The sequence below is a fragment of the Tachypleus tridentatus genome, chromosome 11, assembly GCF_004210375.1.
Source record: "Tachypleus tridentatus isolate NWPU-2018 chromosome 11, ASM421037v1, whole genome shotgun sequence".
Lineage (NCBI taxonomy): Eukaryota > Metazoa > Arthropoda > Merostomata > Xiphosura > Limulidae > Tachypleus > Tachypleus tridentatus.
This window is the reverse complement of record NC_134835.1, coordinates 92,460,380-92,582,275: the sequence shown is the minus strand read 5'-3', so window position 1 is coordinate 92,582,275 and position 121,896 is coordinate 92,460,380. Positions and strand designations below refer to the sequence as shown.

Sequence of the window (121,896 nt, the reverse complement as noted above, 5' to 3'; positions counted from 1 at the left end):
CGCAATACAGTAATACAGTTACGCCAAGACTAACTGAAGCACAACGCAACAACGTCATTGGTCGCTTGGAAGCAGGCAAATCTCGATCAGATGTTGCCAGAGCTGTGAATGTCTACCCAAGCACTATCACAAGGCTATGGAATCGTCACCAACAACATGGATCGTGTTGACCGTCCACGATCTGGTAGACCTCGTGTGACCACGCCCGCACAAGATCGCTACATCCGGTTACGTCACCTTCGGGATAGGACCACCACTACGACGTCTACTGCCTCATACTAGGGCTGCGTAGGATTTCCGATCAGACCGTACGCAACCGTCTACGAGATGCAGGAATCCGACCTCGACGTCCAGTCAGAGGCGTCATTCTCACCCAGCAACATCGTCAAGCACGACTGCAGTGGACTCGGGCACATCGGGTATGGCCTCATCGACGATGGAGGCATGTTTGGTTCAGCGATGAATCACGTTTTATGCTTCGTAGGCAGGATGGAAGGACCCGTGTTTACCGTCGCCGAGGTGAACGTTTTGCAGCAAACTGTGTGCAGGAAGTTGACAGATTTGGTGGTGGCAGCGTCATGATGTGGGCTGCCATCGCCTACAATGTCAGAACAGACCTTTTGCACATTCGAGGGAATCTTACGGCTCAACGATACGTCGACGAGATTCTTAGGCCCCATGTGCAACCCATCATGGTGAACGTCAACGACGTTTTTCAACATGACAACGCCCGTCTTCACACAGCCCGACTCACCACTGTCTTCTTGAGACACCACAACATCAACGTTCTTCCCTGACCCCATCGAACATCTTTGGGACGAGTTGGACCGACGTCTGCGACGGCGACAACCTCAACCGCAGACTCTACCTCAGCTTGCAGCAGCTTTGCAGGCTGAGTGGACAGCCATTCCACAGTATGTGATTCGTCATCTCATCGCTTCCATGGGCAGGAGATGCCAAGCAGTTATTGATGCTCACGGGGGGCATACTCGTTATTGACGTTGAGTGACGTTAAACTTCAACTAGTGAGCATGGACTTCGCCTTTGCAGACTTTGGATGTTCAGCAGTGAATGTGCAAAGTTTCACACATGTCATACAAAACTACCCGGAATAAACTTGTTAACAATTTGTCTAAAATTTTGTCTTTTGCGTTTCTTTTTTTGAAGAGTATATTTCACCTTTTTACCAATTATATAGAAAACTACAATAAAAATCGAACAGTGAATATTTTTTGAAAAGTTAAATCTGAGAAATAATTGGATTCGAATCCGAATTTTGTTTACATGTCAATGCTTTAATTCTTACAAGCTATAAGTTAGGCAAGCAGAGTAGAAGATCTCTGAAGAAGAATATTTAGTCCCGAGTCGAAGATCAGTTATTATAAAGGATGACGAAGTTGTGGATTGGCTCTCTTCTGAAAATAGTTTAAAGTACACCAGTCTCACCTGTATATTTTTATATATACTGTATTATTAATAATCTAGGGTTAACATGCTAGCTTGAGAGCTTTGTTGTTCTGAGTGTTCTAACTAGTCTGATACACAGTAGCTGAGACTTTAAATACTTAAATTTTGGCACTGAAAAATTTCTGCTGTCTCGTAAAGAATGAAATTATATAGCAAACAACAAATTAGTTGTTTATTGTTGAGAAGCAAACAATGACTTTTCTATAATTGGAGTAGACTGAGCAGTATGATAGTAAAAGCATTATAATTTCTTTAGATTTGAAAAACAAAACAGAAACTTCTAATTATAGCGTTTTAACCTTTTTAAAACATTTTTGGTGTTAGTATCTCAATGGTAAGCTCTAAAACGTATAATTTTAACTTTCAGTATTCTATATTGAGTGGTACAGCGGTAAGTCTACGGATTTACAACGCTAAAATCAGGGGTTCGATTCTCCTTGGTGGACTCAGCAGATAGTCCGCTATAACTTTGCTATAAGAAAACAAACAAACTGTACTGAGAGTGGACCAAGTATAGACAATCCGTACTGTAGCTTCGTGTTAGAAACAACAACGAAGTCTTCAGTAGAACAAAATTACTAACAGCCTTATAATATACAAATCTGTATTTCCTCCATCCCATTGTAACTGTTTATATTTTGATACTATTATTGTTAGTATTTCTGTTTAAGGTCCGGAATGGCCAGATAGTTAAGGCGCTCCACTCGTAATCTAAGGGTCATGGGTTTCAATCCCTGTCACACCAATCATGTTCGCTCTTTCAGCCGTGACGGTCAATCCCACTATTTGTTGATAGAAGAGTAGCCCAAGAGTTGACGGTGGGTAATGATGACTAGCTTCCTTCCCTCTAGTCTTACACTGCTAAATTAGGGACAGCTAGCGCAGATAGCCCTCGTGTTTCAGTTTAATTTGACAAATTCGAACTACTATAGTATTTGAGAAAATAAACAGTCAAAACTTGTTTTTATTTTATAAAAACTGAATATTTTCATGAAACTGTAAACCGAATATTAAGTGGAAACGCTTTCCAGTGGCACAGCGGTATATCTGTAGACCCACTCTGCTAGAAACCAATTTTCGATACCTGTGGTGGGCAGGACACACATGGCCTATTGTGTAGCTTTGTGTTTAATTCGAAACAAACAAACAATTAAGTAGAAAATACTAAATAATAATCTAGAACAATGTATAAATATATATTTATTCACTAAATGAAGAATGTCCTTCTGTTCATATTAGAAAGGCACAATGAGAAACAGAATACACTGATACAAATATAGATAACATGGAATTAGTAGACATGAATAGATATAGAAAGTTCATTTTTTATCCTCTTCAGTTGATAATTTGTATTTTTACGATCTTTTTTGCACAAAAACTGACCAAGTAAAGCCATACTTTCTGGTAAAAGTGGAACTAATATGTTATACTGAAACATGATCCTCTATTAGCACTTCTTAAAAGAGTGTTTAGAAGCGGACGCTACAGACGCACATAAACCTTCCAATGATTTTGAATCTGAGTCTTACAGAGTGATTTTTAGAACTGGAAAAATAAACCTTTGCGCATTTCAGCAAATATGTCTCGAATAATATTCGAAATGCGAGCTTCTTTAAAGATTTTTAATGAAGCTTTCGCCATTTGAACAAAGAGTGCCTTGTAATGAATCGCTCGACATTATTCAGAAATAGATAATAAGTTCTAAACGATGTTCGGTAAGTCAACTCTGGAACACTTCCGACACTTCAATTAATTTATGTGAAGAATGTTGTAGCTTTTACTCTTCATTAAAAGGAAATCCAGATCTCAAGTAGGCATTTCTGGTGTGTACAAAAGAAATCTGTGGATGTTAATATTCCGTACAGTTCACCAACACTGATACTCTAGAACGTTTTTCGCTAATAAAATGGATTCCTTTAGCACTTACATTAAGGATTTTATTTAACGTATTTTTCTCCATTATTTTCTTACGATTTTTCAAACCCAAATAGTTCAGAAAATGGTTTGTGTACGAATGTTCCGTATACGTAAAGTCATTCAACTTCTGCAATCCAAGATATTATTGACCTCCTTATACTAAAATAATTACACAAAATATGTTAAGTGATAAGATACACGAATTACTTTAAAATACTTTACTATTTTAACACACTGATGACTTCAGGAATAAAACTGTGATATAATTCAATCAAGAAATGCTCATATAACTCAAATATCTTAGGTTGAATCTATCATGACTAATTTTTCTTTTTACATAAATCTTGAACATTTTCTCAAACGCAAACGAAAATTTAGTGCAACATGTATCAATGAATAGACTGATACAATCCATTTTAAGTATTATTTGAAGATGATTAGATATATTATAAAGCGGCTAAATTAGTAATACACTTAGATATAACCTATGGTAAAATGAATTCTGAGCCAAAATTAAATTAGTCTAAAATTTGATACCTTAGGATGGCAAAATAACATAATATTTATTCACTGGTATCATAACATCTTCTGACTACAGGTTCTCTGGATAATGTTTTTAATTTAGGTAAAATCTCAGTCACTAAACATTCCTCTACAAACACCGACAAACATCTGAAGCTCATCCACGTAACAAAGAGCCCACAACAACAACGGGAAGATGCTGTAGATGATGGCGAAAGTCAGTAGTGTGTAGTTCTGGGTGCAGTGTTTCTCTGAGCTGGATGACACGATAAAAATGTGTCGTTTTTATTACGCATGAGCATCATAAATATATACATCTAATTTGTAATTTCTAAAACTTCTACAGTATCGTACATGAAAACATACTGAATAAAACAAAGGGTTCAACATACTGATCTTTTTAACATTGTTTTATCTTACATTATTTAAATAACTTAAAGGTTTTTATCCGAAATTCTAAACACCAATTACTATGTCAAGATTTGCAAGTAATAACATGAACACAGTAAAGGTAGAATATAATGTAAAACATAGGTGCAACAGATATCATAATATGAAAATACACGTAATAGTTAAAAGAAGATTGATTTAATTTATTATTAAGCTACAGAAACAGTAATGAAAGGCAGAAAGAGAAGTGACAGTGGATAAAACTGGAAGAAAGAAATGGCACCAAAACGTCAGATTAAATTAGATAACAAAGAATGATTGCACAACAAAAGATTAATTATCTTTACCTTTCAACTGTTATCTCTCCACACAGTCTCAGCCAAACTACTAGAATCACCACTCCACAAAATTCCCTGTAATACAAACGACTTCAGAAATATATTAATTGTAGTCAAAAGAAACTGGAAATCTAGACAAAGCCGCTGAAAGAATTTTTTTCTCATAATTTCCAATTCTATCAGTAGTCTTTGATCAATGATTGCTCAACATCAAGTGATAAATATTCGAAACAGGGATTGTTCCAAAGACTGTGAAAGAGCGTAAGTATGAAAATTATGTATTGTGTAAAAAAGGCCAAATCTCAATAAATAAAAACCTTAAAATCTAATAACACATGTTATAGTACGGTCTGGACTTTTGAAATAACTATTTAAAGATCATCTTTAGTGTCTGGAAAAATTTGACGAGATGTAACGTGTCTCTCAAGAAACATTTATGTATAATCTATAAAACTGATAAACCTATAAATACTTCAGCTTGGCCAATACCTTTTCTTTAATGGAAATTTAGGTCATTCTAGTATAGTGGAAACGGGTATCGTCGCCAATTAATCTTAAGTAAAGGCCAGTTGTAGCTGCATACAACAGAATAAAATGGTTTTACTTGGAGTGTATTCTGTCTGTGTGCACTACGACGTTCACTTGTATCTGTAAAGATCTGATTCATTCTCGGAATAGGTATCTTGCGACAGATAACGATCGTCTGCTTGTGTCTTGAATGAATGCCTGTGTTGTTAACGTAAGTAAACGAATGTAACACTGGTTTTGATGCAATTATACATGCTTTTAAAGATAGTTTGAGACACGTATACTCACAGCCTGTTATGACTGGCCAGCTTCCATCTGTCTAATGTTCCTTCACACTGAAGAAAATTTCAAATGTCTTTTTTTAAGATTTAGCTATGGTTCTAAAATAGGTTGAAGCTTTTAAAATTTAGGGGTATGAGGCTACTATGCATATGGCATGGACTAGTTGACCAATCAATCACTTGGGCTTTCGGATTATATGATTGTTCATCAAATGGTGATTAACATACATTCAACTGAGTAGGTGGTTGACATTATTCTATGATAATGGCTTTACTTTGTCATAAGTATGGTTTTTTAGATCTTTAATCATCTTTTGTTTTGAGTAGTTTATATATATTTGTTATATTATTGTTTATCCCTTATTTATGGCTCAAACATCAATTATGCAAAAACAGGAATAAATGAACAAGTCTTTTTTTTTCCTTCTGAATTTATAATTGTATGAAATGTATATAGTTTATAAAAATATTTGGGCCCGGCATGGCCACGCGTGTTAAGGCGTGCGACTTGTAATCTGAGGGTCGCAGGTTCGCATCCCCGTCGCGCCAAACATGCTCGGCCTTTCAGCCGTGGGGGGCGTTATAATGTGACGGTCAATCCCACTATTCGTTGGTAAAAGAGTAGCCGAAGAGTTGGCGGTGGGTGGTGATGACTAGCTGCCTTCCCTCTAGTCTTACACTGCAAAATTAGGGACGGCTAGCACAGATAGCTCTCGAGTAGCTTTGTGCGAAATTCAAAAACAACAACCAATAAAAATATTTGAATTTATTAAAGTGAAATTATGAAAACTATACTTCATTCTAGCTAGATTTAATTGTTTCATGCTTTTAAAACTTTAAAACATTTGGGTCTGAAGTTGTATAATTTCTAAAACAAGAAGGCATTAGGGTCATAATGATACCACACTTTAAAAAACAGATCAAGGTACTAAGCAAGAGCAAGCCATGTACTGTTATCTAAGATAGAGGGCTACAACAACTTTACAATCTCTCTACGTTCTTTTTTATAAAGATTTCACTAATTTAGGATTTCACATTATTAATATGTAAATTTAAAATGTTTTTCTGTCATAAACTAAAGATCGATAAGTGATTTCTGAACCTTAAAATAATTAAACAGAAATCTTCCCATGCTCACGTGGTTTTGTCATTTTCAAAAATTAATTATGTCGGTTTTTTCAGCGTGTTTTATAGATATTATGCATTTAGATCCGTTGTAAGTTTCATTTGAATGACAACTCGTAGAAAGAGTTAAAAATTGTCAAATACTTGGGGGTCGCAAAACAGTTGTGAAGAAAAAAACTCACTAAACTTCAATTCCTTTTTAAGTCGTAAGGAAGGTACAGACTTCCAGCACTAAAAAAGATAAAGGATATTTTAGATAGACATTAATATGTTATTTCAAGTTTGTATGTAATGTTTCTACTGTTGCAGTAAAGGGACAATGAATAGTAGAACAAGACTGGAAACTGATAAACCGTTTAGAATAACAAACTTATTATTATTAATTTTAATCTAAGAAATTATATATAAATTGATGGTATTCATTAATATAGAAAAATAAATTATTGAAGGTGTAACAGTATTAACCCGTGAAAAGTTTTATAACAAATAGATGAAAGCTGGCTCTGTAGCAGCGTTGTTTTGTGGGCTTATATTGATTTTTATGTTGATGTATCAGATTACATTGTGATCCTATGCTTTAGAAAATATAAGGTACGTTTCATGTTCTCCAAACCTCTTGAATTTAGGTAGAAGGATCAAGAAAATTTTCAAATCCCAATGATAAAAGAAAAGAGAGAGAAAGCTACAAAGTCACAAAAACTGTTGTGACTGTATGATGATAAAGTAACAACTTAGAGAATAAAAGTCACGTGACACGCATTTTCTTTTTATTTAAGATTAATTTTAAAATCTGACAATACATCTTCCTATCAGTTTTATACAAAGCCCTTGGATATCAACACAATACAGTAGCATTGAATGATAAACCAAATACACCTGGGTTATACAACTGAAATTATGCATAACATTCAATACTAACCACATTAGCATACGAATTATAAACAGAAAATGCAAAACTAGGTTAACACATCGGCTAAAGCTTAATAATAAATTACTTTGTTTATTAAATTACTACGTACCAAAACAACAATAACAAGGTATTCATATTTTTGTCTTTGAGGCTTACTAACATAGCCTTCTCAACAGAATATGTAGGAAACAAATTTAAATTTTAAGAAAAGGTAGGGATTCTTTGTTATTTGAAGGATTGCTCTAAGTGTTCAAAACAAAATAAATGCTGCAAGAAAAAAAAAGTAGAACTAGTATAGATCTTTAAAAAAATTTCAATTTCTACTTTGGTTGGCATTGTGATCCCTATAGCTAAATGAAGCAGTCTAGTATTCACTTCACTTGTTTATGTGCTTTTTATTGAAGCATTTTGTTTTTGTTTTGGATAGTTCTTATAGCAATTCTACGAATAACCAACGATCTCTACTTTCTATTAAAATGTTATTTAACTTTCACTATTTATTTGCTCAGTTTTCTATGTCCATGAAATGGACACAACATCTATAAACATTCAGTATAGCCCTGTCTGAAATAGTTTTAACTTCTACATGAATTAAAACTGCAATCACAAATTTATACAATTTAACTAGTACTTTGGCCTACAGATAAGTGTATAGAACTGCCAGATTATAAACTTGTGATTATGGTTTTGCAGCAGGATCCCTACTTCATTTCAAAATTCATAATGTTTAATAATTTTGTTGTTTACTTTATATCTTACGCCTGTATAAAGTATGTACTTTAACTTCAGAAACTGTCGCGTGTCTATCCATTGCATATGACACCATCTGTTGGGTTGAAAAGATATTTAAGTACGTAGATGATATGTTTACCATTCACGTTGTACCTGTATATTACATGTGTTCGTGGATTTTTATCGAAATATTTAAAACAGATACCAACAGACCAGTCAAGTAAGCTGGAAAAATCTTGTTGTGATAGTCCGAGCCGTATAGGCGTTTGCCCCGTTGACTAGATCAGTTGGAAAGTAGACGAAAAAGTTGTTGTTTTAGTCATTTTTTAATTGTTTTGCCAATTTTTTACTTAGAAATTCGATAGGGTTTTCTAGCGTGTGAATGATTTGGAATCATTATCGAGCGCTACTATTAAGTACTACCTAAAATACTCCGAAAAAGGTACTGGTCTCAAAAGAGTTTTCCTTACTTACTGTATTACTGTAAAGAGAGTGAACAACCTTTCGATCCACCAATTTAACACTCCTACGAAAAGACGTTTCTAGTCCTGATTTCTCCAAGCCCGTTCCCCTGGCTGTGGTTTCGCTAGATAGTAGATAGGGACAGTGGGAATCTCGTTAATCCATTCATTAATGGATTTAAATGGCAATTTCATTTACATACAAAATTATTAGCCTAATATTAATAACCTTTCAAGTTGCTCTGGAGCCTATTAGGCCCCACTTTTCGTAGGAGTGTTAACAAAGGTGAACTCTTTACTACTGTTTTTGTACCTTACGAGGCCTGGAATTGGTTTTGCAGTATCCGATCCTCTAGGTCAGGAGTGGGCAACTTATTTTTTATAGTAGCCACTGTGGCTAATGAAAGCAACGTTGGTCACACTATTAAAAAAATTGAAAGATGCTACTTTCTTAGATGCTTCAACTAACCTTCAATGTGAAAGTTTCGTGAAATTTGCTTAATATCTATGCTTAATGATCATCTTAGCTCTGCTTCAACTAACCTTCAATGTGAAAGTTTCGTGAAATTTGCTTAATATCTATGTTTAATGATCATCTTAGCTCTGCCTCTAAATTTATGTCAGTAAACCGAGATCTGTATCTGGACTTGAGAAAATCTAGGGTAGAAAATTTTAACTCACACACCCATGGGGACCCAAACATGAAAAATAATTTTGAAATTGCTATCTTAAATTTAGAAGACTCTCATTTATCAGAATAGTGAGCCACATCTCTCTGATAGAACATTTTTGTTTACCTTTTATGTGTTTTACACTTTGCAGGATAAGCATTTCGTCTTCAATTCCACACTTATCCAAAGACAAAAAAGATGTAATTTCCTTACTGAAATTCCCTAAGTCAAGTTGAAATGGATCATGCAAAAATTTAAATACCAATTTCAAATTTTTAAATTCAGAGAAACGTGATTGAAATTTTTGAGATAGATTTTTGATCCAATTTACAGAGAGATCATCTTTAGCATCAGAGAAATCATGGTCCTTATTATTTTCTAGAAAACTATTCAACTTTGCAAAATGTGTCAAATCATTCTTTTGTAATTGTTCCACAAGGAGGTTTAGTTTTAATTGAAATTCATAAATAGACTGTGATTGCTCGCTTATTATTTTACCTCTTCTCTAAAGCTTCGTATTCAAATTATTCAAGTGAGGTATCATGTCGCACAGAAAGTGGAAATCACACTGCCATGACAAAGTTTCAATTTCAGGGAAATTTTTAATCTTACCTTTTTCAACAAGATACACTTTTATTTGAGGGAATAATAAAGTAAACCGTTCCAAGACTTTTCCTCTACTTAACCATCTTATATTTGCAAAATCAGTAAGATGATCAAAAGTACAGTCACTACTTCTCTTCAGAGACTCAACAAACTGTCGATGGATGAGAGAACTCCCACTTCTAATATAATTCACAATTTTTACGACAATGTCCATCAAATTTTACAATTCATCACTTTTAGACATCTGAGCACATAAATTTTCCTGATGCAAAATGCAATGGAAAGAAGGCAACTTGTACTTCACGTTATTTTCAATTAAATGCTGTTGCAAAAGAGAAACAAATCTAAATTTTGCCTTAGTCATGGCTGGAACACCGTCTGTTTTGACAGATACCAATTTGTTAAAATCAAAATTTATTTTTTTTGACGTTTCAAGAAATTTTTCAAAGATGTTTTTTTTCCACATGTTCGATCCACAAAGGCCAAGCATTTTTTCTTTCACTTGAAGATCTGAAGTTATATATCGAACCCAAAATATCAACTGTGCAGTGTCACTAACATTTGTTGACTCATCTTGTGCTAAAGAAAAATACAGTCTTTTTGGTGTTCAAGCAACTGATTTTCTATGCCTTTCGCTAAGTCTACCATTCGAATTCCGATCGCGCCAAACATGCCCGCCCTTTCAGCCGTGAGGGCATTATAATGTGACGACCAATCCCACTATTCATTGGTAAAAGAGTAGTCCAAGAGTTGGCAGTTGGTGGTGATGAATAGATTCCTTCCCTCTAATCTTACACTGCTAAATTAGGAACGGCTAGCGCAGATACCCCTCGAGTAGCTTTGCGCAAAATTCAAAAACAAACGAATCATAATTCTCCAAGAGAGTTTCAATGACCACAATCAATATTTCTTTTACAAGTTCAGCATTAGAAAATAATTTCTTTTTTTTAAGCTAGAATCCAAGCTACTTTATAGCTAGCTAACGGAATTAGTTTTATCGATGATAAAAAATGTTTTAAGGCCTCCCTTGTGTTCATGAAGTTGTGCTTCTAGACGACCAATTTCATTCATACGATTTTTACTACCAACTGGAAATTTTACATCAAATTCATTGTGAAAATTGTTAAAACTGTTTGCTAAAGGTTGTATACTTCATTATTCCTAAAAATTTTGTTACACAAAAGACCCACTGGTTTATTATTTGCTTTAATCACTGCAAATGTCAACTCCCAACGTTCATTAAATTCTCGTTTCACGTTTTTCCAGTCTCGCGCCATTCTCTTTTCAATAGTAATGCCAGAATCAATTAAATTGTCTTTATTTTCTGTGTCACCATCATCTGGATTCTTTCATTTTCGAATTATCCACTTATCAATATTATGAGATTAAAAACAATATATATTTAAACACTTGAAAGTTGCACAGTACAAATATATTTGCAAACGCATGCAAAACAGCGCACACTAGATAGCAAACCTCTAAATCAGACTGACGTTACAAAATGGGCGGAGTCTGTGGCAGTGATGAAGCGTGCTACATTAGCGATGACGTGAGGAGCGCAGTTGCTGATTGCCAAAATAGCGATAATAAAAATAAATGATAGAAAAAGTTGATTCCTAAATTCGAATTGGCCACAGGTGGCCAGTGGCCATGGTGTTGCCCACTCCTGCTCTAGATTATTCACGCATCTTGTTACAAGTGCGTGTGTAACGATTTCTGTGTAGAGTTACGCTGTGATAAAACATACTTTTAACATTTTAAGTAGAAATATTTCTTGTAGATACAGTCAGAGCTATGCGTAGCGTCGCTGTGTTCTTAGGAACAACTAGTGGATCGACGCCCAACTTGAAAATTCTTAGCGATTGAAGGTAGCGTCTATGCAAAGCACTACTTGCTACATTTTAAATAAAAAAATATATAAATTATAATCACTAAAGAAAGACGATGTTTCTATTACAAAAATCATTTAATAATAAGTTTAATCGTGGAAGCAGCCATCTTTGACCTTACATTAAATACTTTTTTTTTAATTTGTTGGAAATGAAAGTGTAAGTGGGCTCCAACCCTACAGTGGTTTGTTACAGTGTAAGATGTGTTTCTCTAAAACGAATATTTATAGTGCCAGTAATAAGAAATCGCTTTTTAATCTAAAGAAACACGTAAGTTACAAACATTTCCATCAAGTCAAAGCTTTTGAAGTCAAGCGAAGAATGAAAGTAAAGAGGTGAAGCAAACGATCAAACAATCAGTTGAAGCAGCAGGAACAAGAGGTCGTACTTTTAGTAAGAAGAGAAACAGGGTGAAATGAAGCTGAACAACCAAATCTTGAAGCCTTCATTGCTGCTAGTGTTAAAAGTGTTAGCCAGTGTAAAACAAATGCACTCGTAATTGTTTTGTTCATTGAGGAAATGCTTCCTTTCAAATCTGTTGAATCACAAGCTTTGAAAAAAATCGTATTCAGACATTATAGACAAATGAAACAGCTACCGATAGGAAGACCCTAATATGCGCAATTAACAATAAATTCGCCAAGAAAAAAACGAGGGACTGAAAGAAAAGCTTAACATAGTAGGGTGGCTCATCATCACCGCAAACTGATGGAGCTGCCGCAACAGGTAAGTTGTAACAAACTATTAACATTTTTCATTTTATAGATAATAAAAATTATCGTTGTTTCTGAAAGTTAAAACATTTAATAATAGAATGAGACATGAAGTAAGTTTCAGCATAGCTATGCAATGAAGGTGTAACATTTTTAATTTACTAGTTTAGCTTTATATTAATCAGTGATGACGAGAAAATCCATTTGTAGAGAAAAATGTATATGTAAAAACAGCTGGTTTGGGTTGAGAAACGTTGTTCGCTCCTCTACATAAAAATTTTCTCAACCCAAACCAGCCGTTTTTACATATATATTTAGTTTTATATTGTTTACTTTTACAGATCTATCTCGACATGATTGATCCAGGAATTCCGAAGATGGAATATGCAGCGCTTGATTTCCATTATCTCACTGGCCACCACAGCTATGACTTGATCGCTAAGGAACTGGAAGCAGTTCACATCAAACATTGTATTCAAATCAAATATAACAAGACCACTACTGATAGTGGGTCCAACTTTGTCAAGGCATTCAGGCTACTTACTGTATCTTTATAGTATATTTTGTTTATTAGCACATTTTAAATCAATATATATAATCTGTAGTAACCTTAATCCATATAGATAACACACATGCGCCTATCTGTCTGTCTCACGATTCCCCCACCAGGGAAATTCAAGATTTAAAAACAATTGCTTTATAACTTATAAATTTAAGTAGTTTAAATTTATATATTATTAAACTATAAATTATTAGCTACGTTTTTATGTTATACTCATTCATACACATAATAATAAGTGGTTTAATTAAATTTTGAATGTAGGTCACTAAGATCTTGTAACATAAGTAGAAACTGATGCCCAGAGTGAGACTTAAATAATGTTACGTCTACATGTGGTTGCTTGTCTGACCGCATAAGGCCCGGCATGGCCAGGTGATTAAGGCGTTCGACTCGTAATCCGAAGGTCGTGTTCGAATCCATTTCAGCCGTGGGGGGCGTTATAATGTGATGGTCAATCCCACAATTCATTGATAAAAGAGTAGCCCATGAGTTGGCGTTGGGTGGTGATGACTAGCTGCCTTCTTTCTAGTCTTACAATACTAAACAAGGGACGGCTAGCGCAGATAGCCCTCTCGTAACTTTGCGTGGAATTCAAAAAACAAACCTGACCGCGTAATTTTTTTTTCAAATAGAAAATAACTTATCAACGTAACACATAATGCCAGGCCCGGCATGGCAAAGCGTGTTAAAGCATTCGACTCGTAATCCGAGGGTCGCGGGTTCGAATCCCGGTCGCACCAAATATGCTTGCCCTTTCAGCCGTGGGGGGCGTTATAATGTGAAGGTCAATCCCACTATTCGTTGGTAAAAGAGTAGCCCAAGAGTTGGCGGTGGGTGGTGATGACTAGCTGCCTTTCCTCTAGTCTTACACTGTTAAATTAGGGACGGCTAGAGCAGATAGCCCTCGAGTGGCTTTGCAAGAAATTCAAAACAAAACAAACAAAAACACATAATGCCTGAAAGAAAGCATAGCTTAAACGCTGTATGAAAAATGATAAAAAAAGGAAAGTTCAAGGAAGGACGTGTAAACTCCTACAAATGTTATGTGGGTGGAGGCTAGTATATATTAATACTGGTACTGTTTCTCACGTTTTGGTGTTCGTGATTTTTCTGTCTATGCTTCTGAGCTTTATAATATTCTCCCTATAGATCTGTAAAACACGACGTCTGTTAGGTCTTTTAAAATTGTATCTCTTTCACCTGATTTTCGACTAATGTAGACAAAAGCTTTAAATGGCTGACAATAGCTAGAGGAGCACTGTATAATAAATTAAGTTATTACTATTATATCATGTCAATACGGCAATACCAAACCAAGATGATACTACTAAGCTATGCCACACATCATAAACATATATTTTTATATGTTACTATTTGTTTTGCAGCATCTTCTCCTCTGAATCAAATGTTGAAACTAAAAATAGTGATTCAGTGGATTCCAAACCAGAGCACATAAAGAATGAAAAACAAGAACGTGAGGTTTGTTTTCTCCACTAACATCTTCAGTGTACAGCAAACACACTAAATTTGGTAATAACCAGACATAGAAAAAATCAAACTGAGCGATGATACTTTCAAAAAAGTGTACCGATAGGCAACTGCGAAACCCAAGACGCTCTGAAACAAACAGAGATGCAATCAAATAACAGCTGCCTTTATAAAGAAGTGGACGAACGTTTTATTGCTCCCTGCGCTGCACGATGGAATTCAAGGTACGATCCGTTCATTGTTATGAAAAGTTTATTAACGAAAAGAGAGGGTTCGATCAGTAAAGTGTGTGATGAACTGGGTATCGATCATTTCAACAAACCGGATATAAACTTCATCAAATAATACGTAATCGTCATGTGATTTGTAGCATGAGCGCTATACTTAATACTTCTGTCAACACTTACTGCATCTTCAACAAAACTGAAATATCTTTGTATTTCCAAAGATTGGAAATATTGTATTTCCAAACTTGTAAGTTAATATTCTGATTTCAGAAGGTGAAGAGTGAATAACCTAGACGTGCATGTGCAGCAAAACAAAATCCAGACTTCGTAAAATACGAAGGTAGTTTATGTGTGTGTTTATGTTTTTTCGTATAGCAAAACCACATAGGGCTATCTGCTGAGTCTACCGAGGGGAAATGAGCTCCTGATTTTAGTGTTGTAAATCCATAGACTTACCGTTGCACGAAGGTAGTAGTAAACAGTTCACTTCTGTCAACTGACATCCTAAAGAATCATTTGAGTATCGAAACGTTATTCGCTCTCTTTACAACAATATATTAAATAAAGAAAACTGTTTTTAGACTGTTAACCTTTTAGGAGTATTCTGTTAAAAAGGCCGCGTTAGTAAGTTGGAAAGACAAAAATATTAATATCTTACCAAGCTTTAGCCGATGTGTTAAGATTATAAAACCTAGTTTTGCATTTTCTGTTTATAATTCGTATGCTAATGTGGTTAGTATTGAATGTTATGCATTATTTTAGTTGTACAACCCAGTTGTATTTGGTTTATCATTCAATGATACTGTATTCTGGTTGATATCCAAGATCATTGTATAAAATTGATAGGAAGATGGTATTGTCATATTTTAAAATGCGTATACGTGACTTTTATTCTCTAAGCTGTTATTTCATTATCATACAGTCACAACAGTTTTTTTACTTTGTTACTTTCTCTTTTCACCAGCGTACATTTTTCTTGCTCTAACGTCAGCGGTGCGTTATTGAAGAGGTAGCACGCACAGTACACAGGCAACGGTAAAAGAAATATTTGGTAGCATTTGTACCTCCTACGTTGTTGTTTTTTTGTAATTTAATTAGCATTCCAAAATATAATCTGTTTCTAACAATGGTATATTACCTTCAAGTTAATTTTCATCTCCCTATTTTCCTCTTATCCAAAATTGTATTGAAAATACATTTTTTGTCACAAGTATGTAAACAAACAACTGTATATAAATTGAAAAGTACAAATGTACTGAAAACTGAGGCTGTAAAACATACCATGGTTTTTACAGATACCATAAGCCAGATGTTTAATATTAACTATGTTTATGTTTAAGTACAGATGTTTAATATTACCATCGTCATATTTACCTGCCTTCCTCGTATTTCAAAGGATTGAAGCCTTGTCCGCTGGGATCAATGACCCTCGCAAACAGTACCAGAAGGTAGAGAAGGAAACCGAGACATGCTACAAAGTGTAGAAAACATACTATCCTCCACATCAGGTTACCTACATTTCAAGAAATTCGATAAACAATAACTAATAAAAGTATTAACGTCAAACAATATCATAATACTTAATACAAGTCTCCGTTATTTTTCGATCTGTAAAACATCTTATGGCTAAACAGCTACGTGAGGAACTCTAAGGTTCATTTACAGCCGCTCCTAATTCACAACTGTTGACAGAAGGAGAGCAAGTCAGAAGCATCTACCAGGGATTGTCATTTTTATAACTTAACCAAAGCTAAAAATGGGAAGGATGTTAAGTAGTATATCCCGAGCTTGAACTTTGAACCTTCTAATTCGCAGCTGTCACACTAACCACTCGACGACGAGGAAATAGAACAAATCGAGAATATAAATATAACACTTATAAAATAACCATAACTGCAGTATTTTCCTTATTTTAATTTGCACCTTTATATTAGTCGCAGAGCTTATTTTAGTTTTTAAAGTTTTTGTAATTATATAAATCACAACCCTGTAATCGTAGAAAGGTAGTCCTGCTTGTGGCGGATTTAAGGTTGTGTAGCTCAAGGGCTAATAATTTTTATAGACTCTACATCCCATGTAATTTTAAATAGGATAAAATTATCAATGGGCCCCATTAAGACCATTAGCCCTGGGGCTGTGCCCCTTCTAACCGCTCCTAAATACGCTACTGCGTTCTACTATTACATAAAATGTATTATTATTAGTTATGTAGACATACATTGTTCTTTTTAATGTTTTTCTAGCTTCACTTTTGACGTTCATCTTTTTGAAGTCGCGTAGTTAAATTTCTAGCGCTGATGACACAAATAGTGGTTATGATTGTGTTATCTGTTACCTGTTTAAATATAATTGTTATTATAATAAATATTGAATGTTACTTTGTATTTCATTTCTCCTATGAAAATTGTGATCACTCAAGAAATTAATATGGACAATCACTGAACCATTAAAAAAAATCGTAAATAAGTAGCACACAAAATTCTTTTGGGAGAATAATAGCGACTTATACAAACGAAACTACGATATCTAATACAACTTTTCATTTGTTTCTGTTTGTGTTAGTGTGTTTTCTTATAATTAAATCACATCTGGCTATCTGCTGTGTCCGCCGAGAGAAATCGAACCTGTGATTTTAACGTTGTAAATCCGCTGACTTACCGCTGTACTAGCGAGGGGCCTGAAATTTAATCTTGAGTGTTTTTGTTTGTTTAAACACAAAGCAACATCATAGGCTACCTGCGTTCTGTCGACCACGGGAAATTGAACTCCATTATTTAATATTTTAATCTGTAAACTTAGTGCTGTCACACTGAGAGACTAATCTTGCTAATGAAGATATACTTGTATAACGTGATATTCTATCCTGATGTTTTCAATTGGTAATGCAAATTGGGTTTTCCGATTTCAGTTATTCTCATTATTATTATTATTTTATTTTTATAATTACAAACCTTGTTGTAATGAAAGTTTGGTTTAATTTATTGTTTTTTTATTTAACGTTAAAATTCGAGGATCGGTAGGCACAGCGAAGATAGCCCAATGTGTAGTTTTGCACTTAAAAACAAAGCTTATCTTTATCTCCTATTGACAGTAGTTTTCGCTGATTCTGAAACTCGATTTTATAGGATTCCTAGAAATGTCTTTTTCTTTTTGTATACATTTAGTTCATTTTACCGGTTTAGTATGTTCATGCGTTTATCGGCAATTCTATGTTAATCTAATCACCTTCCAAATAACCACATTAATTTAAACTCTTAATGTTCATCCCGTATGTACCTATCGGAATGATACATAATATTTGTAGTTCTTTTTCAGTAGCGAAAATGAATAAGTTCGCATTATCTTTAATCATCCACAAATTTCTAAATAATTTTGGACATCATCTGTTTAGTTCTCAGACTCACCTGTTAAACGAATCTCCTGCGCAGTTTCGCTTTAACGACTAGTCTAAACAATTATTGCACGAAAAATAAGATCAAAACAAATGTTAGTGTGTATATGTGAATTTATAACAGAGCACGTTTTTTTGTTTTGTTTTTTATGAGCTCGAGACTTGGAAAAAGATACGTTCTACCTACCAGTTATAACTGGGCGGATCGCAATCAGCAGGGTTAGCATAGAAGGTACAGCATACACCACCTACCAACAAAGAAAACAAATGAGAAAAGAAAAAAAACATCGATAAAACGGCCACGTTATGTTTTACTTATAACACAACGCCCGTTATTATATCAATTGTTTTTTAAACTTGTGATTTCTCAATTTCTTTATCGTATATTGTAGACACGATAATGTTGGAAAAATAAAGATTGATGGGAGGAACTAAACTAAATGCTATTTATAATTCATTTGTTTGGTTCCATTTTCATATAAAAAGTAAAGGAAGATAAGCAAACATTATTGCAATTTGTATTGTTTTCTGTGGTTCTTCCTCAAAGATTTGGAGAGTTTATTTTCTTACCATAACGGCGTTTAGGGTTAGAGTTTCACAGTATCATGTGCTTTATTTTCTCTCCCTCTTTTTTACGTTATCCGTATATTTTGTGGGTTAATAACCTTGCCCCACTGATAGCATTTCTGGAAACGTCCACACAGTAAAATAAAAATATATATCTATACATTTTGATTGATTTGATAATATACTTAGCTAGCCGACTGCCTATATAAATTCCATTAGAGAAAAACTGAAAGATTTTAATTAAAACAACTATTTCAAAACCAAGAAAATACTACATATTATAATTAAGCTTCACGAGGTGTGTAAAACTAATGAGTATACTTTAGTCTAAATTTCTTTTATTAACAGTTTTTATTAAAATTAGCAATTCAACCACCGGTGAAGTTAACTCACCATCCACAAAACAGGATCAGGGTCGTTTACCTGTAAATAGTGTAAAAAAACTGGATCAGAAAACCAATTTCAAGTGGTAATGTATACGCAAGTTACATGTAACATTCATTACTACTGCTCAAGGAAAGCAAATTTTTTGTATTGTTTTTATAATTTTTCGTAAACTTGCACAAAAGATTTCTGTACAAAGTAGTCCCTAACTTTGAATTAAGATACTATAGGTGAGATACTTTGTCATTAATTCGCTACCTTCTCGACTCCTAGTGACATAGCGGTATGTTTGCGGACTTACAATGCTAGAAACTTGGTTTCGATACCCGTGGTGGGCTGAGCACAGATAACCCATTGTGCTTAACTTCAAACAAACAATCAATTAATCGCTACTATTTCTCGTCTAATAATACGACTGTTACTCTGATATCGCGTTCACAGCCTCAAAATACAAAGTTTTTATGGCAACGGGTCATGATCCATGAATTCTTGGATTCAAAATGAGGAACGAACATTTCTTACCGATAAGTATCATAACTGTGCACATAATGTATTTGGCGGTTTCTTGAGTTTCACGTCAAGTGTGTACGTTTCTCTTACAGCAAAGCCACATCGGGCTATCTGCTGTGTTCACCGAGTGGAATCGAACCCTTGATTTTAGCGTTATAAATTCGTAGACTTTCCGCTGTCCCAGCGGGGAACAAGTTTGAGCTCAAGCCAGGACTTTTAGTGTAACTTTTGTGTAAATAGTACAAGTAGAAGGAAACGAAAAAAATTGGGTAAATTACTTAATTTACTTATTTTTCACTTATTTTTAGAATTAATACAGGGATAATAATAGTTGTAATTAAATTTATAAGTAGATGAATTGTTTGGAGTTAAGCACACAGCTTAACGGGTAGCGTAACCCGGTATTGAATTTAAATAGTGGGTTACACCAATTCCTCATTTATGAACAGTGTATTTTTCATCTGACAAATCAACTGTGTTCTACTCTGAAACTGAAACATTTTAGCATTCATTAGTACATCAGTCAAATTTTATCAACTTTGTCAATTTTTTATCAAATTTAATTAAAATAACGTTTTCCTGGTTTGACTAGTTTTAGTTTTAGGGTGTAACTAAAACTCCAAAATCTTGGATATCCGAGAGAGAAAATTAGAATACATTACTTATTGAAATTTTTTCTTCTACTCTTCGAAAAAAACCCTAGTAGAACAATGATGTGTCTGCGCACTTACAACCTTAGAAATCGGATTACGATACCCGTAATGGGCACAGCACAGATCAACCATTGTGTAGCTGTGTGCTTAATTACGAACAAAGCTCTTCGAAGTCACAAGTAGATGTAGCAAATCTCTAGACGATGCTGTACAGTTGATTTGATGCTATACACCGTCTCCCTTGATGTACTTGAGCAAAATAATTATGTTTTATTCATTGAGAAAGTTGCCGTGCATCTTTTCTCTCTCTTTCAAACGACATTGGCATTATCGATTTCAAGAAAACAAATTTCACGTGCAAAATGTTCGCAAACCTTTACTCGCTATTTTATTGTTTTATTGAATAAACTAGATAAAGAGCAAACACTGCTTGCAATTCCAGCCTGGTTTAACTTATAATAAATTAATCGAAATTACCGAGTTTTTTAAGCGTGTTTATAGAGCGACCAAAAATTACCAAACTGTTAACTCTAATAAATAAGCTGTTTGTTGAAAACATCATTATGTAATAATATTGCTTTTCAGCGTTGAATAATTATCTTGATAACAAGTACAATCGTACATAAAATTCAGGCAAGTTATTCACTTATATCAAACTTCACTAAAATTCGCTCCATACCAATGCAACTTCTGAAAAATAGAATTTTTAAATATATATTTTACTAATTAAAATGGTACATCATATGTATGACACGAAACTTTGTAAGATTAACTGAAAGAGGTTCGAGCTTTCAACAAAATCCGCAGGTTAAAACCATTGTTTAAGGACTAAACATTGTTAGAAAAATTTTAAAATATTTTTACCTGAACACATGTAGCAAGAAAGAAAAAGAATGAGATTAGTAGATTTACACACCGCCAGAGTACCACGTTCGTGGATCCACAAATTCGGTGGCTTGTTTTACAGATAGGAGCCTTGGCTCTATAAACAATGCGAAAATCTGCATTAGTAACATGAACAACAAATCTTAAATTAACAGTATTTAACGTAAGTATGTGACTAATAACGTTGAAAAGGTTTCAAAATTAGAATTCGTATTATACTATTGTGTTATTTTTCACTTGTATACCTACTTGGTTATTTACAGGAAACTCCATTACATTAGGACAGATAACTTATGAATGTTTTGTTTCCGAATTTTGTGCGAACCTACAAGGGCTATCTGCGCTCGCCGCCCCTATTTTAGCAGTATAAGACTAGAGAGAAGGCAGCTAGTCATCACCACCCACCACCAACTCATTGGCCGTAAAATTATAACACCCGCACGGCTGAAAGCACGAAAATGTTTAATGGGATGGTGAACCGAACCCGCAACCCTCAGATTGCGATTCGAACACCCTAATCACCTTGTTATGCCAATTTGTACACTACCACAAACAGTATATCAACTCAAGGAGAATGAAATATTTCATCTTTATTTAAAAAAATACTTTTTCTGTAGTTAAAAACAAAGGTACACAAGTGGCTATTTGTGAGTGCCAAACATGGGTATCGAAACATAGTTTTTAACCTTATGAACCTTCAGATGCAGTGGTGAGCTTTGTATGATTTGGTACCTTACATATGCAAGCATTATATTAGCTAATAAATGAAAAAATATTTGTGTGAAAAAATCTTAAAGGTGTACTAGTTGATTACCGATAACAACTTAATGAGAATGAAGTGAGTTGGATAAAAATTGGTTGTCTTTAAAATGACTGAGATTTGTAAGAGCATAGCAGCAAATATTACTAAATGTTATAGCCTTACCACTTCATAATTTCCGAAACTGTAACCACTAATATGAATGTTTGTTGTTGTTTTTTTAATTAACCACAAAACTACACAATGGGCTGTCTGTGATTTGCCCACCACAGGTATCAAAATCCGGTTTTTAGCGGTGTGAGTTAATATGAATGGATCTGTATGTTAATATAAATATTTTATATCTTAGTAACTCCTCAATACTTACAAAAAATGTTATATGGTAATTAACAAATTCGATGATGATGTTTGTATTAGTTCACAGGATGATAGATAAAGGACAATATCACAGAATGGACAGGAAAGTTTTACGTTACGTGATATCCATCTTAAACAAACCTTAGAATCGTGTAACCTGCCTCACACTCGAACTAACGTATGGAACTGTCAGCAGAAATATCGGTTCTAATGGACTACTTTGTTTGTTTGCTTGTTCTAGGACAAAGCCACAATAGGCTAATTGCTGTGTCCACCATGGGGAATGGAACCCTGATTTTAGCGTTATAAGTCCGTAAAGTTAATTCTGTTCCAACGAGGGACCCTAATCTGTCACAAAGTACATGCTGATCACACCGTTGAGTGTGTCCTTATGTCGAAGAAGTCACACTATAAAGCATGACTTCTCACCGTTCTTCTCTATGAGCCCCCCAGTGACTTAAAACGCTGGAAACTGGGTTTCGATACCTGTGGTGAACAGAGCAAAGATAGCCCATTGTGTAGCCTTGTGCTTAATTCAAAACAAAACAACAACATCTTCTCTATGAGCGCACTATCGGTAATATTAGCCGCGTGTTCCATGGGCAACTGATACTGCCTTACAGAAAATCCACAGAACGTACGTCTTAGAAATCTCACAAGATCGTGTCCTCGTCGTGGTACAAAGGTAGACCTTGCCGGAAACCAAAGGCTCTAAAGATACAACATAACCAGCAAGCATCGTTTCCATTCTCCACAGAACACAATGCTTCTCTTCAGCTACTCTGTTGAAAAACATCTTTATAATATACTGCCGTCAATATCAGAGCTAGCCATATTGTGGCTTGTTTGTAACTAAGCACAAAGTTGTACAATGAACTATCTGCGCTCTGCCCACCACGAATGTCGAAACCCGGATTATAGCGTTGTAAGTCCACAGACATACCGCCGTGCCACTGGAATGCTGTTATTATGGCCATTGCGAACTCTGTATTAGGCGTCCCTGTGCTGTAAAATTGACAAGAACTGCTAATCGCAATGTCAATTTTGGCGTCCTTTAAGGTGAGCGCCCCTTTAAGAACCGGTTCTGACCAATATGACGTGTACAACATTACTTTTTTTAAGTACAGTTTGTACCAGATAAAATGTTCAAAATCACTAAAACCGTTGAAATCGCATGTCCATACTTGTATTTTTTGTTTTAGATTCGTATTCATGTAGTGAGCTATTTTAAAACCTAAAAAATATTTTTAATTCGCAAAGCATATCATACCTTCAGTTGTAGAAATTCTGATAAACTATAAACAAAATCTCCAGCCCAGCGAAGTGCTAGTTTTCACTATATTTTCAGTTTCTACAGAGAATTCTCCATAATTGATTGACAAAATTGTTAATGATAAATGTACGGTACATAAGTTCACAGCCTGGCACGACCTCATGATCACTGCGCTCAAGGTACAAACTCGAATCTCATCACTAAACATGCTCGACATTTGAGATATTATAATAAGACAATCAACCCTACACTATTCGATTATTTTAACCCAAGAGTTTCCCATGGGTAGTTTTGACCATCTTCTTTCTCTCTAGTCTAAGAATTTTATATTAGAGATTACACTAGTGCAAATAGTCCTCAAATAGATTTACACGAAATTCAACAAAAACTAAACAAACATACATCTAGGAGCTACCATTCATGCTTCAGCACTTATCACAGAGGAGTTGGATCGGTAGTGCTGTAGCATTCCCACTTTCACATGTTCGACTTACAGTTACACAGAAAGTGTTCGTACCCCTGCGTCCCGAGTGGTTTTTTGCTCATAACATAAAAGGTATCAAGAGTAGGCTAATAAACGTAAAATATATTATACATATTATATTAACACACATCTATATAAATTTTTATGTAAATTAAACGAAAAATAAACTGTTTATAAACAAATAACCAAAAATAGGAGGAGCAGAAAGTGTTCGTACAGTTCAGAACGTGTGAAAAAACTGATATTCCCGTAAAAATTTTGTTTAGTTTGGCGAATAAACTACATTATACCATTCTATAACTAGACACTGAGTTCATAATTATTGAAATTTAGCCAACAAAAAATGTACGCAATTTAGCAACTAGACACGGGGTTCATAATTATTGGAATTTAGCCAGCAAAAAATGTACTTCCGGCAATTTAGCGCCGTCTCCGTCATTATTTGCTTGGTCATCATGGCGAACAGGAAACAACTGTCCAGTGATTTAAAAAAACCGAATTATTGTAAAATACAAGTCTCGTGTGTCTCTTTCCGGTATTACTACACAACTTAATGGGCCGAAATCTACTGCTAACCTCCCTCGTTCCGGACGCCTCACCAAATTTCCAGAGAGAACCAAGAGGAAGGTTCTCAGAGAAGTTAGTAGGAACCCTCGTTTAACACGTAATGACATACAGAAACTGGTAAGGGAAACTGGGGTTGAAGTAAGCAACTCTACAGTTACGAACACGTTATGCTCTTCTGGGTTCAAAGCATGCCGTCCTCGTAGAACTCCATATTTAAAGCCTGTTCATTTAGAAGCACGATTGAGGTATGCAAGAAAGCATGTAGATAAACCCTTTACCTATTGGAAGAGTATTCTTTGGTTAGACAAGACTAAAATCGAGCTTTTCGGCCACAATGATGTTCGCAATATTTTCTGTAAGAAGGGGGAAGAAATATTCCAAAGAACACCGTTCCTACAGTTAAACACGGAGGTGGCTCGATCATGCTATGGGGTTCCTTTAGCTCTTCTGATGTAGGCAGCCTCCACCGCGTCAACGGAATCATGAAAAAAAAAGAGTACGTTGATATATTAGGCACTTATGTAAAAAATGATGCTCGAAACTTGCGGCTTGGGGATCGCTGGATCTTCCAGCACGACAATGACCCTAAGCGCACGAGGAACCATATAACCGTTCTGGAGTGGCCATCGTAGTCATCCGATCTCAACCCAATTGAAAACGTTTGGCATCAAACCAGGGTTCATCAGCGTCATCCGAAAAACTTGCAAGAGTTGGAGGCTTTCTGTAAAGAAGAATGGAAGAAAATAGCAGTCGAGTACTGTCAAACGATCATGGAGGACTATGAGGAGAGACCGCACAAAAGTAATTCACCTGAAAGGTTACATAACTGACCATTAAAGTAAACGCACGAACACTTTCTGCCCCTCCTGTATTTGGTTATTTGTTTATAAACAATTTATTTGTCGTTAAATTTACATAAAAATTTATGTAGATGTGTGTTAGTATAATATTTATAATATACTCTACTTTCATTATCCTAATCGTAATAATTTCTAAGTTATGAGGAAAAAACTACTAACGACGCAGGGGTACGAATTATATCAATTTTCTAGGGAACATGCCCCTGACCTCTTTAAAAGTACCTGCATTTGGCAGTACGGAAGATACTTATAATTTCAATCTATTATTGTAAAATCTGCACATTTAGCTAAACACCCCAGTTAGCAAATCTTTTCTACATCACTGTATCAGTTAGTCCGTCACTAAAACATTCGTGTTGTTGACCCTTTCCAGGCTTAGCCCTCCAGTTTAATAACTAAGTGGACTTTTTTTAATGTCTATTAGTTTTTGCTGGTATAAAAATGACCATAAGTGAGAAGACATGAACCAAAGTTAATACAACTCGATGAAGGTTATCACGACCTTCGTTTGGAAAGAATTTAGGCAGCATATTTAACATGAGTTACTTTGGCCTACTTTCTATCGATTTCTGCTCTTCTCCTTGATTTCGAGAATACGTTTTAAATACGAAGACCCTGTGAGAGTGCATAAACAGTAATAACGAATTACAAAACAACAAAACTAATTACACAAGTTCTGTTACATTTACTGTACTTGTAAATCTCGACTGTAGAAGTCGCCGTCTTTCTCCTGTCTCATTCTTCCATGCTATAATCACAGAAGAAGAGACAACGTATTCCACTAAGGGGAAAGCCACCAAAACAGGATGTATATTGCTGTTGATACAGGCAGTGACAAAACAAAACAAAAGACGCTCTGCGAAATGACATGAAGAAGTTATGACTCGTTGATGAGGATGCTAAACTACAAAAGAAATATAAGCACGTAAACAAACCTGAGTATAATAACTGTCGGTTCGATAATAACAGTTTAATAGTAAAGATGGCGAAAAAGGTAGCCCAAGAGTTGGCGGGTGGTGATTACTAGCTGCCTTTCCTCTAGTCTTACACTGCTAAATTAGGGGTGGCTAGCGCAGATATCCCTCGTGTAGGCTAGCGAGAAATTCAAAGCAAACAAAGCTGTGAAGCAGCCCAATGTATACTGTAAGCCTAACTAGCGATCATATATATATAATGTTGGCTATGAATCTTCAGTACTGACAACTAAACTTTCAGATAATAATGTAAAAACATGCGACCTCTATCATAAAATTGTTAACTCTAATGTTTAGGTTGAAAACCGCCCCTCCCCCGCCCCCCGCTAGTACAGCGGTAAGGTAGACTCAGCAGATTACCCGATGTGGCGTTACTATAAAAAAAAAACACACCTTAAAAACTAAAATCGAAGTTTCAGATTCTAAAGTGACGTGTCGCGTGCCAGCTTTGCATTTTTTATCTGAGACAAGCAGTTAACGAAGTGAAACTAAATATTTTATACTAGTAACACACGCCAACGTAAGCTGCTAGTAACGTCTTTTTTGTTTATATTACTGAATTGATTTTGAAATATCTAATCTAAACGTGATAACCTGTCGCTAAGATACCATGTTGAATGGATTATTTGAGAAGTACAACTAAATTTATTAGTTAGAGAACAGTTTGTTTGTTTTGAAAATCGCGCAAAGCTAGCCGTCCCTAATTTTGCAGTATAAGACTACACCAGAGGGAAAGCAGCTAGTCATCACTACCCATCGCCAACTCTTGGGCTACTCTTTACCAACGAATAGTGGGATTGACCGTAACATTATAACGTCCTCACGACTGAAAGGGCTAGCATGTTTGGTGCGATAGAAATTCGAACCCGCGACCCTCAGAGTACGAGTCAAGTGCCTTAACTACCTGGCCATGCCGGGCCGTTAGAGGACGGAAACGCCTTAATGAGCGTAGTGATAGGTAAATCTACTTCTTACATAATAATAATACTTGAATTTATTTTTATTTTGGTAAAAAAATCATTTTCACTTAATTCTTAAAACTTCGTTAATTCTATTTTGCATTTATACAAATTCTTATTAGCTGTTCTGTGAGAAAGTTTAGGTGTTTTCAGTTTGTACATTTACGTGAATCGTAAATATTAATCAGAGATGCAAAGCGGACTAATACATAATTTATTAAATGCAACTGATACATTTATATAGCGATTTATGTTGATTATAAATTTTGAGTACTGACATCCAACCCTTAAGAGAAAAATGCACAAATTTAGTTGATGAAAGCAATGGAATACAAAATTCATAATTTTAAGTAACATAGCGCACATTAACATAACATAACGTTCTGGGACAACATGGGACATATTGATCCATCTCTACTGTTGCACTCTCTAAACTAAAAGAAATTTGGAAAACAACAACTTAAAGCCAACCCTTATCATTCATATACTTATCAAGTTTTCTCTTAAATTCGCTTAAAATTTACTGTCTCTACAACATCCAGATGCAACCTATTCCATAGGCCATCCCCGTTAGAAAAATAAAACTGTCTTAGCTGAAGACGACTTCTAACCTGCCAAAGTTTGTATTTGTGTCTATAGTCCTGATATTATTACTGTTAAATATGAAAGTATGATGCATCAACACAATCAATTTTCTTTAGTCTCTTAAAAACTTTAAGGTAATTTGGGAGATTTTAGCCTCTCCTTTTCTGACAACCACTCCATCCCAGACACCATTCTAGTAACCATTTTCTGAACCCTTTTCAACTGTTGTATGTCCTTCCTGAGGTAAGGAGCCAAAGACTGAACACAATATTCTAATGCGGTCTAACTAGTAACCACATTATGACCTCTTAGTGAAATTATGACCTCTTTATTAAGAAAGTTTTCAACTTCTATCGGACTTAACATGGCGGGTACAAAACCATGTTTTTCTCACTCTTTGGTGTGTGTGGCCCGCCATGGCCAGGTGGTTAAGGCACTCGACTTATAATCCGAGGGTGGCGGGTTCGAATCCCGTCACAACACCAAACATGCTCGCCCTTTCAGTCGTGAGGGGCGTTGTAATGTGACGGTCCATCCTACTATTCGTTGATAAAAAAGTAGCCCAAGTGTTGGCGGTGGGTAGTGATGACTAGCTGCCTTCCCTCTAGACTTACACTGCGAAATTAGGGACGGCTAGCGCAGATAGCTCTCCGGTAGCTTTGCGCGAAATTCAAAACAAACCATATCTTTGGTGTGTACGTCAATACTCTTAGAGAGTTCACTTCAAACATTGGCCCGGCATGGCCAAGCGTGATAAGGCGTTCGACTCGTAATCCGAGGGTCGCGAGTTCGAATCCCGGTAACACCAAACATGCTCGCCCCTTCAGCCGTGGGGGCGTTATAATGTGACGGTCAATCCCACTATTCGTTGGTAAAAGAGTAGCCCATGAGTTGGCGGTTGGTGGTGATGACTAGCTGCCTTCCCTCTAGTCTTACACTGCTAAATTAGGGACGGCTAGCACAGATAGCCCTCGAGTAGCTTTGCGCGAAATTCAAAACAAACAAAACAAACACTTCAAACAAGAAGATAACATGTAAGTTAGCTTTGAGTTGACCCGGCATGGCCAAGCGTGTTAAGGCGTGCGACTCGTAATCTGAGGGTCGCGGGTTCGCATCCCCGTCGTGCCAAACATGCTCGCCCTTTTTAGCCGTGGGGGCGTTATTATGTGACGGTCAACCCCACTATTCGTTGGTAAAAGAGTAGCCCAAGAGTTGGCGGTGGGTGGTGATGACTAGCTGCCTTCCCTCTAGTCTTACACTGCTAAATTAGGGACGGCTAGCACAGATAGCCCTCGAGTAGCTTTGTGCGAAATTCAAAAAACAAACAAACAAACGCTTTGAGTTACCAGTTTCTTATGAGAAGGCAAATACCGACAGTCGAAACAATACTAAATGATGTTTGTTAAGTATATGTGAAGGTAAAAAACGAGTGTTTGTCTTTTACATTTATAAATCTGGCGTTTGCTCCGGTCGAATAAAGATATGGTTAAATTAAGTTAATTTATTTTAAACAATAAAACTAAACTAGATATGTAGAACTCAGCGGCTTTTGAGATATTTAACGCTGGATATAGTGCACTGCTTGTTGAACCATAAAGCTAATAAATCAGTAATGCACAAAGTCCGGCCGTGATGTCCAACGGGAAAATCAAACATAGAGAGTTCGCACCTGCGCGAAGATTAAGCGCTATAGAAGAATATGCATTAGATTAGATACTGGATGGTTCCATATTTGTGTCGAGCAATAAAGAAAATTTAATAAGCAAATCTCGTTAATGCATAGGCATTTAATCATTGGCGCAATGACGTAATATTTCCGTAATTACGAAATCTTACGTGTTCCAATTGTTCTTCGAGATTTACTTACGAGCCCTATTTTGATATTATTTCGTAACAAAAGTGGCAGCTAATCGTAAAAGAAAAGTTGACGACGAAAACCGACAGTTTCATGATGGTTGGACTGCGCAATACTGTTTTGTTCAACAACAGAAGAACGTGATTTGTCTGCTGTGTTATTCGATAGTAGCAGTGGCGAAGGTATCCAATATAAAGCGTCATTATGAGTCGAAGCATAAAGATTTCCACAACGTTGTCGGTGATGAACGAATAGCTCGAATCGAATCTCTGCGGCGGTCGCTGAATCACCAGCAGAACGTTTTCTCAAAGCAGTCAGCAGATTTAGGTGCAGCATGTGAGGTCAGTTACGATATTTCGTTGATGATAGCGAAATCTGGCCGACCGTTCACTGATGGTGATTTTGTCAACCAATGTATGATTACTGCATCGGAAAAGTTGTGTCCGGAAGCAATTCGCAAGCTACAGACGGTGGCTTTGAATCGTATGACAGTTCAATAAAGAATTTCACACCTCTCAGCAGACGTGACAAGGTAGCTTACAAATAAAGCAGCCAACTTTGTCTACTTCTCTTTGGCAGCAGACAAGTCGACCGACATCAATTCAACAGCACAGCTACTAGTTTTTGTTCGTGGTGTGTCGTCAGACAACTGGGTCTGCTCTATTCGAGTGACAACTGATGGAGCACCAGCCACGACCGGAGAAAGTAGCGGGCTGATAGCACTGTTGATGAAGCATCGAGAAAAGCAGAACAGACAGTTGGTGAAGTTACACTGTATTATTCACCAACAGAACCTGTGCAGTAAAGAACTTTGTTTTCAGGCATGATGGCATTAGTGACGAAAACCATCAATTTCATCAAATCACGAGGGCTAAATCACCGTCAGTTTCGAAGTCTTCTTGAAGAAATTGATTCATACTATGGTGACCTTGTGTATCACTGTGAAGTACGCTGGCTGAGTCGAGGGAAGATGCTCAGAATATTCTGGGAGTTGATTGATGAGGTGATAGAATTCCTCAGAAGCAAGAACAAAGACATAGAAGTGATTTCCATGACTGATTCAGCATGGCAAGCTGATTTGACCTTTCTGGTCGACACGACACAACACTTGAATGATCTGAATTTGAAGTTGCAAGGCAAAAATCAGCTTATCTGTCAGCTTGCAAATCACGTCTCGGCTTTCAAGACAAAGTTGCAGTTGTTCCGGCAGCAAGCAGCATCAGGCAACTTCGTGCACTTTCCCACTTTTCAGTCACAGCTACAGAAGAATCAGGACATTGACACACAAGTTTATGTTGGGAAGCTAGATACCTTTATTCAATCCTTCAACTCACGGTTTCATGACTTTGACCAATGCAGATTGTTGATGAAACTTTTTGCTGATCCGTTCAGTGTGTCAGTGGATGACTTGTCAGCAGATTATTAGCTTGAACTTACTGATCTCCAGGCATCTGATGAACTGCGTGCTATTTACCGAGAAAACAGTTTATTGACTTCTACAAAACGTTGCCCAATACATTTGCAAATCTAAAACATTGTCCACACCAGCATGTTTGGTAGCACGTACCGCTGCGAACAAGCTTTCTCGTATATGAAACTGAACAAAAACAACACTCGCAATCAGCTGACTGATGATCATCTGGAAGCAGTCTTGCGTCTTTCAATGTCAAACATCAAGCCGGACATTTCTAAGCTCATAGATGACATGCAGCACCATCCATTGCACTGACAGTTGACGTATCATAACATTTCTTAGAATAATGTGCAAACTCTTTGATGTAATCGTTATTTGTGTGTTCTTAAATGTGATGTCCATCTTGTGTGAAACAACTGTGGGACGATTTCAATCTTTACTTTTTTGTGGCCCCCAACGGTTACGAGAAGTCTGTTTGTGGCCCCTGACTCAAAAAGTTTGTGCATCTCTGTAATAAATATACAGCGCACAGCATCTGTTAAAACAAAGTTAAATAGATGGAGTACAGTACCTGTTGAAATACAAAACTACATAATCAAAGGATAATGTCTTCTTGAAACTTAAAACTAAATACACTGTACACAGTAACTTATGAAATGTAATTCTAAATAAATAGTATGTACTTGCCAGTTGAACCGTAAGATTAAAAGAAAAAAAAGATAAACCGTAGAGCACACAGTGTGCTTATTGTACCATAAAGTTAAAAGATAGAGCATAGTGCCTGTTGTAGCAAAAAAAAAAACTAACTAAAAGACAGGTTATAGTACCTGTTGTACCATAAAACTAAAAGACATATTATAGAGTCTGTTCCACTAGGAGCTTTAATATCAACTTCAAAACAGAACGAGCTACCTACTTAGATTAAAAGTAAAAAAAGAAAAAAATCAACTCTTACCATTAATATACTCGGTGATTAGTATATCTAATTTAGTCGACACAAAGCAAAATTCTCTTTGGGTTGCCATGCACTGGAAAATAAAAACCCCACACAGAGCTAAGTCTACTTATTTGCCATAACATCCTTCTGTCTCTTAGACCCCAGAAAGTTTTTCGGATGAGTCAAAATTTATATAAATCCAAGATTTAGATACGTTTTGTTCGAGCACTAAATGATTGTTGGGAGGCCAGCGTAGTCTGCAAAAAAACATAAAGTTTATGTGCAGTACCAAACACTAGCTTCATTCCAATATTACTTACATTTAACACATAAAACCCATGACATAGTTGACGCTTAAATTCTTATTTGTGGTACAAAACTCGAATTACAGTATTATTATAAGTACAATCAGCCATGAGACTTATCTTTAGGAAGTGTAAATGGAACGTTAATAAGGCAGTGTTTAATAAGTTTTTTCTTTTCTTTTCAACGTAATACATACCAAACAGTATCTCTATCTCTTATTTTGCTCGAAAACTACAAAATTCTTTGTTGTTGGTTCTTCCGAAATACACTGTAGTCTGCCTCTTGTAACTGTTTTTGAAGGTTGTGTTTAAAATAAAAACATTGTAGTCTGCCCATCGTAACTACTGTTGAAGGTTATGCTTAAAATATGAATAATATACTCTGCCTTTTGTAACTACGTTTGAAGGTTGTGTTTAAAATATGAACAATGTAGTTTGCCCATCGTAACTACTGTTGAAGATTGCGTTTAAAATATAAACAATGCAGTTTGCCCATCGTAACTACTGTTGAAGGTTGTGTTTAAAATAAAAACATTGTACTCTGCCACTCGAAACAATGCTAAATATTTAGAAATAGGAACAAAGAAAGGTAACATGAAATATCCTTATAAAATCGTTATTCTACAGTTTGAAGAAGAATCGCGTTTGCTGGACATGCATCCGACAGTTTAGTAGCTGGACTGTCCAGTGAACACGACCTGCCATTCAGATGTACGAAGGATGTTGTTTGCTCAAGGAAGTATATATCATTGATAAATTTTGCTCTTTACTTTCAGACGTTGTATCAATGAGTTTTGCCGTTCACTGTTTGAAGTGCAAATTAATGGAATTCACCGTTTTTCTGTTGTAAGTGGAGTTTATCTACTGTTTAAGTGTAGAAAGTATGATCAATAAAGATTGTTGTAACACTGTTCACTTTCTGCTTACGTATGATTAATAACTTACCTAACCCCTGTTGTTTAACTGTTTGACGTATGATTAATAAAATATACCACCACCCTAATATTTTACTGTTGGACGTCGGATTAATAGAGTTTACTATAACTCTCCTGTTTAACTGTTTGACGAAAGGTTAATTGAGTTTACCGTGCCTCTAATGTTTAAACTGTAAAAAGTGTGAAACGTTTGCCTATCAGTAGTTACAATGGGCAGACTACAATGTTTTTATTTTAAACACAACCTTCACAATAGTTACGATGGGCAGATTACAATGTTTTATTCCTAATACAACCTTCAATAGCAGTTGCTAAAATGTTCATATTTCTGATATTGTAACAGTAAACTTTACGTGCACGAATTAAATAGCTCTCAGATTGGATTACAGTGCTCATGTTTCTATTAGTACAATGGTAGATTCCTTATGTTTTTATTCTCATTTAGTTTTACTTTCGATAATTCAACAACAAAAAATTAATCCACGTAGTCCAGCCACAAGAAATCATTTTTACTTTTTTTATCCATCTTCGAAATACAGTATCAGAATAATCTGGTAGACCTAAACGCTATTTAAGATGATACAAAATGCCCTTAACAACAGTATAGCTATAACCTTTACACTGTATGTTCTTCCTATAAAGCGGTGCGTACCTCAGTTGTAACGTGTGGTAGTAGTACATGTTCAAATACGTACAACATGTTATCGAGAAAACTGCGACAGCCACGCTATGTCGTAACTTCCTCTTGAATTGTTGGTTTTTTTTTCTGCTTCAAACAAAGAATATTGAAAAAATTGTCAATGAAACTTGTTTGTCTCATTATAAAATTACAAAATAAATAGTATGAGGTTTGTGTGTGCTTTTCTTATAGCAAAGCTACATTGGGCTATCAGCTGTGTCCATCGAAGGGAATCGAACCCGTGATTTCAGTGTAATAATTCGAAAACTTACTGTTAGGGGCCAGTCTGAAGTTAAGAAATTCTACGATATGTTGCCCTTTAAAAAAGATCTTGGACTGTTAGAAATAATAAAATTGGTGAGTAAATAATTTCAAACTGTTTTTATGTGCATATTGTTTAAAGTGCTACTACAGTGTTAGAGCAGAAATAACAAAAACTCGATAGAAACCATATAACAACCCTAGTTTTCGACTGTATTTTATGAACCATCATACATCTGATAAACACTGGGTTTTCTTTATAAAGCTTTTATTAGGAAAGTACTTCCTGTGCTGTATGAAGGAACATAGATGCATGAAAATCCAAGAGTTGTATACTCGAATAAAAACAAAAGTTCTTAAGGAACATTCACGTTATTCGCGATGTCTTTGAAAGAAAAACAACAACAAAATACGTTCGAGTGATTTTGCTTCACATTAGCGAATGGGCCTTCTATACACTATTCATCATCGCAAGCAAGCTCTACTGTATAAATAAGTCCTCTGGTAGTCTTGTCAAATTTCAGTATTATCAAGTGCTCCAGATACTTACTTTCACAACATATAAACATATTTTGAATACAATTACAATAAGAAATGTATAAATATATATATAAAGAACTGATTTCTCATTCTAATTCTGCAATAGTCGGGACCATTTTATAGCCGAGAAAATTATTAATAAAAACACTATAAACTAGGCTACTTTAAACTTTTATTGATACTTAATCCAGAGCCCTATTGTTAGGTGAACCTTAAATTTAATGATAATATTCTATCGGTTATTTTTAAATACAATTTGTTTATATCGTTTCCACTAATTAAATGCAATTTAGTTAATTATGTCACCCTAACCAGTTAATTTTATCCTCAAATCTACTAACGCAATAATCATTTCCTAATCGATTAACTCTTAACGTCAACTTCTTGTCTGTTAAAAATCAACTTTCTTTTTGCTTCGTTGTACTCCTTCTATTGTCTCTCAGTTAAACCTACAATAAACTTTTCTGTATTGCTAAGTGCTAGATCCGAACTTCATAAACTTGGTCATACTGAGCCTTACAATACTACTCACACAGTGCCCTTGGTTTATTTGTTTATATTGTGTGTGCGAAGATTTTTTTATTTTTTTTATTTGCTGTCTAAAAGTGTATTCTACCTATACATTAGGCTTCTACTTTACATATTACAATTTCAATCTTACGTTTCTGAAAGAGAATTTTTTAATATAATCATTTAACATGTGTTCTATTTATTGGTTTATCTTTATATTATAATTTTATGAACAGTTAAAAAGTTTGTTTTGTTATTCTAATACGCATTTACCTTTTATAAAAACATAAACACACGAAAAAAGGCTTGGGTTACTTCAACTTACTTTAAAATACAAAATAAAAAACATCTAACCAAACGTGCGCACTTACGACATTTTGTTCCAATCAGCTTCTTCCATAATAACTTTCTAAAAATTGAAGTACAACAATCAGCGTGTTTACAAAATGTGAACTGTTTTGAGTGTATCACGAGTTTCTTGCAAACCACGAAAACCTTTGGCTTCGCGTTTCAAGAGCTTACTTAACCAAATGTAAGATAAGACTATAGGCGTCAGTCAGGCCGCGAACCACTCTAACAGTCATCTGTTTCACTGTTGCGAATAGTAGAACGAGATCCAAAGTCGAGTTCTAACTTCTTACGTCGATGCGAGAGCGGGAGCCATGAAACCACTCCCACTGTGCAACAGATAGTAAGATACCTTGTGTAGTTATATTTATACACTCGCAGTACTGGTATAATGTCAAACAAATATTAGCTTTAAAAACACGAATATTAAGAGTAAACTAAACTAAGAGAAACTGCCCACTAGGGGAAGCTTTACCAGAAGCCACTAGTGAAATAGTTATTACCAAGCGCAGCAGACCGTTACGTGTCACTGAGTTGTGAAATACCATAAGTTTAGCTAATTATCCCAGCACTTTTTGTGGGTAGGAGTTGGCGAGAATAATCACGTGATAATACATCACTTTAGATAAAGTGGAAAGTTATCATAGCAGTGCTTCACTAAAGTTTTAACTCTTTTAATATATACATTTTGATCACGCCCCCCCCCCCAACCATCTTCGATCACTTAGCCATAAGTCAGAAAGCTTGTAAATGCTGAAAAAATTGTTTTTCGATACTCGTAGGTAATGTTAATATATAATATTGTAATACTAAAACAGAGATACGAGTGTTATTGTATGCATTATATAGCAATGTTTAAACAAAGATTTGTCATTATATACATATAATGTTAATGTCGTTATATATATATATATATAATATTTAAGTAAAGCTACAAGTCATTTCAAATGTGATATCATAACGTTTAAACAAAAATACAGATTATTATATATACGGTATAGTAATACTTAAAGATATGCATGTTATGGTAATATACTACTGCTACTGGTAAGAAAACTGAGGTTCATAAACTCTTCTGAGACGCTTTTGGACGATGTGACGTAGGCACATTGAAAGCTAATTAAGTTCTTTGTAAACTGTTATAAAAACGTACCACTACACTAACTGCTGCTATAGGTAATAAAAACAAGGTTGACAAACAGTTCTATGACCTTCCTATTGGAAACATGCATATCTCAGACTTTCTAAGAGTTTATTGGTAGTAACAGACCCAGAGTTCACCGTTTTCAAATGTCGCTGTTGGTAACAATATCACAATTTGTTAAAATTTTGATTCTGATTGTTTGTTTGCTTTGAATTTTCGAGTAAAGCTACGTGAGGGACATTTGCGCTAGCCGTCCCTAATTTAGCAGTGTAAGACTAGAGGTAAGGCAGCTAGTTATCACCACCCAATGCCAACTCTTGGGCTACATTTTTTACCAACGAATAGTGGAATTGATTGTAACATTATAACGCCCCCAATATTGAAAGCATAAGCATGTTTGATATAACGGGGATTCGAACTCACGACCCTCTGCTTATGAGTCAAGCGCCCTAACCACCTGGCCACGCCGAACCCTCAATTATGATTGACAAACCTATGAACGTTTGGATCTTAAATCTATTCATAATATGGGGGAGGAGGGGGGTAAATAATACACCGTTTAGAAAGTATTTCCATTTCTAGTACGCATGTACATGGGCTGTACACCTTCTTGGTATAATAAATATTACCATAAGAAATGGTTCTCTTCTGATGATATTACGGAACATGGAATAGATATTTTAATGGATATAGAATGAAAACATGTCTTTCTTATTTGTTCTTTGAAAACAACAAACTGAAATTATTATAATTTCGACACGAATCGTCATATACTAAACGTACTGGAAAAGATAACAGTAGAAAGGTGACGATAAAACTTAATCTGTTGAAAGAAAGTGAAATGAACAGAGTAATTAAAATTTATTTTCTTAACTTTCTAAACATGAGAGTTACGATACTTACGACGAACACCTGATAAAGTATACTATTCATATATTACGACAAGCGCTTGAATAAATATGCTGTATACGTAATGACGAGCACCTGATAAGGTACTATTTTTGTTACAATGAGCACTTGAAGACACATGTGCTCTTTGTCCGACGATTGCCTGAAAAACTCAATATATTTTAGTTTATGAATGCCTGATGAAGCTGGTTATTTCCATACTAGGCTAGCTATCTTTGCTCTGCCCATCTCGAAGAATCTCACTACGTATGTTAACATTCTAAGTCCGGAAACGTACTGTTAGCTAACCCACCCAAGATCACCAGATGGAGTAAACTGTTTATGTTATGATACGTAGTTTATGAACATTGGGAAAAATATCGAATGTTAGTAAACAAGGATTTAAAATGTTTTAAAATGTGCAATTGTGCTCTTACTAGCTATCGATCTTGGATTCATTAGTTATGTGTTTATTATCATTTCCTAATAGTTCCAATTTGAAGATTCAAACAAATGTTTATATACGTGAGAAACAGAAGTACATGTACATGCATGATTATTTCTTGGGCCTGTATTGCGCCCGAAACCTTCCAAACACCAGGTGAGCCTAAGAGTTTACGCACTAACAATTCCTAGCAAGGTAATATTCTCGATTTCGATTACTCCACTCTTTTCCTCTTATTTCATAATCGTGAGAAGGCACCAGCTTTATTTCCTTCCTGTGGCACTTTAACATTATTTTCAGTATTATATTCGGTCTCGAGATCTCTCATACGCCAGAGGAATATTTTATCACTTGTATTAAAGAGTTGGCCCACTAGCAGTTTCTCGTAAAGATATTTTTAATAATTGATACCACCATATATAAATAGATAAATTGAAAATACTTATTAAGCCATAGAACAGGAGGAATTCTGCAGAAAAATGTCAGTTACTTAAGCACAAATTTGCACAATAGGCTATCTGTGTTCTGCCCACCACGAGTCTCGAAACTCGTTTCTAGCGTTGTAAGTCCGCAGACGTACCGCCGTGCCATTGGAGGGTTTATGATAAAAGCGACAGTACACTGCTATCGATGATAAACAACCTGTTGAACTTGATTCATACTTCTAATCTGTTAGGCCTAATGTGTCTAGACATTCCAGTCATAACATAAACTAGTCTATATCTTTAATTCACCTTAATTTAAAAATAAATCAAATTCTTTACTTTATGTTTGTGAATATATAAGATGAATATCGATTTTTGTACATACTTCACCACTAAAGACCCATTTTCATTCTATGAAAGATCTCAATAAAGCATGAATTGATGCGTGCAGGTTGTCACGCTCGATGTAACTCCGCAGTAACTAAGCACGTGAATATTTCATCTCGGTTCTGGATATAAATAATTCAAGTCGACTACTAAAACGGTTTTATGTTGTACTTATAAACACGCTAGGCAACTCCTCTCGGTTTAGTTTGTTTGGCTTCTTTACTTCAGCCAACTCTGGATGTGGTTACAAACAAATTGAGAAGGTAAAGAACACTGTTTGTTACTATTGCAGATAATATTCTGTTCATTTTTTTACAAATCATAGGAAAATGAAATGGGTCTACGAGAAATGTGTATGTTACTTGAAAAAAAGATTATGATATTTAAATAGTAACATAATGCTACACAGTAAACAATAATTAAAGAATAACTTTAATTTATATTTCAGCCATGATAAGACTAAATCACTATTAAAATAGTGTGCTTAGAACAACTTACTGATTAGGGCGCTTGCTCTCAATTTTTAGGTTCAAATCCTTTTCATGAAACATGTTGGCATTTTCAGCCTTTCGGACGTTATAAGAGAACGATTAATCTCAGTATTCATTGGTAAATAAGTATCCCAAGATTTGGCGGTGGGTGATGATAACTAGATACCTTCCCTCTAATCGTTCACTGCAAAATTATGGACGGCTAGAGTAGATATCCCTCGTGTAGTTTGCGCGAAATTTAAAACAAACGAAATCAATATATCGATACATATAGCATTTTACCTATCTGGAGTTATTTAAAGAAATGCGGCACATAAACCGAGATCATTTCAGCTACATTTTAAGGAAATGAAGATCAAGTTTGACTAGCAAGCAGATAACTCTATTCGATCAATCCTTTCCTGTTCAGCAAATTTACAACTAACATTTCCATCCAACATAAAGCAGCATAATAGGCCATGGGATGTATAGAATGGAATCGCACCAGATGATATAGAGATGGTACGTCGATCATTGATTATTCCTGCCCACCATAAATTTATTTATTACCATTGCCATTTGCATCAAGCTTTTGTATGAAGATGAAGCGAATTCAGTTTCGCACACTTTAAATAAACAAGACCCTGTTACTTAGTTACTATGTGAAGTGAACTTATCTGTGTTGCTCCGCCGGATTTGTTCTCAGTACAATTGTAAACTATTCTGGGAGTTGCTAAGCGTAAAACGTGTCTTATTGCATGTCTCGCATACAGCCTACCATTGTGATGACAGCATCCAACTGAGAGTGGAAACATTCAAATTTTCCTTGAAACATTTTATTTTCTAACCTTTTTATTTTATTTTTTCCGTTAGTTAATACCGAGTTTTCTGTTCTTCGTTATTTGAACACTTACATTTCGCGCGTTTATTTTGACACAACTCTCCACATTATTTTAATTAGTTTTTATTTCGTTTTACCATAATGAACTAACTTCCCGTTTTATCACATTGAACTTACTTCATCTTTTACAACACTGAACTCACTTCACGTATTAAAACTTTATCTTGTCATCAAAATCCCGTTTTGTATATTTTTTCAGCCGTGTAAATAAATGTTTGTTTCGAAAATTTGTCCGAAACTACATAAGGCCTATCTGCACTAAACATCCCTAATTTTGAACTAACAGACTAGAGCGTCCACCGCCAACTCTTAGACGAATCTAATCGAACTTTTATATTAACCACGGATTCCAAATCAAAAACGTGATTTTAAGACAAAGGGACTCGAACCATGAATCCTCGGTATCACACACCAGACAAGACTGAGCTATATTGCACATCTGTAAAGTAGACAATACTGTTTTGACTGGTTTTCTAAACCATGCTAATAAAGATGATTAAAACATAACATACAAGCCTTCCAGTTCAGTTGTCCACTGACCAAATTAAGAAAACAAAAGAACATTAGTTCGAACATTCATAGACCAAGTTCTTCCTTTTTTCACGAAGCGTCACGTTAAGAATTTACTTCACTAGATCAGAGAGTGAATTCATCATATTTACATCGTGCATTTTCTAAAAATACTTCATACCCCTTTATCTATCTCTTTTCTTTTTTCTTTTTTGTTTGTTTCCTTGCGCTACGTTCTCGATTTAAAAGTCACAAAATAATTCACTTCTTTAAAAGTCAAAAACTGTTAAAATAAACAACCTGACTTCTGATTTAAATATCGTTTACTAGCTTAAAATAAATCGATGACGTTTAGAGTGTGCGTTTTCTTACAGCAAAGCCACATTGGGCTATTTAGTGAGTCCACCGAGAGAAATCGAACCCCTAAGTTTACCGTTATAAATTCGTGGACTTACACGTTTAAAGAGAACGAAGTATAAATAGACATTTAACAATAACACACCGTGCAAATTGGTATTCGTCAGAATATTTGTGCAAAGCTTGTTTGTTTGTTTTGAATTTCTCACAAAGCTACACAAGGGATATCTGCGCTAGCCGTTCCTGATTTAGAAGTGTAAGACTAGAGACGTGTTATGTTATGTTCATCACCTACTTTTTTACCAACGAATAGTGGGGTTGACCGTAACATTATAACGCCCCCCACAGCTAAAAGGGGCGACCATCGGATTACGAGTCGAGTCCCTTAACCACCTGGCCATACCGGGCCGCTTGCAAAGTTATGAAAAGAGTTAACTGTGCAAAATTATTGCCGAGTGTGAGGGGATAGACTGGATAAAATGCAACTATTAAACAGCCAATGATAGGTAGTGAGATTTGATCAATACTATCATAGTATTTCCACAGCGATTCGAGTTTTTGCGGTAATGAGCCACGAGCCTTTAGACTCATAATTCTGCTAACCATTTATCCGAAATCCAGTACACAAAACTAGGATTTCATATTTTGTTTTTACTACCAGCTTAAATCTCAAACATGTTGCTGTATTTCATTAACATGCAACAAGTAGTGTAAAGTAGTCCTTTATTACATTTTGCAAGTCCTTTAAAATGTATTTCAAATAAAAAATGTTCAGATTTCAAGCATCGTACTTTTGTCAGTATCGTCTTTTCTCTTTCATTTATCATTGTTTCAGATGACGAAAGGACTACTTTAATCGTTTTCCAAAAGTCTCTTTCTTCATTAGGTGTTATAGTTATTTATATATATTATCCTCGTTTCATATTATTAATAATTCACTTTTTTTTTCAGTATTAATTGTTATAATATAAATCCAGCCTTGGGATACTTGTTGTGTTCTCTGAAACCAAGGACACATCAGTGTACATTTATTCCAAGTTTCTACTTACGTATTGAACTCCAAGCGAAAACACATTAGTGTCAGAAATGTTGCTGTAAAGCAGTGTTAACCACAACACTTCGTAGTTGCTAGGAGACCATCAAGCTAGAAAGGTAGAAGCTTCCATTGTGCGCTGTGTGGATTATGTTAATCATTTGTTGATCACTGAGACAGAATAAATGTAAGGGAGCTTGTTTTACATACGTATTCTAACTTGTCAACTGAAGTTCGATATTTTTAGTTTTACTACTCCCAAGTATGAGTAAATCGTAAGGCTTTGATATGCTTGTCCAGGTATGTATATCTACCCCACCAAAGAATGAGTATAAGGTAAATCAGAACAGCTAATTAAGGTTAATATTTGGTGGTTTAATTCCTTTTTGTTTGTATTTGTAAATAAAACAAATAATGATTATAGCGAATTTAACTGCTTAACTGCTTTCAGTAACGTAATTCCGTTATGGAACATTTCTGGTTCAAGATGTTCTTTAGCAGAGACTGTTAGAGACTTGTACTATCGTGGTATACTGTTTGGTAAGATGTCGTTTCAGCAAGACGATTTTGAGCGTGGTATTAACAATGTATGTTTACTGAAGTATAAAAGAAACCCAACCCAGTAGGGGTGTGTGTGTGTATAATATTTTAATGGAAAATAGGTTTTTCAAGCTGTGGTTGTCAAGTTTAATTGACGAGTCGTTATTAGCGCGAACTCGCTCACTTCATCAAAATTAATCTAGTTTGTTCTGGTTATCTCTCAGTTGCGGTGAGCAGACTGTTGCCCAGGGATACCACATAACATAGATATCGAATGGTACTATTGACGTGGTAAACATAGAACACGTGTGTTATTTTATAAGTACAAAGCTATACAATTGATTACCTGTACTCTGTCCACCACTGTGACACGAGTTACGGATTTTGGTGTTACAAATCCGCAAATAAGCCACTAGGGGACAGTAGAAGTGTGAGTCTCAATGTGTCAATACACAGGATTTACGAAAACGTTTTTCATAATCACAAGACGTAATAATAAAACATTACGTTTCTAACTTCGTGAACCCTACAGAGAAAAAGTTTCTTTTAGGAACCTTTTGCTGTGAGATTTATGGCACTAATAAAAGAAGTATATACGATCGATGGAAACTTAGTTAAGGATAAAAAAATATATATATATATTTGGCAAAAAATAATAGCAAAAACATCAGTGGAAATAAGCAAATAATCAAAAAATCATACGGAGCTAGGCTTTGAAATACATCTTAAAGATAAAGCTATACAATGGAGTAAATGTGCTATCTATGCCATATCAATCGCGAGATCGAACCCAAAAGCTTAGCATTACAAGACTCAGAGTTTATCAAGGTGGTGGATTTTAAAGGAATGTTCTAATAGGCTTCAAATATTTGTGTATTTTCTTTGAACTTAATTTCTGAAGCACAAAATATACAATTTTCAAATGAAATTACCTTACATTCTGTGTGCACAGCTGTAAGGCTACATACTTGTAACGGGTTTCTATACTCGTAGTGAGCACGACACAAATAGTCCATAGTGTAGCTTTGTGCTTCATGTGTTGGAATCGGGAATTAAATCATTAAATTTTTCACAGTAAAAACTATTTATCTAGCCAACATCTCAGCTTAATTATAAATTTCAAATTGAAAGATGAAATTATAAAATAATTCTTTAAACATTAGTAAAAGATACGTTTAATCGACCAATTAGTGTGTTAAAGAATTATGCATTAATAGCATTTAACAAACAAAAAGAAAAGGGAAATACGCATTGATCTCCACTTTCTTATTTGTCGCTTCATTTCATTTTTGAAACTATCTTTCAGTTGATACTATACAACTGTTTGTTTGTTTTACTTTTTTTTGACGTTGCGCCCTAACTTCGAAATAGTTCACAAGATGGAATATAGCTAGTGAACAGTACCCTTTATCATTTCTTGGGGTACTCACTTGACTAAATAGTGAAATTCCACCGTCACTAGCGTACTCGTGACCCCAAACTGAGGGTGAGAGCTTCGCGTTTTTTCTTTATAAAGAACGAAACTCGAACCATAATCTCTAGAATTCACAGTTCAGAAACGTTAACCGCTAAGCCAAGTCTGGTTGTAGTTAGCAAATGAGACAAACAGCTATAGACCAATAGTATAAAGTCACATCATTATATCATATATGAGATAAATGAAAAACCAAATCATTGAATTTCACAATTATTTTATTACTAACATAGGTATATTATGTGCCATCAATTTTTACATGAAGTAGTTTTTCTATTAACATGGGTATAGAGCCTTAAAATTAATAAGAAATTAAAAATTATATATATTTTTCTAAACATAACAGATATATAATTTAAAACAATCAACAGACATAATTAAAATCATGTTGATTATATATATGTTTATGTATGTGTCTGTTACATATATTTATATAAAGTGACACCAGATAGAGTAGTGACGGATGGATGACTTTCTGGTATGTTCTCACTGTGTTTGACACATACTTTACGTACGTACATACAACTGTAACCCTCTATGTGTCGCTGACTGCTTACACACTGAATTATGATACATTAGTCATATAATTCGGATGTGGGAATGAAGGTCACCAACGTACGAGCCCTGTAACTTAGCTTAACCAATTTCCTTTTCTTGACAGTTTCGGTTTTGTAAGATAGAGGCGTGCTTGGAAATTTTACAGAAATCGTGATTAAAAACTCAGTTTTTCTTGATAACAATTCTGTGTACAACCATAAAAAATAAAGAAAACGAAAACAACTGTGAGTAAAGTAGAATACAACTTTAAACGGGGTTGGGGACATTTTGCAGATAACAAAAGAGTTAAAATCAATTTTAATGGGGATAATTTTGCGTGCTTGTTTCCTGTATTTGTAGTCGCAGCAGAGCAGCTCATAGGACAACTCCGAGGTTTTTTATTGATTGTTTTTATTTCAAGTACAAACCTTTAGCTCATAGCTCCGTTATTTTTTACCGATTTGAGATCTAACTACAATTTTGAACTGATGTATTTGACCATGCCAGAGGTCTTATAGATTAATTTACTCTAATCCTGCCTAAATGAATTTCAGTTTGAGAGATCCTGATGGGCAATAAACTTAAATGGGGTATAAGATTAATTTACTCTAAGTTTGCTTAAAATAATTTCAAGTGCCGCAGATATTGAGGGTTTTTTTCTTGTTTATAAATCATGTTATAGCAAAATTTCCAAAACAAGACACGTGACTCTATTTGCTTTACTTAACATTTAATGTTGTTTTTAAAAATTCTCGTCTGTGAAAAATTAGATCGTCTTCAGTTTGAGACCGCCTTAACTTCGAAGATAATACAGAAATAATGATAATAAACTTCACGGGATGTTATCATATTTGTCTATTTGCATCCTGGAAAAAGGGCAACAAGGGCCATCAGCTAGTTTTTTTTTATATGTAAGATAAAAACGTAAATTTAAACTAGAAGTCTCCTTCTTTAGTCTCCTCTCAATTCTGAACCTAAGTCCTATCCATCCTGATCCTACAAAATAATGTAACGAGGGTGTATTTCTGTTTTTACTTCAATGCACCAATTAGTAATTATTTTCAATTTGTATTCCTCTGTTTTCATTTAAACTTACAAAATATTTTTCCTCATCACCTTTTAAAATGTTTAAAAAGAAACAAGTCTGTATCAAAAGAAACCAGAATCAACATCGATTTTTAGTAATATTCTATTGTACGTCTTATATTAGCTATTAAGTGACCCTCGCGCACGAAAACATGCCGCTGAGACAGAGGGTCGATTGTAACGATTATTGGACTATAGGCATATGCTAGGAAACTGTTGATTTAAAACAGCAGCACAGACTACAAACTTTAGGTATCCGTACTATTCCTAACATTAAAAAAAGTGATATGAAACACTGAAGAGTGTAAATGCCATTAGGAAGGTCAGCTGACTCTGAATTCAAGCTTAAAAGAAGCCAAATTTTAAACACTTATTATTGTGGTTTTTTTGTTCTTTTTACATTTGTTACGTTTCGCGACTGTTTTTATGTTTCTTTCAATCAGACCAAAATGTAACACACACTTTCATCTTAAAGCTGTAAATTATATAGACAGATTAATTATTCAGATTATGTTTCACTATTCCTTTGGACTAATGATTGTCTTGTTTTGTTGCCATGTGTCATCATCTTTTATTATAACCAGTGCCTTAGAAGATAGAAGAGACCATAGTTTCTTTAGGCCTCTGAGTGGACCTGGACGTCTGTGAGTAAAGGGTCTGTGAGTAAGGAGTAAACGTCTGTGAGATAAGCTGCATTTGGACGAAAATTCTATTACATTTCATGATCAAATTAATTAAAATTTTAAAATTATTTAACATTTTATAAGTTGATAGAAGATTTTTTGTTCAATACTCTTGTCAATTTGACTCATACTGTATCAATTTTTTAATATGCAGAAAGCTCAATGGAATGTTAAATTAGATTAAATGACGAGATATCAATCATTTATTTGATCCTAAACCTAACGGAGCAAGTTTTGGACACATGATGAAGAAATTAAGATAAGAAAGAAAGAAAATATTTGTGTTCATGTTGAAATACTACAACCACCAGTATCAAAACCTTTTTATTCCTTTAAACTGGGTATTACTTGCAAACTATAAACGGTATTAACAATCACGTCTTCCAGAACGAGTTGATATTTCGTCACGTGCTTGTGTTTGAAATAAATATTTCTGTGATTTTAAAGCAAAACTAAACACAAAAATTATAATTACATAAATGTTTGCCACAAACTGTTTTGTTGTTCTCAAGTTTTATGTTATTTGAAAGGGTTCAGAGGAGGGTTACTAAAATGGTACCTAGGATGGAAGGGTCGTCATATGAGGAGAGATTAAAATCCTTACAATTGTTTCCTCTTGATAAAAGAAGAGTTAGAGGGGATCTGATTGGAGTGTTTAAGATTGGAAGAAGAAATTATAATGTTGATGCATCAACATTTTTCATACTTAACAGCGAGAATTATAGAACTAGGAGGCAGAAATATAGATTTAGGCAAGGTACGAGACATCTTCAGTTAAGACTTTTTTTTTCAAATAGAGTGGTTGGCCTATGGAATGGGTTGTCTTTGAATGTTGTCGAGGCAGTAAATTTGAATGAGTTTAAATGAAAGCTTGATAGACATATGGGTGATAAGAACTAGCTTTAAAGTTTTTGTAATACTTTTAGTTTGACTTATAGGATGGGACAGCCCCAACAAAGCAACAGGTCCCTTGTTGGCCTTAAACATTATGTTATATTATTTCATGTTTTCATCTTTCCGTTTCTGTTCTAGTGCTTATCTTCTTTTTTTCAGTTGACTAGTTTTGGCATGAGATGCTGGTCCAAATTATCAACTATATTCTTTTATCCTTACATAGGTGAGGGTCAGAACTCTAGGAGAGGATATCAGGGTAGACTGGAATCATCAACTTCAGCTTGTATGCTTGGTTGACAGCCTAAACAATCATCCTATAGCATACGAGTGTTGTTTAATTTTCGAAATGATTAACTTGATGATATAAAATAAAGATCTATTCTATCAGCACAGAATACAGTAAGTTATTATGACGATTTTACTTCACACAAACAAAATAAACGTTTCTTCTACTAAACAATAAACAAGTTTATCAAAATATTGCAATACGAGTTATCGCACTAAAGTATAAACTTTGTAAGGCTAAACTTTTATTAAGTAGTTTCAAAACTTCAGGTTACATAATCTATTAAAAGCTTTGTTGTGACCTCACTTACGAATTTAATATTATTTTATTACAATTTAAAAGTTTTTCAGCAAAAAGAAACTGTTTTCTAGAAGCGATACCTCTCCTAAAAATAGTTTTCCTTGTCTGTAAAAGTTGTAACTTGTAATAAAATTGTCTTAAAAGCTACTTAACTTAATGCACATTCGAAAATAACAGAGAACACTATTCTGTATCATAGATGTATTCTAGAAAATGTACCCAGTTTTATCTATAATTTCAAAAAAAAATGGTCATAAGAAACAATAACGAATTCACATCTAATGAGGCCTTTTTATTTTCCCTACAGCTTGTTAGGTCGATCTGCTTTATAATGGACGATAGGTAGAATAAATTGTGAAGTAATGCGGAATTTAATTATATCGGCTTTGAGCAAAAAACATAATAAGGTTGGAGACAATAGATTCAGTCTTTATCTAAATCAAGGACAAAAAACATAGCGTGTGTACTTCCTTTCTGGACACTCGACACTCTTGCACTTGATTTGTGAATTGATCACCTGGCTTTCCTCCTTCAAAATATTTTCCTGTCAACCAGCTTGCTTACGAACCTGTATATGACTATTTAAATCTAATGTGTGTTTTTTTACCCAATGGTGAGACTTAACCAATGCGACTAGGGCAGGGGTTCCCAACCTTTTGGCACTCGCGACCCCTTACCTAAAAGTTTGAAATCCATGTGACCCCCTACATAGGGCTTACTATCAGCAGCTTAATTTTTCTTTTATTTTCTGTGAAGGAGAGGGAAAGAAACATCTAAAACAACATTTAAAATTCTGTAGTTATTTATTAGCAAATTAAATCACATTGGTCCAACCTGAACATATATTTCTTAAAATAATATTAACATAGGTTTGAACAGCTATTCAACCCAGCTAGTGAGATGCCTGATGTTGCATTTGAGCAGCAAGCTTTGAAATTCGTGGCCGATCGTTTGTAAGAGCCAGTCTCATGTCATCTCCAACATCCAATCTGTTCCTATTCTTTGTTTTTTATATTGACAAGAGTGGAAAATCCTGCCTAACACAAGTAGGTAGAAGCAAATGGAACAAGGACACGTAAAGCTATCATGCTGACTTTGGAGTATGACTGATACATAGCGCACCAGAACTGAGTCACGGTTTTCACCTTGAAGAGATCACGAGCTGAAGAGTCGTTTTTTAGATCCAGAAATTCATCTTGGATATCATCTGGGATGCTGGATACATCAAGTTCAGTACGAAATGGGTTCCTTACCAGGGCATCCTGTTCCTGTGATAGCTCAGGGAAGTAACGCTCGACTTCCTTTTCTAGAGACTGAAGATGTTCGGTAATCTCATCCTTGAGGAACTGATCCAGTTGGATCTGAGACTCATCCGTCACTCCACAAAGTTTTTCAAACATAGCGATGTTTCCAAGATTGGTTTTCCGACGCCAGTTCTGCAGTTTGGAAACAAAGGCCCGAAGACTATCTTGAAAAAGGAGAACATGTGTTTCCCTTCCTTGAAGCTTCAAATTGAGCTTGTTCAGCTGGTCAAAAATGTCGGCTAGGTACGCAACCCTTTTATTCCATGCTTCATCTTCGAAGTGAGCTACAAGATCTTTCCTTTCTTGAGTCTCCAGGAATAGCTTTATTTCATCTTTCATTTCAAAGACACGATTAATAACGTTTCCTTTCGACAACCAACGTACTGCTGTGTAGAAGAGAAGGACTTCGTGGTCGGCATTCATGTCTTCGCATAGTTCTTTGAATAGGCGAGTGTTGAGTGCTTGAGTCTTCACATAATTTACAATTTTGATTACAGATTCAAGCACTTCCTGCAGAGAGGCAGGGAGAGTCTTACTGGCGAGAGCATATCGGTGAATCATGCAGTGGATGCCCTTTGCTTGAGGTGCTAGCTTCTTCACTCTCGACTGGAATCCTGATTTCGATCCCAGCATAGCCGGTGCCCCATCCGTACAAACCCCACACACGTTTTCCCATTGAAGATCTTCGTCTTGAAAAAAAGTTGAAACTTTTTCCATGACATCATCAGCTTTTGTTGTGGTTTCAAGTGCACTGCAGAACAAGAATTCGTCTTTGATGTCACCTGAATTAATGTATCTCACGAAGACAAGCAACTGAGAACATGAACTTACATCTGTTGACTCGTCGAGCTGAAAGGAGAACAAAGGGGAACCCTTGATTTCAGTCAAAACCTGTTCCTTCAGATCCATAGACATTTTAGAAATGAGCCTCTGTATAGTATTATTTGACAGGGATACTTGCTGCATCTTCTTTGCATTGGCTTCTCCAAGAATAAGATTTACTGCTTTCATCATGCAGGGTTTAAGAAGTGTTTCTCCAATCGTGTGAGGCTTTTTTTGTTTAGCAATTTCGAATGCAATCTCATATGAAGCTTCCACTACGGCTGCACTCTGCTGCTGAAACGACCCACTTCTATCGATTCTTTGGCTTTTAAGACACCGTTCATGCCGTTTGAAGAAATCCAAATCCTTCTTTGCGTGTTCTGGATGTTTCGTCTCGAGATGATGCTTGAGTTTTGATGGTTTCATTGACTCTGCACTCAGGACAGCATGGCACAAAACACACTGGTTTCTCGATGCCGTCGTTGGCAAGCACAGTGGTGAAGCCAATGTTGAGGTAGCATTCTGAGTATCTGCGCCGTTTAGCCATGGACACAACTCACCTCTACTGCTTACTTATCTCCTTGTTAAAATAAAATAAAAATGTTGAATAATGAACGCTTTGGAAACTGTAGATCTTACACTGACTGCTTGTGAGGGGTGCAGGTAGAGTAATGATGGGGTAAGTATTGAGAGGGAAGGGAGCGTGGCCAGTCGCGCGATTCGTCATCCACCAATCAGCAACGGACATGTGACTCACGTGTCGACAGCGAGCACACACACACTTAATCACAGCTAAACAGACACACAAGCATACGTACATGCGCGTGCACTCACATACTCGCTACTCACTAGTACACACATACATACAGTTGCAGACACATACACATTCACACAGGCACATTCACTCACAGGCACGCATACATACACCCATAATATCACCTAATGACAATGAACTAACGTAGCACACGTTTTGCTTTGCACCGAAACAAAAAAAAAAATGTAAGAGCATGAAAATGTAATTGATGAAATAAAATTAATGTTAATCCAAGCTACTTCTAACAAGGCTACGCGACTCCCCTGCCAAAGCTTCGCGACCCCCTGGGGGGTCACGATCCACCGGTTGGGAACCACTGGACTAGGGCTATCACACAACTAGTCATTTTCATCCAACACAGAGGGGGGCTGTAATAACCTCGAGATATTATCAAGCTTACCTTTAAAAGACAATAGCTGTTAAATTTCACGCATAATGGGCAGTTTCTAGATACTCTATCCATCAGCAGAACAGTTACTATCTTCACAGAATTACAAAGAAATAAAGAAAACTAGAACAAAGTCAACTCAACAAGTTTTTTAACTTCATGTTATACAAAAACTCAGAATAAAAATATTTAAAACGGTCTTCATTATCAAGAAGCTTTTAAGACACTTCTCATCAAGAAATAACTGTTTTAATCAAAATACCTTTATTGTGTAATAATGGTTTTCGACTCATGAGTTTCATAGACGACCTTGTTTAATATTCGCACAAAACTTCTTGGAATAAGAATATCCGTGATATTATCTTGCACATTTTTTGCTCTTCAATTTATCATAAGTAAAGTAGTACTTATTATAAGAAAGGGCCAGATGTGCAATACAAGTTAAAATCTCAAACACACTGCAAACAGCATGTGAACAAAACTTTATGAACATTTTACATAAACTGCTGATTAGCAAATAAACCAGTTACAGAGTAACAAGCCACCAAAGCACTTAAGACGGTCGAGAAAGAAAAATTTAAAATGTTCACAAAATCACAATTTTGTCAACCTGACTGACTAGCCAACAATGTTAAAATGGTATACCTCTCTCCTGCCTTTGCCTCATGCAAATATAAACGAACAAGATTCAGTTATGCTACCTTGACTAAAAGTGTGTTTTTCATAACCTTAGTAATAACAGGTAAAACAAGCTAACAATACACTAGTAGCCATATTATATCAAGTACGCTTTGTAGGTTGCCAAGTAACAATCCGCTTCCATATCTCATGAAGATCCACGATTGCCTATATGCACTTGCCACATGATTAGCCTGCAGCTGCATCAGCTAGGTAAAAAAACGTGGACTATGCAGGTTTTCTAAGTATGGTTCTATGATCTAACCTTCAAGAGCAAAGTTTTCTGTTCTATACATATGACTCGAAATTTCTGTGTTGGACAAAACATTAGTGCCTAAGAAGTGAGTACGAAAGTAATCATTGTTGAAGTCTGAGTCGGTCTTGTTAGAACACTCTGGACTTAAAATAAGAACCACAAAAATTTATAACTTACCTTTGCTTTGTTTTCAGACTAAGTGCGATCTATTGATATATGAGGTTGTATTCATTGTTTTTTAATTTCGCGCAAAGCTACACGAGCGCTATCTGTGCTAGCCATCCCTAATTTAGCAGTGTAAGACTAGAGAGAAGGAAGCTAGTCATCACTACTCACTGCCAACTCTTAAGCTACTCTTTTACCAACAAATAGAGGGATTGATTGTCACATTATAACCCCCCCCCACCACGGCTGAAAGGGCGAACATGTTTGGTGTGACAGGGATTTGAATCCGCGACCGTCGGATTACGAGTCGAACGCCTTAACCTGGTTGTACTTGAAACAGTGCGATTTATAAAATATTCCTTTCTAAGAAAAGAAAATGAGAGAATGGTGGAAATTTTATGTTGATAACGTTGAAAAAATTATTGACCAAACAAAGAGAGAACTACTAAAAAAAAAGAGATAACGCGAGAAATAGTAATGTGAAACAAGTTTTAGTTATTAATCCAACCAGAGAAAAGACTGCCACTCTATAGCAAAGATATCAGCAAAAGCCAGGAAATGTTGAGAGACATCTCTAAGAAAAGTTAGGAGACAGTTATTCTCGGGACTTAGTATCATAAAAGCTATGAGCTAAAAAAATTAGGAAGTTGGAATGGGAGCATAAAACAGTAAGAGAAAAGGTAGGAAGGAATGGGGTAACATTACAATACTTCGTGGTTTTTGACATGATGTTACCTAAATGTGGGTAAGACAATTGTTTTGCTCATTCCTTTTCCGTGTTTTACTTTGAACTTTAATCCAGTTATAGACATGAATTGATATTTATCATTATTTGTTTGTTTGGAATCAAGTACAAACTGATTCATAGCATTGTAATTCCGCAAACATTCCCTGTGGCACTTGAGGGGCAGTTTTATTAACAAATTAAAAAAAATCCAAAATCAGTAGTTTTAATACGTTTCTTTTGTCCCAACCCACACCATTCAGATAGCTATAATATAGCTTAACATCGAACATTCTCTTAGGACGTCATGTATTTCGTTAGAGTTACATAATTTGATTATATACATGTATCTGTACTTGGTTGGTGAAGCAAAGTTTACAACTGATAAATTTAGCTATATACATGTTTCATTTAGTTTAAACAAATATCAAATTACAAAAATACACACGAATTAGGTATGGGCGAAGCGATAGCCATATCCATTTTGAGTTGCACCATGTCAAAATCCACCAAGTATTATAATGTTATCCTGCTCATTCCCACCTCGTTTCCCTACTTTTTGATTAAAATTTTTTTACACTGGTAAGTGATATATTTTTATGCAATTATTAATTTTCCTTAATATTTTTATATTATTAGAGTTTAAATTACTATTTAGATAGTTCAGATACGATCTTCATTTAAAGTGTTTCCCAATCTGAATGTTTTTTTCTAAAATTCAGGGGCAGTAAGCTCTGAGAAGGCTTCAGAGGGGCAGACAAAGATTATCAAAGTTATATTTGTTAAAATTAAACCATAAGAAATAGAGGTTTTTTTTTTCAACATGTTTGAGCAAAAATCATTGTGTGAGTGTGTCTGTGGCAAGCAAAGCCTACCCCAGTGCTTCTCGCCCATTCATTGATCCTATCTCTTTCGGCACTGTTTTAGGTACTTGTATTAAAAAAAAATATTAAAAGCCCTTATCATTTGCTGAAAGGGGCACTGCAGCGAAAAAGTTGGGAACACTGGATTTTAAAATTTCATCAAATAAAACAAAAAAAGTAAACCGAAAATTTCAATAAGTTGTGCAGTTGCAGCTGGGTATTTTGAACAAACTTGCTCGAGAGCTCTCTACGCTAGCCGTCCTTAGTTTTGAAATGATAAACTAGAAGAAAAAAGACTAGTCAATAGCACTTACCGCCAGCTCGTGAACTACTTTAATAGAATAGTAGGCTTTGAATGCCACTGGTATAATACACCCACAGCTCAAAAGTATGGAGCGCGATTTTCTTTTTAGCGATAAAGAAGCGCGAACCATGGAATTTTAGATACACAGTCTGGGATGTTACCCATTGGCTATGATCAGCCCACTTTAATAAATAAACAAAAGTGAATTCTAAAACTTCCATAAGTAAGCACAAAAAATCTTAAGGCTTCAAAAATAAGCAAAAACAGTAACATAGCGATATGTCTCCAGACATATAGCGCTATAAACTAGGTTTCGATACACGTAGTGGGCAGAGCACAGATAGCCTTCTGCTACAACAACAGTAGGTAAAAAAAAATTATAAAACTTTATTAAGAAAAGCATAAAAAAGAAATCTAAAATTTAAGTAAATAAACAATTATACGATATCATAAAAGTTGAATAATTAAAACTAAGCAAAGATAAATTCTAAACAAATAACAAAAACAAAACGAATAACAAAACTTAAAACTTTAATGTACAAGTAATAATAAAGAATCGTCTATTCTGAGTGAAGAAACAACTATAATAAATTTAAAAACGTTTCATGAGCGAATAATAAAATTTTACTTGTCATTATAAGCTTAATTCGTTAGCTTGATAAAGCTGTACATACCAGAACAACTGTTGATGAGACGTGATGAGCTTTGGATTGATTAAAACGTGTAGTCGGCAGTGATTATGTTGAACATAGTCTGGTTTGAATACTGTTATTATACACTATTCTACTTGTTGAAAATTATTAAGAGACTAGATATTAAATATAACAGACCAATATAACGAAAAATAAGTTAAGTATAATCAAACTTCACCGACTTTATAAGGTCCGACATGGCCAGGTGGTTAAGGCACTCGACTCGTAATCCGAGGGTCGTGAGTTCGAATCTCTGTCACACCAAACATACTTGCCCTTTCAACGGTGAGGGCGTTATAAAGTCACAGTCAATCCAAATATTCGTTGGTAAAAGAGTAGCCCAAGAGTTCGCGGTGGGTGTGATGATTAGCTGTCTTTCCTTCTAGTCTTACACTATTAAATTAGGGACGGCTAGCGCAGATAGCCCTCGTGTAGCTTTGCGCGAAATTCAAAACAAACAAACACTGACTTTATAATGGCGTTCACACCCGAACAATGGTAAAAATTTCTAAAACTCCAGCGTGTTAGTACAGACAGTATTTATATTTTATTATTATACAATTTATAATGGTGATAATAATTAATAGGACATTCACTGGGACTTTAAAAGCAGGATATTTTTTTAAAGTTTGCAGTATAGCAGGTTTGATAACACATTCGTTAAAATACTTAAGTAACGAAACACTCTTCCCGATATTAAGAAAGTTTATACAAATGTGTATAAGGTCCATAATGATTGTATAAAAATTGTATTTTTCATGACAATTTTAGTGACACGTGTTCTGTGTATACTTTTTCTGTATATCCTGACGTAAATATCTGTGTTACTCAAGGTTTTACTACATACACATATGTATGAGTACTATACACACACTTAAAAATACAGAAATATTCACCTACTCAAACGTTAGTTACTCTAGATGCTTTGAGCGCATGACATTTCTTTATCGCATAACCACTCTTGAACTTATCGTTTTCGAGTATGAATAACACAATGGATTTCATTTTGATCCACATACTTGGAGGAGAAACAAGCACTGGACTATAAGTCTAATCATTTTATAATCCCCAAATGGATTTAGGCTTTATTAATAGTTAATGAGGTTTTGTTCAAAGGAAAATGTCCCCCTCCTCTCCTGCGGTTCAACTCTAAGTCTGCAGGCTTATACCCCTAGTGGCACAGCGGTATGTTTGCGAACTTATACTGCTAGAAATCGGGTTTCGATACCCGTGGTGAGCAGATCACCGATAGCCCATTGTGTAGCTTTGCGCTTAACAAAAATCACATCAGAAAAAAAATGCACTGAGCACAGACAATTGCTTACCAATAAATTAAGGGATGTAAAGTTTACTTTTGACAACACATTCACTTTCCTTAAAATACAAAGGAAGTCGTAAGTAATAATAACATACTGGGTAATTAATTAACTACATCTGAAAAATAAAATTTATTAAAACCTACTGATTAACAAAGTGGTAAATAAAATATAAAACCACAACTTACCTAGTTTCACATGAATAATTGGATTAAAAAGAATTCAAACGCAACCTGTAACACACGTTCCTAAATGAGACTAAGTATTCGATCGACAGATTGTGTAACGCATGCTCAGGAAATAATAACTGGGTATGCAACGATTACTAAACAGTCGTGTCTTTATTTGTTGTTTAGTCCAAATTATAATTCAAGAAAAACGAGACAAAAATAGTCACACAAGGTTTATTCTATTCTTGCTGCACATTCTATACATATTATTTTGCGCTTAAAATCAATAACGACAATAATTATAAAAACTATAAGTATAACTTAGTAGTGACGTACTGCGACTAAAAATCGGTGTAAATGTCCTGTTCACTTTGAAGCTGTGGCTACCACAGAAGAATGTAGAAAATATGGAAATAAACAAGTGCTATGAACTACATAGATCGAATTCGTTTTATATACTTTTGTATAAGTACAAGTGCAACATACTCACCATTACCCTCCCATATTTTTTTTTGCTGCATACGCTTTAATTTCCTATATACATACTTTAATAAACTGCTTATAGAGGTTCGGGTTTGTTTTTGTTTCGTATGCACAAAAACATGAATTTTAATAACGAGCAGTTACAAAGATTGAACTAAAACGAAACTAATTTCTTGTAGCGGAACTTTTACTCCTTAATGTTTGATGTAAAATAGACTACAGGGAACATGCACAGACATATTTGGAATAAAATATCCAATGAGTTAATTTATTTATTTAAGTCTTTTTATTTAAGTTCATATATTTACATGTAACTTATTTGTTGATAGTGTGGTAGGCTCGGAGTTGCTTAAAAATAACAAACGTGTGAACAAAAACATTAGATTAAACTGATATACGTATGTAACGCGGCTAGAAGGATTTAATTTTAACCACCAAAAAAAACAAACGTATTTTTATGCTTTTGTCTAAGCATTTTGTTTATTATTTTATATTATAGAAAAACTGGATATTTGACAATTACTGAAAACAATTGGTAGGCTTCAAATAAGACCTACTTCATTATTCTGATTAATAAACTCAATAAATTAATCTCCTTACAAGTACATCTTCGCACTGACTGACTATAAGCCCACGTACATTCCTATAAGCAACAAATAATAAATACAGGTGTATTACTTTACCGGATGACAGACTTCGTAACAGTTCACGTAGCTCTGCCTTTTTCTATTTCAGTTAGCATGAGCCCAGCATGGCCACGTGGTTGGGGTCTTCGACTAGTCATCTGAGTGTCGTGGGTTCAAGTCCCCGTCGCACCAAACATGCTCGTCCTTTCAGCAGTGGGAACGTTATAATATGGCCGTCAATTCCAATATTCGTTGGTAAAAGAGTAGCCTAAGAGTTGGCGGTGGGTTGTGGTGACTAGCTGCTTTCCCTCTAGTCTTATACTGCTAAATTAGGGACGGCTAGCGCAGATAGACCTCGAGTAGTTTTGCGCGAAATTCAAAAACAAACAAACTTTTCGTTGCTTAATAATTTTGGAGGGAGTTATGTTTTATTTTGTAAAATGTATTAGGGTATATTTATTTTCTTCTGTGATAATACAAATAGAACTTATTTATTGTTTTTGTTTTGTAGTTTATAACACTCAAATACACTTCTGGCCAAAATCTCAAGGCCAACGAACATCATGAAAACATATGCATTTTGCGTTGTTAGACTCAACCACTTATTTCAGTAGAGCTTCGAAAGATGACAATAAGAAAAGGGAAAAATAAAAATAAAAAACTTTTTTAGCATTTAATGGGGAAAAATTTGAACACTATAAAATTAGCCTAAATACCAGCTGGTCAAAAGTTTAAGACCATACTGAAACGAAGCGTTAATCGGTAAAATGTAACGAAATGTATTCATTTGTGTTCAAGCATTAGCGTTGTCAACATCTCCCACTGACATTTCCTGTATTATATTGGGTAAAAACATGGCAAAAACTAAAAAGTTGATAGAGTTTGAACGTGGCAGAATTGTCCAGCTGCAAAAGCAATGTCTCTCTCAACATGCCATCGCTGGTGAGATTGGGCGTAGTAAAACTGCTGTTGCAAATTTCTTATAAGACCCTGAGAGATACGGAGCGAGAATTTCAAGTGGTCGGCCCAAGAAAATTTCGCCGGCGTTGAGCAGGAGGATTCGATGGGTTGTCTGGCAAGACACCTGCCGATCGTCGAACTAGATTAATGCTCTTACGGACGCAGAATGCAGCTCAAGAACGATGAGACGGCATCTACGAAAGAAAGGATTTAAAAACCGTAAACGTCTTGAAAGGTCACGCCTCCTTCCACGAAACAGTTCGGTTAAAATTTGCCGAGAAGCACTAAACATGGGACGAAGAAATGTGGACGAAGGTTTTGTTCTCTGATGAGAAAACAACCTGGATGGTCCAGATGGCTTCCAACGTTACTGCCACGATAAGGATATCCCATCGGAGACATTTTCTACACGACACAGTGGTTCCATCATGATCTGGTGTGCTTTTTCCTTCCATGAAACAATGGAGCTTCAGGTTATAAAGGGGCGTCAAATAGCAGCTGGCTACATTGGCATGCTGGAGAGAGCATCCTTATTGACTGAAGACCCTCGCTTGTGTGGAAATGACTGGATCTTTCAGCGAAACAACGCTGCAATCCACAATGCCTGCAGAACAAAGGACTTTTTCATGGCGAATAACGTGATTCTATTGGACCATCTAGCGTGTTCGCCCAAACTGAACCCCATTGGAAATGTTTGTGAGTGTATGGCAAGGGAAGTCTATAGAAATGGGCATCAATTCCAAACAGTGTATGATCTTCGTGAAGCCATCTTCACCACTTGGAATAACATTCCAGCCAGCCTTCTGCAAACGCTTATATCGACTATGCCAAAGCGAATGTTTGACGTTATTCGCAATGACGGCCGTGCAACTCACAACTGAGACCTCTTATTGGGCATTTCCTACCCTGTTTAGGACTTATTTTTGGTATAGTCTTAAACTTTTGAAGAGCTAGTATTTAAGCTAATTTCGAAGCTCTACTCAAATAAGTGGTTAAATATAACAACGCAAAATGTATATTTTTTCTTTATGTTCATTGGCCTTAAGATTTTGGCCAGCAGTGTATATCGACTGATCATGTGCTGTGTCATGTGACTCAACAACATTAATACAGATATATTTATAACAAGACACAAGGCAAGAGCAAGGAAATCTCACTTTCAAATATGCATAATTGTCAATATTCAATGAATAGAAATTTTTAAATAGAATACTTCTTATTTGCTTGAGTGTTCAAATACATTTATAATTAGGTTTGTTTTGAATTTCGCGCAAAGCTACTCGAGGGCTATTTGCGCTAGCCTTTCCCAATTTAAAAGTGTAAGACTAGAGGGAAGGCAGCTAGTCATCACCACCCACCGCCATCTCTTAAGCTACTACCAACGAATAGTGGGATTTACCGTCACATTATAACGCTCCCACGGCTGAAAAGGCGAGCATGTTTGGTGTGACGGGGATTCGAACTCGCGACCTTCAGATTACAGGTCGAGTGCCTTAACCACCTGGCCATTCCGGGCCAAAAGCGAAAAAAAATATTTAGTTTTAACTTAAAGTAGTTGTAAAACTCGATAACCCCACTGACGCGTTTTCTAATTTCCAAAGCAAATTCGAACAATGGTATGAAATTCGCGCGGGATTACCCAAAGTAGTGACGAACTTATTTTTATTATTAATAGTAATACGAATTTTTTTTAGTAACTGTTATAAAATCCTTTATGTGTACTGACCAATGTTGATATATTTTTTATCGTTTTCTTTCTTGAAGACTAAGCATTGACAGAAATGTATTTTTCTATAAAGAAGTCCCCTGATTACTTTCATAACTGCACGTTGCAGTTAACCTCAGTTTCTCGTGGAAAAAGCATAAGTTGCGGCCATTTCTGTTTTGTTTTGTTTTTAAATTTTGCGCAAAACTATACGAGGGCTATCTGTGATAGCCGTCCCTAATTTAGCAATGTAAGACTAGAGGGAAGGCAGCTAATCATCACCACCCACCGCCAACTCTTGGGCTACTCTTTTACCAAGGAATAGCGGGCTTGACCATATCACATTATAACCTTCCCACGGGTGAAATGACGAGCATGTTTGGTGTGACGGGGATTTAAACCCGCGATACTCAGATTAAGAGTCGAACGCCTTAACCCGCTTGGCCATGTCGGGCCGACCCAGTGTGTCGAATAATACATGTTTGTGTTTCTTATACCAAAACCACATTGGGCTATCTACTGTGTCCACCTAGGGAAATCAAACCCGTGATTTTAGTATTGTAAATCGGAAGACTTACTGCTGTCCCGGCCGGGAACGTATCGAATAGTTTTAAGAAAACATTTTATACAACTGAAATTAACTAGTCATTTATGAATCTGACATTTTCCTCATTTTGTATGAACTTTATTTTTCCATGTTATCAACTTTCGATGTTTTGACATTATTTGTACATATTATATTCCTTCATGTACAAATAAAGTAAAACAAACATGTATAACGAATATTAGTTCTTTATGTACAACATACGTCATAAATGATAAAATTTAAACCAATTAATAGGGGAAAATTTAATGTTTTATTTCATTAAGCATATACTTGAGAACTTCAAATTTATATTTCGTATTTATCACGAATATATAATTTCTTTTTCTTCCTTATGAAACTATCAATACGATTCTGAACTTCAAAGATTGATAATGTAAATACATCATATTCGTTTAGGTAGCAACGAAGTACAATACAGGTGTATCATGAATTTGATTTCTTCCTGCCGCGCATACGAGGGGAAGTGATACATTTTGTTCGTTTGTTTGAAATTAAGGACAAAGCTATACAATTGGCTATCTGTGCTGTGCCCATCAAGCATACTGAAACCCGGTTTCTAGTAAGTCCGCAGACGTACTTATGTACCACTGAGGGGCAGGAAGCGAGATGTGTTTCAAATAAAGAGCAAAAGAAAGCTTTTACGTTGACAGTAAAATTTGAATTGCACAACTTGTAAGATACATGTATGATATTTACGGAACTTTTACAGTTGGTGAGAATAAAGCTGTAATGTATAATAGAATTATACTTATAATCAGTGAGTAAACTAAAAAGGAAACCAATAATTATAAAACCTTTTGTAGCGCGTTTCAGAATCTTATGCTGAAAAAGTATAACAAATAACCAATTTCATAAAACATCGTGTTACATATCATAAGAGTACTAAACTAAAACTAGAGTTTCTATATATTATTCCCCTGTTCACTTAGCTTTTATTAGTTTCTTTTAATATCTACGTTTGTTTCAGTTTAGTGCGTGTAACGTATATTGTTAAAGTGTATTGCGCAAGTCCCGCCTGTTCACTAAATTTGTACTAGGTTGAGTTTGTAATATTAGTGATTGTCAGTATTGTTGCCAACTGAACTTTTGATAACGTCTCCTACAAATTTTTATAAATCAATGCGCCAAGAGACATTGTTGGTTTGCTGCAGTTAGTGTAGTATAAGCTATACTATATCGGAAGCTGTAATTGTGACAAACGCTTATTATTACAGAATTTAACCAAGAACGCTTATAGATTTCGATCTTAAACTTCAGTGAGTTAACTTCGAACGTTAGTATTTCTAAGGATATTAGAATATATTCCTCGGTAAGAAGTGAGCTTATAAACCGCTTAAGAAGAAAAGAGCTAACTTATCATTCCTTCCAAGTGAAATGTACCCGTGAATCAACTTAAAATTAAATCGCTCGACGTGGACCTGGACTGTCAATAAAACATTTAGCCCAGACCTGATAAAAGATTGAATATTTTGTTTTCATTTTTTGTACATTACCAGTACTTAAGCCCATTTAAAACTCACAGTATCACAGAACAACAATAATGCCTTCAGAAAATTTTCTTAGTTCGCACAAAGACTATGCATTTCATCATCTAGCCATTGCACTTTTAATTTAGTATATTTCACTTACACAAAGGCTCAACATGCATCAATAGAGCACGGAGTTGCCTAAAATTCCTCAAAAGATAATCACTGATGGACAGATGCTCTACAGCAGGGGTGTGCAACAGGCGGCCCGCGGGCCACAACCCGGCCCGCCAAGCCATTTAGTGTGGCCCTAGTTGTTGTAATCTAACCATGTGGTCTGATCTGTAATCCAACGCAAATGGAATATTTTTAAAAGCATCGATCCTACGGGATTCCCAGGCTTCGACTCGACAAACTTCTAAAATTATCTTTGCTAGAGAGGAGCAGGCCGAATTCGATTGGTCGGCCTCCTTAGGGCATGAATAGGTGACGTGCACTAGCACTATTGTCTACGACTCAACGTCATGTCCTGAACCTCGCCTTCGCCCACTGGCGACAATTTTCCCTAACCTCTGCTGTCCGTCATTCATTATTGGTGAAAATTTTATTACCTTTTACAGTTACTACAAGAGATTGAAGGTAAATTGATTATTATTTAGCATATTGTTGTGACTTTACTGAATTTATTAAAATTTTTGCTTTCAGATGCATCTGATTCTATGTAGAGTGTGACCTCGTTATTCGCGGGGGTTAAGTTCTTTACCCTCCCGCGAATAGCGAAAAACCGCGAATATTGGACGCAGTTTTAAAACGTATATGTATGCGATTATATACTATATGAAATGCTTCCCAAACACTAATGATACTTATACTCATTGATGCAGTAATAATGTAGCAATATTGCATACTGTTATGTATTTCACTAAATTGTACCGTGCGTTACCGGGCTGTGCTTTGCCGTTTGCGTTGTTGGGGAAGCTGAGGCAGTCAGCCAATAGCAGTCCAATCTTGTTTGGTGAAGACGACAATTGATAAAACGGCTTGATTGAGTAAATACAAGAGAAATCTCCTCGAAAAGCCCTTTCAGTCTCTGTGACCTACAAAAACGCAGTTCGCGCATAACCCGCGAATATGCGGGGCCGCGAATGGCGAATCGCGAATAGGCGAGGTCACACTGTATTTTGCTATTCTCAATTAATTTAAGTACCGGAAGGCTATGATCGGATGCCAATTTAGAAACATGTGTTTCTGTCCATAAGAGGTTCCATGTGTAAATAAATTCTATGTTTTTTCTACTTTGCTATTTTCGTGAGAATAATTTTTGTTTTGATTTCAGGGCTAGTAAAATGTCAGCAGTTAAGAAACGAAAAATTGATGATGAGGGAAGGTTATTCAACAGTGAATGGTGCACAAAATATCTTGTTGTCCCACATAATCAAGGTGTTGTCTGCCTCGTCTGTCAAACTACAATTGCAGTCATGAAAGAGTACAATATTAAGCGACATTACGCAACTAAGCACTCCTCCCAGTTTGATGAAATTGTTGGTCAGGCACGAAAGGACAAAATTGAACATTTAAAACATCCATTGAAAAGCAACAAGGTGTTTTACCACTTTCAAGAAAAATTCAGAACTGGTGACAAAACTGAGTTTTAAGCTTTGTGAATGTATGGCAGAAAAGGGAAAGCCTTTCAGTGATGGAGAATTTATTAAAAATTGTTTAACAATATTCACAGAATATGCATGTCCAGAGAAAAATATTTGGTGGAGCAAACTAGCCTTTCCCGCTTTACTGTCTCACGCAGGACAAAAGATCTTTCAGAGGACATCAAAGAAACTTTGAAAGAGAGATTGAATTCGTGTGAAGCTTTCAGTCTGGCTTTTGATGAAAGCACTGATATCAATGACACATCCCAACTTGTCATTTTCATCAGAGCTGTTACTGCAGGCTTTGATGTTTTCGAAGAGTTTTAGATATGGCAAGCCTTTCCTCCACAACCACAGGACAGGATATTTGTGAACAAGTGCTTAAGGTTGTAGAAAAGTTTTAACTGAATCCTTATAAATTATGTGGTGTTACAACAGATGGTGCTCCTTCCATGACAGGTAGGACAAATGGATTCACCAAGAAATTTCTAACTGCAATTGGAGCACAAGACGTAGTTGTAAGCCATTGCATTATTCACCAAGAGAGCTTGTGCACCAAAGTTCTGGATTTTGCAGAAGTCATGAAAAATGTCGTCCAATGCGTAAATTATATTCGAACACGAGGATTAAATCATCGACAATTTAAAACTTTTAGATGAGCTGGACAGTGAGTATTCAGATGTTTTGTACTTCTCTGCTGTACGTTGGCTTAGTAGAGCTGCTACTTTGAAGAGATTCTGGAATCTGCGAGAGGAGATTAAGTTCTTCATGGAGAGCAAACGTCAGAATGTGGACTTCTTGAGCAATGAGAACTGGCTGAATGACTTAGCATTCCTCACAGACATTACACAGCATCTGTCTGATTTAAACTTAAAACTACAAGGGAAAAGTCAACTTGTGAATAAGTTGTTTGAGCATATTTGTGCTTTTGAGAAGAAATTGGAACTTTTCCAGGTTCAGTTGAGAAGAGCCATATTGACCCATTTTACATGTCTTGCAACCAGGAAACTGGAATTTCCTAATCTGGATTGCACCAAATATGGAACCAGTGTACAAAAGCTGCGTGATGAGTTTGCAAACAGATTTCCAGATTTCAGACAAACTGAAATTAGATTGAAATTGTTCGCTCAACCTTTTTGATTTGGCAGTGGAAGACAGTCCTGATGATTGCCAAATGGAACTCATTGAACTGCAGGCTGACATGGACACTAAAAGGAAATTCTCTGAAAACAGTTTGCTAGACTTTTACAAACTCTGTGTACGTGAAAAGTTTCCCAATTTGTCCCGTCATGCACAAAGAATTGCCTCCCTTTTTGGTAGCACCTACTGCAATTTTTCTCCAAATTGAAGCTCATCAAAACCAAATGTAGAAGTCAGCTGACTGATGAACATTTGACCAGTCAGTTAAGAGTGGCAACCACTTCTGTCAAAGCTGATATTGACAAGCTCTGCAAGGACTCTAACTTTCAAGTGTCGCACTAAAATGATCACTCATGCAAAAATATAAAATATTATTGCTTGCATTTTGAGAATTTTTTTTTGAAATTTATTGTGCATGTACACGAATAAGCTTGTTTTTTAAGTGGCCCCGCTTGATTGATGAAGTTGGTTATATGGCCCACCGACGAAAAATGTTGCACACCCCTGCTCTACAGCTTCTACTGAGATAGTTCATTTCTACCAGATCGCGGATACCCTCATGTATAACAAACATCTGATGCCTCTTTTATCTACGAAAATCAGCATAGGAGAATGGGCGAATACTGAAGCAGACAAAGCATGTCAGCACATTTTGAACAACTACAGTGGACAATCACATGTTATTATAGATACAGATGGTTCCTTCAGCAAAGACAGCGAAAGATCTACTTGAGCATTTATCAATTTGTAGAACAAGGTTCTTTTATGAGTAGTAGAGCGTTCACGTTTTTTACAAGCACCAAGGAAATAAATCTGAAATTCATAAAGCAAACTTTCTCTGGATTGCTAGGGGCGGTAAAACACATGTATATATAGAACCACATAATATTTGTGACCGACTCATTAAAATTCATAACGATTAATCCTCCCTATTGGGTAGCAGAAAGATCAACAATTGGTTGGTAAGGTCGTTATCTGAATCGAGGCTATGTAAGGTAAAAAGTGGTAAACGAGAAAGATTTCCAAGAGAATTCCTCTAATAAATCCAGCAAAATTTCCAATCGGCCTTTTATGTACAGGTAGAGCAAACATGATAACTATTGTAAACTATTCTGCATTCAAGGATAATGAATCTGCTATAAAACAAAGTACTACACTGTGTAAGTAGGAAAAGACAAGGAATCAATAAAATGGTATACAGTTACATGTGAGGCATGTGAATAGAAGTTATTAACTATCATACATGGTGTATTTCACTTACGTGTGAGTCTTACTTCTGTACATACCTCACTTAATATGGCACACTATATCTTTCCTATATAGTAATTCATACAATGCTTTTGTTTCTCTGTATTTTATGTGCAATGTATTCTTCTTTGAAATAATTTCAAAATGTTAGCCAAGGTATAGAAATAAAGAAACAGCCTTATGTTAGTTCATTTTTATTAAGATTTTACAACTAATATAACTCAACTATCTAACAATTTATTTTAAAAAAAAAGTTAGATTCTTAAATGTTACTTTAAATACTAAAACGTTCTTTATCGTTAAAATTTGTGTGCTTGAGAATGATCGCACCAGTGATTACGACATAGTACTCGTTCTAAAAACAATCTTACTGTAAATGCTGTGGTTTGCAGTGTAATGTATATAATTAGTATGTAAACTCAAACGAAATTATTAATTTTCTATTTTGTGTATACCCACTTGACAGTTAGTGCCTGATATAGCCAGAGTGTATGAACTGTTTCGTATAAACACAGTATCTGCGAAATGGGAGAGAAAGACTGATTTGGTTCTATTAGAGGTATGTCACTCATAAATATGATAAATTGTATAACTACCCCTCCTTGTGAGACACTTACCTCCGTAATAAAATATAGAGAGTAGTTGTCCAAAATATTAACCCTTACTTTTCTACTATCAAGAAAGTTCTAAAGCTACAACTGATACAAGAGTCATTGTTTTAAACTAGAATCAATTTTAATCACAAAGTGACAAAATAATTACGGTGGACTCAGCAGATAGCCCGATGTAGCTTTGCTATAAGGAAACATACACACACAAAGTAATTAAAAAAGATCAGACATTACGCTTTAAACAACCTGCTTTACGAAGATCTTTAGTAACATACGTAAAATTCGTCGTTTAAATTTTCCCCATTCTTTCAAATATCTTTTTATTTTAGAAACAATAATTTATTACTTAGGAACGAGAACTTTATACTTTTTATACTATTACATTTCAGTATTGTTTCTATTTCAATAATCGTTTTTCATGCATGCTATTACATATCAGTACAGTTCCTTTTCCAGTAACAGCTGTTTCTATTTGTATCAGAAATGAACTGTCAGTTTTCAGTGATGTCGAGAAAACCCACTTGTAGAGAAATATATATGTAAAAACGGCTCGTTTGAGTTGAGAAAATATTTTACGAAGAAGGTCGAAACGTTGTTCGCCCCTCTACGTAAAATATTTTCTCAACCCAAACCAACTGTCAGTTTGCATACCACACACAAAACTAGTGAATATAGGTGTTTAAATTAGGAGAAATAAAATGTGAAGGGAAATAAAACTCGCAGAATATTTTATTAGTAGTGGCCTACAACAAACAAGTGGTTAAAATTCCCCAGTAAGACTTTGGATGTACAATGCTAAAGTCAGGAGTTCGATTCCTGTTAGTAGGCACACCATATAGCCTGACGTGGTTTTGCTACATGGAAACGTGTATAAGTGATAAAGACGCTAATAATGTGTGTTTATTTGTTAATTTATTTTCCTGACGAAAATGTGTATTTCATTTTCAGTGAACAAAATATATAATTAAGCAGTATGTGTTCTTACTCAAAAAAAAAAAAGTGTGTTGTGTTATAGCAAAGCCACGTCGGGCTATCTGCTGTGCCTACCAAAGGGAATAGAACTCCTGATATTAACAATGTAAATCAGAAGACTTGCTGCTGTCCAACCACGGCACGCTCAAATAAGTTTTGGGCAAGTAAAGAGTGATGCATCTGTAACATTTTTAATACGATTTTTTATTCATTGGTTATAGTATAATGATATTACTTTATTTTAATAAATATGCTCTTAAGTAAAATAATAAAGTGTAGATTTTGAAATTAGGTTTTAATAAGAACAGAAAAATAGATTTTGATGGAAAATAAATAAGTTCCAATTGTTTCGTAAATTGTCGGTATTGTGATGTACACTTGTCACAAGTTATTAATAGAGGCCTATTAAAAATGTCGTGTACATCATAACAAGTATTGTACTTTGTTATTAATTCTCTAATAACAGTTGTTTTAATTTAGTTACTATCAAAAGTTCAAGTCCATAATAACATGAAAGTTTTAGGTTAACTTATCAACTTAAACTATCACATGGAATATAAAATATTTAATTGTGTTATGCTCTTGGTTTCACTTAGAATCAAAACTCTCAGCTGCTTATACCACTCATCGCAAAAATAAATTAATTGTCGATCATTTCAGTACTTGTACAGAATTTTTACAGTTACATATCGAATGATAGAGACGCATCCATTTGAGGTCTTTGGACTCATACCGCTAGAAAGTGATTTCGATGTCCATGGTGGGCAGAGCACAGATAGCCCATTGTGTAGTTTTATGCTTAATTCCAAACAAACAAATCATTTGTAGTAATTTGATTGACAATTCAAAATTTTGCTTTTAATTTTTTACTTATTTGATCCATAAACAAGTGTAACTATAATGATATTGAAGATATTCCAATTGATATTATGATCAAGAATTGTAATATCCTTGAGTTATCAATTAAACTACTACAAATGGGTGCGTCTCTAACACTCGATATGTTACTGGGGAAATTGTGTACGAGTGCCATACATTCTTTCATGCTAAATACCATTCAACAATAACATAAGTAAATCCAATTGTTATACTTTAAGTTGCGTCATAGTTGCCCCCCGCTAGATATTACTTACAGCGGCAAGTCTACGTATTTACAACATTAAAATCAGGGGTTCGCTTCCACTCGGTGGGCTCAGAGGATAGCCCGATGTGTCTTTGCTATAAGAAAAACACACACGCGCCATAGTTTGAAAAGTGAATGATAGTGTGAATAAAAAAACAAACCCTCAAATGCCCTAACAAGATGACAAATCAGTTTTCTTAGCTATTAATGATATTTCTTTATTTCTTTATTTTCTGTCTTCAACACAGATTAACTTTTTGGCCCATCACTGACCGTATATTATACTGATTACGTAATAATAATGAACGGTTTCAAACACAATAAGCATTTGAAGCAATTGAACCATGTCTTGAGAAGTGAACTTAAACATATATTCTTACATGATTCATTATTTTGATTATTAATTGTATATTTCTTTATTTTAATTCCATATATTTTATCACTTAGATTTTAGAGGCCTTTAATTTCTTAACAATGGACAGTAGCAAATTTTATGGTCTACAACATCTGCCACCAGAATTTAGGTGAACGAAGGAATGTTTGTTTGAAATTAAGCACAAAGCTGCACATTGGGTTAACTGCGCTCTGCCCACCACGGCTATCGAAATCCGGTTTCTAATGGTGGGAGTCTACAGACATGCAGCTGTGCCATTTGGAGGCGTGTAAACGAATGAAGAAAAAATAGCTTGACTATTTCATAAAGTGATAAATTTGTAAATGTAAATCTTTCTATTCTATAAAACATTTTACAAAGGTTATCTTTTTTTTATGGGTCTTTCGTCAAGACTGTGAGTTAACAAGTGCTGTAAATTATTGTTGCTATGTAAAGTACATTTCTCTTTCGGTAGGTTACCCCTTAATATTTTTTATGCTTCGTGTATATATATTTTTCGTACTTGTGCTAAAAAGCTTTCTAGACTATTGTCCCTTCTTGAGCATCTGTAATTTAACCTAGTTATATATCTAACATGGTAATGTAATGTAGACTGCAGTGCTGGAAACCAGATTTACATACCCGTGGTTCGCAGAGCACAAATAATCTGTCGTGTAGCTCTGCGCTTAAATTCAAGCAAACATTCAAAATTTATACCTCATTTACTTTCTTATTATTTTTAATTATTTTTTAGCATATATTCTCCCACCTAGATTATAAGTGTGTGGATAAAAACGGTATGCCATCCATCTATTTATATTTGGCATTTTGACACTCAAAGAGATTGATCAATGATTGAATGATTATTTGGAGTTAATTACGAAGGTATACAATGGGCTATCTTTGCTCTGCTCGCCACAAGTGAGTCTTAATTTCACAAAATCGTACGTTGAACATTTATTTAACGTTTAAAACCAGCGATTCGTTTGTGTTAATTACCTAGAAGGTTTTGTAGCGTTTCGAAAAAAACCGTGTGATTGGATATCATGTAACGATAATACTTAATGCTATATTTTCTGATCTACTGTGATAACATATACTTGTATTACATCAGTATTTAATATAGCAGTGTTGAAAATTTTGATGCTGTAGAGGAAAACTTCTCTTAGTTTTTATTACTCTGACAGTTTCTAAAATTATTTTTACATTACATTATCGGTCCTTAAAAGTGTAAAAGGTACAATAGAAAGTTTTTTAATTACTTGTTTACCAACATATATAGAATAGAAGTCTTCTGTATGCACTTACTCTTTCTATCTTTCGATGTGTATGTTGGATTTTATTGTTTTAAAATTTTTGTATACTAACAAAATTGACTGAAGTATTAATGTAAAGTGTTTTTTAACACTCTTAGTTTTCGTTATTCTTATGCAGAAAACACATTATTCGTAAGAAGAGGTTATAAAAGCTTCAATTTATGCCTACAAGGAAAACTTTAAATACATAACCTATTCATATAGTTTCATACATTTTTAAACACACCTTAAGATTAGGTCATGTGACGCTTTCAATATAATTGTTTGTTTGTTATCAAGTTTACCAAAATGAAATTTTACCATCATATATTATATTTTACTAGTAACAAAAAGCTCACACAAACGTAAGGATGGTAAAATATTAGAAGCTAGAGAACATTTCGAATGGGAAGAAAATTTACATTTTCCACTCCCGTATTTTACCACCTAACATACATATATATTTCCCTTGATATAATATATTATAGTATATTATGATCCCGTGTAGTCAGGTGGTTAGGGCGCTTGACTCGTCATCTGAGGGTCGCGGGTTCAAATCTCCGTCACGCTAAACTTACTTGCACTTTCTGCTGTGTGGAGACTTCATAATGTGACGGTAACTCCCACTAATCTTTGGTCCAGAATCCACGGTAGTCACCGAGCAAGCAAGTCGTGTTGAATTTCCTCTGCTCTCATGCTGTTCAAGATGCAAGAACAAACTACGCCAGTTATCCCACCGGTCTCGCCGGTAATCGTCGACGGTCTACAGCCGCACCTTATGCCGCTCCAAGTCGCCACTTTCATCGCCCAAGCCAGGCGCAACCATCGACCCTTCTAGGACCCGAATTCTTGGATCTTTAGATCCCAGCCAAGGCAACATCCTTGCGTGGCCTCGAATCTTGCCGTTTGACTTAATGTTTCGTCTCGTCAGGTTATTTGGACTACGGGCTCCAGCTTGGTTTACTTCCCTTGTGCCGTCTTTGTCTCGCTCTCCTTTCTCACCCGTCATTTTCATACAACCCTACCTCACTTCATCACCTTAAACAAGTCAAATCAAAGTAGCCAGGAAGGTAAACAATCTTCCATGAGCAGGGACGAAGAGAGAATTCATCAGACTTCTCTCTCTCTAAACTAAACCCCTGCCAAATTCGTTTCGTTTTCACCATTTGTTGACAGAAGGGTAGCCCACAACTTTGCAATGGATGGCTTCCCTCTAGTCTTACGCTGCTAAATTAGGGACGGCTGGCATAGATAGCCTTCGCATAGCTTTGCGCAAAATCCAAAATCAAACAATACAATTTTTTAAATTAATTATTTTTTCTTTGTTAGAGGACACTACTAACAAATTTATCATTTTCTACAAAATAACATATTTCCTATCAGTTTCATCCATGATTTCAGATTCCTAAAAAGTAAGTCAGTTTTACAAAATTAAAAAGAAATCGTAAGATTAATAATAATTATAAATATGTATTTATCAAGAACTCCAAACAATTATGTTTTTGTGCCCCTTTATACTTAAATGTGGGCCTTCAACTTTTTCTTTTGCACTTTACGCTTTGATAACACTTAACCCTAATATTGGTATGATTGGTGTTAACACTTTGTTGAGTTTTAATTTATTTCAAATATTCAACTTTGAACACAAAATAACAACATGCACAAAAATAAAATGTACTGTAATTATTATAATTTAAATGAACTTTGAACTAAGCTGAAGTGCCTTGTCATGATAACAACTTTGATTCTGTAGACTAAACAATTCAAAACCTATTGTCAGAATGAGATAACATTATATATAATTCTGTAAGTTTAAAATTTCTGTTTCTGTTAAATGATGTTGTAGCAAACTTCATAGAGAATTATTAGTTTTAGTAAGACAGTATAACATGTTTTAGATCAACATGGGATCTATCAGCCAATCGTGGCTGTTCCATCTTCTAAACTAAATTAAAATAAATTTTAAAAATATTTTAAAAGTGTCCCCGGCCCGGCATGGCCAGGTGAGTTAAGGCGTGCGACTCGTAATCTGAGGGTCACGGGTTCGCATCCCCGTCGCATCAAACATGATCGCTCTTTTAGCCGTGGGGGCGTTATAATTTGACGGTCAATTCCACTATTCGTTGGTAAAAGAGTAGCCGAAGAGTTGGCAGTGGATGGTGATGACTAGCTGCCTTCCCTCTAGTTTTACACTATTAAATTAGGGACGGCTAGCACAGATAGCCCTCGAGTAGCTTTGCGCGAAATTCACGTACAAATTGTAACACGTACAATGAAGTTATAACTTCCTTATACATGTATTCATAATTTCTATTGATACAACCTAAAATCCTGTTTGACCTTCCATTAGCAACTTCAAGAAACTGATCAACCACAATACCAAGACCATTTTTTTCTTAACAATCTTAAGGTTATTCCCATTCACATTATACGTATAACTCAAATTATGATAACACACATGATTATCTTGCATTTAATACAATTAGAAACCTATATTCCCTCGGTGTGAATTCCTGTACGTGGTGAGAGGACCTCCCAGAGAAGATACTATTCTTTCAGTATATCTCCTCTGGGATCTAAACATTCATTGTCATGTTTGCTGTGCATGGTGAGCCATGGAGGGGAGGAGACGATCCTGGTGGTTGAAGAGTCCAACCCTAACACACCACTTTTGCCTTGAATTCCTATAGGTGGGTAGCCTTGAGGTGGCCTTCCTAGGATCAGTCAGCTGGTCCACTTGGGCTAAGGTCAACCAAGTACCAATGTTGGTTGGTTTCAGCAGGTGTTGTGGACACTGTATCTGATACTGGTGTTTGGGTATAATAGTCATGAAACCCTGGCATTGTAATGCATCCCCTATTAAGGCTTCATGGTGGGTGGGGTCAGTGGGCACCAAAACATTCTTTCTTTATTATGGATTTCCCTAATCAAATTTAATAGAAAAATAGTGGAAATCAAACCATTGGTAAATGACCACATCTTGAAGATTCTGAACAGCAATCTTCAATTTCTTCAACACCCTTATCTCATCTTCTAATATTACACTCTTTATCAGACAAATCTTTAGGGCAAATGTCTCCATTTTTTATTCAGAAGGGACTAGAGGGACTTGCTGGCTTTCCTAAGTTAGTCAAAAAGCTTCGTTCTGGTGACATATTGGTGGAACATCCACTCCTAAACACAGTGAACTCCTCTTGCATTCGAAGGCCATTTGGGGCATAAGTATTTTGTTATTGTTGGGTGGGATTTGAAAAACATCCCCAAATCAGAGATCCTTGCTGGTTTCTCAACCCATGTATTTTCTGTAATGAGGCACATCTCTACTCGCAAAAGTGGAATCATGATGCTAACCAATGTTCTAATTTTGTCATTTACATCACCACGTCCACCTGCTACCATCAAGGCAGGTTATCTTAATTGCAAGTTGTGGCCATATATTCCAAACCTTTTCAGATGTTTTCAATGTCCATGGTTTGGTCACTCAAAGACATCATGTTGTGGTTCCTTGATGTGTGTTCATTGCACTGGCAAGGACCATGATGCCTGTGAGTGTGAAATAGACCCTCATTACCTTAATTGTAGTGGCTTTTAGCCATCCTATTTTTGTTTATGCCCTCGGTGGGTGGAAGGAAAAGAGGTACAGTTTGCAAATGATTCAAAACATTTCTTACCCCAAGGCTAAAAGGTTATTGTCCACCACTCCATCTCAGACTTATGCTGCTACACTTCATTCCACTGCTACAGTGGGAGTGCAGACGGATTTCTCTAAGCTTCTGAAAAAATTGTTCTCAAACCATGTGAAAAGTATTTGACCTCCATGGTTAAGAAAGCAGATAAATCAACGTCAGTACCCATCTCTGTCCCTTCCATTCATTCTAGCAGACACCTAGATCCACTTCCTTTGGTTCTAGGTATGGGCAGTTCCTTGGGTCCATCTTCTTCTCTGGCCCCGAGATTCAGAACGATGATTAATTCATGCCCTCAGTCACTGGAATCTTCTGCTAATGACAGAAACCTGCCCAATCAACCCAGAGTCCATGGAGATTGATATATCTCCCTTGAACAAAGAAAAAAAGAGGCGTGACCTAAAACAGAAGGGATCTTCACCCAACTTTTCTACACACAAATAAAAATAGTCACTTTGTTACAGTGGAACTGTTGAGGTTTACGTTCTAATTTGAATGACATCAAAGCAGTGATTGATTCTTACATCCTGTATGTCTTTCCTTACAGGAAACATTTCTCAAACCTGCCTAAAGTCACCTTTCAGCAGATTTCTTTGTACAGAAATGACAGGCTCTGTGATGGACGAGTGCATGAAGGGGTGAATCTGTTGGTTGATCAGCATGGGCACCCTGGCTTTGCCACTCGACACACCCTTGAAGGCCGTAACATCAATGAAAGAAGCCTTTCTCAAATGACAACATCTTATATCAATATTCTTTGACATTGAGAAGGTTTTTGATACACCATGGAGGTATGGCATTTTGCGAGACCTCCATATATGTGGGTTATGTGGCCGTTTGTCCATTTTTATTAAAAAAACTTTAATGAAGAGGCAATTCCAAATTTGTGTGGATTCGACACTTTTCCGTTCTTTTCTACAGGAACTTGGAGTCCCTTAGGGCTGTGTTTTGAGTGTCACACTTTTCAGAATAAAAATTAAGGCCATCACTGAACAACTCCTTCTGACTGTTGCAAACGACCTCTATGTCGACGACTTTCAGATCTCATGTCAGTCGTCGAACATGAGGTGTGTTGAGCAGCAGCTGTCTGTAGCTCAGTCGTTTAATGAAGTGAACCACAACAAACGGCTTTAACTTTTCTCTCTCTAAACCATTTGCATACAATTTTGCCAACAATGGGGTATTCATCCTGATCCTGAACTCCATATTGGTGAAGTTGTACTGCCTGTGGTCTCTGAGACAAAGTTCTAGGGGCTTATCTTCGACTGTAAGCTGACCTTTCTACTACACATCAAACAGCTATGAGTCAAATGTACAAGAGCATTGAACATCCTCCGTGTCCTCTCTTCCACCACTTGGGGAGAAGATTGATGTTCTATGCTAAAGATATATTGTGCTTTTATTCCATCGAAACTTGACTATGGATCAATGGTCTATGGCTCTGCCAGACCCTCAGCCTTAAAGATGCTGGACCCCATTGCTCTGCACTGGGGCTTTCTGAACTTCCCCAGTTCAGAGCTTATACATAGAGTGTCGTGAATCTTCTTTGCACCTCTGCCATTTGCAACTGTCTTTACTATACGATTAGAAACTTCATTTTTTACCAAAGCATCCCACCTGGGGTTGTGTTTTCCTTCCTCGATGGGCTGTGCTTTTTCAGAACAGACGATCTGCCATTGCTTCTTTTGACCTTCGTATCCAGGCACAGGTGGATGAATTGGATATGTTCTTGGATAACATTGCAGTATCCACTTGTCAGCCCATCCCACTATGTATTCTTACAGTCCCCAAATGTGACCTATCTTTAAGTCATCTGAGAAAAGCAGACACTCCCAATTGTAAATAGTGTCTGCTATTTGCTGAACATCTTTCGAACCATCCTTCCATTCCTATTTATACAGATGGTTCGAAATCAGGTGACTGTGTAGGCTCTGTCATGGTTTGTTGTGGTTCGGTGGTTGCGCGCAGAATTCCCTCTACATCTCTGTGTTCACTGCAGAACTGTACGCCATTTCTCTTGCCCTTAATCATATAGAAGCTAAGCAGTACTCAAACTGCACTATTTATACTGACTCGCTTAGTTTTTTACTGGCCATGGAATCGCTTCACGTTAGTTCACACCCTGTTCTCGCCGATATTTAAAACCGACTGGCTCATTTTTCTTTAACATCTACATCTATCCAGCTTTTCTGGATACCGGGCCATGTTGGTACTCGCGGGAACGAGCTCGCTGACAACATAGCTAAATCTATCTGTTGTGGCACTATTACCGCTGTGCTTGTTCCCTACATGGTCTATGATCCTTGTATTCAAGGCTCGGCTCCGTGCCAGCTGACCAGGAGCGTAGATTTTTTACACCCGATGAGGGGATGATTTCTGCAACCACTTATGTGGACTTTTCAATTTGCAAATTGGCAATCTCTGATTACGTGAACCTGAAAGCTGTAAGCATGCAGTCACAAAGTAATCTTGTTACCAAGATACTTCAAGGTTTCTATGTAGGTTTGTATAAGTGAGGTGTTGTGAATAGTTTTCAACTGTTAATAGAATAAAGACAAATGTGTCACAAATTAACTCCCACATGAATTTATTCTTATACACTGCACAGTATAAAAGATGGTCATTATACTTGACAAGGTTAATAATAACTTTCATTGCATGAATTACGTTTTCAAATATTAAAAAATTAGTAATTACCCTTGATAAATTTATATCTACTGAAAAACTGTTCATGTTTTTTGATAAAAATAATTAAAATGTCTTTGCAAACTCTTGAAAATTACACATCAATACAATGTAGTACATAATTATTCATACTTTTCATTGAAGTAAGATTCATTTAGTCCTCTAGTCTACATGTTTCCAAATGTAGCCCTCCTTTGTAATGATCTGTTTATGAATTATTTCATAAGCTCTTCTATATTTATCTTGTCGACCTCATCTTTGTGAGTGTGGCGAACTGCCACATGGTTAAGGCGGCACTGAGATATAGTTGACCTTAACCACGTCTTCAACCGTCTTGATGAAAAGCAGCGTTCACATTCACAGCTGGATACTGGACGTACAAGCAAAATTTTCATGAGAAGAAACACTTCACTAAACATCTGCTGGCTTGTTTCATGCATTTTACAGTAAGAATCCTTCGCACCTTTCAGAGATACTGCTTTTGTTGTTCCTTTGAACATGGGCAACTGAAACTCGAGCCGTTGTGCAGAGATTTCTGGATTGAAGTTTATAACTGAGTTGTCAATCTTGCCAGATGTGATCATGTTCTCAAGCGCCAGATATTGCCTCGAGTCATTGTTGTCTGCATTGGTCAGAGGTTGTATGACTGTTTCCACAAATTCAAAATATTGGCTTCTGTAGTAATCTCTAGCTGTTGCAGAATGGTGTGCTGAGCCATCATCTGTGATCCTTCTGGAGGTCTGCGAATGCGTGGTAGTTCAACAGGTACCAGATCTAGGGAAGTTACTTTTTTCTCAGCTTCATCAAATATCTTGTTGTAATTTTGCTCTGTTCGCAATACCCACAATTGCTCAACTGTCATTGCAGATGCTTCAGTCATGCCATATACTGTCGCTGATTTTGCTTGGAATGCACGGTTTAGTTCCTCTAATGCAGCTAATGGATGCTGAGCCATCAACAATCCTAAAACTGTCTTTCCTTTCTCAACTCTGTCCAGCAGACCTCGTGCTTTCACTGCTACATCTGATTTTTCATTTGCTAATTCAAACAAAGAATCAACAATGACACTGTAGTGATCATTAGCACATATAATTTCAGATAGGTGGCACAACCAGCGTGTTAGACACAGTGGGCGGATGTATTTAACTGGACTATTGTAGCTGTCTGACGATACAATATTTTCAAAGATTGTCTTGTATTTGCCTGATCTATGAAACAAGACACCAAGTTCATGTACCCACTGGATAGAATCTCGAAAATATTCAAAGCTTCAACTGCATGTTGCAATATTAAATTAGCCTTGTGTGCTCCGCAGTGATAAAACAAAGCTGACAGTTGCTCCTCTTTTATTTTTGCCTGGCATCCACTGTACGCATCACTCATGTTGCAGCTTCATCATAAGTTTGTGCTCTTAATCCTGATAGTGGTAAATTGAGTCTAGTCAGTACATCAAGTATAGTCGAGGAAATTGTTTCACAAGTTGTATTGGAAACACTGTACAAACCAAAAAATGTCTCATGGACGTCAAGGTTCTCAACTTCGTATCGTACACATATTGCTTCCTGTTCGGCACCTGTAACATCTTGAGTGCCATCAACCATTAATGCAAAGATTTTACTTTGCTGCACTTCGTGTGCTATATTCCTCAGTATTTAATGGCTGAACATCTCCATTATTTCATTCTGAGCCTGGGGTGATGTGGATGTGGTTTCTTTGACAAGTAAGCGGTCAACTCAGGATTTTCCTCTTCCAGGAGCTTCATTAACTGCAGGAAGTTCCCCTCCGTATCAGTATGTTCACGTAATGCTAAGCCTTGAAGCAGTAAGAAACATAAACTTCTGAATATTTTGGCAAGACTTCTTTTGCATTCTTCCTGCTGCTTCTATTTTCCATCATGTAGCTGGACAGTCACTGGAGTTACATCAAGTGAACCTTCTGGAGATATAGCGAATCCGTGCTGAGAGGTGTTCGTTGAATTTCTGTTTTGCCTTTTTCCAGTTGCAAAAACTGGTGGATATGAAGGTATACTTCACTAGCCTCTCCAATTTCCCTGTAAAAAGGCCTTTATTTTCCGCCTTGGCACAATGAAATCATATGACTTTTTGAGTCTGATTGTCGAAGTGTAGCCATGGGAACTCATCAAACCACTTGCCCTGAAAGTTGATATTTTGAGATTTTGCTTTCTGTCGTGGTATTAGTTATGCGTCTGGATGATATGGCTTTCCATACTGTATCTGTGGAGTGTCAGATTTTTCATTACTGCACAAACTTGTTTCACAACTATCTGGTGGTTCATGATATGCAATAGTTGCACAAGCATTTTCAGACTCGTCCTTTGATGAACATGGTATTTCCACTGTATGGCAAGTTACTATTCCTTTGCTTGAGGTTGTTGGATTATCTGCATCTGCATTGTCACTTGTAGTTCTAGTAACTGGCTTGCAGAACTGTCTAATATCGGAAAGTTTCAGACGCTTGCTTGTCACAATTGGAATCTGTTTTCCAGATGACTCAACAGGCTAAAATACAGACTTTATTGAAAAACTCTAACGTACAACGAACGAAGATATAACAGAATGGAAGTAGGACTGAACTGTACAATGTATTTAAGTCGAACACGCGAACCTCACAGTGACTACCGAGCCGAATGACCGCCTGGGCATCGCTGAGACAATAATGTGTGCTAGTTACAACACAAGTAAATGCAAGTTTCTCGAAAAATACTTAAACAATCACAAATATATTATATTCCTGTTAAAGCTAATCAAAAGGCAAACACGTTGTGATATAATGTCTATAAGCATGTCTATTAAATAAAACACCTAAACAAAAACTAGCAATACAATTCGAATAGAGGCTTCAGGCCGTTGAAATCGCTCCTTTTGTGTTCTAATTATACAAGAAAATACAATATTTTAACTACCTATGATAAGTAAATATATTGTTCTTTTACCATAAAGCACCAGCACTTTATTAGAGGGCGGTGTTAATCTGAAATTTCATGGATTAATGAGGGCCACAAACACAGGTCTAATGAGCCCTGTCGTAAAATCGTGGCTCAGACTAAAGGGAGCGGAGGGGGTGATGTAGGGCGCGTCTGGATCCAAGCGGCCCGAACCTGTCGTTAACTGTATACTAAACGTACACTATGGCCAGCGGCTTCAGCAGCTAAGGAGAGTAAGGCGTTTGACAATAAAACCGGCTAGACAGGCATAAGAACAAATGGCGAGGGAAAACCACACAATGTACACATAAATTGATGCAACTACAAGCTATAAATGGCCTGCCAGATCTAGATCACAGGAGTTTACGCTTGGGAGTAATATTTTCGAATTTCATGCTCTGTTCAATCTGTTGTGATGAACATTTTACTTAATCTGACACTACGTACAAGACGTAGGTAGATTTTGTGATAGTGTTTGCAAGCCTTGCATGTATACTTAGGCCTACTGATTGATACTTACGAACTATTGCTTAGATCGAAAGGCTTAGAAGCACGCCTATATTAAAGATGTACATTTCGGCTACTGAAAAAGCCTACATCTAGGCCTAATTATGTAATTCGATTGGTAAAAACACGAGAATCACAAAGACAAACACACAATCTGTAGGCCTGTGATGCAATAAAACAGTTCAACAGACCAAATTGTAGGGGGTATGATTGTATGCACCATACCCCCACCTAAAATGAAGGGTAGATGTATCCCCCATCCCACCAGGATCTACGCCCCTGCAGCTGACAGTCGACTTAGAGTGAGCAACGCGAAAACAAGCTTTTCCAAATAAAACCGTATATTCGTCTTTGGCCGTCTTGCTTCCGTAAGGATCGGAAAGAGGAAGTTGTTCTAATCTGGAACTGATGCACTAGTGTGTAGTCTGTGTAACACTCAGGTCACAATAAGCCACATTTTACTTTCTTGCCATCGTTATGATACTCAACGACGGCACCATTTTAAACATGTTCTGTTCCAAGGTTTGTCTATAACCTTAGACAGTGTTATTGGTGACACTGTCCACCTTGGTAATGTTTTAGGTTTTTAAAGGCCATTAATCTTTTTGCTGCCATTTACGTTTTTCTAATTTATACATTACACCTTTTTTAATGTGGTTCCCTTTTAAGAATCAAAGTTCATTTAGTTCGATTTGAAATTAGAAAATGGTGGTAACTTTAAATAACTCGAAACCAGGACTGGACAGGCCAACTTCAGGTGGCTAACGCTGCTGTTTTAACTACCTGTTAGTCATCTTGGCGAGTTATTATTAAAATTTTGCTACACGTCTTTTAAACTTTTTTATTACTTTACTTTTTGAAAATGGCCATAATGTCAAATAACTCGGAACCAGGATTGGAAAGGCCAACGTCAGGTGACTCATGGTGGTTTGTGTACATACCTATTAATCTTTCTGGCGAGTTTTGATAATTACAGTTATGCTACAGAAAGTCCTTTACAACTTGTATTACTGTAGTTTTTCTCTTAACGTTGTAGACTAGGTGTAAACATTGGTTTTATGCGATTTATGTTTTTTTAAGCATTGTTTTGTTTTACCGTAATTTCCTTTTATGAATTTTACTAAATTTACTTTAATTTTAACTTTTTACCGGATATTTGGCGCAGATAGCCTAACTGCTTTGTACCATAAAAACCCTAAATCAACTGACCAACCAACCACATAAGTAGAGTGTAAAAATCATGTCCAATGTGTTTTTATGTTACACCAATCATCTATGGTGATACTGAGTTGTTTATGAGCCACATTTCGTGCTTTTTGCTTTTTTGGCATAAATAAAATTCATTGTAAATAAATTTAAGCTAATATGGTACCACATTTTACCAGGTGAAACAGGTGAACAATTTTTTTCATAATTGTAAAATTTCTATTTTCGACTTTGTTATTAGAATACATTAGTTGAGATTATGGAATTATTTGGACAGTATCAAAGTGTATTATAAACTATAGAGACTAACGTGAAATTAGAAGGTTAGTAAATCCCAGGGTTTCATCTTTCTCTTTGTGTAGGACACCCAAATGGAAATCTCTCCCATTTCTTTCTCTGCTTATGAACAAGCTATACGAAACTGACTGTGGTCAGGCATCTTGTGGATCAGCTATATTCAGACCTTAAAACAGTGGAACTAACCTCATGACAAGGTAAAAAGTCAGTAATATATGTATTATATACAAGTTATAATCCAGTAAACTTCTATATAAAAAAGTAGGATAAATGCAACAAAAAATAAAAAATAAAAATCTGCCTTACATAATTTTCTATAGATAATAAAATCATATGTTTCTGTTATGATACCTCTTGATAACCAGTAACTGTAAAATTATTCTTTACATTCATGTATGATACTTTTAAGTTTATACCTAACAAACATCTACTTGATCTTCACAAGGTCTAGAGAAAAGTAAAGTATGTTGTATTTAGATATTACACATAAAGAAGTTATCAATATAATGTAGTTATAACTAGAACTATACTGTTTCAAAGATTTATGCATTGTAATAGTTAAGTACATATTGTAGGTGTTTTCATCTGTGTTAGAACACAGTGTATCTTGGAATGCTTTTCATTAATTACTCAGCCTGGAGACACATCACTCACATTTCATTTTCATATTTGATTACTTAATGTCCTAAATTGAAAAAAAAACTGAGTTACTATCATGCTACAAACTGTAAACTTTCAAGTTTATTTATGAAAGACACATTTATATTAATAAATGGTATATCACATACAATGTATAGGACAAAATATGCCAGAAATTAATTGAGCCCTTCGGGCTTGTTTCATTTAAAAAGACGAGTTCAGATAGCTGTGTCTTACTGTGGATTATCATCATGAATAATTAATCATACTAACTATAAGTAATTATTCATATGCAGTCTTATTAAATATATGTTATCATACTTACTTAGTCCTGCTTATTATAAATTATTCTATAAACTCTATCCTATTGAATAAAAATGATCTTGTTAATTAATCTTACAAAATATAAGTTATGCATAATCAGTCTTACTAAAATTATTTAGCAGCCATATTATACTAAATACAGGTTATTATACATACTCTGTCATACTAAATATGAATTATTAAGGTTGTATAATCAATAAAATATACACTTAATAAGGTAGAGAAAATTGTAATTTTAACATATTTTTAGGAAGAGTTGTTTTTCTATTATCCGAAATAAATACAAATTAGACATCAGAATATTTTTATGTATGATAAACGTTCTACGTTGCCTATATTTAACTGACAAGGATTTTTTTTTATAACCTTAAAATAATCTAACTTTACCAAGCCAAGTCCAATGCACATGTATTTTAGTATTCACAGTATCTAAATAATTCTTTAATTCTCGTTAAGGTTGTATATTAAAGTACAAGGACAAATATGAAATGTTCGTAAAATATAGATTCCTAAAACATATAATGAATAAATCGAACATTAATAAAACTTGTGTATTTTTAAAACTGATGTGCTTTCTTTTTATTGGAGAGGAGGGCTTCTTTAGTAAAAATATTTTTCTAAATACGTACCACACTTTTAAGTCAGTTAAAGAATTGAAGTGTAATATCCTACAGTCTAAGTCAGGGGTTCCCACCCTTTTGGCACTCGCGACCCCTTACCTAAAAGTTTGAAACCCATGTGACTCCCTACTTAGGGCTTACTATCAGCAGCTTAATTTTTCTTTTATTTTCTGTGAAGGAGAGGGAAAGAAACATCTAAAACATTATTTAAAAATTCTGTAATTATTTATTAGTAAATTAAATCACATTGGTCCAACCTGAATTCACAAAAAGAACATTTCTTAAAATATTTCTTAAAATAATATTAACATAGGTTTGAACAGCTATTCAACCCAGCTAGTGAGATGCCTGATGTTGCATTTCAGCAGCAAGCTTTGAAATTCGTGGCCGATCGTTTGTAAGAGCCAGTCTCATGTCATCTCCAACATCCAATCTGTTCCTATTCTTTGTTTTTATATTGACAAGAGTGGAAAATCCTGCCTCACACAAGTAGGCAGAAGCAAATGGAACAAGGACACGTAAAGCTATCATGCTGACTTTGGAGTATGACTGATACATAGCGCACCAGAACTGAGTCACGGTTTTCACCTTGAAGAGATCACGAGCTGAAGGGTCGTTCCTTAGATGCAGAAATTCATCTTGGGTATCATCTGGGATGCTAAATACATCAAGTTCAGTACAAAATGGGTTCCTTACCAGGGCATCCTGTTCCTGTGATAGCTCAGGGAAGTAACGCTCGACTTCCTTTTCTAGAGACTGAAGATGTTCGGTAATCTCATCCTTGAGGAACTGATCCAGTTGGATCTGAGACTCATCCGTCACTCCACAAAGTTTTTCAAACATAGCGATGTTTCCAAGATTGGTTTTACGACGCCAGTTCTGCAGTTTGGAAACAAAGGCCCGAAGACTATCTTGAAAAAGGAGAACATGTGTTTCCCTTCCTTGAAGCTTCAAATTGAGCTTGTTCAGCTGGTCAAAAATGTCGGCTAGGTACGCAACTCTTTTACTCCATGCTTCATCTTCGAAGTGAGCTACAAGATCTTTCCTTTCTTGAGTCTCCAGGAATAGCTTTATTTCATCTTTCATTTCAAAGACACGATTAATAACGTTTCCTTTCGACAACCAACGTACTGCTGTGTAGAAGAGAAGGACTTCGTGGTCAGCATTCATGTCTTTGCATAGTTCTTTGAATAGGCGAGTGTTGAGTGCTTGAGTCTTCACATAATTTACAATTTTGATTACAGATTCAAGCACTTCCTGCAGAGAGGCAGGGAGAGTCTTACTGGCGAGAGCATATCGGTGAATCATGCAGTGGATGCCCTTTGCTTGAGGTGCTAGCTTCTTCACTCTCGACTGGAATCCTGATTTCGATCCCAGCATAGCCGGTGCCCCATCCGTACAAACCCCACACACGTTTTCCCATTGAAGATCTTCGTTTTGAAAAACAGTTGAAACTTTTTCCATGACATCATCAGCTTTTGTTGTGGTTTCAAGTGCACTGCAGAACAAGAATTCGTCTTTGATGTCACCTGAATTAATGTATCTCACGAAGACAAGCAACTGAGAACATGAACTTACATCTGTTGACTCGTCGAGCTGAAAGGAGAACAAAGGGGAACCCTTGATTTCAGTCAAAACCTGTTTCTTCAGATCCATAGACATTTTAGAAATGAGCCTCTGTATAGTATTATTTGACAGGGATACTTGCTGCATCTTCTTTGCATTGGCTTCTCCAAGAATAAGATTTACTGCTTTCATCATGCAGGGTTTAAGAAGTGTTTCTCCAATCGTGTGAGGCTTTTTTTGTTTAGCAATTTCGAATGCAATCTCATATGAAGCTTCCACTACGGCTGCACTCTGCTGCTGAAACGACCCACTTCTATCGATTCTTTGGCTTTTAAGACACCGTTCATGCCGTTTGAAGAAATCCAAATCCTTCTTTGCGTGTTCTGGATGTTTCGTCTCGAGATTATGCTTGAGTTTTGATGGTTTCATTGACTCTGCACTCAGGACAGCATGGCACAAAACACGCTGTGGTTTCTCGATGCCGTCGTTGGCGAGCACAGTGGTGAAGCCAATGTTGAGGTAGCATTCTGAGTATCTGCGCCGTTTAGCCATGGACACAACTCACCTCTACTGCTTACTTATCTCCTTGTTAAAATAAAATAAAAATGTTGAATAATGAACGCTTTGGAAACTGTGGATCTTACACTGACTACTTGTTGGGGGGTGCAGGTAGAGTAATGATGGGGTAAGTATTGGGAGGGAAGGGAGGGTGTCCAGTCGCGCGATTCGTCATCCACCAATCAGCAACGGACATGTGACTCACGTGTCGACAGCGAGCACACACACACTTAATCACAGCTAAACAGACACACAAGCATACGTACATGCGCGTGCACTCACATACTCGCTACTCACTAGTACACACATACATACAGTTGCAGACACATACACATTCACACAGGCACATTCACTCACAGGCACGCATACATACACCCATAATATCACCTAATGACATTGAACTAACGTAGCACACGTTTTGCTTTGCACCGAAACAAAAAATGTAAGAGCATGAAAATGTAATTGATGAAATAAAATTAATGTTATCCCAAGCTACTTCTAACAAGGCTACGCGACTCCCCTGCCAAGGCTTCGCGATCCCCTGGGTGTCGCGACCCACCGGTTGGGAACCCCTGGTCTAAGTCTATGTGAGCCACCGACTATTCCATATAATATGTACAGGAAAGACCCCAACTCATACCAATTTGTACGAGTATCTGTATTATCTCTTGAACTAAGTTTGCATCACACAGAGTGGACATAGACGCAGGTCTAAAGTGATAGAAACTGCTATATGTTGCTATATGCTATCTTTGTTTAAATAATAAGTCTGCGGATTTATAACGCTAAAATTAGGAGTTCGATTCCCCTCATTGGACACAGCAGATGGCTCGGTGTGGCATTGCTTTATAAAAAAACACACACACACACACTTGTCTAAATAAAAGGAGTAGCATATGTTTCCGTCTTTTGATCATCTGAGTACTAAAAATACCATAACCAAATGTGGAAAACCTGCAGCATAATGTAGAAAGAATTATTTAAATATATTTGATACAGATATCCTTAACCAAATTGTAAAATTAGTAGTTGTTTAAGCTACTAAGGGTCTTTCAGCTTTGAGCATTACACATTAAAAGTAAACAGTACTACCAGTATTTACCTTCAAAGCGACACCATACAGATACGAAATCAACAAAAGAAAACATAAGTATAAGGAATAAAATAGTGCGAAACTAAAATAAAGAGATATTTAAAATACATTAAAATAAAATACATTAGTATTAAGATGCAGTACAAAATAGAAAATCAACTAAACTAAAATTATATAATTAAGAAACACACAATAGCTGATAAATTAAAACAGTGAACATAGTTATAAAATACAAACATTCTTTAGTGAGACAGCGATAAGTTTACACACTTATAATGCTAAAATACGGGATTCGATTCCTTAAAGCAGATACACCAGCTAATTCATGGTGATTTTGTTCTTAAAACACAAAGATTGTTTGTTTGTTTTTAATTCTGCGCAAAGCTATCATGTAAAAAAAGAGCACGTAAATCAGGATATAAATAATTTATGATTGAGAATGCATGAACAGTAACATGAAATTTATCTGTGAAATAAATTACAAATAAAAACAAGTATAAAATAATGATGATAATAAAAACTTCAGTGAACATAAACTTGAAATATTGCAGGTCCTGTTGTTTTGTGGTTTGTTCCAGTATTTGGGTGCCTTTCACTTTTTATGATCTTCTCCAGAATCGAACATAATTTTTCATCAAATGTTACATTGTTCGTCATACTGCTTTGTGTGAGTGATGCATATTTCCAACGTATTGAGTTGAAGTTTTGTGTTGGAAAATTTTACACAGTCCTTTTATAACTGCAATACATTGTCAGAAAGTTCACAATATTTGTCTCCATTACCACAGGATCAAGCAAGCAAAATATAAAAGATTAATTATTTTCACTAAAAAAAGAAGCTTTAAGAAATTATATTACAAGTATTACTGCTAATAATATTTTTAGTATACCGTATAAAACTATCATGGACAAAAAGAAGAAATATCTACAAATTAATGAAATAAAATATAAAGATGGGAATATCACCAAAAATAGAAATGAAGCTATAAATGAAATTCTTAATTATCATTTTCCATGGGTGAATTATGATCAAGTGGTCTCTGGAATAGGTTTTTGCGATTAAATAGAGAATAATAATGATATTGATGTGAACATAAATGAAGATAATATTACAGAGTATGAAATTAATAAAGTCATGGGGGAGATGGAGGATAATAAAGCTCCTGGATATGATAATTTAAAATTGCCTATAATCAAAGAAATATATTTTCCTAATAAAAATTGGTTTATCAAAATACTAAATTTTTGTTATAATAATGGTATTTTTCCGTTAGTTTGGAAAAAGGGTAAGGTGACTCTCATCCATAAAAAAGGAAAAGATAAAATGATTCCTAGTAGTTATAAACTAATATGTCTTTTGCCCATTTGGGGTAAAATATTCGATAAAATTTTGAAATGTAGATTGACTTATTTTATAGAGAAATATAAATTAATTGATGATGTACAATATGGTTTTAGGAGTAAGAGATCTACTATACATACATTAGAGAAACTTAAAGATTATGTTTATTAAAGTATAAACAATAAGTGCATTACATTATTAATTTCCTTGGATTTTAAAAATGCTTTTAACTCGGTGGATAACATGAGTTTAATAAAACATTTAAATAATCTAGAAATACCCTTGAAGTTGAAAAAAATGATTATTGATTTCATTCAAAATAGAGAAGTTTTTATAGAAAGTATGACTAAGAAATATAATAAAGGGATTTCACAAGGATCTAGTTTGGGTCCTATACTGTGGAATCTTTATATTGATGGAATGTTAAAATTAAAGAGTACAAACAATGGAAATATACAAGCATTTGCTGATGACACCGTTATATTTATACCAATTTACGTCTTTGTCTGAGGATATATGAAATAAGGTTAACAACTGGATTTCAGAAAGTAAATTAGAACTTAATATAGATAAATCAAATTTTATTTTAATTTATAAAGTTAAAATATCACGCATATACATACAATTACTATTAGTAATAAAAGAATTAAATTTACTAAAGAGTTGAAATACCTAGGTGTTATAATTGACATGAAATTAAACTGGTTATCGCATCTAAATTTTTTTTAAAGTAAAATAGTTAATGTTATTCAAAAATTAAAGCGGATTTCAAGAGCCACTTGGGGCTTGAAACCAAAAGTTATGAAAGATATTTACATATTAAGTATAGAAAAAATGATAACATATGGATATGAAATTTGGTTTGAAAATACAGAAAGAATGAAAAGTAAAATCTTACAAATTCAAAGAATAGCAATATTACTCATCGCAAAAACTTATAAAACTGTAGCTAGTTTAGCATTTAACACATTAACGGGTATTCCCCTGTTAGATATAAAACTAGAAGTTGGTGTTAAACTATATAAATTGTTTTTTCTTAATCAAAATATTAAAATAGAAGATGAAGTAATTGAAGTAAAAAATATTGAAGTTCTGACGGAGGTAAATTTCGCTCCTTGGATCAACCGTAGTTTTAACTGGTATTATGATGAAGATTTAAAACAATTTAGTAATCAATTTTATACAGACAGCTCAAAAATTAATAATAAAGTTGGATGTGCTTATATATATATTTATAATGATGGAATTAAAAAGGAAAGTCTGTTTAGATTAAATGATAATACAACACCATTTATGGCTGAATTGTTTGCAATTTTTAAGACTATTGACTTCATGGTTAATAATAACATTTATGAAGCAGCGATATATTGTGATTCAAAGTCATCATTACTGGCACTTAAATCAAGTAAAATAATTATTTAGTTAACAGAATTAAAGAACATATTATATATAACAAACTTAGTATTACTTTTATTTGGGTCAAAGCCCACAGTGGGATCAATTATAATGAAATAGTAGATCTTAAAGCTAAGGAAGCCACAGAGAGAATGGAAATTAACGCTAAATTTGGATATAGTAAAAACAAATTAAAACAAAATTAAATAAAGAATTTTTAAGTAATTGGCAACAAAGATGGGATGATGCTTCTGTTGGTAGATTTACCTGTAAATATTTTAATAAAGTAAATTTTAATAGATGTAAAGGAGATTTTAATATGAATCAGATTTTAACAAATCATGAGATTTTTCCAGAATATCAATCAAGAATTTATGGAAAATCTAATTATGTCTCTGTGGAGAGATAGGAATGCAAGATCACATAATTTTGTATTGTAAAAATTATGAATGTATAAGAAAGAAATATTTTTTTAAAATATTATTTCAATTGTGAATTTAAGAATTTATTTTTAAATGCGGGAGCAGTAAATGGTATTAAATGTATTATTACTGATATATTGGAAACGTTATGTTGAAATTTGTTTGATTTATTTGTTTTGTGTTTGTTATTAAGTACGTAACAATCTTGTAAGTTGTAGAAAAACTAGTATTATTATTATTGTTATAATTATTGTAAAAGGAAAATGTTGAAATTTGTTTGATTTATTCGTTTTGTGTTTGTTACTAAGTACTAACAATCTTGTAAGTTGTAAAAAAATAGTATTATTATTATTGTTATAATTATTGTAAAAAGAAAATGTTGAAATTTTTGTGACTTTATTAATTTTTGTTTGTTACCAAGCTGGTAACTTATATAATACATTGAAATTAAAAAAAAAAGAGGGAGTTGGCAACAAATCTTTTAGTTGGAGGCTGTCTCAATTTGTAATGTTACGTTTTATTAGTTTGATTTGCTCTACTGGCCGAATTTATGACACTGACATTTGAGTGATTAGTGAGTTGTATTGCTTTGTAGCGACTTAATCATTTTTCAAATACCCTGTAAGGGGTGGGTCGGTAACGTTTTTGGTTGGTTTTGGTTACCACAGGATCGGTCCTCAGGTGATGATGCAGCGAGTTCGAGGCATCCGAGCCCCTGAATGAAGATAATCCAGCTCCCAGTCGTAGTTTTAGTGAATTAACTGAATAAACTGAATATAACTGAAAATAACATAATAAACTGAAAAGGAAAAAAAAGACATATTCGTAGATATATCGTGTATTTTTACTAGTCCACGTACAAAGTGATTTTCATGTTAAAACTAAAAATATTTGTTTTCACCTCAAAAACCTGTTACATTCTCCACTGTAACTCTATAGAGGGTGGGTCAATAGAGTTGACAAATAGCATTTGTTTGATTTTGCGACTACAAAATCAAAATTGTTTGAATAACAATGCTAAGCTACCACCCTTTAAGAATCTGAGATACCTGAACTCGTAGAAAAGCAACGTTGCAGTGGCTATTAAGCCTGGAGTCTTTTGTCTCTCATCCAATCATTCATCTTGTCAAGAACAAACGCTTGTGACAGAACAGAATACTAGCAGAGCTAATTTGCTCCTGCTGGTGAAAAACTGATAAAGTCTAAAAGGCAAAATTCAATATTTTCTGACCAGGATATATCAAATGCTTGACGATCTATGTCCATATTCCGTGTTTTCTGCTTGGGAAAGTTTTTTCAAGTATCAAGGCAGCAGACCAAAAATATGCCATTTTGAATAGGTTCATCAAGGGTCTTCAGAGCATATTGATGAAGCTTTACATATAGTCAAAAATATTTTTAACAGGTAGAATGTGTAAATGGTGATCAGGTTCAAAATAATGTTTTAAAAAGATGTTGCCTTACTATCAAAATGCAGCCATGGCATATACAATGCTTCCATTACATACCTGAAACTGAGTTAAATTTTAATTAAGAGCTAAAAGATAAATAAATGTCGCTATGTATCTAACTTATGATACTTACCAACAAGATTGATACACACGGTTCTTTTTTTTAATACAAATATATTTTAAAATGCAAACAATAGTACAATTCACATTAATGGTCATTAAAAACAATGGTCTATATACAAAAATTTAAAAACTTACAAACAACATCAAGTCTTCTTTCTGGTTTGGAATTTCCTTGGTACCTTATTGAGGGTTCACGATGACGAAATTAATTTTTGGTTGATACAGGTGCAATTCACTTAATGTGGGGCCAAGTTGTTCAGAATTCTTCACTGATTATACGTCGAGTTTTTCACCGCTGAAGATATATAATGTATTCGTGAAAGTACTAGTGTCTGATGCGAATCCATTGAACTCAAATGGCTTATAATGTTCGAAATTTGTAAACGTTTCTAGACAAATATCTGAAGTTCCTAATTAATAAGCGTTAATCGCAATTACAGCTTCCGAGATTTATATTACACCAGCTATACCAAACCGCTAATATAAAATAAACTGTCTTTTGGCGCGTCGCCTTGAAAACCTGTCGCGAGAAGAAAGTTTCTAGTAATTTCAGCCTGCACAACATCATAGACGATACATCAGTGTTTACATACATACATATATTGTTGATTCTTAAGCTCAAGAATCTTATATAACTTTAATGAATAGGCGGGCGTTCCGCATTAGAGATTTATCAGTGTAAGTTATCTACATTCTTAAATATGAATTGAACTCAAACAAACATCAATATTGAAATATGTATGTGATACTAAGTCCGTCACAGAGAAGTGACAAAACAAAAACACACAAAACAATTTAGTGTTTGTTTCAGTTGAAGACAATCAAAGCAGTGGAGAAGAACTGGCTATTTCTGTGTGCTCATCTGATTTTGCGTACTTAATATATAAATAATAATTATCTTGTGATTTTTAAACTTCTTTATTACAGATGCTACGCAATTGACAGACTTGCTATTTCTGTGCACAGTAAAATTATTTGAGCAGTAAAAATCCAAAAACAAAGTTTAGTCTAAATACACCTTTCTATATTCTCTAATACATAAATACGCAAAATTTTATTAATCTATACGTTAGAGCGTCCCTATATTGAAAGGACAAGTATTCATTCTTCAGTGATGGATTTTAATTCTGCGACTTATATACTGGGAATCGAAAACTCTAACCACGAAACTATGCTACACCTTTAAAAATGTGAATCCAATAGAAAGCGATATATTGGGATATATAAATTCTTGTAATACTCCTGGTTTTGAAATACGTTATAAGAAAATAACACAGGATATACGTTTGGTGTAACTCCTCTCGTGTAAACTGAATACAAGAAAGCAGGTTTAATTGATGAAGTCACATTTATTATTATAACGTAGAATGCAATGCAACTGGTAATTTAAAATATTGCCTTAATCCAGTATTTAACATTCCCTTTTTTCCTCAAATAGCGATTGTTTATTTTATTTTGACTCAAGATGAACTGAGAAATTCAACATAACCACACATCTGGTTTTATTACCAATTTAGACTCAAGTAAGGGTGGGCCTAATGTAGAAGCAGCCTACGTGATGATGCTGTCTGGTGAGACCATTCACTGGCTACCAAGACAGTGAAGTGTAAAGTAAACAGTAAAGAAAGCTTTTGTACAAGCAGTGTTCAGAGGAACTTTACATGATTATTTACAACCACGGCAAGAAATGTGATTATTTCTAATTAAACTCTCACCAAGAATGAAAAAAGTACAAGACAGACAATTTTAAGATATGTTCTAGAATTGTTATTAGCATGATGCACGTAAAAGCGATAACTGACACAAATAGAAGACCTATCCATTCAGAATTCCAATAAAAAGACATCCGATTCTCGGTGTAGCTATTGCTGTTAGAGGAAGATTACACCAGATGGTGATGAAGGAAGAGCAAATAGAACTCAACACCACATGTCACCATGATTAAAATCATATAGAAATTGATTCTATGCTGTGGAAGTAATAACATAGTTGTCAGAGAGTTGTGACTAATAGTAGTAATTTTCAAGTTAGAAATGACATGTTTTATTACTCTTTTTAATGATAACATATACTGACATATAGTCCACCTTTCTCATAGGCAACGCTTTGCTTACAACTTCTACAATAAGTCTGTTATTAAGATTTTCTGCTCAAGCTGTGACTAATTCCACTCTATGAAAGAAAGTAACCATCAATAATGGTTGTTGAACAGCTACTTGTTTTCCTTGTTTACCTGAAAACTAAAGTCAGTGGAGACTGGGCTGGTACAATATATCAGGTCATGCATGCCTTGTATAATGTACGATTTTAGGTTCAGAAAATGAGAAAGGATTTCAAACGCTTTTAATGTTATTTAATCAATAATGCAACACAAATTTTGTTCCTGGATAGTATATGTTCTTTCTTAATTGCTTGTGTTGTAAAAGTACATAAAACGGCCATTATTCCCTTCAAACTTTGCTTTTGTGACCTGGATAATGGGATTTAGAAAATAACCTATTTTCTATGCAAAAACGGGTAAATTTGCATATTTTCGTTTCCATAATGTCTGAATTAAACAACGTATGAATCAAGATTTACATGTATTTATACTGAAGTTATACAAAAATGTTTAAAAGTGAGTAGTTTTTCAAGATTTGCGACTGTAATATAAATCACTTTCACATATCAATCCCCAAATATAGTCTCCCATTATGTTTTCGTTATACGCTCCTTGGTGGCGGCGTTCAAAGTCCAGTATATCTTGGTGGAAGCGCTCGCCTTGCTCTTCCGAGTATGCTCCCATGTTCTCCTTGAATTTATCAAGATGAGCGTCAAGGATATGGACTTTCAGGAACATCCTGCAGCCTATTTTGCCGTAGTTCTTCACCAGAGCCTCAACCAGTTCCACATACTTCTCGGCCTTGTGACTGCCCGAGAAGCCCCGAACCACTGCGACAAACTCCTCCAAGCTTTTTTTCCTTCCTACTGAGTTTCTTGGGGAATTCTGTGCACTCCAGGATCTTCTTTATTTGTGGTCCAATGAAGATACCAGCTTTGACCTTTGCCTCAAACAGCTTAGAGAAGAAGTCTCGAAGGTACTTAAAGGCTTTAGACTCCTTATCAAGAGCTGTGACAAATTGTTTCATAAGACCCAATTTTATGTGCAATGGTGGGAACAACACCTTCTGGAGGTCAACTAATGGCTCACACTTGATATTGTGCCTCCCCACAGAGAACTCGATCCGTTGTGGCTACTGCTTCCTGTTGTAGTGCACTGCAGTGTCCCTCCTATCCCAAAGGCAAATATAACAGGGAAACTAGGTAAAGCCTCGTTGGAGACCCATCAGAAATACCACCATTTTGAAGTCTCCGTTAACCTCCCAGCCATACTCATCATACTTCAAGGCTTCTAGCAAGGTGTTGACTCTGTTGTATTCCTCTTTGAGGTGCACCGAATGAGCCAGGGGAAGAGACGGATACTTATTCCTGTTATGGAGCAGCACAGCTTTGAGGCTTCTGGATGAACTATCAGTAAAGAGGCACCACTCGTTCGGGTTACATGCAATTCCAATTGCCTCGCATAGACTGGATACATTTTGGCAGAAGCAGAGCCCATCTTGGCGAGTGAAGAAGCTTGAAAAATGTCGGTGATGCTTCCTCTGGCTTTCGACTTGCAAACTTCCATTTAACAAATGATCCTAGATGTCGAAAGCTCGGCATTTGACTTTGTTAGACCAAGATATCTGATCAAGTCATTGAGGTCTCTTTGGTTGGTGTAGTATGGGTTTCTCTTACCAGCTGCACCTCTGAAATTGTAATCTGGATCTTCAAAGTCTATCTCCTCTTCTGATTTGCTGCTCTCTTCTGAGGTAGATTGCTTTCTCTCTGGAAGAGTGAGTACAGGGAACTCAGGGCAGGGTGGCACTGGGGCGATGGATGATGGAAGGTCTGGATACATGGTAGCAGATGCATTCTTGCCAATCCGACGTTTGGAAGGGTCCACCATGCAAAAGTAGCAATTCCTTGAGTGCTCAGTGGGTTCACGCCAAATTCTTGGAAGAGCGAACTTCATGGCTCTCTTTTCCCCTTTGTACTATCCTGCAAAAGAGCAAAATAAAATTGTTACTATGAAGAATAAATTTATTTCATGCACAACTAATGTGTAAGAGGTTCAGGCAAAATATTTTATGTTATATTTTTTCTGTACTATTTGAAATTTTAAAAGGTTTAAAATTTGTATAGTATAAAATCTTACTTTTCAAGCAAGCAAATATTGTCTGTCTTAGCTTCTAGAGTTTTTTAACAGTGCTCGCAGGAAAAAGGAGGTGCCCATAATTTGTCTTGATTTCCGACAGGCATGCCGAAATATGCCTTGTAGGCTTCACACATTTTAGCATATGCTATCACAGAGTACGTTTTCTCTTTTGACCACTTACATAATAGAATGTGTCTGGAGAATGCTTGCAGTTTCTTGATGCCATCTCTGATAAAATCAGATAGGTCTATGTGTTCACTTAGACAGCTAGAACTAAACTGAAGTGGTGAGTGGTGAGCCCCTGTATATATATTACTTTGGTAAGTTCTCGAAATGTTAAAAGGTTCTTGAAAATTCTCGCAAGTTCTAAAACATTCTATAAAATTCTTGTAAGTTCTACAAAATTCTAGAAAGCTATTGACATTTCTTGTAAGTTTGAGATAATTCTCTATCAGCTACTCAGCACTGAATCTACCTGAAATGTTCTGGAAAATAAGTTAATTTCATAATTTCATTATCCAGGTCACAAAAGCAAAGTTTGAAGAGAAATATGGGTCTTTTCCATTTACTCTAGGCATAGGCAATTGGGAAATAACACTTTCTGCCCAGGAACAAGAAAAAGTAAAAATATTGTTGCATAGTGTAATGTATGTTCCATTAATATTAATTACTTCCAGCCAACGATTCACAAGTTTCTGAATGTCACTTCTATAAAATTAAATAGGGTTTGAAAGAAAAGAATGTAAAGAGGGTAGTTTTGACATCTTCATGTCTTCCAAGCTTTTTCCATCAAGAATAGATGATAATAAGATGGGGCAAGGTCTGGAGAATAAGATTTATGTGGAAGTTTATTCCAGTCTAGCTCTTCAATCTTTGCAGATGGCTGTATGAGATTGTGCATTTTTCTGGTATAACACAACACCTTTACGATTGACCAAACAGACCTCTTTTCTTTCAGCGCAACACTTAAGCGCTCTAACTGTTGACAGTGGAAGTCTAATGTAATTGTTACATTGAGTGGCAGCAACTCAAAGTGGATCACGCCAACAATATCCCACCAAACGCTTAACAATACTTTCGTAGGGTAGAGGTCCATTTGAGATGTGCTTTAGCCAGTTTACCTGCACCGAGCCATTGTCTGCGGCGCTTAACATTTTTATAAAATATCCATTTTTTTCACTTTCAGTCGCTAACCTGTCCAAAAAAGGTGAGTTACGTTCACGAGAGTGCAGAGAAGTCCAAATGTATATTCACTCTTGCTCTAAGGTTGACTTCTGTCAAATCATGGGGGACCCATTTCTCAAGTTTTGACACCCTTCAAAGCTGTTTCAGATGACAATGAACTGTTGAATGGGTTGAATGGCTTTTATGTTAGTTTTTCAATTGTTACAGCACAATCTTCATCAAGTGCAGCCAGCAGCAAGTCATCATTAATCTCAACAGGACGACCTGAACGTGACTCATCACTTAAGCTGTAGTCACCTTATCTTAACTTCTGAAACCCTCTTTGACATTTTCTTCCATTGAGACTCTGAACAATAAACACATTGAATGTTTCGTGTAGTTTTTTCTGCACTATTGCCTTTTTTAAGCACATAAAGCATCATATGCTCCTCAGCTAATGTGCTCCTCAGACACGTCCATTTTAATAAGAGTTTATTTGATTAATGATCTGAAAAAGTGGAGTTGGGTTAGTTTTTATTTGTCTGAACATTTTAATACACGTCCTACTACATATTATCGTCATTAAAGCCTTCTACAAAGACAGAAATGATGACGCACTTTCTGTATTAAATTTTCGGATTTTACCTATGAGATGACCTGATAAGATATAGCATAGTATGTATGGTTCATAGTGCGTCAAAAGCTACCTTGCTTCTGGGCTTTTGTATAGGAACATTTCACTCTTAACTTGTATCAGTATGGTTAGCACTGGCTAACATCCTATCCAATGCACTATATTCATTACCTTTTCTCCAGATTATTGGTCACATCAAATGTGGGACCAGCCAGTTTAATAATGCTGATCTAAGAGGCTCTCACGTCTTACCTCCGACTCTCACTGGTATTATAATCACATTTCTTCTACTTTATTATATTAATCGCATCATCCACATTGGGGCGGTCAAGTTTTCTATTATTCTCATTTCCCCTCAACCATGATAAAGATTTTGAGGTACTTCAAAACTTTGGTCAAGGTCATATTTTTATAGCCCTTATATGACAGGTGATATATATATACTTGCATTTCAGTTGAGTTACAATACGATGTAGGCCTATTACGTTAACTGTGTGATTATCTCGAGGTTATGTAGCTGACATAACAACAGCTCTCTTTCTCTGTTATTCTCTGCGTATTATTCAAAATTTCAAAACACATCACTAACTACCTATGTAAAATAAGAACGTCTCTTTTTCCTAACATATGACAAAAAAGACTCAATGAATTTATCAACAAAGGTAACTTGAATTAGAACTTGATGGTTTGCTGCAGGACAAAGAAACTGGCCAAAGGTGAACAACTTTAAAAAAACGTGTTATGTTCAATAAACGACTAACCACTATAAAAAACAGAACAAGTTAGTGGATTTCTCACTTTTTTATTTGAGGAGGGTCTTTTTTCCCGTTTTACTAAGGAAAATAAAATAAATAATTGTGAAAATTTATTCGATTCAGAAATTTATCTATCATTGTAATATTTTTCCTTTGTGTTTCCCAGGAATTAATAGTCTTATCCTCTCTTCATCACATGAGTGCGAAATTCAAAACAAAACAAACTTCTCATAAGATAGTATATGAAAATTCATAGAGAGACTGTTAAAACCATACTTTCTGAGGTCAACCTAACGATAACAGGAAAAGTCCTGAAATTGTTTTTTCAGAATGTTTTTTTCTTTGCCGTAGCACATTCCAAATTTGTCTAAATCTACGAACTGGCTACCTAGGAACTCAAGTAGCGTGACAGACGGTCTTCTCAAAGTACAGACAAGGCAGGTAGATATAATTTGTCTTGAAGTGCGTCAAACAGCAGAACCACCTCATATGCCGAGATGCCACTATATAGTTAGAGCAGCCGATCATTTACACGCTTGGGTTCATGCGGAAACGAGCGTCGATGCGTATGGCAATGTGGAGACCGGACGTCTTATGGGCTACAGTGTTACAAAAATAAATGTGACACGTCATACGTGTAAATAAGCGAATTGCGATGTCGGTGACATTAGTCTGCGAGTTATTTTTCATTTTATTTTTTGTGAATATCACATAATTTTTAAATTCCTGTTTTAAGATAAACTAGTACACTACAGTGCACTTTGGGTTAATACAAGATACTATAAGTTTTACTCTATACTAATTACTTCCATCAACTTCTTTCAGATTTGTTTGTTTTTTACCTAATAAAAGTTGACAGTTATAAAATACGTATGCAAAAATATTTTCTGGTCATTGTGGAATTATCCAAATCGGCAAATTTATGATATAAGAAAGAAAGTATAATTTTTAATTCCACTCTCACAATTAACAAGTTTAAAGAGTTCAGATAAATGTTAGGCGTGTTTTTCTCCTCTGTACGATACGAATGCATGACATCACTTTGTTATGATGCCGTCAGCTATAACTTGTTTAATTAGCTAGACTAAGTTCTTTATGTCTTTAAAATAAAACATGAATTTAACCGAACCATAGGTCTTTTATAAGGCATCATTAAATCATTTAGTCATAACTTATATTCTTAATAAAATATCTGAAATCCACTTTGATACACATCAAAACATGATTGTGACGTTAATGCTTGAAGTTACATTGGCTGAGAAATCAGTAGGAGTCATTAGATGTATAATCGTTAGATCTACTGTATCAACTTTAGGCGGCTTGTACTCGTTACCATGTATTTCTTGTAGTCCAATGTAACTTTTATGTAGAAAAACTTATATAAACACACATACACACAGCTAGTACGTTTTCGGGGTGTAATTAGGATTACATTCTCAGTGAAACTATTAACCGTTTTAAAATATTTTATTAGAATAAAGCAAAAATGTGTAAAGTTGCAAAATGAACTATCTGTACGTACAGTACCCACCGCATGAAAGGAGCATCTGATTTTAGCTTTATAACCATTCAAGTTGACTGCTGATACACGGAAGTGGAGAGAGCGAAAGTACAAAGAATGCTGATAAGATTCATTTTTATTTAACTTGTCATTGTTAGGAAAGCTATAATTACTACACTGATAGTTATGTACAAAGCAGCTATAGTAACCTAGTACCAACTGTTTGATTGAAGTTAAGCAAAAAGCTACACAACGGGCTATCCGTGCTCTGCCCACCACGAATATTGAAATTCAGTTTGTAGCGTTTCAATTCGAAGACATACCTTTGTGCCACTGAGCACGCTTAGTGCCTACCGTGCGGAACGTAGGACAAGATATTTTATGATTCGTACCCCATTACTGGCCTCACTCACCCTCCCCTAAAAAAAGGGAAGGAACGTGCTCTTCACTTTGGAATTTAGATGAGTTATAAGGGTTATGGTGAAATCTCTCTATTCGAGTAGAGTGGTTTAAGACTTGATAATGGGTGGTGTTGACTAGTCACCTTCTCTTTCTTTAATGTCATTTCAGATAGCCCTCGAATAGCTTTGCATAAAGTTAGAAACAAAAAAGTTACAGAAAGAAAACAATTAACACTAACAGACGATGATACAGACCTAAGTGTAGCTTATACGTGTTTCTAGCAACTGATAAATAAAGTATTTATGTATTATTCTTTCAGTCATTGTTCCTGTAGTACACATAATACTCTGTTTCTGATATATACAAAATGCTGTTTCTTAACATTAAACATTTGACAAAATTATTGTGATATATGTTTATTTAAAGTGGAAGTGTTCTTTCATTGAGCACCTAAAATGAAACAGCTTCGCTAAATTCCACACAGGTATTATAATACAAATATTAATCATGTAAAGTACCTACTTATACAGGTCATGTTGCCTCTCCCCTACGAAAGCTAAAATATGTAGCTCATTTCCCTGTGGTAGAGTGTGCACAGATAGCTCGTTGTGTAATTTTGCACTGAAATAAACAAGCATATTATAACAAGTAGCTCTAATAATATGTATTAACTCTAAATACTAAAATTGTGTTTGCAACATACAGCTTGTGGGTCCATGAATGTTTTGATTACAGGATCCCTAGTGGAACTGGAGTAAAGATAAAACATATAAGCAAAAACAGCATAAATAATGCAATTATCCCTGTTAGTTGCTGTGCATTTATATTGAATAATTTTGATTTCATCCAATCTTTCTGTCAGTCCTCCTGTATAGTAGTTAAAGTAAGAGATAGAAACATAACTCAATATACTGCAATATGCGAATCCCAACGCTAATGAAAAATAAACAAACAAGTCGATATTTGAGAGCTAATTAATTTCAACCAGGATCTCTCTCTTGAAGTACTATTTTAGGGTAAGGAAAAATAAATTCCCGTAATTATTTCTTGAAGACGTTATATACACTGTTGGAAATTCCTGAATTTGCTGTTTTTAAATATGCAATTTGTATGATAGTGACGTATTTCAGTCGGGAATTATGAGCAGCCAAGGAGATTTCTTAGCTGTCGCACCACCTTACCAACGAGGATCACATTATCCTGTTTCCCTTATACTTGCTTGAATAAGGACTGTCAAAAAAGTCCACTGTAATCGGATCCACAACGGCTGCACAGGTTATCTCAGGACTTTCACGTACAAGCATTCGATAGAAAAAGGAGTCAGTTACCGTCAAATCTATCAGATTCTATTTAAAAAAAACAAGTTCAAAGCCTTGTAGTGGACCCGTAAACAGAAAGTATCATCATTAGCAACGCTGATGACGATTAATGTTATGCGTCAATCAGTTATGGTGATATAATATTGTACACTACAACCTTCATAAGTTTTTTTACCAAAACAGTGGCGTAGCTAGGGAGGGCAAGGGGGTACATCTGTCCCCGGGCGCAGCATCGGGGGTGGGGGGCGCCAAATTGATGTTACATAATTAGGAATTATGGCTTACATTTTGTCACAAGGGGGCGCGAAAACTGACTTTGTTCCCAGGCGCTGAAAACCCTAGCTACGCCTCTGCTTTGGTATAAGACAAATCTCTTACTTTTTCATTCCAATCTATGCCACTGAACCGCATGTTGTTGAGTGAAAGATCTCGTGTTAATGTTATCAAGATTATTCCAACTTGGAAATCATAGGAAATATTAGGTCAGTATGAATAGAAATGTTACTGTCAGAGATTTGATGTTAACTTGCTCACACAACACCAAAACAAACATGAGTGGCTTATATTTCTACAATGGAAAAACAGATAAAAATAATATTGGTAGGAAATACTATAGAGGAATTAACCTCTATTATAGGATTTTTAACGTTTAATATTAAAACTTTTTTGAACTTACGTATTTCTCCGACATCATGAAAGCTATAACCATATACCAATCGTATAATGATTGACGTATAATTTTGTTTAAATTCAGGGAACTTGTGAAAATTACTTAGGAAAGTTAAATTTAAAAGCTAGTAAACTTTAATTAGACTCGCTAATGTGACAGTGGCATCTTCTTTACGTACAAGTTAAAATATACATACGTTTTTAACCCCAAATTGAAGGGCTGTATCCAGCACTGAAAAACATTAAACAAAGATAGGAGAAACAGAAAATGGGAAACTCACCTCCATTAAAAAGAAAAGAAAAATGCTTAATACATGTTGAACTCAGCAGTAGAAAATAAGAGCTGTTGTGATGTCAGATGCCCCATCATTTGAATTTGCAATTAAGATATTTAGTGGGTCCTTTCTTAACTCTTTTTAGCCGGACCCCAGCCGAGGTTCGGGTTCTTTACGGAACCATTCTAGTTTAAAAACTGATTGGTACCCTTTTGGTTAACTAATTGGAGTTGCTTTCTTATTGATGGCGTTTCGTTTGTTTCCAATATTACAATTTTTCTTATACAATTCATCAAATTTTGGCCCGACATGACCAGATGGTTAGGGTGATCAACTTGTCATCCGAGAGTCGCGGGCTCGAATCCTCGCTCTTTCAGCCGTGAGAGCGTTATAATGGTACGATCAAACCCACTATTTGTTGATAAAAAAAAAGCAATCCAAGAGCTGGCTGCTAGCGATGATGACTAACTGCCTTACATCTAGTCTTATACTGTTAAACTAAGGATGGCTAATGCAGGTAGCTCCCCGGTAGCTAAGCGCGACATTCAGACCAAACCCCAGTTCTTATGAAAAAAGCGAGGAAGCAGTTACGATCCTAATTTAACATTATTAATTTGTCATTTAGGACCAGAATTAGCAAATATAACAAATGTTATCATTTACGTTATAACGTTCATTTTGTTTCAAATAACAAGATATTGAGTAAACCTCAAATTCGGGAGGGGTTTCGAAAGAGCCTCCCCCTATGAAGGTATTATGATATTGAGAGGCGATTTTAGGTATTCTCTAAAATTCCTTTGCTTGTTTATTTCAAGTTAAACACAATGCTGAACAATGGGCTATCTGTGCTTTGCCCATCACGGGTACTGAAACCCAGTTTCTAGCGTGTTAAGTCCGTAGACATACCATTGAAAGCTAAATTTCCTTTGTCATTTGATTGCATATTTTAATGAATGTTTTCTGTGATTTGGTCCTCCAGCGGCAATGGCAAAAAGACGCCTCTTCCCCTAATTTGAAATTAGCGAATAATGCATGTCTAACTTGGAGCACGTGGTTTCGCACATAAGAAAAAAGGTTGACTATGATAAAAGTTTGATATCAACTTCAATTAAAAATGATCAAGAAAAATATTAAACCAAAATAAAAAAATATTTCTTAGAAGTTTTCTATCAATCTATTTGTATAGTCACTCATCCTTCCAAACACAAACTTAATCGTTTTCTCTTTTAAAAAAAATAAAGATTTTGGAGGGATTTGAATGAGGTGTTTTACATTGTTAAGATAATAGATAGTTTTGATACAATGTGTTAAAGGGAAAGATAGTTTGATGCTTTATCGTTTTCATATTTAATGTTGAGAATGGGAAGACTAGGAGACAAATATAATCTGGGTAGGGTAGGTGTATTCTTAAACTGAGACGGCTTTATTTTTTAATAGAGTGGTTGGCCTTTACCTTTTCACTCCTTCAACAGTCAACTCAAACTCAAAGACTAGCTCCAACCAACATCTAGTCTTCCCAACCATTCCTGAGTATCATACGAGACGCCTCCACGATGACCAACGGCATTATCAAAACCTCTCAGTACGCCCAAACGAAATCCAGAATCTTTTAAAGATAACACGGAGATGCCAGCCACACCAGCTTATATTACCGTCCATCTCTGCGTCCCGAGACTTACTGTCCGTAATCCAGTTTGTCCGCTGTTCTCTTCGTAAATACATCACCTGAATCTCAATCATTGCCCACAGACGAATTCAGCTGCACTCAGTTCTCTTTCTTCCGTCGCCCTTCGACCAGTGACGAAGACGATTCGCCTGATGATAGATCTCCTTTAAAACAACCTGTCGCTTTCAATCTTTGTTTTCACAAACTGTCTTCCTCTCACGATAGTTTCACATCATGCAGTCCTCTGTCTTCTTCATTACTAGCTAACTAATCGTCAGTTAAATCTAACCGGACTTGGCTAGCAGTTATTTTATGCCAGCTAGTGAATATGGGTTTTCTCTGGGAGGGCCACATTTTCCCCCACATCTAACTCTATGCATCGAATCTATAGATCCCCTGCCGCCCTCAAAGACCATGAGTTTTGTGTTGACTGTTCCTGGTCTCCTTTCTGTTTGTTATCTATCCATCAACCATTGTGTGATACTCAAAACTATCAGATCGTGTCTCTTTGTTTTGTCTTTATCACATTGCCATTCCCAAATATTTATACCATAAATGGAGGCGAATAGAAAACATTTTTTTCTGAACACTCTTTGTGGTGTTTAATCCTAATATTTCAGTCAAGGATTAAACATTTTAAACCAAATTTATTATAATTGTCTTTTAGGCCTAGTTTAATGATCTTTTGATGAACTTCTTTACTGCCCGATTTAATGTTTTTGACAAACTTGTAGATTTTGTATTTGTTTGAACCTAAGCACAAAGCTACACAAACGGTTAGCTATACTTTGCCTGCCGGAGGTATCAAAACCCGGTTTCTAACACTGTCAGTCCGCAGACATACCATTGTCCTACCAGGGATCTTGTAAGTTAAGTTGACAAATCATTGTCCTGTTTTATGTACTGTTTATAACATATCCTACATGAAGGGTTCGATTTCACTCGGTGAATAGAGCACACAGCTTATTGTGCTACAAAAATACTACCACCTGTTCTGTCTAGTACAAAACAACTGTAAAAACACAAAACCATTAGTTCCTAACTATATGGAAATATAATTTTTAGATTAATAAAATAACAGAAGAAATAGGTTTCGTTTTGTTCCACCGTTACTATATCGTTTTTAATATAAGGAAGACCCTTACTGTATCCACACAAATGCAATTCCCGTGTTAAAACAGAATTCATCACTTTCTAGCATAATTACTTTGTTTACCAACTTTTCATATGGTGGTGCCACCCAATGGATCAGCGTTAAAAACACATGAAGGGAAGCAGATGAGATAGACCCTTGCACAACAGTACGTGAGCTTGCAGAAAAGCTGGACACAAACAAATCGAGTATTATTGTAAAGACGAAAAAGTCGAATAAGTGGGTTCCGCATGAGCTGACTGAAGATTAATAAAATCTACGTTATGAGACCTGTCAAGGATGACACTCCAAATATTGAACGAATTGGGATTCGAGGTTCTGCCTCATTCACCTTATTCCCCAGATCTTTCCTCTACAAATTTTCATTTTTTTTTCAAGTACTTTGAGAACTGTTTAAACAATAAACTCTTCCAAAACCGAACAGCTGCAGAGGAAGGTTTCAGGGAGTTCATTGACCATAGAAACCCTGATTTCTAAAGCAGGGGCATAACCAGCACCATTACATGTTGGCAAAATTATGTTGAAGCAAAGGGTGCTCACTTTGGTTAACACATGTTTCACAACACTGGTTTATACTTTTACAAACTCCGCAGTTCAAAAACGACATTTACTTCTGGACAACCTAATACTTTAAAGTATAGAACAACGTTTTGACCTTTTTAGATCATCTTCAGGTTAACAAAAAGAGTTTACACCTTTGTTAACCTGAAGATGACTTAAGAAGGTCGAAACGTTGTTCTGTACTTTATTTTAATAAAAGTGTTAATACCCATACCAACCATCTTGAGATACATTTTTACTTCAAATGGGTTTCTCATCACGAATCTATCGGATATTATCCAAGACCGACACTTTACGACTGCTGTTGCAATAACACCACACTTGATAACTAAACTTCGATAAATTTATTATTTTTTCATTCTTGTAGTTTATGGATTCCAGATTAGCGTAACTAATTCTTGTGTGGATTCGCGCGAGTTTCCTAAACTAACGAACAAATTTAGAAAAGAAATTGTGTACTTTCTATAGCGAAGCTGCTGCACCCAGGTGGCTTATTTGTAAGTTTGAGGGCTTATAATGCTAAACAACAAACAGAAACACTGTATCAGTACTCTCTCGTGGAAGCCTATATAAAGTTGCGAGAGCCTGAAACAGCCTGGGGACAAAGGCACTTGACTCGCAACCTGAGGGCCCAGCATGGCCAGATGGTTAAGGCGCTCGACTCGTAATCTGAGGGTTGCGGGTTCGAATCCCTGTCACACCAAATATCCCTGCCCTTTCAGCTGTGGGGGCGATATAATGTGACGGTCAATTCCACTATTCGTTTTTAGGTTCTATTGTGTAACTTCTAGTTCACGATTTAGTTTTCACATATTTTATTCTTCGCATGCAGTTTCCTGTAATTTAATGTATTCACAATTACTACGGAATTTTTGCTCAATTTAAGAATGTGTAGGTTTTGTTTTCATGATTAACTGGAGTGTTACTGTATTAGTTAACTGGACTAGTTTCTGTCTATGACATTTTGGTAAAACAACTGTTATTTTTTTAATGAACAAAAAATATTTTCATTTTTAATAAACAAAAAAATAACAAAGCTGCTAACAATTTACAACTGGGAGGTTAGACATCATCTCAGTATAACAGAATCATCAAAAATTGTTTGTTCTCAAAGATGTTGAAAGAAATCTCACTGATGAGAGGGAATATTGAACTTATGGTAATGAACTCTCTTGGATAACGATTTTGCGATGTAAAACGGTGTTCTGTACATCACTTCTTTTAAATGCGCCCCCGGTGGCTAAGCGGTATGTCTGCAAACTTACTACGATATAACTCGGGTTTCGATACCCGTGGTGGGCAGAGCACAGATATCCTATTGTCTAGCTTTGTGCTTAATTCAAAACAACAACATCTTTTAAATGCGACTGATATTGAGGAAAGTGGTAGATGCTCTTCGAGCGATAGAAAACTTTGAGTATTCTGGAATATTGTCAAATTCAAGATGTACCAAAGTCCCAAATTGTCTGTTCAAAAATAACTAAAAAGACGCCTAATGTCCAGTATATGACAATATAGTCTAAAGTAAATATACTTTGCTGTAGCTTCGTGCTGATTTTCGTGATAAATAGCGCGATATTATGATGTTCAAAGAATATCAAGAAGAAGAACAACTGAAAAGCAACTTCTGGTGAAGGGTGTGGCAAGTGAAAGCTATCTCTTAAGTGGTTTAATGACTTTTTTTGTCAATGTTTTATACGTACTGGACGTGGTAAAAGTGAATCCAGAATAAGTTAAATTTTTCTATGTGGTGTCCTTGAAATTATCACACTTCTTTCACGGACGTAATCCTCTCGATGTATGAAGAACTCTGGGTTTCAGGATATTTTGACATCTTTTCAACATTCGTGAGCGATTAAAACAAATTATGCAGAGGTTTCCTCAGTGTTCTAAACCCGTGTGAATAAATTGAAATTACTTACTAAAATTATTTGAACGATTTGTTTGAAATAAGAGTCGGATTTAAAAGTAATACAAAATCTTAACACTCCGTTATATAAAACGTCAAACTGACATAATATCATGTACTATTGTTTCACCAGATTAACTAATAAAGATGTTGTGACAATAATTATACTCAGCGTATCCGATAATAAGGAAATTAACAACAACCCTTATGTTGCACAAATTATTTGTAATTATGCCAAACAAAATCAAATTATATGAAAATTAATAATACTTCATAAATAGTGGGAAATAAGAAACAAGATATTTATTAGTAACAAAATATTTAACTTCTCGCAAAACTTACTCGCTTCGCTTCTTTGTGGGTATTTGAATACCCAGGAGAGTCAGGTGCACAAGACCTCTTTCTCCATCCCTAGCTTTCATGTCGGCTACTAGCAAGAATTTGTTGTTGCTGTAGATTTTGGGCCAGAGTATCCCATAGTACTTCGACCCTTTTCAGGGCGATGTTCATGTCTTGTCTTGATTTGCCCTTTTTTTCTTCCTTTACCCATTTTTTACTTCTATTCCATTTTTATTTACATTTCTATTCGTTTTTTTCACTTATATATATATATATATATATTCCCTTTTTTCATATATATTTATAGGAAAAATTAAAATAATAATAAAGAAAAGAAAAAAAGAAAGGAAAAAAGAGAAAAAATAAAATAAAACTAATTTTAAGCGTCTAGTGCATAGTGGCCAGCTTAATTTATATTTCTTAAATATATATTTATAGGAGAGATGTACTTAGGACTATGTTCATCATGTACGTAGTGTCTGTCGAGATCACACATTAAAACATTTTTATGCCAATTTTTATTAAAATAGTTTAGTGCACGATGCAAGACTTTCAGATATTGGCTCTACGTTTGCATACTTGTGCATGAAGTACTATCCGCTGATTTCTCCAAGCCCGTTCCCTTGGCTGTGGTTTCGCTAGATAGTAGATAGGGACAGTGGGAATCTCGTTAATCCATTCATGCGCGTCACTAATTAGATGACGAGGCATTTGGCTACCTTAATAGAATCATAGTTAAGATTGAAGAGTTAACTTAAGATTGAATGTTGTATTTTTTGTACTTTCTCTAATTGTTTTTGTGTTATGTTTATCCAAGCAGGAGATGCGTATTCTATTATAGGTCTAATGTATGTTTTGTAGATTTTTATTTTATTATCAGGTGATGATTTTGTTTGTTTGTTTGGAAATTTCGCACAAAGCTACTCGAGGGCTATCTGTGCTAGCCGTCCCTGATTTAGCAGTGTAAGACTAGAGGGAAGGCAACTAGTCATCACCACCCACCGCCAACTCTGGGGCTACTCTTTATACACCCCCACGGCTGGGAGGGCGAGCATGTTTAGCGCGACGGGGGCGCGAACCCGCAACCCTCGGATTACGAGTCGCACGCCTTACGCGCTAGGCCATGCCGGGCCAATCAGGTGATGAACCTTGAATTTTACCTAAAAGACTTTTTGCATAGTTTGCTCTTTTCCAGATTCTAATCAGGATATTGTATTCTGTATCCACGTTAATTTGCTAAAAATGTTGCAGAAGTAGCAGTCTGCAAAAGTGATCCATTCATGTATAACGTAGGTGGATCTTTTTCAGTTTATTTAATCTGCTGAATAATATTACTTGGGTTTTCGGAATATTTATTTTTATTCAAAATTTCTGGCAGTATTCTTCAAAATTTGTTGCTGCAATTGAAGGAGAGGGAGCACTTTTCCAGATAAATCGTCAGCAAATTGTGATGCATAACCTAAATTTAAGTCTGACAGTGGCATACTACTTACTTACACGATAAATAAGATAGGACTAACTACCCCTCCATGCGGGACTCCTGCCTCAAGTGAAAACGACCATGAGTGGGCCCTATTCAGGTCTGCTTTACATGGAAGTTAGATAACCAGCGAATAATTTCCTGGTAAAATCCATTTTCGTTAGCCGCTGGCGTAATCCGTTATACCACACCGTGTCAAATGCTTTCTCAATGTCGAGAAAGCAAGCTACAGTACATTCGTTTTTGTTAAAGCTGTCTGTAATTGTTTCTGTTAATCTGATTAGGTGGTCTGTAGTTTGTCTGTATTTTCTAAATCCGTTTTGAATTTCGGGTAATTTTGAACTTACTTCTAAGTATATAGATAGTCGGTTACTAATTATTCTTTCTAGAATTTTGCCGATGCAACTGGTTAGGCTAATTGAGCGGTAATTATTTGGTTCTTTGCTTCTTTCTGGAACAATATTACTGCTTCCTCCCAAGAAACAGAGATATATCTGGCTAATAATGATAAATTAAATAAGAATGTTAGGTATTCATATAATTTCTGAGTACCATGTTTTAAGAGAAAAGCTTGTATACCATCTTCTCCACAAGCTTTGTTTTTGTATTTTTGATAGCTGTTAGTATTTCTGTTACTGTTATATCTTTTATTAAACTTACTCGATAGACCAGAGGGTTTGTTTTTTTTTTAATTTCGCGCAAAGCTACATGAGGGCTATTTGCGCTAACCGTCCCTATTTCAGCAGTGTAAGACTAAAGAGAAGACAGCTAGTCATCACCACCCACCCTCAACTCTTGAGCTACTCTTTTACCAACGAATAATGGGATTGACCGTCACATTATAACGCTCCTACGACTGAAAGGGCGAGCATGTTTGGTGTGACAGGGATTCGAACCTGCGACCCTCAGATTACGAGTCGAGCGCCATAACCACCTGGCCATGCCAGGCCAGACCAGAGGGAGGGTGACTTAACAACGTCACTCACCCACAACTCTGGAAATATTCTTTTATCAGCGAACATTGAGCGAATATAAACTAAGAGTTAACATGAGTCTATGATGACAATCCAAGAAGTAAGGTTTATATATATGTGTGTGATGTCGGTGTGCAATAGTTTTCGAAATGTGTTATTTGAGCCAGTGTACATGAAGTTAGGCCTAAAATTAAATGTAGCCTGTAACCACAGTTTTCACTTGATAAAGAAATGAATTAATTAGATATCGTTCAATCGCTGGGACATTTAAAGAAACATAACAGATGAAATAGTTCTGAAGATTAAAGCATGAATTTACAAAAAGGCACAAGTCTTTAATAACAATATATTCAGAATTTTGATTTTATCTTTGTTACACGAACTGGGAACTTCTTATTTAAACTAAAAAAGATGTTTAAATGCGAGATGTTAGTAGGTAATTTTGTAAATGAAATATATGAAATATAGCTATGACATTTATAAGTTCTGCTCTAGAAAATGTTAAATCAGGTAATACTAAATACTTTGGTAAATAAGGTTTAATTTAATTTATTACAAATGAAAAAATACTTCATAATTAAGCACATGTAAAAAAATATTTATTCAGAAATTCTCAGATTTTGAACAATAAAATATATACATTTTAAAATCTTAAACAAATCATGCTGAACAAAATAAATATTTATTCAGAAAAGCTCATAAATTTTGAACAAGAAAATACGTCGAAAAATTTCTTTAGAAATGCTCATAAATTTTAAACAAGAAAACACGTCAAAATATTTCTTCAGAAATGCTAATAAATTTTGAACAATAAAATATATATTTTTTAAAATCTCAAACAAATCATGCTGAACAAAAAATATTCAGAAATGCTCAAATTTTGAACAAGAACGCGTCAAAAATGTTTCTTTAGAAATTATCATAAATTTTGAACAATAAAATATATTCATTTTAAAATCTCAAACAAATCGTGCTGAACACAAAATATTTATTCAGAACTGCTCATAAATTTTGAACAGTAAAATATATACATTTTAAAATTTCAAACAAATCATGCTGAACAAAAAATATTCAGAAATGCTCAACTTTTGAACAAGAACACATCAAAAATATTTCTTTAGAAATTATCATAAATTTTGAACAATAAAACATATACATTTTAAAATCTCAAACAAATCATGCTGAACAAAATAAATATTTATTCAGAAAAGCTCATAAATTTTGAACAATAAAATATATACATTTTAAAATCTCAAACAAATCGTGCTGAACAAAAATATTTATTCAGAAATGCTCATAAATTTTGAACAAGAAAACTTAAAAATATTTCTTTAGAAATTCTCATAAATTTTTAACAATAAAATATATACATTTTAAAATTTCAAACAAATTATGCTGAACAAAAAATATTTCTTCAGAAATGCTCTTAAATTTTGAACAAGAAAACACGTCAAAAATATTTCTTTAGAAATGCTCATAAATTTTGAATAAAATATATACATTTTAAAATCTCAAACAAATCATGTTGAACAAAAAATATTTCTTCAGAAATGCTCATAAATTTTGAACAAGGAAACACGTCAAAAATATTTCTTTAGAAATGCTCATAAATTTTGAACAATAAAATATATACAGAAGTAAAAGTTGTAATAATTAAATTAACTGGTTTAAAATTCACATAAAGAAATATTTTGTAATAGTTACAACTGGCATACTAGAAATATGTTTTAATTTTATATGACAAGAGACAATGTGTGTAAACATCTACGAGAGCTGTTCAAAAAATACGCGGACTGACGTCATAAAACAAAATGTACTTTATTTAGAAGTTACAGGTCTGGGACCCCTTCAAAGTACTCTCCTCCCCAACGCACACACTTATCCCAACGGTGTTTCCACTTGTTGAAACAGTCCTAATACGCTTCTTTTGTAATGTCCTCCAGCTCCTTCGTCGCATTTGCCTTAATCTCGGGAATCGTCTCAAATCTTCTTCCTTTCAAGGGTCTTTTGAGTTTGGGGAACAATAAAATATCTCAAGGAGCAAGGTCAGGTGAGTAGGGGGGTGGGGAAGAACAGTGATCGAGTGTTTGGCCAAAAACTCACGAGTTCTGAGGCACAAATTTCGCAGCAACGCGGTGCATCTTCAATTTTTCGGTCAAAATCTCGTAACAAGATCCAACTGATATCCCACACTCTTCAGCAAGCTCCCTGACAGTCAGCCGTCGATTTGCCCGCACCAGGGTGTTGATTTTGTCGACGTGTGGGTCGTCAGTTGACGTGGAAGGACGTCCAGGACGTTCATCATCTTCAATAGACTGTCGACCATCCTTAAAACATTCATGCCACTTGAAACACGCCGTACGCTTCATAGCAACATCACCGTAAGCCGTGTTAAGCATAGCAAAAGTTTCAGTTGCAGATTTTCCAAGTTTAGCACAAAATTTCACAGCAAGTCGTTGCTCCTTCAGGTCATTCATTCTGAAATCCGCCAAACGAAAAAATCGCACTTCACTTAAAACCGCGTAGCTAATACACAAATGAAGATATCTGCAATCGGGAAATAGCGTTGTAATCAGCTGGTCTGTGCAAACCTAGCAACACCAAGCGGATTCCCCTGGAACCAACTGGAGCCGCGCAATTCAAACAGTCCGCGTATTTTTTGAACAGACCTCGTATATAATCTAAAAATTACTGATGGTTGAAATAAGCACAGAATTTTTTACATGAAATGTATGTTTAAAGAAACATGTCAAAAATGCTTTTTAAAAAATCAGCCCACCTTAAAGAAAAGTAACAAAACTAAAGATCCATTACTTTAAAAAATGAGTTTTGTACTTTATAATTTTCATTCACCCTAATGAGTGATTCAAATTATTATTATTAAAGGATTATAACAAGTACATAATTTAACACAAATCTGTTTAAAAACGGAAGTTGTATCCAATACATCTAGATAAATATTCAATATCTTTTAAAACTGCACACATTTATAATAGTAAGTACCAATTCATAAACTGAAGTTTTTACTAAGTTCAAAGAATTTTCCTCCGAGTAAATATTAATGATTGGAGTTAATCAAATAACTTTAGTTTACTCTTCATAAAAATCGTATAAAGAAATTTTTTCTGTTGATAATCTGACAGCATACTTAAAAAAAACAACTGACAACCAACTATACTGACACTGATAAAAACAATATAGATGATAAATTTTGAACTAAAGAAAGGAGGGTTAAGATAAATTTCCTCTGAACAAAATTTAGTTCAAGATCTTTTTAAAAATATAGCTTTTTTGCTACTAAACCTACTTAACAATGATTTTAAAAAGTGATGACCAGTGTAAAAATTCAAAACTTTAATTCCTGATTTATCATTATTTTAAAACACTGGAAATTAATATTGTGGAGACATTAAACAGTTCAAAAAGTAAACATTATCTTAACAATGGTGTTTCTGAAACAAATTCTGAACACAAGTTTGAGATTCATACACAAATGACAAAGTTGATAACAATTTGAAACTGTGACAGATTGTAGCATTTGTTTCTGGTCTGCTAACACTGTTCAAGTCTTGTTCTTTAGAATTCTGTTGGCACATCACCTTGTTCAAGTTTGTATCTACCAACATAAATCTTGTGTGGAACAATTGGATCTGATGATTATTTCCAACATCATAATTGGAGATTTAGAACTGGAAGTTGGTGACCTTAAGAATCCAGGGATCTGGGTTGAGAAGTTTGACATGCTTAGCACTAATCTAGAAACCTTCCCAAAACTATACAACTGGATTGATTTGAAGAAGCTGGAGCACAAATATAACTCTATTCTCCAACTCTGGAATGGTCTTCCACTTCCAGAGTATCATCTTGTCATCTTAACAATGTTTGGTTCCACCTGTGTATTCAGACATTTTCCTATATCAGAAACAACCAGTGCTCAGTACTAATAGTAGAAAACTGAACATGAAATTACATTTGATCAGCTTGGAAACAGATTTCTGAGAAAGAAACGAAACTATGTAACAGCACCAATCTCATTAAAAAAACACACCATAAATACTATAATCAATTTAGATTTTCTTTAGTTTTACTTATCTGGTATTTCATTAAGTGTTTGTATGTAACATAAGTGTTTATTTTGATTTCCTGCAATATTCTTGTTCTAAATCAGATTGGCTCCTTGGGTTGCTGACCCCTGTTCCAAAAAGATACATGAAATATAGAAATTTGGTTAAAAACAAAGAACACATCCTCATAAAACATTAAAAGACACAAGATCATTATCTATCAAAATATTCTTACAACTTTAAGTACTTAAAAACGTTCTACAAAGGAGAACATCAATGTTATAATACAAGCTACAAGATGGTTTAAACTGCTGTCACAAAGATGGTGTGAACGTTAAGTATATAAACAGAAACAAATAATTTGTTTTTGTATAAGCTTTAAGAAGGTTTGGCCTTTGAGGTTGTCATTCATCAAATATTAAGTGAAAAAAAAAATTCTAAATTACATACAGTATTCATCACTTCCTTATTCTTGGGGTACATAAGTATAGCAACATTTTCTCTGTTAGACTTATTTTGTACTTCACTGACCAGAAATATTTGATTAGATGTTATTATCAACCTATTTACATACATTTTAAACAGAAATAGACTCTGCCTGGTTCAAATTCTACACAGGGCAATAATAAATAACCTTTGTTAACATTTTTCTAAATTGAAAATGTATTTCCAATAATTTACCTCCACTCACACTTACAGCTATTACTTGACCATCAGGGTTTTGCTTTTTGCCCATCTAAACATTGGTCTGATGTCCTCTTGCTCCAGTGTTTTATATCACTCTCAACTGCCATTGGTGCTATACTCTCCACCTACATCAATGCTCCCTTCATCCTGGTACTGTATATAAACACCTCATTCAGATAATCTTATCAGTTTTTTGAGAATGATACCATCCCAGTCTTTAACTCCAGCTTTCAGTGGAGAGGAATGGTGGGAGAGTGTTAGCAGAGGTGAGTATTATTAAAAATACGTTTTCAATTTAGGAAAATATTAACTTCCAAAACCCACCTCCACTACCAAATATAGCTAGAAACCCACATTGAGAAAGTGGAAAAGCTGGCATTATTTATACAAAAAGCATCTGCATATATCAAGGATTTACCAAGATAATAGTAGTACCTATGTGGGGTAACCACACTACATCCAGAACAGGTATGCTCTTTACATAGTATCTAGTCCCTGTATCAAGGTGGAATAGTACATGAGAAATCATAATTATAGGCCAGTCCCATCCATACAGCCAAGGTTTCAAAGCTCAGTGTTGAAATTAAGAGGTCTTGGACCCTGTATCACACACTGATGACAAGGGCAATTGAGTCATAGTATTACATATAGATATACTTTTGATTGGATACCAAGCCCCTAGCCATAAAGTGATGCACTTCAAACAATTATAAACATGATGAGAAAGTAAGCAACACCTAAGTGGGTAAAATTTCTCCTAAACCTGAAGAAATCCAAATGCAACACCTCAGGCTAAAATGATGGGATTGTGTATGCCTTACATGACCAGAAGAACAAAACTCATCCAGTCTGGAATTATGAACAGTCATTCTCACTTCCCAACTCAGTTGGAAAGGAGCACTCCACTTGCCTCAGAACACATGGAGAGAACATGAAACAATATGAAAACACTCTGCATTCAGAATTACAAGGAGATAGTGGACCTCCTTCATTGAACAATATACTGAACTGATGTTGATCAAAAAGAAAGGCCATGCACACCCCAACCAGATAGCTTAGCATCAAATCAGAACTGGTATTATGAGTAAGCTCCTACAAAGGCTAGTGCCACTCCCACCGACATCAAGGTATTCAAATAGGATGGGCCCTCAACTTTGCCCTCTTCTCCAATATCACAGGAAAACACTCTGCAGGAAAAGCCTCTGTTCACCACCCCAATGACTGGAAACTGGATGTGGTAAAGACTCCCTAGCTCCACTAGTAGTATCTGGGATATAATGCACACTGGGGAGTCTTGAGGAACAGTGTTCTGGAAACAATGCAATAAGTGAACTAAATTCCCTAAATTTGTAAAAGTAAAATTTATTAAAACTAAAGATTGGCAGGGATGAGCAGAATTGGTGAGAACGATTTATCCCATTCCTTGGCTGTCAGTCTCAGATGGTTTCATGAGAAGCTGGCCAAGTAAACACAGGCACTGGAGAAAAAAAAAATCCAAATTCTCTTCAGCCTCAGAACCCCCTGATAGTCCATAAGTAATACCATTTGGTAAGCTTCTGGATGGCCCTATGCAACAGCTGATTTCAACAGAGCTTGTTACAATTGGAAGTAAGTACAGTTAAATTAGTTGTTAGTGTAAAACTGGACTAATAAAGGCACACCTATCTGGTCAAAAACTGCCACAGAGTGGGATCCAGTGAAAACAAAAGGGGGGTAAGGGACTGAAAATTAAGAGATGCAAGAGAAGGACAAAAAATGTTCTATCCTCCTTGTAATCTAGCAGATGTTATCCAAATGGACACAGATGGTAGTTGAAAACTCTCAGAGGAAGAAACTGTGAGATCATGTAAAGAATGTGATTGTTTGTAAAGTATTGGGAGAAGGCCCTATAATAGCGCATACAATGTCCTCCAATGGGCAATTCATATGAGCAGCTAAAGACATATAAATCTTATAAATCTGAAGAGATGCGACTCTCAGAAGTTTCCTTGCCTGGAAAGAAAGTCCAGAACAAGCAACACAGAATAATTTGCAAAGCTGACTTATCTAAATAATTGGGAACAAATCTCAGGAAACTGAAGAATATCAATGAATAAAGACTAATTCAATCATTCCAAAAGAAGTTAGTGTGAGGCACATAATACCTTTATGGCTCTGACAGTACATAAATTATCTGTGTCTGATTGGTCATAGAGATGAGAAACATCTGTCAAAAGAATTGATGAGAAAGATTTATCCCATTCCTTGGCTGTCAGTCTCAGATGGTCTCATGAGAAGCTGACCAAGTAAACACAGGCAATGGAGAAAAAAAAAATCCAAACTCTCTTCAGCCTCAGAACCCCTTGGAGAGACATCCCTAAATATAAGTTTTCATCTTACAACAAATAAGATCACAGATAGCCTCAACTGAGATTGACCCCCTCTGATCTTTGACAGATACTAGACAAAAGAAGTGGAACAAAGGAGGGCTGACCTCAAACAAAGGAGGGCTGATCTGTGAATTCATGCCTCAAAATGTTATGTCACAATTTTGTTTTGTTTTTCAAATAATGAGTTATTCAAAAAAGCCACTAGGTGACACAAAAATCACAACCTAGTACGTTAATTATTGCAGCACTTATGTTTTGTTTGTTTGAAATTGAATGCAATGCAATACAATGGGCTATCTTTGCTCTGCCCATCATGAGCATTGAAACCCATATTCTAGCACTGTGCCACTGGGAGGCAACACTTGTATAAAGAAAACTGTGCCTAAATATTCTGTTAAGAAAAGGTGATAACATTATCTAAATGAGGGGCTTACATACAGTACCAGTATAGAGGGAGCACAGATGTAGGAGGATGGTGTATTTCCAAGGGCAACTGAGTGTGGTATAAAAGACTGGAGCAAGAGAGAAAAATCATATTTATGCTTGGATGGGTAAAGATTGAAACTCTTGTGGTTGAGTAATAGTTATAAGTGACAGCAGGAATAAGTGTTTTGGAACTAAAGGTAATATGATAAATAATTTATTATATTTGGGACATTTAGTACTTTTGGGCAAAGATATAACATAGTAAATCTTTAAGTATCAATAAACTACTACCTGGGAAATATTCAAAAGTTTTAAAATTTATGTAGACTAGAACCATTTTAAAGGACGACATTTAAGTGTGGGTAATGCATATTTACCATTTTTTTTTATAGAACTATGTAACTTTCAAGTAATCTGTTAAAACTTGAAAACCTTATAGGTCAGTATCAATACATACATAGATTTGAAAATACAATATCAAGTTGTTTTGATGAAAGTTTGAAAGTCAAACACAACAAACTAACTTTTATACCAATTAACTGAATGTGCTGTTATTCTGTTAAGTGCATTCTGTAAAATATTACTAACTTGTGAATCAATGTTACAAAGTCGTGCCTTATTTCTACTTCAAACCTAACCATCCTTCACTATTCTTAGTTATTCTTGAATAATATTATTGATGATATTACTTCCACATCTAATTTGAAGTTCCAAAGACTTTGGAATGTCAGGAATTATCCAAGGAATTAAGGATGTGATGATAGAAAGAAGACTCTAAAAAAAAATAAAAACATAAGTTTCACTGGAGCAGTTTTTCAAACATAATCCTTTTACATAACACTGTTTAACCAATACAGATTATAAAACTTTTTGAACAATGATGAAATCATGATTTTTTCTTAATTACTAATGAGCATGTACAGTCATTCAGAACAGTATCAGTGCTACACAGTTAAAAACAAAATACTGGATGAACAGAAGCCACAAAAAATCTAACACTTATAGAATTGGGTAATAAAAAAGGATAGTTTTGTAACAGAAATGATTAATCCATCCATTTTGTGAAGGATAACTCAGTAAATGTTACTGAAGCTTTAAAAACATTCTAGGATTGTCCAGGCTGTATTAAAATGTATTACCCAGTATAGCCTATTTATGTTGTTAAAAACAACTGAACATAGTTATAATGTTTATACATTTTCAGTCCAGTAAATGTTAAAATGTTTCCAACTCCCCTGAAGTTAATTTAATACAGCATTTCTCAACTGGTTTTGTGGATTTATGTACACCAAAACACATGATTAGCCTCCTCAAAAAATTTAAATTACGTATAAAAGGTGATTTAATAAAAGCTATTTACACTTTATATTTGTTTTGAAAACTTTGGTGAAATAAAGTCTCTTGAGATGGTAATATATATACACACACACATCTAAAATATTTTTTTAAAAAAATCTTTGAAAGTCTAAGGTTGGTTCTACAAAACTTTCAATTTGTTTAAAAATATTGTTAAGGTTTAAAAATATTCTATCTTTTGAAGAAAGAAGGTTGTATTTTATATCCTAAAGTGAAAGCTACTGTAAATTAATTCTTTTTAATATAAACTAAAATGAACTCTAACTGTAATTAGTCCAATCAAAAATAAGATTTATAATTTGAAAACAAATTATTTCCAACTTCAAAAATAACAATAAAAGCCAAGTGATCTAAAATGAGGTGCTAATAAATCGACTTATACTCATACTCGTTGTTTACTGTTGGGGGCTCTCTATAGTCTTGATATATGAATGAAGAAATCATGAGATAAAATGACCTTAAAACTCAAGCCAGTATTTTAAACAACTTATAGCGGATGTTTTGCATTTTATAAAATTTCAACTTTACCTTAAAATTATTATCTGTACTCAGTCAAGTTTTTTAAAAAAAAGTTAACTTTCTAACTTGAACAACTACGTACATTTTGTGCTCTTTTATGAACAGCAATATGCAAGTTTGTTAGCTATACCTAATTGTTAGAAATTAATTCTATAGTTTCCTTCCAAAAAAAATGTTCCTTTGAAATATTTTGGGTGAGGAGATTTTGCTGGAATTGTTAATCCAATGTCTGGAAAATGTTAATAGATTTGTACCAGCAAAAAAGTAATAACATCATCCAAGTGTTTTGTCTTCAAGTTCTATTTGTGTTTTATATGAACAATATTTGTGTATTAATCCTGAAATACAGTCATTAAAAGAGTTAGTGTAGTTGTTTCAAATGTTGCTGAAGATGAAGTCAGTAAAGTTCTCTCTCTTGAAGATGTTTAATTTTTTTTTACTGCACACAAAACAGAATCTAGAAACAATCCTTCCATCTTCCTCAGAGAAAAATATATTAAAGTTTTGTACAAATGTTATTTCTTTTAGAATAAAAACTAAAACCAATGGTGAATATTATGAAATCTCTCATAATTATTTTTTTATGTTTATAGAAGGATAATAAAATTTCTATTTAGTACTATGAATAATTATGTTACATTAAAAAAATATTAAATAATGCACTTGAATAGAATTGTAAAACTACTGTAATTTCTAACTAACCTACAATTAAGTTTATAAAACAACTAATTAATTGCTGCTTAAAGCAACATATTTTGTCTAAACCCATCAGACTAGCTTCATCAAAAGTCCGGTTTTTGCACTTGCTAGCAAATTTTAGTCTCTTTATAACAGCTGGGAGATAAAAGTAAAGGTATTTTAAATGCTACAGGACCAAATATTCTATTTTCATTGAGCCTTCTTGATAATGTAGATCTGGTTCATTCAATTGTCAACAAGGATCAATAAAACATTATCATTGTGTTGAAATTTATGTACTGTAACGACGTGGAAAAATTAACCCTAACATGGAAAGACTGACAAAAGTTAATATATTCCTAATCTGAAAAGTATTTCCAACAATACTTACAACTACTGACAATATAACAACTTATTGATCTCCAAGGTTTCCACTCTGCCCATCTATGCATTGAACATGCATGCTCCAATATCTTATACCACAATTGAATGCCCTTCACAAATTCTAATTTGCAAAATTCTTTACCAACTTCAATGCACCCTCTATCTATAAAAGCACCTCATTCACATAATTTAATCACTTTCTTAAGAGATAAACCAACTTGTAATCAGGAAGTAGGGCAGAAAGTGTGAGTGGTAGGTATTACTGGAAATACATTTTCTGAGTAGAAAAAATGTTAATTTCCAAAAAATACATACCTCTGCTGATAAAATAGCAAAAATCCCACATTGAGAAGGTGGAGGGGCCAGTGCAGGTATGATATATAAAGAAAGCCTCTATGTAGAACAGGATTGTAACAAGATAAATATGATACAAGAGTGGGAGAACAACACTACATCCAGAATAGGAATATGAGTCCCAACCGGATAGCTGAAGTTCCACAACTTGATGCTGGAATTAAGGGGTCGTGGTACTATATCCCATGTTAGTGACTAAGGCTATTGGACTGCAGTGTTATGAATATTTATA

The 121,896-nt window shown here is 35.2% G+C and overlaps 1 protein-coding gene and 2 long non-coding RNA genes across 11 annotated transcripts; 2 read left to right on the top strand and 1 right to left on the bottom strand.

The window, feature by feature from the left end:
* Positions 1–2,647: 2,647 nt before the first annotated feature.
* On the bottom strand, positions 2,648–36,368 carry LOC143232767 (transmembrane protein 220-like). Of its 8 annotated transcripts, none has more exons than XM_076468591.1 (7): positions 35,844–36,364; positions 21,197–21,314; positions 19,179–19,208; positions 18,406–18,466; positions 16,202–16,340; positions 4,644–4,709; positions 2,648–4,162 (listed from the first exon to the last, which is right to left on the bottom strand). In XM_076468591.1, exons 1-7 carry the CDS (start codon positions 35,870–35,872, stop codon positions 4,018–4,020), a joined length of 588 nt encoding a protein of 195 aa, XP_076324706.1. In that variant the 5' UTR covers positions 35,873–36,364; the 3' UTR covers positions 2,648–4,017. The 8 variants fall into 8 exon arrangements, with proteins under 8 accessions (XP_076324706.1, XP_076324708.1, XP_076324705.1 ...); XM_076468593.1 differs by having other exon boundaries at positions 4,644–4,724; positions 16,202–16,298; XM_076468590.1 differs by having other exon boundaries at positions 4,644–4,724; positions 35,844–36,361.
* LOC143232768 (uncharacterized) lies at positions 11,278–16,204 on the top strand. Its single transcript, XR_013017723.1, has 2 exons — positions 11,278–12,563; positions 12,892–16,204. It is a non-coding gene; the product is annotated as an uncharacterized LOC143232768 (long non-coding RNA).
* LOC143232769 (uncharacterized) lies at positions 36,023–47,989 on the top strand. 2 transcript variants are annotated; one of them, XR_013017725.1, is made up of 3 exons: positions 36,023–36,163; positions 46,602–46,661; positions 47,818–47,989. It is a non-coding gene; the product is annotated as an uncharacterized LOC143232769 (long non-coding RNA). The 2 variants fall into 2 exon arrangements; XR_013017724.1 differs by lacking the exon at positions 36,023–36,163 and adding an exon at positions 42,506–42,680.
* Positions 47,990–121,896: the final 73,907 nt, after the last annotated feature.

Bases quoted from the DNA above. Each gene is read 5' to 3' on its own strand.
- LOC143232767 (XM_076468590.1), bottom strand. From the start codon at position 35,872: ATGGAAGAAGCTGATTGGAACAAAATGTC. The intron at 16,341-18,405 runs GTAGGTAGAACG...CTTGAAATGTAG, and splicing joins GATCCGCCCAGTTATAACTG to GTAACCTGATGTGGAGGATA. The intron at 4,163-4,643 runs GTAAAGATAATT...CGTGTCATCCAG, and splicing joins GGAGAGATAACAGTTGAAAG to CTCAGAGAAACACTGCACCC.